This window comes from Parambassis ranga, chromosome 5 (assembly GCF_900634625.1).
Source record: "Parambassis ranga chromosome 5, fParRan2.1, whole genome shotgun sequence".
In the NCBI taxonomy this organism is placed as follows: Eukaryota; Metazoa; Chordata; class Actinopteri; family Ambassidae; genus Parambassis; species Parambassis ranga.
Window position 1 is genome coordinate 29,699,296 of NC_041026.1, and position 129,090 is coordinate 29,828,385.

The 129,090-nt window shown below is 40.6% G+C and overlaps 1 protein-coding gene across 1 annotated transcript; it reads right to left on the bottom strand.

The window, feature by feature from the left end:
• Positions 1 to 47,148: 47,148 nt before the first annotated feature.
• Positions 47,149 to 121,356, bottom strand: LOC114435579 (neurofascin). The gene is given in 40 exon segments (XM_075353403.1): positions 47,149 to 51,918; positions 61,268 to 61,337; positions 62,243 to 62,278; positions 62,482 to 62,610; positions 64,158 to 64,307; positions 66,870 to 66,992; positions 67,553 to 67,801; positions 71,687 to 71,860; positions 71,967 to 72,089; positions 72,505 to 72,715; positions 72,801 to 72,916; positions 72,995 to 73,217; positions 73,694 to 73,765; positions 74,300 to 74,370; positions 74,373 to 74,430; positions 74,432 to 74,495; positions 74,791 to 74,852; positions 74,855 to 74,898; positions 75,225 to 75,269; positions 76,245 to 76,369; positions 76,454 to 76,607; positions 77,819 to 77,985; positions 78,079 to 78,190; positions 78,829 to 78,960; positions 78,963 to 78,971; positions 79,061 to 79,088; positions 79,090 to 79,193; positions 79,277 to 79,427; positions 79,429 to 79,462; positions 79,651 to 79,687; positions 79,690 to 79,745; positions 82,371 to 82,422; positions 82,616 to 82,786; positions 83,879 to 84,001; positions 84,148 to 84,344; positions 87,620 to 87,725; positions 89,200 to 89,217; positions 93,123 to 93,299; positions 99,760 to 99,822; positions 121,099 to 121,356. Coding segments are annotated over 38 exon segments (4,119 nt in total). The 5' UTR covers positions 93,217 to 93,299; positions 99,760 to 99,822; positions 121,099 to 121,356; the 3' UTR covers positions 47,149 to 51,689.
• Positions 121,357 to 129,090: the final 7,734 nt, after the last annotated feature.

Consider the following 129,090-nt stretch of genomic DNA (forward strand, 5'->3'; position numbering starts at 1 on the left):
CGTTGCTCCCTGCTGCGTCCTGGCCGGCAGCCTGCTCGGGCCTTTTTACCGGCGGCTGGATAAAAGCAACTCTCCAGAAATGCGAACATTTGTAAATCATGAATTAGTTTGTGTCGTGTGAGCAGACAGTCTTTTATAAACTGTGATGTTTTACTGGAGCAGCAGAGCAGTCCGTCTTTGCTTGTTACGTCCTCTGTTATTAAACTGTCAGCTGTACAGTGACACGCGGCAATTCTCTCAAACTGAAGCTGGATCCATACTCCGCGAGACAAAGACATTTTTCCCCCGTGCAGACGTTACGCCCACAAAATGACGTCATTTTTTGTCTCTGACCGCCCGCTGATCCGCACTCCTGTGCACAGGGTCCGGGCCGAACTTTGTCTTTCAAGGCTGTGCGGCAACCATGCTGTGATTGGTCGGAATTTATTGTGGGCGTGATGAAAGTGGAGAAGCGCAAGAGCCTCTCCAGGTATATAGGTAGGTGTATAAACAGCACTGATTCAACAGATTTAGATAAGACCATACTGGTTTTGCATGATGAGCAATAAAAGAAAGAAAGAAAGGCAAGTCAGGGTGATTTGTCACCAATAACTCCAGACAGCCATTCACACATACCAGATGGTGACTGTTATTACCATTCTATATACTCCTACATACCCGGGCATAATAGGCTCGTTAACAATGTCTGTATATCTTTGCTATTGTTACTTTTAATGTCGCATCTTCACAGCTCATCACCGGACAGTTTGAAGTATCGCAGGCACATTGGAACACAGTAGATGTGCAAATGTGGTCATAAAGGCACAAACACTGAATCTTTGCTATTGTTACTTTTAATGTCGCATTTTCACAACTCATCGCCGGACATCTCACGCTGTTGCAGGCACCCTCTCTGTATAATGCCCTCTTGCCATGGCACAAGTCCTTGTGGTGTGTTAAAAAACTCAGTAAAGTCTTTCCTTATAGTTTAGTGGGCGGGCCGTATGAGGAGTTCTGCACACACGCGCCTCGCGGAGTATGGTACCTCAGTGCGGAAAAGACCTTTTTTTGTATCTCTTACCACCCGTGGAGCGCGTTCTCCGCTCTTTGTCTCGCGGAGTATGGAAAAGCCTTGACTCCGTCATTCAGTACACATCTGTCGTAAGGCACATCATCACGTTTTTACGTCTCGTTGCCATGCACTGCAAACCTGTGTAAACATTAAATTACCAGACTTGAGATCAGCACTAAATGACTCCCACCTGGTCTACCTGACATTTTACTGATGTCTGCTGCTCCTAAACCAGACCTGCCACATATGATCAGATCTCACCTTCACAGTAGAGTCAATAACTTGCCTGTTGCTCTGTTATCACAACCACACAGTGTCTGAATGTTTTAAATGTATGCTGTAAATTCAGATAACATTTTCTGCTCTGTCATCTGAATGCTACGATGTTATTTTGTTTGCTGTGTAAGATGTAATATGTTATAAAACAGCATACACATTTTTTATTGTTTAAATTTGACATCAGGGACTGTTGGCCCTCGGAGACTTTCGCATTATCGAATCTGGCCCTCCCTGAAAAAAGTTTGGCCACCCCTGCTCTAAGTAGACAGACCTGACACATCAGGTCCAGACTTGCTTGAATCCTTTAGTGTCTCTGCAGTTCTCGACGCTTTAGACACATCTCTCACTAGTTTTCTTTCCAGAACCTTCCAATTGTTTTGCTTCCACCTGCCAGTCTTGATCTCCACTGTTTGACTCTTGATAAAATCTCTTACACCAGTTATTGAAATTCAGAAATCCTTCTCCTGCTTAGTGGGCATTGACAACCATTTTTCTCAAGTCTAAACTTATTTCTTTCACTATTGCCTTTATACTTTCATAAGTGTTAAGCTCCCTGCTATGGAGATTGACTCACTTTAGAGCCAGCCCCCAGAGGCTGAATAAAGGGAAACTGTGGTTTTTGACACTTCATTTCTCAGCCCAAGCAGGTTGCTGCTTGGTTGGAGCCTTAAAATGGTCACTGATGACATGCAAATTTTGCAAATTGTGCAGAAAAATAAAGAAAACCAGCACACAGAATTAATCAGCTTTCGGCCGAGATGTTCCAGATAAAAATCACACATTTTTGATATTTATCATATTGTGAATAAAAAGCATAGCATTTTAAACAAAGGGCATTACTTGGTATTTAAAGAAAAAGTAAAATTCAAACAAACAAACAAACAGAAACAGTCTGATATTTCATATATCTTCACTTCTTCTCTTCATGGGTTTCCCATCTGTGAGTACTTGCTCCTTCCCAATCATCTCAACCTGTGCATTTATACTAGACCAAAAAACAGCCATTTGTAGCCATGTTGAAAATAAAATCTGGGCAAAGCTTTTATAGTTCAATGGACGCTTAAAAGTTCTGTAAAATCCAAACATAAAAAAACAGAATTCAAGGCTATGTTTAATAGTGGAAATAAGGGTTGAACTCTGGAAAAAGTTCACATGGTCTGATAAGTCCAGACCTAGAACCTGGGATGCTCCCATCATGCCTTGTCCCTACCATACAGCCTGTTGAGGCTGAACCGAGGTTGCTTTACCTGCAGGCTTGTATTCAGCAACGTTATGAATGTAGCTACTGATGAGCAGGTTTTTCCATCAATGGATTTTTTCTTCTCTGATTGCACTGTAATATTCCATGATGATGATGTCAGGATTCATCAGTCTCAAAGTGTAAAAGTGTGCTTCATTGAGCATGAGACATGCTATTCACACTTGCATTGGATGCCATGGAGTCCAGATCTGAACCCATCTGAGCATCTTTTGGTATGTGCTGGAGAATATATGATGCTTATGCAATAATAATCACATGGCATAAGCTTATTGACAGCAAATGTGCATTGTTATCAATGGCTGCATTGGCCAGGCAGTGTAAAAGTGTATTTGTGGTGGCTACTTTATACAAAATCAGCAAATGATCGGTAATATGGGAAATATATTCAGAATCAGAACTACATATTGATGAATTTTCAACAAACAAATTCCCATACAAGCCATCATGTTTGTCTGAACTGAAATACAGGAGCCGGCAGCTGACACTATGTCCGATTAGAATTGCCAGGTAGAGTCTGCGCTGTCTGATGGAAATCCCATTAGAGTCTGCCCTTCCACTGTTATTGTGTTGTGGATAGGAAAACACAGGGAACTACACATGACCAGGTGAAGTATATCAAGTACACATCTCTGCTGCTTGTAAAGTGAAGTTAGCTAGCAGCTCTCGTTGTGGTTTAGCTGGTATAAAATCCTATAACATACAATGCCTTATCTGTGGACATTGTTGTTTCTAAGGTACGTTGTTTCCAAGGTACGTCAGTTCCTTTTGCTCAGCATACAAATAGATACACATGTGCAGTATATTACACTGTTTAAAGGGGAGGCTCTTACCACAATGAGTATTTACAACAGTGGCATTGTGCACTCCAAATGTAGGGGGAGCCTATCCTTTCAGTTGTCCTCTTGTATCCTTACTATGTCATAGCATAAGGAAGCTAATAAACTTAACCCAAAGCCTATACCCATTAGGAACCCATGACATGTTATTAAAATCTTTAAAGGTAGGGTAGGAGATTTCCTTCTGATGCACTTTTTGTTAAATTAGTGTAACTTCTCTTTACAATCCGATAGCAACCGATTAGTTCAGCAGTTTCGTTTTAAAACGAAGAATATTAATCATCTGTGGAAGCTATAAAACTCTAAAAACATCAGCCAACCTGGGAGGCACCCCTGCGCGTAGAGTTGGCTGGTTGGCTGCTCTCTCCCTGCTCTGCGTGCACCAGAGAGGTACCTGCATGATGGCCGAACTCACAGACTGGTTGGGAGGCGTGGCTTCGGGGTAAACTCAGAGGGAAAGGAGCGTGAGTTTTCCAAATCTCCTACCCTACCTTTAATGTAAATAGACGGTATGTATAATTGAATGCATCCCTTGACTTCTGACGGAAGTGTTTACAAGGTTAAGTTACTAAGACTCTGTCTCTGGATGACCGATTTATTATAGTATTAAGTTGGAGACCCACTCCTGGTGCTGCTTCCTCCATTTTATTGTAATCCAAATTTCCATTGAAATTCCCAGCTGATGTTACATATATATTTTTTTCTACACTGCACTGCACTTATAGCAGAAATAAACATGTTTACAGCCTGGTACAAAGATGGGTGGTACTAACTGTTCTATGATAATTACAGATCCACTCATGAAGAAAGTGTGCAGGATACATCATTTCAAAATCATAAAATAATGTTTAGGTTGAGGATTTATGGAGTGAGGCACTTTTAGACAGGTATACCTCCTGTCTTAAAACAAGACAGTACAACAATCCTACATCACTCCCAGCAGTTAATATAGTCCCCTGCTTTCAAACCCCCACGTCTCTCTGTCTCCTCTCCCTGCTGTCTCAGCATGTTGTAAACAACATACAGGAGCAGTCACCTCTCCATAACCACATTTTCTTCATGTCCCCAGAGAAGCCTTCAGCACTTCATCACTGTCCTAACCAACTGTCACACCTCATGGTTCATCTGCAGGGCTGTTTAAGAATCACAGATGTGGTAAATTGTCTGAGCTGTTGAATATGAGGCCTTCCAGTAGTAGCCTCATGTTCTGTGGCAGAGAGACATTTTACAGCTGGTAAATTAGATGTATCATTTATTTAAACTATACAACACCAGATGTACTGTTATTAAGAGACAAACATTTTTCCTTGGACCCATCTCACCCCAATTATGGTTGTGTGTTAAGAGGCAATAAAAGAGAAAATGTTGTATTAAATATGGGTAAATTAAATTTTGATAAGCTAACCTAATCCTAGGGGCCTTTATCTTAGAAGTTGTTTTTCTAACTCTATGTAGCCTGAAAACCACAGGTGGGTTTTTTTTAAAGTGCACTTTCCATTATATGAATTACAAATATATAATATACATATATATGTACATACACATATATATACATATATGTGTCTATGTACACACATGGACAAAATTGTTGGTACCCCTGTTTTAAGGAAAGAAAAACCCACAATGGCAGGGACATGCAGAGACCTTTGGACGGGCAGGTGCTCAAAGTGAAAAAGGGGCACATGGAGCATGAATTTGAAACACCATGCTGAAACACCCTGTACAATGTAACTGGTTGAATTGCAGCAAATTCATAGAGGAGATAAAGGAGGGGTGGAGGTACAGCCTATATCCACAAAGCCATAATTCAAGCTGTACATTTAGGACGCATGAAGATAATGTGTTAAGTTGAATTTAGAAGCTGTAAAAATATTGGGAGGGGGCACCTCTGGGGGAGGGGGGTCTGGGGGTCTTCCCCTAGAAAATTTGTAATGAAGTAGAAGCCATTTCCTGCATTCTGGTGGATTTTAACACCTATTTTACTGACAGAAGTAAAGGGTTAACTCAATAACTATTACTGAGAGATTCAAATACAAAACAAACTGAAAATGAAACAGTTTTGTTAACCTCATGGTGGTACTACACTAACAGATTATTAGAACAAAACATGTTTACATCTGTTACTTTCTACCTCTGTGTCAGCATGATTTTAACCACAAAAAACACATTTCTGTTTCATTCCCAAGAGACCATCAGCTGGACTGTCAGATTTTAGAGCCAGACTTCACAGAACAGATCAGATTAAACAGATTACTCAAAGCCTCCAAAAAAGCTGCAAAAAAGCTGCACAACAGGTAACTTAGTTCACCAGAAATCTGTGCTGATCTGTCTGCTTGTGTTGATCAACACACACAAGCAGTTCAAATGAAGTGACTGAAAAGCAAAGGAAGGGATCAATATAGAAGCAAACTTCTATATCATATAGCTCCCTGTCTCTCACTTCTGGCTTGCCCTATATTCCATAACATCTGCTTGCGGTGTGCTTGCAGCTGAATGTCAGACCTCACCTGGCAACAAGAAGTTCTTTTTTGTGATTGGCTGATAGGTTGCTAATTGCTACAGCTCTGAGTGCACAGTGCTGTCGGTTGTCTGGTTAACTAGCGGCTATAACTTGTTAAAGGTGTGTGCAGTCAGACGACACACTGGATGCTCATGGCTCACTTCACTTCGTCAGTCATCCTGGAAAACTACACTGTGCACAAACATACCTTCCACAGATGCTCAATAGGATTTAGATCAGGGCTCATACTGTAGAAGGCCACTTCAGAACAGTCCAATGTTTTGCTCTTAGCCATTCTTGGGTGTTTTTAGCTGTGTATTTTGGGTCATTATCCTGTTGGAAGACCCATGACCTGCGACTGAGACCAAGCTTTCTGACACTAGGCAGCACATTTCGCTCCAGAATGCCTTTATAGTCTTCAGATTTCATTGTACCCTGTACAGATTCAAGACACCCTGTTCCAGCAGCAAAGCAGCCCCAGAACATAACTGAGCCTCCTCTATGTTTCACAGTAGGGACGGTGTTCTTTTCTGTGAATGCTTCATTTTTGCGCCTGTGAACATAGAGCTGATGTGCCTTGCCAAAAAGCTCCAGTTTTGTCTCATCTGTCCAAAGGACATTCTCCCAGAAGCTTTGTGGTTTGTCACTATGGCAAATTCCAAATGTGGCAAATTCCAGTCTCTTTTTTATGATGTGCTTTCAGCAGTGGTGACCTCCTTGGTCCTCTCCCATGAAGTCCACTTGACTCAAACAGCGATGGATAGTGCGATCTGACACTGATGTACCTTGACCTTAAAGTTGTTCTCTTTAGTTACCATTCAAATTATTCGTCTCTTCAATTTGTCATTGATTTTCCTCTTCCGGCCACGTCCAGGGAGGTTTGCTACAGTCCCATGGACCTTAAACTTCTGAATAATATGTGCAACTGTAGTCACAGGAACATCAAGCTGCTTGGAGATGGTCTTATAGCCTTTACCTTTAACATGCTTGTCTATGATTTTCTTTCTTATCTCCTGAGACAATTCTCTTCTTGGCTTTCTGTGGTCCATGTTCAGTGTGGTACACACTATGTCACCAAACAGCACAGTGACTACTTGTCACCCTTCAAATAGGCAGACTGACTGATTACAAGTTTGAAGACACCTGTGATACTAATTAGAGGACACACCTTAGTTTAACATGTCCCTATGGTCAAATTATTTTCAATCTTTTCTCGGGTACTATAATTTTTGTCCAGGCCTGTGTCACAAAAATGAATGCCTATTTTTTATTACATGCCTCTCTGTTCACTTGATGCCCACAGCCTGCCTCATGACACACAGACCTGTCCATAGCTAGTTCTGTACTGAAAATGTAAATTAAATACAGATAGTGAATTTTAATTTTAAAGGTAGGGTAGGAGATTTCATGCTGATGCACTTTTTGTTATATTGGTGTAACTTCTCTTTACAATCCGATAGCAACCAATTAGTTAGGCAGTTTCGCATTAAAACAAAGAATATTAATCATCTGTGGAAGCTATAAAACGCTAAAAACATCAGCATCAACATCATTTCAGCATCATTTACATACATTTAAAAGTAATTACTTAAGACTTTTACTTAAGTAGGATTGTTGACGTAGCACTTCTACTTTTACTTAAGTATATATTTTGCTGGGTATTTGTACTTTTACTTAAGTACCAAGCTTCAGTACTTCCTCCATCACTGGTTATGACTGTACAAGGGCATGTTTGAGGTCTCCTAACCATGATTGTGCTGTTTTCATGTGTTTGCATATGGTTGTCTCAGAAAACTGCACTTTCCTGGGGCAGTGCCAGAGCCCTACAAAATGACCATGTAAAGCTACATGTGTTGGTGCATCTGAGACCACCAAATACTTCTATAGGACTGTCCAGGAGATCACTGCTGCTCTGATCCAAGCCTAGGAACAGATGCCCTATTAGTCTACACCATCACCATTAGAACAGGCATGTAGACATACAGTACACATGAGTTAGTTCAGCCCGCAGTTTCAGTTGTTTTACGTTGATTTTTAATGTGATTGTAAAACCAGTCCTCATAGTTTGATGACTTTTGTACACTTTTGTTACTTCATTGTGCTCTTAACAACTTATAACAACGTACATAAGTCAAGATTTGAATGATCATATGTATTTAGTTCTGAAAGGGTACATAATTCCAACTTTTAAAGCTTATCTGACAAAAATGATAACACCGACCTTTGAACCCTAAATGCTCGAAATATTATATCCTGGCCATAAAATGCTGAAAAGTAAATTAAAACACTTAAAATGTTCACAACTAATATGTTGAATTGTTATAAAATATTAAAGAAAACATAGTGAAGTTGCTGTACCTTGTCTCAAGCATTGTGTAGAAAACAAAAAAATTTCTGATATTTGGTGCTTAGCCCTCCTCAAAGCAGCCTGCCATCTGAATGACAGCGATAATATAAAAAAAGCAGCAAAATATGTTGAAGAATCTGCACCCAAGAAAGCTTTACAAAGCTTTTTTGTGCTTGACCTAGATTGCTAGGAGGGAGCTTTGTTCTCTCTCATACAACCTTTCTCAATGGTCAGCTTTGAAAGTCTTGTTTGTCTTCTGTGAAGATTGGAAGAGCATGAAAACATGTCATTTTCACTGCAGAACAGTGAAACACTCGAGCTGTGAGAATAAAATGGGTTCAAAATGGCCTGTGTCACTCGTATGATGGATTCTCAGTGTTGGATAATGGGTGTTCTTCCTTTTGTTTCTCCAGCTTCCTGTTCAATAATTTTTTTTTTGTTAAAAATCTTTATTGATACCATCTCATTATTCAGGTTTAGACAACAAAACAACAGGGTTAGGTGTGAAAAGATCATCCCTCCATCTACAACTATCTTTTGTACCATTATCTTGGTTACCATGGTTTCTGTAACTCCACAGTACAGAGACTGGCCTTTTAAAAATCACCAATAAATTCCTAAACGTTGCAGACCCTGGACTCTTACCCATATTCATCCTTCTTGATCTGACCATGGCCTTCACATAAACCTCCTAATCTGAAAGTTTCGCCATGACTGCTGACTGTCTTTGTCCATCACTCACACCCTTCAGCTTTGCTGTTCTGCTGTATTGATTACCTTAACTGTCTTTTTGTTGGTCTCAAAAGTCTCCCCAAAAACTATGACAGAATTTAGTCACCCTTGATCACCTCCAGAACATCACTCCCATTCTCACAACAGCTTCATTGGCTCCAAGTCCACTCTAGAATAGCTTTAAAAAAATTCAATTCTGCTTTTACCTTCAAAGCTCTCCATAACCTAGTACCTTCATACCCCTCTGATCTCCTACTGCTATATAGTTAGAGCTCAGGTGGGATCCAAATGCACAACCGCAGTATGAACAGCCAAAGACAAAGGGAACCACAAGACTTAAATACATGAGGGATGACAGGACACAGGGTGGGGCAGGCAATCAACAAAGAGGGAAACAAGAGGAAGTAAAACAAAGGGAAGACAAGAGTTTCAAAATAACACAGAAAATACAGGAGCACATGGACTGTCTCTGTGATTCTCTGGAAACCACCGACTGGTCAGTTCTGTATGAACCATGTGGTGATGACCTGGAGGGCCTAACAGACTGTTTCTGATTACATCAAATTCTGCATGTACAACTCCATCCCCACCAAGTAGGTGGAAATAGTCACATCTTACAAGTTCCTGGGTGTCCAACTGGACATTAAACTTGAGGTGAGACTTCAAAGAGAGTTACCAGCTGTCAGACTGTTACTGTACTGTATAGAGTGACGTTAAAGTCACTGGGCAGCATCAGACAGCAGCAGGGCCCTTGGGGATTGGATTATTATTAATCTATACCCAGCTGCTCATAAATACTACTTGCAAATGTTTATACTTATTGTCTGTGATGTTGAAAATTAGCTGCCAACAGTGAGACAAAACCTACACCCTTATATAACACACATAGCCCCAACACACAGTATGCATTTCAGATGTACATTTTGTTTCTTTGTACTTTGGTTCGTACAGGTTATATGAATTAGTGCAGTTATTGCACACAACATAACATAGCACTCATACTAAGTGCAGGTGCTGACCATGTTCAGAGGACCATCAGCTACTTTACTGTGAGGATGCATTCATCAGCACTGGCAGTTACACCATCTGTCCAAAACACATACAGTCAGGAAGCATTGTGTATGTGTCAAGAGTACAGAGTCAACACACAGAAGGGCCAAGCTCCTGATTTCACCTTGAGTAATAATCTCACTCACATATGCCCATAAGTAAGAATACATTTTAATCTTTCTTCAGCATTCTGATGCTTGCTTTTAATTTCAGCAGCTTGTCTACATGAAGAAACGCACAAATTGCTGCCATTTGATTGGCTTGTTACATGTTAACAAGCCATACAGGAAACCATTACTTAGTTATGGCTGCTAAAGGTGGATCAACAAGCGATTGAATGGTGGTACCTACTGAAGCTTGGTACTTAAGTACAAGTACAAGTACTACATCAACAATCATACTTAAGTGAAAGTCTTTAGTACTTTTAAATGTGCTTAAAGTATTCAAAGTAAAAGTACTCATGCAGTGAGTTATCTCAATATCTAGGTGGTGCCATTTTGATAAAGAATGCAGATAAAGAGGCTGGTACTACTTCTGTCTCTACAGATGTCACTACTAGTAAATCCATGCCAGCAACTCTTTTCTTTGAGGTCAACACAGGATGCACTGTTTTTTGGTCCCTCTAAATTCTTCTTTCTTAAAATCTTTTAAATATGCCCACAGGTTGGTTTAGTGGAGGCTGACCCTGGATCCATGCTTTATCCAGCATCTTTGCTGTCCTCCATATACTGAGATGTCACATGGTAAAATGCAGACCCAATTGAAACTGGGGTAGGTCGTTAAACTTTATCGTGGCTTTCAGAATTTGGCCAGTTATGTTGTTTTGAATGGTGTAATGTGGAAAAGAATGCAACACATACTGTGCAGTAGTGACCACTGATCTAATTATGGTCATTTATTGTTATGGCATTTATATTTTGGCATGTTGTGACAGCGTTTCCTCCAAAAACAGGTTGAAATATCTTTGAATAAGAGGTGTTTTTCAACTGAGGACATCTGTATGAGTGAATGGTTTAACATCAGGTGAATGTTTTTTAATCATGGTAAGAGTTTCACATTACTGCATCACAAACAGCAGAGGGACAAATTAGAGATATTGAAAAAAAAAAGTTAAACGTAACGAAGAAAGATGAACACTTGAGACAACCATAAAATCAGCCACACAATAAGTCTTTCACAAAGTCTGGCTGTCACTCTTCCAACAGCAGCAGCATGGTCTCTTTTCTTTCGGTCACGCAGATTTAGTTTTCATTTGCCAAATGGTTTCTGAGCCTTTGCTTCTCATCTCCACCCTGAAAGGTAAAAGGATAGTCTGCCAATTCAGAATTTCATCTTGGCCAGATAACAGTGTAATCCACTTTGGCTCATCCTGCCTTTTATTCTCTCAAGTCATTTTGGCAATGCTCTACAATTAGGTTAAGGGGTGTCTTTGGAGAGCAGTGACAGAGGTTTTTTTGGAGAGATATCATGCCTTTCAAAATATGATAATAATAACATCATATGACAAAGACCCCCGGAGGGATTCTGTCTCCAGTCCTGTTTGTGACTTTAATGGACAGAAATTTAAGGTTTCGCTTTTGCTGGGTGTCCAGGGTGCTTTTGCAGGTGTTACTGTCCTTCTAGTGCCTCTGAGAAGAGGATCAATCCCGCCAAGTCCGAGGCCTTGGTTGTCTCCCAGAAAAAGATGGCATGCTCCCTTAAGGTGAAGGGAATGGATATGTCCCAGTTGAAGAAGCTTCTCTGGGTCGTGTTTGTGAGTGATGGGACAAGCTGCAACGTCAGTGATGGGACAAGCTGCAACGTCAGTGATAGCATGTGTTCGGAGTTGGGCTTCCCCAGGGCGGCTCCCTGTTTCCTGTCCCAGCTCATAATGGGTGAGAGGCTGGGTCCGGTTCTGTGTTAAGGTTTGAAAATCCTCTAGTGTGTCCAACTAAATTAATTGTTTTCATATGAAACGGGTTCAGAAAGTGCATCTTCAGTGTAGCAGTAGTTTTGCTACTTTTTTAGGATAGCCTCTTTTCTGATTAAAAAAACATCTCAGCTTTGTGCTTGATGGTTACTAAAGACTCACTTTTCAGTGGTAAACTTCCAAGTTTGATTGCATAAAAATCTCAAGACAAGTAGCCAAAGAACAGTGTGTGGTGAAACCCTCATGCAAAAGCTGTCTGTCCTTTGACCAGAGTGCATATTGATTCTTTGTATAGAGTGACCAGAGATGGAGATCTTTGTCCATGTACAGATGACCAGCAGTGTAACCTTATGCTGATTTATACCTTGATGTGGTCCTGTCCATCAAGTATCCTGATTAAATTATGACAGACTTTCTGTCACAAAACTAACACACTGTGAACACCCCTCCTTTTCCCTAAAGCAACCCTCCATCACATCCCATGCTGGATGACTCTCAGGGGACTGGCCCCATTAAACCCCATTATCTGGATGGAGAGAGGATGAGGGGCAAAGGCATTGATCTGACACAGTAACTGAAGGATTTCTAAAATAAGACATTTGTATCACATCATGTCCTGATTTCTTTAAAATTCAGTCAGAACACTTTCTTCTATCGTCTGCTTTAGCGTCTTAAACCTTAGTGCTGCCTCCACCTGGGATTTCTAAGGAAGCATTTGATCCAGAAATGAAAGCTAATTTTACCCTTTCCCATCAAAGACAAAAGAGGAACAATCTTCAGCAGTCAGATCATTGTCATTGACAATACACGTTTAAAAAAACTAGGCTCTCACCATGCCATGTAGAATATCGCTCAGTTTTGCCATTCTCAGTCAGTGGTTTTAAAGTTTAAAGCTTAACTGGATATTTTCCCATCAAAAATCCACTGCCTTCAGGCAGAAAGGAGAATCCTGAGGGGATGTAGGCCTTGTCCACACAGAGACGAGTGCGAGCGCATCCGCAAAATTTTTTGTAATGTATGGCCGTTTCATCCACACGGATCCGGCGTTTTAGGAGAATTAAAATGCTAAATTTTAAAACTGGGTCCCAGAGTGGATACATTTTAAAATGCTGTTTCCATGTGTACACCCAATACACATCTTTTTTGATGATGCCACAGCTCCACCTCTCCCTCCCTCCCGTATGCGCTCACTCCATCAACAACAAACTACTGAACTTGTTATTGCTTTAACAGCAAAATCTTCTGCTCCTTTGCTACCATGGCAAGCAGCAAGTGGACAATAACTATTTTTTAGTTTTTAGATTCATGTTATTCTGTTTACATTTATTTTCTGTTTTTGGCATGTGTGTGTGGTAGCGTTACAGCACTACTCACAGACCTGGCATATGTACCACAGCGTTTTCAGTGGTTCGTGCAGATTCATGTGGATGCAGACATTTCCTGAAACAACGCCGTCTTTATGGAAAATACTTTGGAAATGAAAACGACTTCATCTCTGTGTGGATGGGGTCTTAGTCTTTACAATTTCCATTTTTTTAAACTTTACAGCTGGTTGACTGGTACATTATTATCTACACCAATCTACCCAGTATCATGTAGGTCCCCAGTTTGCCGCCTGAACAACAAACCAGTTGAGGCATAGACTTCACCACACCTCTAAAGGTTGTGCTGTGGTAACTGCACCGAGATAACAGATCTTTATAGTCCTGGAAGTTGGACTTGTTTGTCCAGCATATCCCACAGATGCGTGATTAGACTGAGAACTATGGTATTTGAAGGCCAAGTCAACACTTTGAACTGGTTGTTGTGTTTCAGCATTATCCTGCTGAAAGAGGCCACAGCCACCAGGGAATGCTGTGGTCTGCAACAATGCTTTATGAGGGTCTAAGTGACAAAGTGAATGGCAGGCCCCATGGTTTCCGAGCAGAACACTGACCAGAGCATCACACCGCCACCTGTTATTTGCCACCTTCCCATATGATACACAATTAGTAGACACACACACATGCCCAAGAAATCATGATTTATCAGACCAGGCCACCCCTTCCATCGCTGCATGGTCCAGTTCTTATGTGTCCAGTGTAAGAAGCTTTCTGTAGCAGACATGGGTCAACAAACTGTGATGTTCTGACATCTTCCTATCAAAACCAGCAGTTTGAGCTACAGGAGCTCCTCTTTTGCTTTTCCTTTCTTGGACCACCACCTTTGATATGTACTGCACTGAAGACCAGGAAGACCCCACAAGACAGTTTTAGAGCTGCCCTGATAGTGTTGTTTGTACGTCATAATCTTTTTTTTGTCACATTCATTTCTTCTGCATTTTACTTTGAAATGGACACTCATTATGGATACTGATTTAATTATCTCCATTTAAATAGCAGTGTTCTACCTACCTTGCATTTACACCTTTACCCATTTGGAACAAATTTGGGTTCAAGATCTTGCTCAAGAACACATCAGCATGTAGCCATGGCCAGGAATTGCACCACCAGCATGACTTTAGAATGTCACAAATGGTCAGCAGTAATCACTTTATGACCTCCATGATGAGGTCACATAATATGAACGTCTCTATGATGGTAAATCATCATATTCATAACATCAAACATCATATTATTATGATAGTATTATTATAACAATGATTTTATTATTCAATAAAATGAGTTTGATAATCAGTGTAGGAGTAAGATGTTCATCCTGTTCCTTGTAATAGACTCCACTCTACTACCTTTCTTCTGGTACTCCAGCACATAGCTGCCACCACTCAGCACATCCTTATCAGCATCTCCATGTGTCCTGGTTTCACCTGCCACGTCAACAAAAAGAATAACACCCACTCACAGCTAAAGATGCTATCATCCACAAGCTCTGGGAAACTGATGAAGCCAGTCAGAAGGAGGGTTAAAAGTTGGGGACACATGCTGCAAGAAAATGTCGGTTTTGCCTGCTATTTCTAAGGCACATAAAAAACTTTTACAAAGTGAGGATCCAAAGGCAGGACACAACACACACCACACAGCCATTTAAGTAGAGAGCCATCATCATACTACTGTAATGAAACTTGCTGCAATTCAGCAGGGGTGCCCAATACATCGATCGCAATTGCCATTTAAAAAATGTTTTGATGTTAGTCCATCATCTATTCTCACAGTGCTCCAAAGATTTTTTTATAACACTCCCCTGATCGCTTGCATCACTGCATGTTTGTGTGTATGTAGTAGCGTGAATAATTGAAGAAGTGGGAGCGCTTACCAATAATACAAGACAACATGCAAGTTTTTGGGCCATGTCAACAGACCGGAGAGAGAGCTGAATGCTGCGGGTCAAGAGAAAGGGCTGTAGCCTATTGCCGGACTGAAGGTGTCATACTGTGTTTTTATAATGTCCTTCAGTCATGATGCCGGTGCACTGGCTTGTTAGTTGGCTAACTTAGTAGCTAGGGTCTGCTAACATAAGCCTGTCTATCAATGATGGGCTGATTAACATTAGGTAAACCAAAGTAGGAAAGCTTTGCTTGCTGTCAGCCAGTTTATTGAAATAAAATACACAGTAAAAATAGGGATTGTTATTTTTTATTGCATTTTATTGTCATCCATTTACCAGCCTCTTTCCTCACTGCCCCATGACACAGGTAAGATGTTTGTACTGAAAATGTTTAGTTGTTTGTGATTTGACTATACATTGTCATTTTTATTTTAAATGTATTTGTCTCTTTCTTACATAAAACAGTAGCATTGGATGAAGAACTGGATGCTGATTGGTCAGTTATATTAAAACTGATTTCCACACAGAATTTATCTAATAATGAGACACATGTGTAGCCAATAAGGGTGGAGCCTACGATGGCAAAAAAAATAAACCAAATAGGAAGTAACAAAACAGGAAAGTGAACTTCCAAAATAAAACAGGAAGAACGGGAAAACCAATTCATCTGCACTAACCAACTCATGTCTCTATGATATACTGGACACAGGTTGATTTAGGTTAGGTTTGGGTCAGTAACAGCTCATATCCTCGACCTCTGTGGAAACAGCACAATTATAGCTACTAACAGAGTGAACTCAAACATGTCTTTGTACAGTAGTCAGAAAGACAGAAATCATCCAGGATAAAAACAGATTACATGTTTTGATTAATGTTTTTTTTAAATGTAAACAAACTGAAATAAGTATGTAAAGCATATTGTGCCCAAAGTGTTACCAATCTTGGAAAAACAGAGCTCCACATGCTATAGATACTGTAACTCTTTTCATTGGAGAACAACAAAACACACAACACACAGGCTGCAAACATTCACCAATACCTGCCTCAGAAGAATACTAAATATCTGGTGGAAAGACAAAGTGAGCAATGTGGACTTGTGGAGAAGAACAAACCAAGATCCCATAGATGTACAAATACAGAAAAGTGGATTGGTCACAATCTCATAAAACCTGCCACAGACATCACCCGTTAAGCCCTGAGATGGAACCCCCAAGGGAAAAGGAAACAAGGTCACCCAGGAACAGCTGGAGAAGAAGCATAGAGGCAGAAATGTGTGAGAGGGTGCTGAACTGGGGAGAGCTTGAACAGAAAGCCACCAACAGAGTGAAATGGAGGTTGTTCGTCAATGGCCTATGCACCCAAGAGGAGCAAAGGGCTTAAGTCAAGTAAGTCAAGTCAGATGAGCCAAGATAGCATTTTTCATTTTTTACAGAATCTGGTTTATTTGTGGTGAATTTTTATTTGTGATTTGTATAGGAGGATTGTGATTTAAAAAAAATCACTATTTTAAGCTTCAATCTTGCCATGTTTACCAACAGAATGCTGCTCTGGTTAAATATTAGAATTATAGAACATGCTAGTTTTGAATATCAATGCACACCCACATTCCAACTTCATCCACATAACCTAACTTCACCAGATCTGTGACAGGGAGTACAGTGTTTTAGCTCCCAAATGAGCCACCGTGTCTTAGAGCTCCACATCCTGAGCTCTGGGGGCGATGAAAGGGAGACAGAGCCAGAAGGAATGCATCACCTGTGGAGGAGTGAGGAGGAGGGGGAGAGGGGGAGTCAGCTATAATGGGAGGTCTGATGTGTGATGAAAGAGAAAGATTAATCAAGGTGATGGCACCTTTGTGCCGATTTTTTTTTTCTAAAGAAACAAAAAAGGAGACATATCTTTGAGGTCTGATAAGTGATGGGAGTTGGTGATGGGAATGAATATGTCATTATGATCACAAGATCCTGTTTGACTATATGTCCCTGTAGATGAGCTGTTGAAGAAATTGACCTTAGATTTTAAGCAATAACGTATCAAAGTTCTTTTTTTTCTGTGTGTTTTGACTTCTGAGACCCTCCTTGCCTAAAACAAACTGTAGACTGTTCACTATTAAGATGATCAGGAAGTATATACATTGACTCTCATATAGCAACATTCTCTGAAATGTCTCTTTTTCTTAAAGAGAAAAAAAATGCATCAAACTAATCTGCTCTTATCCAGGTGTGCTGAACGTTGAATCTCACTTAATATTAAATTGGACACATGTGGCTGATTGTTTGTCATTAGCATATGTAACACCCACTAAACACCATAAAAGAACAGGTGTGCAAAGAGCCAACTTTGGGAAAAAGAAGAACTTCAGCAGCAGCGAACACTAAATACTTGCTGTGGATTGGGTGTCAGCAGAGGGATGAACAGATACAATGTGAATTACTATGTATACAAATAATTACTACTAATTAAAAACTATGAACAGATACCAAAAGACAGTGGTATATTAAGCATATAGCTCAAGCCAGGTGTTTCTGATACTAAGGTGTCCTGCTGTGACTGTGTCCATTTTTGAAGCCTGCGACACAGCCAGGCACTTTGGGTACTTAAGCCCCCACCAGCAATGACGAGTGCATCCACTGCCATTCCTTAGACTTCTGTGCTTGACAATGTTATGGAGCTTATTGGCTACCAGCATCCCAATTGTGCACTCTACCACGAAATGTGCACAGGTGTTATCAGCAATGGAGTAAGGGCAGAACCTCTGTCACCGTTGTTAGATTGTGTAAAGTTGAGTTTTATAATGTTAAATCTCTTGGGTATTTATAGAATTGTAAATCACTTAACAATGAGCCACCCACCTCCACGTGCTTGAGCCAGGCACCTCAGCTGTTCTGCAGCACTAAGCAGTCAGGATCTGCCCCTAGCCAACAAGCTACAAACATTTAAATTGCCACATGGCAATTTTCATCTGACACTATATGAACATTAATAAAATGGTACAGCTTTTGGTTAAGGAATATGAGTGGATCTGCAGAGGCTTTGATTCATATATGCTTGCAGTATATAGCACTAATGATATTTGGCAGTCCAGCTGTGGCAAAAAACAGCATTCTTGATTTGGTAGCTGGGATAGGCTCCAGCCTCCCTCTGACCACGTACAGGACAGGAGGCCGTCCGTTTTTTTAAAGATTCTTTTGTCTAGTGATCTGGCTTTTCTTTCTAAATTCCTTTGTAGCAGCTTCCTTGCTACTGGGGCTCTTCTCGGGACAGAAGAGGCAGAAATCAGAAGCAACAGCCGACAATCTTCATTTCCACCACAGGACAACACAAAAAGCACGCACGCAGCTTCACATGCACGAAGGGAAAACCAAAATCTGGACTGCAAAAAGAACACTATATGGTGTTTTGTCTTGCCCTCTCACACCTGGCTGGTTTCATGAGTCACACCCACTCTGTCCCTGCAGAGATGCAACCAACCCAGACTGGGAGTTACGCAGAATCTGCAAAGCCATTGAAACCCACTGAAGCTTCTACCAAGAGTATATAGATACCATACTGAGGATTTTGTTACAGTAACTTCGTTATAACTAATAACTTATGGCTAATGCTTCTTATAGACTGTAAGTCTGATTAGTCCAAACTCCTGTGACTCACAATGACAAAAAATTGTCACATCATGTGATTTTTTCCTCAGTGACTGTGAGTGACCACTTCAGCTAAAAATAATCTGTAGTACACAATGTGTAGATGTGACATTTCATCACTTGTTGAACTGAAGGGTCACCTGAATGCATCATTAAACAACTGGCTCAGTCAGGTCGAATGCTGAGAAAATCAGAGGGTTCAATCTGCAGAAAGACATCAACCTTTCCCTTCGTCTGTATCTAACCCCTGAAACTTGACACAGCTTGTGCGTCTTTGTCCCTTTGAAGTCATCACTAGATTAAAAGAGTCAATACAGCCCTTCTTCATTAGGAATAAGAAGAGCGAACCAATACTTGTGCCATAATCAATCACTCGACTGCTGTCGGGAATGTCTGAATCCATCCACTCATTTGCACAATGACAGCTCCTAACTAGCAGCTAATCCTGTTAGCATTTTGACCCCTCCGCAGAGAAAACCTCCCCAGGGACAATGACCTAACAACATTTCCTCTCTTACTTACAACAGTATGAACTGACAAACTGAATTTATATCTAAATGCCATCTATTTGTATTTGTAAAGAATTAATCACATTTTCATCCCAGGCCTGTGCAAACACTGCAAGGCAAAGATTAGCCCCAAAGGACTAAATTATGGCCGTCATATTTACTTAATCATTCAAAGCACTTTGTTCATATTGTTGTCTTTGTTGTCCACCCCCCACCCCACAGACAGGCTCAAATGTCAAATATTTATTCCATTTAAAGGGGAAAATAGATGGAGGCTGTCCAGAGTGGAAACAGAAAGTTCTTCAATATAACACAATGTACTGAACAAACGTCAGCTAATCTGACCAAAAACACAGTATTTACAGAATATATGCTTAAATATGACACCTGGTTACCTTCAGTCAACAGGGTCAGTCTTTTAGTAGGCTCCAAGTGAGCTACAAAAATGGATGGATGGATGGATGGATGGATGGATAGATAGTATAAACTCAAAGTGATGAGCTGAGTGTAATCCGGGGACTACTTTGGGTCATTGATCAGGTGGAGCAGCAGACAGAAAAGCAGGGGAAGCCTGAACAGGCAGTTCAAACATGGCTGAGCAGAGACAAAAGTCACAAGTCAAAAAGTAAGCAGGGCACATAATCTGTAGTAAAACAGACAAAGTGACAAAGACAAAGGGGATCTCCAGAAACACAACACAAGGTTACCAAGACGCAGGTGAAAACAATCAGGGCAGGCTAGGTAATTAACACAGGAGGAAGTGAAAACAGACACACAAGGAAACTAGGGTTTTAAAGTTTTAAAAGGAAACAACAAAAAGGAATATTTTTGACATGGAAAATGTTGTCAAAACAAACTAAAATGTATAAAACAAAAGGTAAAGGCTTAACCATACTACACTGGCAGAGCTAGTGATTTGGACAAAGTGTAGCATGTGGCAAAGTGAAATATCTGCAATCCACAAAAGTGTACAGAATGCAACAGACCTGTCTACCTCACCTACTGTACCCACATGGAACTGCAGCATTATTGGAAGCTACACATTAGCTATGCCACTGATGATAAGAATAATACAAAAATGAAATCTAATACAATTCCAGCAAGAACCGCCTCACTGTAAGACCCTGGTTCCTGGTTTGAATCTGGCTGGGGACTTTGTGGAATCTGGTTCTTTCCTACTTCTTTCAGATACCAAAGACATACTGGGGACTTCTAAATTGACTGTAGGAGTGAGTGTGAGTAGTTGCTTGTCTCTTTGTTAGCCCTGTGATAGACTGGCAATCTGTCCAGGCTGACGACTTGTCTTACATCACGAAGAGTATAGAAGTGTAAGACAATGAAATGCAGCACAAGATAAAGGTTAGTAGAGAAGATTGAAGCAAGGCATCTGGACTTATAGAGTTTCTTGAAGATGTTGCGCTGCTCATCCAAGCAGCTTCATCAGTTCTAACTGTTTGGTGGAAACATGGTTTATATGTGGTGGAGGACCTCAGTGGTGGGTCTGGGTGAAACTCCCAAACAATAGCTCTAAATGTCTCCAATCGTCATCAACAAGATAAAGGTTAGAAAGGGCTAACTGGTGCCCTGACAGGGCAAAGACCAAATCATGGTTTAAGCAGGAGATCACCCAGGCCAAGGGAGTAGTCCTTCCATGGTACTGGGCAATGATACATCCATGCCAGCTAAATCAGAGATGTGTAACCATCTGAGAGGTATGGCTGAAAGCTAGCAACCTGGGAAAGTAACGGTGGTGCAGGGACATGCATCCATTCATGCATTCATAAAGGGCTAAATTGGCAGATTAAAAAACAAGATCAGGCAGGGAGGTAGCGACCTGCACACAGTGGGGACCAAGCAATTGAGCAGGATGATTGTAGGAGCCAGAAAGATCAAATCTTATTCTGGAATGTAGTTCATAGTGACTATTCTGCCTTCACTAGTGTTTCCAACCAGCTTTACAGATAGCTAATGGTGGCTCCAATAAACACCAGGAAGCATCTTGCCGTTTTGAAGTTTACTGGAGTTGAATAATTGTTGTAAAACTATAACATACAGAAATAAATGCATATTACAATCAAGCAATAATTCACATTCACATACATCACATAAACAAAATGCATTCTGCACAAACATATGCAAAACATAGCTGAGCTAAACAACAGAAAAATGCATACACCGCTAACGATTAGCACAATGCTAATTTGCATTGAAAAACCCATAAGGTCGCTAGCGCTATTAGCGTCGCACTTTTAACCCGTTTTCTTAACCTTAAATAACTTAAAGTGCCTCCTATGAGCGCGTGACAAGAGGTAAGGTCTGTAATACTTACAGACAGATATTCTCAGACGACTAAAACACATGTAGCAGGATGGAAAAACACAGCAGAAACTTTCCACTTGGCTCTGGAACCCATTATACTACTACGGAAAGCTCGTAGGACAATCTCAACTCAAACACAGAATTTTGGCTGACTTTAGGGGGCAAAAAATATTGTGGGTCAAAGTCGTAAATGGTAATTAACTTACCCTGCCTCCTATTGTCTCCCCTCTGACACTCAAACCAAACCCTGAGTGACAGCAGCTTTAATCAAACAGACAATGTGAATGATTAATAAAGATCACTTAAAGTCTCCCCCTCCCCAATTAATAAATGATGCACTTGTTTCAACCCCCACCCCCTGCTTGTACCCACTCTTCTCCACCCTACCCCATCTAGACAGCCAGTACATGGAGAAATCCCCAAATGGGACTGAGTGTTTGGGTTGGGTGTCTGCTCAGCGAGGCGCTGCCAGCCATGCGGCACACAGGAGCTCCACAGAGGAGGAGGGGCAGTGGGATAGGGGGAGGAATTCGTTTTTTATTTTATTTTATTTTTTAATAATAAGAGTGGTCTTATTTCATATTGTTTTATGAATGGTCCATGTGTGCTTTAGTGATTTTCAGCAGTAGGATGAGTCTACATTCGAGTGTCCATGGTACAACAGTGGGTCAGACTGAGCTCAGCTATTGTGACATCTAATCTGCTTCAAGTCTGGTCAAAATTAGATGCAAGAAACATAGGACATTACAGGTTTGTCTTGAAGTAGATGTAAACCATTATCTTAGCTGTTTTGAGAACTAAATTGTTAATGCCTTGTAGGTGAATTGCAGACAGTTTAAGTATACTGGTATTAATAAGAAGGGGAATGAAGGCTGTTCCATACTCCGCGAGACAAAGAGCGGAGAACGCGCTCCACGGGTGGTAAGAGATACAAAAAAAGGTCTTTTCCGCACTGAGGTACCATACTCCGCGAGGCGCGTGTGTGCAGAACTCCTCATACGGCCCGCCCACTAAACTATAAGGAAAGACTTTACTGAGTTTTTTAACACACCACAAGGACTTGTGCCATGGCAAGAGGGCATTATACAGAGAGGGGGCCTGCAACAGCGTGAGATGTCCGGCGATGAGTTGTGAAAATGCGACATTAAAAGTAACAATAGCAAAGATTCAGTGTTTGTGCCTTTATGACCACATTTGCACATCTACTGTGTTCCAATGTGCCTGCGATACTTCAAACTGTCCGGTGATGAGCTGTGAAGATGCGACATTAAAAGTAACAATAGCAAAGATATACAGACATTGTTAACGAGCCTGTTATGCCCGGGTATGTAGGAGTATATAGAATGGTAATAACAGTCACCATCTGGTATGTGTGAATGGCTGTCTGGAGTTATTGGTGACAAATCACCCTTACTTGCCTTTCTTTCTTTCTTTTATTGCTCATCATGCAAAACCGGTATGGTCTTATCTAAATCTGTTGAATCAGTGCTGTTTATACACCTACCTATATACCTGGAGAGGCTCTTGCGCTTCTCCACTTTCATCACGCGACCAATTCCGACCAATCACAGCATGGTTGCCGCACAGCCTTGAAAGACAAAGTTCGGCCCGGACCCTGTCCACAGGAGTGCGGATCAGCGGGCGGTCAGAGACAAAAAATGACGTCATTTTGTGGGCGTAACGTCTGCAGGGGGGAAAAATGTCTTTGTCTCGCGGAGTATGGATCCAGCTTGACACTCTTGAAAGGGCTGTGGTTAGAGCTTAGATGGGGCCAAAACAATTCAGCCTGACCCTACTCAAGACCGAGCATAATCTGCATGGTCCGGCCCATCCCATTATCTATAACACACGGGTCACATGACTGACGAGGATAGAGACAACTCGGGTTGGGTGAGGTCGGGTCAGGTAGATGATCTAAGCTCAAGCTCTGGTTCATAGTGTTCATAGACAGAACAACTGATATAGAAAAACAATGATCCAAAAACAACAACCTGTATGATGATCTGCTGGATATGCTACACGGTATGTGCTGGCTTTGGGGACCAGGACTCTATTAGTATTATCAGTAAAAACAAACAAAGCAGCATGTTACCTCCATGGAATACACCAGCAGACAAGCTCCATATTTGTTTTCACACACTGTCTATTGACATGAGAGTGATGAGAGCGAAGCCCACTGATAACATTCTACTCCATGAGGCCTGATGCCTGCTGAATCAAAGTGTGGTCAAAGTTAATTATTTAACATTTATTTACTTATTTATCAGACCCCAGGAATCGCCTCCAGGCCCCCCAAGATCTACAGAGGCCACTTTACATACTCACTCATACCTTTGTTTTTAGGATAAACCAATTTTATTTTTGCTGCATTAACGTCAAAAGACATTCTTCATGAAATCAATATTATTAGTGCTATTATTGTTTAGAACCCCGATTCAACATATCAGTAAGGCAGTCGGGAGGAGGAGGTATGGAGTGGTGTGTCTTTGGATGGATGGATGGGTGGGGTTTTCCTCCCTGTGATATGAGCTAATGGCTGTCTCTTGGCATCTGGCTACTGTGTATACATGCAGCTCATTAAAGAGTCACTGTGTAACCCCCAGGAGAGTACAGAAAAGGGGGGGAGACGAATAATGCAAGGGTGAGGCGTCACACTATGATGACAGCAGCAGCACATTAGCTCCATTTCCTCCACAGTGGGATGTTGTCTCACATTGATTGTGGCCACGTTGTGTTAAATGGTCAAGCTGTTGGTTGTTGTTGGAGACTTATAAGGCCAGACATTATGTTCATCAGATGTTAATTAGAATTTGTTATCCACATTCAGTTAAATGACCTCGCAAAACTAAACATATAAATAAAAAATAAACACTTCTATTACTTTCATTGTAAAATGTCCATATTCACAACAGATACACGTTTGCCCCCCTGGTGGCTGGCTGCAGTACAGTTCATAAACCACCTCCCTGTTAGTGGATGGGACAAACAACGACAAACTAAAAGTAGCTCTGAGTTCAATGTTTGTTTTTAGATTACAGAACAACGATACAGCTTCTCCTCTCAACATTTATTGCGCAGACTCCAGGATGCTGTCGAGATATTTTAGCCTCACTTTTGTACAATGGGTGGAGAAAGAACAACATTGTTTATCTGTCATACAGTCAATGACCTCAACACAACACACTGTGCTTACTTAAGAGTTGAGCAGTAACTTAAAAATATGCAACCACTAGTTGACATACATAGCAAAAATACAGGGCAGTTAGCATAATTAGCATAGACTGCAGCTGCTTGTTTCACACTCACACATAGACACCAGATAAACAACAGTGGTTTCTATAGCAACAATATGTGAACCCAAAGTCAAGCACACCAGTGACATATAGGGGAGCAAATAACAAAAAAAGCTTGTTTTTTCCTTCTTATAATCAAGGTCATTTATTCAGGATAATACGGTGTTGTGTGCAATGTAATGTTAGAATGTAGCCCAAAACTGTAAACTGTTCCTGTATGTTTACTGTATCTTATCATGTCTGATATCAAATCAGACATCCAGGCCATAGCTCATCTGGGTCAAATTTGTCTGTATGGCTTGATGAATTTTAATTGACTGAAGGAACCCTCCACCTCATGTACATATGTTAATTGTAAGATATGAAGAACTGAAAATGTAAATGCAGAAAGGGCAGACAGACAAATGAAGGGCGAAGAAAGGGAACAGATGGGCAATACAGCAGTGTCACAACAGAAGGAAGACCTCAGCATTTTTTTTTCTTGAGTGTGAGGACACCATGATAAGATATGGAAGTTAATGTGGTGAAGACGAGACGGTAACAGAAAATGGGGTGCTGATAGGGAGATGGATGAGGAGAGAATGGGCTGAAGATGATGAATGAGAGAGAGAGAAAGATGCGCCACGATGGACAGGTCTTCACCAGAGGAGCAGAGCTGAAGGAGTTAAAGAGGAACTCTCAGGTGGATTAATGTGTAGAAAATGGTTTAGAAACTTGATTTATGACCAAGCATGTCTACATAACAATGTTTTATACACAACTAATTTGTAATTTCGCAAAAAGGAAAACAATAGGATTTAATTATGTGAGCTGCAGCAGGTGCTGCTGATCATCAGTCCTTGATGACTTGATCATCAGCAGGTGTACAGACTCTATAAAAACAGATGTTTTGACAGTTTGCTGCTCTGGAACATTCAGGTGTGTGTTAACACAATGACAAGAGAGAAAGACAGAAACAATGGTGTTAAAGAAGCAGCTGTTGCTGCACATCAATCTGTAGAGACATATAAAACCATTTCAAACTATTTGGAGTTCAACATTCTACTGTGAGAAAGATTGGTGTAACCCAGGTTAACAGGTTCTCATCAATTGTCCAGTTTACCATTTAATTGGTGAAATTAATCATTTTATAAATAAATAGTTGTTTTTTTTATAACCTTATTAAAGAGAAAACAGGAAATTAATAGTGTTTTTGATCAAAACCATCTTGGATGTTAACAAAGAAACCAGAAAAATTAATGTATGTAAGTTTTTATATCTGTTAAAACGGATATTTTACTTGAGGTGTGACGAATGTGCCTCTCTGTGTACAAGCAACAGGAACATGAGGAGTTCACGTGATGCAATGTGACCAATCAGATGCTGTTAATGGCGTACATGTGAAGTGGGACCAACGTCAAGGTAGCTGCGCGCTTACTCTGTTTGCTGCGGATATTATGGGGTTTTTGTGCTCAAGAACCAGATATAGACAACTTCTTTGTCACTGTAATCACCGCCGTGGGCAGCGGAGTTTTCTGTTTGCGGTGGATCGATTAGTGGACCGTGTGTTCCGCAAGGGAAACGAAGGAGAAAGTAAGTTGTGCTTAGTAGTCGCTATGGTGCTAGCTTAGGCTGGCAGCCACATGTGCTTTTGCTAAACACCAAATTGATATTTTGCATTGCTGAACTCCCATGTCCCTGTTTCTTCAAAAGCTGAACCTGGACTGTTGAGAGCCGTGTGATCTGCGTTTATGCTGGTGTGCATGTGTATATGACGTTTGAGCCTCTGGCCGGGTCTTTTCTTTATGTGGATCCCTGGGTTCGAGATCTGTGTGAAGACTTCTTCTGCTGGGATTCTCCCTATTCTGTAAAGGTAGAGGGGGACCTCAGTGGTTGCGGCGAGCCATCCAACCCAGAATTTTGACTTTATGTATGATTTTGTGACCCATTTTGTTAAATTAGATTAAGGCTTCACATGTTCATAGATGCTCTGTTTTTTTTTAATAACATTCGTTGCATCTATTCTTTGGCTCTGTGAGTTTTACTTTTCCACTCAATGCAAATTGCTAATACCCCTTTCTCCTATAGCGGGTTTAGACTTCTGATTTGGTCCACAAAATAATTAATACACTAAAAGAAAATATATCTGTATCACCCAGTCTTTACCACCAACAGTTAAGGTGGGTTACATTATTCACAAGTGGAAAACATTCAAGACATCTGTCAATCTTCACAGGAGATGACGTCCCAGCTAATTCCCCCAAGATCAGAGAAATACACAAAAACCCAAGAGCTACATGTCAGAGTCTACAGACCTCACTGAGCATGCTCAGTGTTAATGTGACAGCACAATTAGAAGAAGACTGAGCAAGTACAGTTTGTTTGAAGGGTTACCAGGAAACAGACTCTTCTGTCTAAAAAGCACTTTTTTTCTTTGGTAAAGAATAAAAGTTCTTGGTAAACCATGCAGCCTCATAATAACTCTGCACATTCACTGGGGATCAAATTAGAAGGTAATGAATGCTACAGACATCACAAATACAGCAACTCTGACCGTTACTCAGCTTTACTGCAGGAATGAAGCAGCATGTTAAAAAAAGATACCAAAATAAGCACAAAGAAAAGACATTTTGCTCTCTGTTTGACTCTCCATCATCCCCTGCTTCTGTGGCATAAATTGCCCTTCTATTTGAATGATATTGGTTACAGGAAGAAGCTCAGGAGACATGTCTGCCATATAAATAACACTGGATGAGGATTAAGACAGACAAAGAGCTGATAACTAAAACCAAGACAACAAATAACCATATGAAAATTTTAAATATATGAACGATTTACTAAATGAAAATCTTTTCTGGATGAAGCATGATGATTATTTTTGTGATTGATTTTGTGATTAGAATACAAAAAAATAGGAACTGTATTCCGTTTACAGTCTAAAAAGATGGTAATCAGAATACAGTTACATTGTTGAAATCAGTGGATTACACAACGGTACTTTCACATGTTTTTTCACTCTGCTGGATGAAACAAGTCACGTAAAATATCATCGTATTCTTACAACAAAGATCCTGTTTACGGCAGATGTCTGACTCTCCTTATCACTTGTCTCACTGTGTGGTCATATACCTGTTTATGACAGTAAATAGTCATTGGAGTGAGAGCTCTTACCGTCAATACAACATCTTTGATCAAAGCTAAAATTTTGAGAGAGGACAGAGCAGCCGGACTGGTGGGGGTCAGAGTCTGAGTCTGAAGCGCTGCGTGCTTAATGCTCCTCAGTCATGTTGCCGGTACACTGTTAGCGGCACTTGAATAAGTGAACTAGTTAGCTGTTAGCTGCTAACTAACTCCATCCAAAACGGAGGCTGATTAACATTTAAGTAAGAATGTGTCTCTTGCAGTCAGCTAGTTTTATACAAGGTAAAATGAGTCTGTTTGATGTACGTATTCAACTATTTTGTGTGTAAATTGACTTTGGGTTACGTTGTATGTACACTCAACAAAAATATAAACGCAACACTTTTGTTTTTGCTCCCATGTTTCATGAGATGGACTTGAAGATCTAAACTTCATTCCAGATACACAATATTACCATTCCTCTCAAACATTGTTCACAAATCTGTCTAAATGTGTGATAGTGAGCACTTCTGCTTTGCTGAGATAATCCATCCCACCTCACAGGTGTGCCACATCAAGATGCTGATCTGACATCATGATTAGTGCACAGGTGTACCTTAAACTGCCCACAATAAAAGGCCACCCTGAAATGTGCATTTTGTTTCTGCTTTATTGGCGGTCTGGGGACTCAGAACCAGTCAGTATCTGGTGTGACCACCATTTGCCTCATGCAGTGCAACACATCTTCTTCGCATAGAGTTTATCAGATTGTCTATTGTGGCCTGTGGAATGTTGGTCCACTGCTCTTCAATGGCTGTGCGAAGTTGCTGGATATTAGTGGGAACTGGTGCACGCTGTCGTATACGCCGGTCAAGCACATCCCAAACATGTTCAATGGGTGACATGTCCGGTGAGTATGCTGGCCATGCAAGAACTGGGACATTTTCAGCTTCCAAGAACTGTGTACAGATCCTTGCAACATGGGGCCGTGCATTATCTTGCTGAAACATGAGGTGATGTTCATGGATGTATGGCACAACAATGGGCCTCAGGATCTCATCACGGTATCTCTGTGCATTCAAAATGCCATCAATAAAATGCACCTGTGTTCTTCGTCCATAACAGATGCCTGCCCATACCATGACCCCACCACCACCATGGGCCACTCGATCCACAACATTGACATCAGCAAAGCGCTCACCCACACGACGCCACACACGCTGTCTGCCATCTGCCCTGAACAATGTAAACCGAGATTCATCCGTGAAGAGAACACCTCTCCAACGTGCTAGACGCCATCGAATGTGAGCATTTGCCCACTCAAGTCTGTTACGGCGACGATCTGGTGTCAGGTTAAGACCCCGATGAGGACGACGAGCATGCAGTTGAGCTTCCCTGAGACGGTTTCTGACAGTTTGTGCAGAAATTGTTTGGTTATGCAAACCAATTGTTTCAGCAGCTGTCTGAGTGGCTGGTCTCAGACGATCTCGGAGGTGAACCTGCTGGATGTGGAGGTCCTGGGCTGGTGTGGTTACTCCTGGTCTGCGGTTGTGAGGCCGGTTGGATGTACTGCCATATTCTCTGAAACGCCTTTGGAGACGGCTTATGGTGGAGAAATGAACATTCAATGCACGAGCAACAGATCTGGTTGACATTCCTGCTGTCAGCATGCCAATTGCACGCTCCCTCAATGCTTGTGGCATCTGTGGCATTTTGCTGTGAGACAAAACTGCACATTTCAGGGTGGCCTTTTATTGTGGGCAGTTTGAGGTACACCTGTGCACTAATCATGATGTCAGATCAGCATCTTGATGTGGCACACCTGTGAGGTGGGATGGATTATCTCAGCAAAGCAGAAGTGCTCACTATCACACATTTAGACAGATTTGTGAACAATGTTTGAGAGGAATGGTAATATTGTGTATCTGGAATGAAGTTTAGATCTTCAAGTCCATCTCATGAAACATGGGAGCAAAAACAAAAGTGTTGCGTTTATATTTTTGTTGAGTGTATTATTCTGACATCATTACGTTCTGTTTCTGTTTCTCTTAAAAGAAGAATAAATAACACTGAATGCAGTCAGATGGAACAATCTGGACATTTTCTATTGAATGTTTTATAACGTCCTTTGTAGTAAGCAGGGGATGATTGTTGCACTCTATCAATTAAAATGCAATTCAGTAAGTAATCCAAGTATTCAGAATACGTTACTCAGTACGTTTTAGGGCATGTAATCTGTATTCTGTAACTGAATACTTTTTTAAAGTATTTTTCCCAACACTTCCTTTCAGGACTTGACTAAGTTAGAACTCAGAAGGAGAAGTCAGATTCAGTAGAAGGGTACAAAAAAAACAAAAACAAACAAAAAAACAGTTCCTTTAGCATAGATGGGGTTCGGTACATAAAAGGTCTCACAGGGGACAGGCAAAAACTCAGAAATCCAAAAACAAGCTATGTTTATTTCAGAAAGTTTGATTCATAACACCCACTGGAACATAAACTGGGAGTCATCGGGACCCTGCAACACAGAGCACAAACTGTACCTACCAGCTCGGGGGGGGGGGGGGGGGGGGGGGGGATAGAGCAACAACACATCAGGAAGGGCCTGCCCATACAATCTGGGCACTCATCAAAGCCACAAACACAAGATCCACCAATAACAGGAAGGACAACAACTGGCAGAGAAAAAATATTGTCATCCCATCAGTGGCAGCTGCTAGGCTTTTAAACAGGGGAAGCTCATTTTAGGTGTACATTATAATTACATTTGTTTTTTGGTATGGATGGAAATTAGTGGGGCAGTGGAATTGCATATTGAAATTAATGTATTTGTGTTTTTTTTGTACTAGCCTTTGTTTTTATTTATTGCATATTTGTTGTGGGGGGGAACCATTTAAGTTTAATGTTCTTGAATGCAAATAGTCATATAGTCATTGCAGTGTTAAGGGTTTGATTCTAGTCTGCCAAAAAGGACAACATTTTGGACAACATCATGTTTCTTGAAGTGACCTTTGACCACCACATGTGTCCAGGGCATCCTGGTGTAGCAGTGAACTCTCATCTTTGTTTTACGGGAAGAGCATGTAGTGCAGACTCTGGAGGAGTGATAATGTGTTTTGTCTGCTGATGACCTTTTCTGTAGGAGCAGAGGAAGAAACTTGAAACATGGAAGAGTTCCTTACCTAATGAACCTGTCGCAAGGCACACTGGTCTTCATGACATGTGTTGTATATGCTATTTGGAACCTCTATCTATCTACAGTTAATGCCATTTGTCTTTTTTAGCATGGCTAAAACAACCAGTGTTCAAGGTCTTGATGGATTACATGTACTGCTATATCAGCACATACATGTAGGTCTCATACAAAGACAAGAGGCACAAACCTATGACTTTAAAAACAGCATGCGTAGATGAAGCATGAGGAGTATCAGCTGTTTGCTGATGTTAAATGTAGCCCTCACAGGCTATGCTGTGAATGTAAGCAGGCTGATGAAGGGATGACAGACCTGGGATCTGCTGAGCTGTAATGAGGTACGTGTGTATCACTGCAGAGTTTGAGTGTGAGTCATGCAGCTCAGGCCGAGAGCTGAAAACTAATGCAGATTGTTAGCAGTAAGCTGGAGGAGTCGGAGGAAGATGTGACATTCATCAGTGTATTATAGCAGTTCACTGAGAGCTGGTGGGTGACACTCCTCATCTGCTGGATCCATTGTCAGTTTTTACTCTACATGCATCATAGTTACAGAACGTCTGGACCAAAATCTGTGCGGTAACATTTCTTTGTGTAGCTCAGTACTGGTTAACTATACCTGCCTTAAATGCAGTTCCAGGGTTCTGTGTTTGGACCGATACTTTTTAACCTTTACAAGTTTTATTTTGACACTGCATAACTTATATTGCTCAGTTTCCTGATGAAAGATGAACTTCAGCATGTCTTAAAAGACACAGTCACTGACCCAACAGCATGTGTGTTGCCAACAGCCAACAAAAACAGAGAGGAGACACAAGAAATAGCATCAGAGGCTGATGGCAAGTAGCAGGAATCTCAATTATCAAAACCTGAGCACACAGCTTGCAGACAACAGTTGCAGCGAGCAGATTGTTGCTAGTGCTCTTCCTTCTTGTTCTTTGAGTTTGTTGGTAGTTGGCAAATAACAAACTGATGCATTACTGCCACCAACTGGTTTGTTTGTTTACGATTTAAACTGTTGCCTGCAACAACAAAAAAAGTATTTCAGTTGTGTCCTCATCTTTAAGGTGTTTGCTGTCAGATCTTTCAGGCTTGTTCCCCCTGGTGTGGTTGCGCCGACGAATTAACATCATCCAATTAGTACCTCTTTAACAGTCAGTCATACCAGGATGTGCAGTTGTTTATCTTTTTGTGTGTGTTACTCACCTCCTGCAATAATACTAGATTGACCACTTACATCATGTCCCACACTACCTTTACCCTGGTAGAGCCAGGTTGTAACACTCCCATTGTGATGTTTGCTAGCTGTTGTGGCGCTATTAAAAAACATTCCCATCCATATTCCCTTAGTTCGACCTAGTTTGAGTGAAGTTTGTACAGTTAGGATGAGGGAAACTTCAACTTTACAAAGGGGGGTAAGCCAAACCCACTTTTGGAAAATGGGGTAACTTATTCTTGGAATCTGTTTTTTCCTGTCACTCAAAACAGTCACACCTGTTATCATGCAAAATGTAGAGGCTTGATGCAATTAAGATGAGTAAGTTATTTAAAAACATAGCCATGGACGTTGCTGTTTGCTTGTAGGCTTAGTTGATCTAATTGTGTTGGAAGGCTTCTGGGATCAATTTCATGAAGTGAACGTCAACCTCGTTTAAAACAGGACTGTTACTAAGTTACTGTAATGAGAACAATCACTGGTTCTTCAATGACTCAGCTCCCTGCAGGCAGCTGTGCCAATCCAAATGCAGTTTTCTGCTGCTGATAGGTTGAGTTGTGGTTTAAAATTTTAAATTAAAAGTGACTGGGTCCATGGCAGTAAATGATGATAACAAATGTAAGCTCTGCCTTGAAAACAAAGAAAAAACACTGTGATTTCTCCAATCCAGAATAATCATGAATTATTTATCTCCTGTTACAAACCATTTGTGTCTGAATAGATTGTAATGTGTGATTTGGTTTAATCCGGACATCTTATTTTTAATCTGTGAGTTGCCTCTATTAATCTCAATCCACACAGCAGATCATTCATCACTGTTTCATCTCTATCAGTCAATTATTTGGCTTAGTTCATCCATTTGTTTAAAGTCCACTATATCTCTGTCCACCCTTGTCCTATGAGACGTCTCATCCAGCATCAGGAAACCTGATTAGCAGGACTTGAGTTGCTTCCTAGTTATGAATGCTTCTGCTATCGTTCCAACCATTAATCTGTGTTATTTGTCGTGCGGTGTTCATTAGTCACAGGGAGAAGAATAAAATGTCTCACAGCACAGCATGAAATGCCATTAATGTTCATCTATCTTTGGGGGGAGCTATTTAAAAGTGGTGCAGTGGCAGGCCTTAAAAGGCACTAAGCCGTCTGGCTCAGTCTGTCGGGACTAAATTATTCATGCTGCTGAAGTCATCTGGTCACAAACAGAGAGAGGTGCCACAGGCCGGGCAGGAAAACTTTGGATACCGCTTACATGTGGAGAAGTGTGGTGTGGTAAGTAAAGACATTAGATTCAAAGTGTCAGGGATGGCTCAAGAGCTAAAAACTAAGCTAAATGGAATAAATAAGCTAAAAGGATCTGAGGAGGACAAAGGCTCCAGTGACCCCCACCAGCATCAAAGGGGTCAGTGTGGAGGTGGTGGAGGAGTACAAATACCTGGGAATGTACTTGGACCACAAACTGGACTGGACGAGTAAAGTTGCTGAAGGTACTAAGAGAAACTTCCACAGAAATATCTATCTCATCAGGCTAGTATCAAGTAATTACTGATCCTAACGTTGGTATCGATACTATCGATATTTAGATCGATTCGCCCACCCCTAATTAACAGTTCAATATGTAAAGTCACACACACGCACACACACACACACCCATATATATACACATCATTTTTGTGGTGGTGCCACAACTCTGCAGAGGAGTCCTCAGGTTTTTGGTTACCCTTGATCGAAGCCACCCTTGCTCAGCCACTGAGATAGGGCTGAATCTAGAAGCTTCTTCACACAATTATTAGGGTCAGCATTCTTCAGGAAACCCTTAAAGCTACAAAAAAGCTTTAGAAATGTGTTTTTTTTAGTTTTGCCCTAATCCTTACCACAACTCTGTCACAGAGGTCTAGATCACAACCTCTTATACCTCAGACTATTTTAAAAAGCTTCTGATAGATGACATCACATTACATAATCATGGCTTCCCTCCACTGGCTGGCTGTTTGTTGTAGAATTGATTATAGCGAGCACTTTTAAAGCTTGGCTATATCTATCTCTAGCTCAAGGCTGAAGTCTAAAGGTGACTTTGCATCAAGGCCCGCAGGATGTGTTATACTTGGTTTGGGTCAATTAAAACAAACTTGATTTCTGTGTTAATGTGGTTTATATAAACAGTGGGAGAACCTTATAATCTATGTACTGAACAACCACAGACCAAGACCACTTTAAAAGGTGGCCCTTGGTAGTTTTTCAAATGATCTTATCTATGATGTCTGTAAGATGTGTGATAGGTGGTACAGTGTCATCTAAATAATAAAAATAGTTTCACTACTATTGTGACTATAAAATGAATGTGATTTGACAATATAGAAAATGAAAAAATAAGCATAGGGCACCACAGCAAAGAGGATATGTGTAATACCAGTGCAGGAGTAATTTGGATCAGTGACAGACTGATTCCCCAGTGAGCAGGAGGTCATTCCTTCCTGTGGCCATCAAACTGTAAAACTCCTCCCTGAGATCAGACAGTCCGACCTAACACTTTGTCTTATTAATTATATCCTGGATGTTATTATAACGCTGTTATATTAAACTTGCATGTGGAATTCCAGTTATATTATAAATGACTACCATTGTTTTAATTTTTTTCTAATGTTCAGATTTCTTATTTTATTTTATTTACTTTCTATTTTACCTTAGCTTATTTTATACTAACTTGTTATTATTTCTGATCATGCACCTGGATGTAAGCGATACATTGAGGGCACTGCATAGGGTCTAAAAATTGACACTACACATTGGACAGCTGGGACAGGACCAAATTATATTTTAGTTATGTGTGAGTTCTAAAGACTACAAGGCAAGCAAGCTGTGTTTAACATAAAGCCAACATTCGAAACTTCAAAAACCAAAATATAAGATACATGAACTGAGAAATACAAAGTCCAAATTAAGAATAAAAAACAAGCAAAAAAAAAAACAACCAAGACAAAACAGAAGGCAACAACACAGGAACAACACAGTACAGACTGACAAAGACGAAAGGGAACACAGGACTTAAATACACTAGGAAACAAGACACAGGTGGAACCAATCAGGGAGGGGCAGGCACTCACCAAGGAGGAAACACAGACAACCTGAGACTACAGAAAAAACAAGACTACAACAAAACCACTACAGATCATGATTTTTAGGATCATATGAGCTCTTTTAACAGCTCTTAAAACCAAATTTAAATAACAATAATAGAAGAAAGAAAGCTATTCAAAAATATTCAAACATATGAATACACGAGTAAAAGACTTACTATGCCATATAGCCATCTAGAGACTGAGTTTTGTATATAGACATGGGGGGCCACATGTAGACAGAGCAGGTTTAGCTTTCCTAATAAATCAAGTGTCTCTGCAGGATTCCATCATGTCATTTGTCTCTTTAGAGACTGTCTGGTTGAGGTAAGTTGTTTGCCTTCCAGACAATAGCCTGTGGAGAAAACAGGATTTTCATGTCCCCATGGAAAGTCCATTCAATCAGCTGACAATGGATGATGTGACCACATTCATCCTCAATATGGCCCTCAGCACAGGATGCAAATACCCACCATGCACATGCATTTACAGAATTAGCAGGTTGAGGCATAAATAATACTTCCAGGACAGAGATAGAGATAGAGAGAGATTGGAGCACTGGCAGAGGTTTTTGGCAGTGACCTTGTCTCCTATAGCCGGACGACTCAGATAAGATTCTGTCTTAAAAAGATTCATTTCTGGATGGAAATGGGGGGAGTTGAACTTAGCACTTCACTAAATTAAACCAGAGGTCCCTTGGGTTGTGTGTATGTGTGTGATTATGTGTGGTCCCAGGACAGGTAGCTGATCTGATTGGGTGTGTGGCTTACGCTGACTGCACAGCATCTGTCAGGATTTATGCTAACATTTCCCGCCTCAGCATCTGTGACCGCAAGGACAAAAGACAACAGGTTTTGTGTGGCATTATGGTGCACCAGGGGTCCATCTATTTCTATGACAGGCTTTATTTTAGTTAACATTTTTGGAAAATATTCAGAAGGAACAAATGGAGGCTGTATACACTCCATATCTCAGCCATGCACAGATGATTTGGTGGTTGGTTTGTTTAATGTGATATATTTAAAGTTGGCTTCTGAGCTTTAATTTACCAGACTGTTCTGGTAGTGAGTGATGCTGCTGCAAGGCAACCCACAAAATACTAGCCTAGCAAAATAATTTTTATTAGGGATGCATGATATCATCTGCAACATGTTGTTATCAGCAGATCAAATCAGATAAAATACATTTAAATGAAATATCAGTCAGTAATATGAAGATTTGATATGTCAGAAATTACATCATTGTGTCATTGTGTGAGAGAGAAATAGGTAGGTCTTTAATAAAGTGTCTAAAACGGACAGCTATAGTTGCATTTTAAGCTTAGCATTGGCCATGGCGGCTGGAGGTAAGGCTATATTCTGATTACCAGGCTGAGACAAATTCTGGCATAAAATCCTTTTTTCAGGTCTGTATGGACACACAAATCCATTTGTCAATCCTGATTTTCAAGTGGGTTCCCACAGGATGTGGTCCTAAATCAGTACTATGTTAGATTCATGTCCCTGGTACAAGAGCGAAAACCAAAGCTGTTCACCTAGAGGGTGCTCAATAGGCTCCTGTGACTGGCGTGAATAGAGCTAAAAGTATTTACACCTTTTTCCAAATAAGAAAAACACAAAAAACATTGTAAATTTTTGTCTGATACAATGTTGATTATGGAACTGAACTGAAAAAAGCTAATGTTCTTTTTCATAAAAAAAAACCCTAGCCTGTGGCGCGCCTTGCTAGTCATTGTATGACACTGCTTGGCAGCAGCCTCTGGGATTAATACAGTATCTAAAAAAAAAAACAAAACACCTAATGAATGCTGACTAGTCAGTTCAGATCAGGACTGTGATCTTTCCTCATTGGCAGCTGGAGTCCGCAGATATACAGTACCAAAAAGTAGTCTGACCCCCTTAAATTTTTCACTCTTTGTTACATTGCAGCCATTTCCTAAAATCATAAAGTTCTTTTTTTCCTCATTATTGTACACACAGCACCCCATATTGACAGAAAAACACAGAAAACACTCTCCAGACATGCTCAATTGGGTTTAACCCTCATGCACTGTTCGCAAACATTACCCTTATGTGTTGTTCGGTACAAAAACGTCCCCTAACTTTAACGGTTTTAAAAATATATCAGATAAATATTTTTTTGAATTTTTTTTTCCATAGACCTTTTAATTAACTTCAGTTCTGATCAACAGTAGTAAAAAAATTATTTTCCCCCAGGATTTTAACCCTTTAATCACCAATTTTAGTCAAGGGGTGGTGCAAATAAATGGATAAAAACACACAAAATGGCTCATTTTTAATAGAAAAAGTGAATGTGGACTGGATTTTTTTAATCTTTATTACAGTCTTGGTCATGTCAAACATCAGTAAAAAAATTGACTTTATTGCATTATTAGTTTTTGCACAGCACTGGATTTTCATTTTTTCTCCCTAATGTGTTGTTCGTGGCCATTTTTGTCCCATAGACTTCCATTATAACCACATTTTTTGACTGCACAATTGTGATTGATTGATTGTTGGTGGTTTACCAACAATCAAGAATGCATGATTATGTAGTGCCATGGCTGTGCAGTCAAAAAATGATTTTAATTTCATAAAAAATGAAAATCCAGTGCCGTGCAAAAAGTAATAATCAAATAAAGTCAATTTTTTTACTGATGTTTGACATGACCAAGACTGTAATAAAGGTTACAAAAAATCCAGTCCACATTCACATATATATATATATATATATATATATATATATATATATATATATATATATATATATATATATATATATATAGCAGCTCAATGTATGTGTTAACTAATAATAATTGATCGTTGAAATGTTTAAGTAGACGTATTCAATTAATGTCATTTTATGAGCAAACATGTTTAAACTACTTGATATGAGTTTACCTATTCAGAATCATTTTATTTTGAAGGGCACAAGAGTTTTTCATTTTCTTTGTATTTTATTGTAACAACTTATATTGCAACATGATGAAAATGAATTATTGAGCTTTTACATTTGCTTTAGCATTAGCTATGGCTATAGGATATAGTTCATTCTGTATTCGTCTGGTGTGATTCTAATTCAATTCAATTCAATTCAGTTTTATTTATATAGCGCATATTACAATCAGACATTGTCTCAAAGCACTTCACAGGAACCCCCCTAAGAGCACTGTGGCAAGGAAAAACTCCCTTTAAGAGGAAGAAACCTTGAGCAGGACCCGTCAACTTAAGGGGGAACCAGTCCTGCTGCTAGTCAGAGAGGATGAGGGAGAGAGAGAGAGAGAGGGAGAGAGAGGATGAAGGAGAAAGAGAGAGAGAGAGAGAGAGAGAGAGAGGAGCAAACATGATACAAACATGGTACAGTACAGAGCAAACATGACAGCAAGATGAAACAGTGATTATATTGTAATAGATATCTATATATATCATCAGTCCATAAGTAGGAATAGTAATTTGATAGCAAGGATGAGCAGCAGGGGCTAGTGAAGTCGATGAGCACAGGAGAGATCAGGGGCCGGACTGCAGGTCAGCATGCAGGTCTTGAGACCTGCAAAGAGAGAGAGCAAGAGCGAGGCACAGAACTACGAGGAAGACAGTTAACACAGATTATGAGACGATATTACCCAGTATGATCCAGACTAAGGAGAGTGGAGGAGAGGTCAGAGGGTGAGGGGGAAACTGCTCAGAGGATCGTGTTTGTGCCCCCCGACAACGTAGAGCAAGAGAGACTTCACGGGCCGGACTGCAGGTCATCATCCAGGTCTTGAGACCAGTGTGAGCCAGACTAAGGAGAGAAAAGGAGAGGTTAGAGGGTGAGAGGGAAACTGCTCAGTGGATCATGTTTGTGCCCCCCGACAACGTAGGCCTAGAGCAGCATAGCTGTGCTACACACTAGGTCTAAGGCTAACTGTACGCCTTACTAAACAGAAAAGTTTTAAGTCTAGTCTTAAAGGTGGAGGCAGTGTCTGCCTCTCGGACCCAGATTGGTAACTGGTTCCATAATACGGTGCCTGATAGCTGAAAGCTCGTCCTCCCATTCTACTTCTATGAATCCTAGGAACTACTAGTAAACCTGCACTCAGAGATCTGAGTGTCCTATTAGGAACATATGGTACAATCAGGTCCTGCAGATACAATGGAGCAAGTCCATGAAGAGCCTTGTAGGTTAGAAGAAGGATCTTGAAGTGTATTCTTGAGCCCACTGGGAGCCAGTGAAGAGACGCTAGGACAGGAGAGATATGATCCCTTTGGCTGCTTCCTGTCAGAACTCTAGCTGCTGCGTTCTGGATCAGGTGCAGACTGTTGATGGAGTAATGTGGACATCCTGACAATAAAGAGTTGCAGTAGTCCAGTCTTGAAGTGACAAAAGCATGGATGAGCTTTTCAGCATCACTCTGAGAGAGGATGCTCCTGATCTTAGTAATATTATGCAGGTGAAAGAAAGAAGTCTTGGAGACCTGTTTAATATGAGAGACAAACAACATGTCTTGGTCAAAGATAACTCCAAGGTTCCTCACAGTCGTACTGGAGGCCAAGGTAATTCCATCCAGAGAGAAAGTACTATCTGATAAACTAGTTCTGAGATGTTTAGGTCCAAAAACAATGACCTCAGTCTTGTCCGAGTTTAATAGTAAAAAGTCGGAGGACATCCAGTCCTTTATGTCCTTTAGACACGCCTGTAGTCTGACTAGCAGCTCCGTTTCTTCAGGCTTCATGGATAAATACAGCTGGGTATCATCAGCATAACAATGAAAGTTTATGCCGTGCTTCTGGATGATGTTTCCTAGAGGGAGCATGTAGAGGGTGAACAGGATCGGTCCGAGCACAGAACCCTGTTAACCTGCAGTCTCTCACACATCTGTGATCAATCCACCAATCAGGCTCTGCACTATATCAATCCTGGTTCATAGGCCAAAACTTTTATAGTCAGGTTTATAAATATTGGAACAATGATGAGCTTTTGTCCTTGAATTTGTAATGAAACATTCAAAGTGTGAGCTCAGTCAAGACTTTCTGCTTTAATTCAAGGATTTCAATCAACTCAGAGTATGTTGACTTTGAGTTAAGCAGGTGAGTATAAAAAAAAGCCATCATCACAACTCGGGAGGACACCAAGGATAACAATCTGGCCTTCTTGGACTGCACAGTACATATTGAGGAGGACAGGAGCCTCAATGTGGAAGTGTACAGGAAACCCACACACACGGACCAGTACCTGTTGTTTGATTCACACCACCCACTGAAACACAAACTGGGAGTCATCAGGACCCTGCAGCACAGAGCACAACTGTACCCACCAGCTCAGAGGGCAAGAAGAAGGAGCAACACCACATCAGGAAGGCCCTGCAAATCTGTGGCTACCCGAAGTGGGCACTCATCAAAGCCACAAAAACAAGACCCCCCAACAACAAGAAGAAGGACAACAACCGGCGGAGAAAGAACATCTCCATTCCATATGTGTCAGGAGTATCAGAGAAACTCTGCAGGATTTTCAACAACCATGACATACCGGTCCATTTCAAACCTATGACAACACTGAGACAGAGACTGGTTCACCCGAAGGATAAGATTCCCAGGGAGAAACACAGCAATGTGATATATGCAGTCCAGTGCAGTGAGGAATGCTCTGATCTGTACATTGGAGAAACTAAACAACCACTCCACAGAAGAATGGCTCAGCACAGGAGAGCCACCTCCTCAGGACAAGACTCAGCTGTTCACCTCCACCTCAAAGACAAAGGACACTCCTTTGAGGACAACAATGTTCACATTTTAGACAGGGAGGAAAGGTGGTATGAAAGAGGAGTCAAGGAAGCCATCTATGTTAAGCTGGAAAAACCTTCCCTTAACAGAGGTGGTGGCCTCAGACATCATCTTTCTACCACATACAAAGCAGTGATTCCATCCATTCCCAGGAAGTTTGCACATATTCACAGCAAGAACAAAGGGCTGTCAACCAGTCCCCCTCCGGCAGTTTCATAGTCGTTAGCCAGTCGTTAGACACACCTGGCCCAGTCAGCCAGAACATCACAGGTAAGTATGGAAACATTTAGTGCTATTGTTTGTAAGTTTTTTTAAGTTTTACCCAGACCCACCCACATAGGTCTGTAACCACATATAAACCATGTTTCCCCACCAAACAGTTAGAACTGATGAAGCTGCTTGGATGAGCAGCGAAACGTCTTCAAGAAAACTCTACATGTCCAGACGCCTTGCTTCAATCTTCTCTACGTATGATGACCTGGATGACTGAGAATTTTCATCAACATCATCACAATGCACCATGGGCACTACACACTGCAAAAAAGAGGTTCACCTACTTTTCTCTTTAAAAGTTAGTCATAGAGTTAGTTTGAACCACAGGTTTCAAGATATGTTTTATAAAAAAGTAACACAGCTGCAGCGGCAAAGTGAAAGAGGTGAAGTGAGAGAATTTAATGCTCATGAGTGTGGAGGTTTAGTGTTTTATTACTCCTAATATACTACAGGTGAAAACAAAAAAATCATTTTAATGTAGGTTCAGCTCCCTCCATGTAAAAGCAGCTAAAACTGAAATATGAAAATATAATTAAATCAGTTTAGCATATGTGTACCTCACTTTAATACCTTTGACATATAGCCTTCTAAAAAGTAAGTAGTGTGGCATGGGTGGATTGTATTAATTATTGGAACAATATTAAAAACAAACAAAAATGTGGGACAAAAAGGGGTTACCCTTCCCTCCACCTCCATACTGTTGACGTCTCTGCGCTCTACAGCCACAGACAGATTGGTAGTGATATGTGAAGCTTCATAAACATAGCTTTGTGTACACTTCAAGTGTATGACTTCATCACATCTGCGCTATAGATGCAGACAGATGCTGTCAGAACCAAGCCTCAATAATGTCCCAGCCATTTGGGATTTGACAACAAAAATGACAATACCATTTTGTTTGGTTACCAGACACCTGCACCCTCCCACACACACAGAAGGTAATATCTCAGCACGGTGTTGTCAGGTGACATCATAGAGCAGTTTTAATTTATTTTCTCATTCTTTTAGCAGCCTTTTAGCAGCAAACCCTGCTCTTTTGTATGAAGGAAGATGCAATAATTACCCAATACATCCTCTGAGGCCACCTCTCTGCCAAAACCACGTATTGGGTTGCTAATAGCTTTTATCAAGTGATGTACATGGTGATGGGAACAGCCGTCTACAGACGCCGATGCATTAATATTTACTAGCCTTGAGGGGGTCAAGGCGGAATGGATCAGGCCATCTTCAATAAAACATGTCACCACCAAAAGCAGCTATGCCATAGCCACGTCAGGATTTACGGTGGGAGTGCCATTTATTAATCTTTGGGCTGTGTTTTTTTGTGTGTGTATGTGTAAAATGAAGCCAGCGGTCATAGCAGTTTAATGGGAATGCTGTAATCCACTTTATCCCAGGGTACATGGGATAAATCAATACACTATAAAGTTCTGGTTTTGGTTACTTTGTGGCCTGAAACATGACTGTAAAAAATGATCAAGAGTGGCATATGGGGCGGGGGGTGTAAAAGCTTTTAAGCAGAATACCTGTGCACGATATCAAAGTTTTATAATGCAAGGCTTTCAGACGTTACATTAAAGCGTTAACAAGATCAAAGTGCTCACCATTATCCAAATGGGGTGTAGAGGGACTTCATTGATTTCTGCCAGAGAACATAGGTAGGTACATCATTTACTGAATTAGCAGGCAGGTAACACAAGTACAAAGACACAGGGGACTATATCTACAAGGTGAAGGAGACACAGGTTGAACCGATGATAGCCAACCACAGTGAAGGAAAAAACACAAGGACTGGAAGTACCAAAATAAAACAGGAAATTTAAACAAATGGTGGGTACACAAGACCTTACAGCTCACAGTGCATGTTAGAGCCAATGAGGATCATGAGGTCAAAGGAACTGCCTGAAGAGCTCAGAGACAGAATTGTGGCAAGACACAGATCTAGCCAAGGTTACAAAAATCTTCTGCTGCACTCAAGAGAGAGAATTTCCTAAGAGCACAGTGGCCTCCATAATCCTTAAATAGAAGACGTTTGGGATGACCAGAATCCTTCCCTGAGCTGGCTGCCTGGCCAAACTGAGCTGTCGGGGGAGAAGAGCCTTGGTGAGAGAGGTAAAGAAGAACCCAAAGATCACTGTGGCTAAGCTCCAGAGATGCAGTTGGGAGATGGGAGAAAGTTGTAGAAAGTTAACCATCACTGCAGCCCTCCACCGGTCAGAGCTTTATGGCAGAGTGGCCCGACGGAAGCCTCTCCTCAGTCCAAGACACATGAAAGCCTGCATGGTGTTTGCTGAAAAAAAACACCTGAGGGACTCCAAGATGGTAAGAAATAAGATTCTCCGGTCTGATGAGACCAAGATAGAACTGGCCTTAATTCTAAGCAGTATGTGTGGAGAACCAGGCACTGCTCATCACCTGTCCAATACAGTCCCAACAGTGAAGCATGGTGGTGGCAGCATCATGCTGTGGGGGTGTTTTTTCAGCTGCAGGGACAGGGCGACTGGTTGCAATCTTTTTAATAAATCTGCAAAAATGTCAACAATTCTGTGTTTTTCTGTCAATATGGGGTGCTGTGTGTACATTAATGAGGAAAAAAATTAACTTAAATGATCTTAGCAAATGGCTGCAATATAACGAAGAGTGAAAAGTTTAAGGGGGTCTGAATACTTTCAGTATCCACTGTATAGATCTGACATGCAGCAGTTGGTCCTCGTGTGTAAATCTAGTACTTGTGCCTTGTGGACAGACTAAGAAGATCCTGTTTTACGGGCTGACAGCAGGACATCTTTGCCTCTGTGACCAGAGCAGACCCACATATTGCCTCCATGTTGGGGAGAAATGAGTAGATCATGTGGCAGTATACGTCCTAGTATGTAGCAGGTGATTTAGAATACAGCCTCTGCACTCTTAAGTCTGATTTATACTTTGAATTGAAGGAGTACCCATTGCAGGAGACGACGGCGTCGTGAACCCTCACTTCTGCATTGCTCCACCGGTTGTATTTCTTGTTGCTGTGTAAATAGGAGCTTCTTCAGTTTAGTTATCATTAAAGTCTCTGGTTGACTGGTTAGCTTCCGGCACATCCATACCAACATTCTTTGAAACTTCGTTCCAAGACTTCTGTGCCATCTGGCAGTCTTTGTAATGTGGTAAGGATGAGTTCCTCACTTCTTAGATGAGTCATTCCTCTGGTCCATAATCATGTACAAGTTTTAAAAATGTGTGGCACAGTGCCACCAATCACAGCATTTGCGGTCTGCATCGCCTCAACATGTAGTTACAGTATTTTGGATGTGCGCATCAAACCAACACATAGGGCTCTGCGGGTACTCAGAAGTATAAAACAGGCTTTTATCATACGATTTGTTGTGCTGGTTGGATAAAATAAATACATTCCTGGAGATATTTGACCTGTGACCTGACCTGAACCGAGTTTTAGGATTAGATTCTTATAACCATTGTGGTATTTCCTAAGAACAGACAGTTGATAACTTCCCCACAGGGATTAATAAAGTAATTCTTAATCTTAATCTTAATCCTTATATGGAGGCAGTTCAATCGTCATCCCTGCTCAAGACTATTTGTAAATGTCATTTTTATTTCCATATTTTTCTCTAAAATTATTGATTTATATGATCACATTAATGTTTATTCATTACAGCCAACTGGATGATAAAGTCTCCTGTAAGATTTATATTCATTATGATGATATTACACCTTACTTTAAGTCCACATGGAGCATGAGATCCATGTAAAAATATACACTCACCAACCAGTTTATGTGCACCTTGCTAGTACCAGGTCGGACCTCCATTAGCCTTCAGAACTGCCTTGATTCTTGGTGTCATAGATTCAAGAAGGTGCTGTAAACATTTCTCAGAGATTTTCCTCCATATTACATGACATTATCACACAGTCATTGGTGATTTGTCAGCTGCACATCCATGATGTGAATCTCCCATTGCTCCACATCCTAAAAGTGCTCTATTGTACATAGACCTGGTGACCTTGGAGGAGTTTGAATGGATGATGTTACCGCTAGCATTAGCATTACGCTACAAAACAGAGAGGCCGGCAGTCAGGAAGTAGAGAAAAGGAGATAGCTTTACTATAAAGAAGGCGTCGCTAGCAGAAGTTGCAACATCTCATCATACACACATACATGGTGAATATATTTATGCCATTTTCTTTTGAGTAGATGTACCTTACAAAAGCTGTTATTTTGCATGTTGAAGCAAGACTTTGACAAGCTGCTCTGATACACATGGTCAAACCAAGAAGATGCTAATGTGACAATTCATTTAAAAAAAAAAAGCCAAGTTATTAAAAAAATCCAGTCGCAAATGTGCACCAGTAAAAATCTACACTTTGCAGCATTTTCAAATGAAGGAAAACACAATAGTTTTTTTTTCTCCATGAAAAGGTAAGCAAAAAAAGAGACGCCGGGCACTGTGCACACCTCAATGTGCACCAACAAGCAGACATGAAAAAAAACAAAGATGCATATTTCTCTTTTCTTTGTAGCCAGTTTTCCCACCTTGATTCCCTTTGTTGGGAAAGAGGAAGGCCATGTGAGTAGAATAGGATGCAGAAAACAGACCTAACCTGAAGTATGATCTCATCAATGTGTCTGTGCTCAAACAAAAAACCTGCTGAGGTCACACCAGAGTCAGAGTGCACTGCAAATAAATGGCATCAGAGAACTCACCCATCAGAAGTTTCTGCAGAAACAGAGGGGGGGGGGGGGCATGAGAGTTTGGGGAAGGAATATATAATGCTGTGTTTCATTGCAAAGATCACCTTTGATCAAATTGGAGAACGTCACAAATCTTTCAAAGATTTAGCACAATTTTTGCACCAGATATTTAATGATGCATTGACATAATTATATGTTAAGCAACTACAAGATGTCAGTTGTTTCTGATAATGTGATTAATAAGTTCTGTTTGTGTGTGCACTGCTTAAGCACCGCGTTCGTGTCCACAAGGGCATTGCGCACTTGATGCACTTTTTATAGATCAACCTAGAAATCAGCAGCAGAAACTGTATCTAATTGGACAAATACTGTCACTGTGATCTGTCTCCTCTTGGATTTCAACTGGTTTTAAAGGTAGGGTAAGAGATTTTGAAAACTCAGTGAGAGTCAGCCAGATTTCAAAAGTAATCACATGCCCCTTTCTCTCGGAGCTCACCCTGAAGCCACGCCTCCCAACCAGTCTGTGACTTCGCCATCATGCATGTACCTCTCTGGTGTGCGCAGAGCAGGGCAAGAGCAGCCAACCAGCCAACTCTAAGCGCAGGTGCGCCTCGTAGGATTGGCTGATGTTTTTAGCATTTTTATAGCTTCCACAGGTGATTAATATTTTTCGTTTTAAAGCGAAACTGACAAACTAATCGGAATTGTAAAGAGAAGTTACACCTATTTAACAAAAAGTGCATCAGAATGAAATCTCCTACCCTACCTTTAAGTATAGTTAAGAAAACATTTGAAAAATAAGCTGAATCTGTTGTCATATTTGTCAATAACATTTTTTTAACTTTGTGAAGTTGTGCCAGATGCTGCTCAATTGAAGGGAAGTATTTGCAGACTCCCACTGCACTGATATCAGAATACATTGTAGTGCATATTACCTAAACAAGTGATGGGTAACATATAAATGATTAACCCTGTGAACATGTGCCAATGGTGCACAGGATTGGAGGTTGGAATTTCCCATCTTTGTATTCCCAAATGCTGCCTGTCATAGTTAATTCAATTAAATATAACTATGGGTGAGGAGGGGTAGAAACTCACTTGCCTCCCCCCAGAGGCTGCATGAGGAACTGCAGGTTTGGAGTTTTCCTAGGAAAATCCTGATTTACAAATTGCCTCAAACACATCGTTATGACTATCAACTGGTACTGGACTGGTGCCACATTAAGGTAGGTACATGATATATTATCATATTTATATATATTTATTATTATCTAGTGGGAGAACTTTAAATGTAGATATTACAAGTTATCAAATAGCACCTGAATGCATCATTAATATCATAATGGCACAAAAAAAGTCAATCTTTCAGTTGGTGACATCTGAAATGAGACACAACACTACATGACCATAGGTGAAAGGAATTATTGGAAAAGGGAGATTGTTAATACCTCAGTGAATGCGTGTTTTCAGGCCTATTAGCAGTTTGTGTGCGTCCGTGGGTATACTGCAGGAGCACTTCTCTCACTTCTTATTTACATCATCTAACATATTCCATTCACAATAAAGAATCCAAACCATCATCATCATCAAACAAGTGACTGCAACAGCCAGTTCCATATATTACACTGTCAAAAGCAACAGGCTGAAGGGTGATTCCTTTTCAGAGTGCAAATGTTAGTCAAAGCTACAATACAAAGGTGCATGACAGACTAAAAATGCACCATTTAATTGGTGGATACAGATTTGTGACTCTTTGTTTTCTCTTTTCAGATAAAGCATTTTTTTTGGAAGGTGGGGGGAAATCAAGTTTGAAATATTTACAAAGATAAGAGATTTTCTTTCATGGCCTACATGTACAGAATATGTGCCAAATAATCAATAATATTAAGTTGTCTGTGGCGGAAATGTTATGTTACATAAACAAACACGGTAAAACAACATGAGTACGAGAAGAGCAGCACAATGAACAGAGAAACATGGATGGATATCAGTTGTGTTGTCTTGTTTACAGCAGAAAAGCCAGCTGCTACAAAAATATCGTGAACGTAATGTTCTGTTAGTACAGAAGAGGATTAGTCATGTTTTCTTCTTCTAAGATTTCTGATTGTATTTTCACATTCAAGTCGTTTCTGAGGGGGGAAAAGAGGCAGAATTCTGAGGAATAAAGTCAAAATTCTGTGGTTACAGTTAAGATTCTGGCAACAATCTCAGATTATAATCATAATGAAGACAGAATTCTGGGCTAAAAGTCAAAATTATCAGACTAAAGTTAGAATGCTGACATCGCTCTCAAGTCGAAAAATTGAGATTAAAGTAAGAATTCTAACAAATAATCTCAGATTAAAGTCATAACATGGTAGAATTCTGAGATTAAATTCAGAATGCTGACACAAATCTCAAATTATATTTGAATGCTGAGTGATGATTAGAATGAAGTCAGAATTTTGAGATTGATGTTAGAACTCTGACATCAATATCAGATTAACGTCATAATAAAGTTAGGATTTCAACGTCAAAGTCAGATTATGTCATTTTAATGTCCCCCATTGACCCTAATCCTCTTCTGTATTCCAAAGCAAATAATAACAGATTCTGGAGAACGTTTAGTTTGGCTATTTCTGGTATGCAACAACAAAGAAAACGTGTATATAACAATTATTAAATTAAGGACTAATATATTAATACTATCCACATCATGTAATAAATAGAAATATAAAATAAATATTTGAAATACAAGGTGAACCTAACCGTAGTTAAGATCTGTTTGATTTGAGGATTTAATAGTGCTGTTTGAGTAGCAAGTGACTACAGTGAGCGCCAAAACGATCAGGCGATTCCAACGAGCACTCCGTCAACATGTAGTAAAAAATAAAAAGAGACTGTTGACAGTCAGTCCGCTAACAGAAGGATGGCATGAGGAATCTGCAAGTCAAATACTGAGCGTACATCCTTCTCCTTTTTACTCTTCCTCTGCAAAAATAATAATTAAGCTGATACGTTTCATTTCAAAGGTGGCTGTGAATTCAATGTATATATTTTCATGCTATAAATCTTCATTTAATTCAAGTATTCTAACAATGTCTCTTTTTTATCTGTGATGATTAACAAATTGATTGAGTTTATAAAAATTAGAAGGAAGGAAGGAAAGAGGTGTGTAGACCCCTCAGTGAAGGTGGGTTCAGACTAAACACACAGAATTTCAGAGGCAGACAGCAGTGCAAAGACAGGAGAGGACACAAATATAAGACATGGCATGTCCGGGTGAGCATTTGTTTTTGAAGCTTGATGTGTATGATACAGTGGAAGTAGCTAACATCTGTATGTTAGTTCCTTTGAGAATTGTGTGTGTGGCCGAATTAATGTGAGTAAGTCTGAACACATCTTACGGATCACAGCTGCATTCATGTTTTATGGAAAAGAACACGCACGTTAGCTTCTATAACCTGAAAACATACATAAAATATAAAATAAATGAAAAACTTCAATGCAGGAATCCTGGTATTACCAAAGAATATGCACAAATTGTCATATTGCTGTGTCTCATTTTGGATACTTCCATTAGCACACCACAGTATAGTGGGTACAAACTCAAACGTGTTAGTTGAGTTGAGTTAAGTTAAGTTAAGTTAAGTTAAATTAAGTTAAGTTAAGTTAAGTTAAGTTAAGTTTCTTGCTTCCATTCATCATGGTGCTTGTTTGGACAATAAGCTAGCTACAAGGGTAGCTACTCTTAAAAACCTGTGTACACTTTGTGTGTGTGTGTGAAGTTAGTAGTGTTGTCTCAAATTGAATAGCTAATTTTAATTGTAAGTGACAATAGGAGGATATAAGTAGCTAAACTATGATAATCTATAAACTAATGCTAGCTACCATGTTACCAGTCATTGTGCACTGCTAAATAAACATGTCGATGACTTCCATCTGACAAATGCATGATGAAAAATGTTTAAAAATCATTTAACATAGAAAGTAACATTATATAGTATACCTTTTTTGAAACTATGACAGTTACATCTACTGCTACATAGCTAAGATGGTGACCATAGTTACCAGTGTGAATGGAAATACACAATTTGAGACGCAGTATAGATCAAATGCCACGTTTTTCTTCAAAAACACAAATGTAACAATTCATGTGAAACAAAGACTTTTAAAACAACCAGGCGCCAACATGTGTTCCCATTTGACATGAATGCAGCATTAGCCTGCATGCTAACTAGGGAATTGTGATCTACTGTTGTTTCTCAAGCAAAACTAATGTTCCTGTCAGTCGCCTTCCCATTTCTCTTGCTCTAAGTTTACTATCATGCTCCAAAATATTTATTTGTTTTTTTTTTTAGAAAAAAAAAACATGGGATTCGTTAACATAGCTTGCTGCTTCTGCAGGGAATGGCTTTTCACACAGAGGCCATTTTAAACATCTGCTCTACAACATTAGATAAGAGGTAAGAAAAACTACCACATCATAGTTCAAGGCAAAGTGAATAAAAGCGTGTGACTTAGTCTGTGAGTGCTAAAAAACAAACAAACCCACAATGTGTACTTAATCCCAAAAAACAACAAAACAACATGGTATGGAGGAGGTGATAGTGCATAGTTTTGCAGGGCACTAACAACATGTGCCAGGACTGTATACAGCATCCATTAAGATTCAATGACAGTCTACCAGCTGTGGAAAAAACGAAAATCTTTCATTGCGTTAAATATCAATATGATAAACATTATCTGCCGGCATCCTGTTGAGATTGATGGTTAGAAGCTGATACGTTACAGGACGGGGCCAGTGTGTGTGTGTGTGTGTGTGTGTTTGTGTGTGTGTGTGTTGGTATATAACTTCTGTGTATACTTTTACTGGGATGCTGCACAGAAGTATGAGGGCCATGTCAGGAAGGACAGCAGGGAAAATGATTGGAGCAGAAACCAACCCAAAAAACAAAACAAAAAAAACAAAAAAAAAATCTGTAAAGAATGCCTCCAAATGCTAAAAGCTGCCCTGAAGGCACACTTCAAGTCTGTGTGGGGGTAAAGGGCAGGCAGAGCGCAAGAGGAAAATGTTCACTTTGTCCACAAACATCACTTCAAAAAGGGCCGTATTCTCAGAGCTGAAAACATAAATGAAAGGCTTGTGGTCTAATCCTCCGTTTCATATGTGCAGAGAGGCCTACACAGTCTCCAGACAGGCCCTGCTGCTGTTCCCTCATTACATAATGTGTGTCATATATTCATATCATTGTGTGTGTGTGTATGGTTGTATGGTGCTGTGGTTTGCTCGTAAAACCCTCTCGATCAGAAGGACGCTACTGAGTCCGTCTCCCACCCACCCCACCTCCACCCCCTCCTCCAAGCGGACCGCTACGCCAGTGAGTAGATGGCGTTGACGGGCGAGGTGGCCTCGGAGCTTTCGTTGCCCTCTGTCTCATCCTTGTCCTTCTTCACCGTGTATTGGCCGATGAAGGAGCCGTCCTCGTTGAACTGGCCGTCTCCGCCCTCCCCGTAGTCCACCAGGCTGTCGTCGCTTTCCTTCACGTTGCCGTCCAGCGAAGTTTGGCTGCCCTGCAGGGGCTTGTTGTCCTCGTCACTGCTGCAAAAAAAAAATCAAAGTACAATGTTAAAATAATAATAGCAGAGCTTTTGTGAAGGAGTGTCAGCAGACCAGGACCCTGTCACTGGTGGTTAAAAAGAAGGTTAAAGGTTATGGTGAATTTACATATTTTTGATTCTTCATTTTTTTTTTTTTTTTTGTTTAAAGAATAGCTTTGAATGTTTCCAACTCCATACTAATGCAGTGCTCACACGCTTTTGGAATCCTGTTAATATCTGTGTTCATGCTCTCCGTCTGTCTTATCCCATTACACAATAGGCAGGGTTTTCAGCTGGATCAGCTTCAAAGCAAAAGTCTCCCTGCTGCCTTTTAAAACATTAGTTTTATTAAGATTAAGTTTTTCAAGATAACTGAACTATGAAAAAGAATTCAAAACAATTACTGTATTTTCCGGACTATAAGTCGCACTTCTTTTCATTCTTTGGCTGGGAATGCGTTTTAACGAAATTCTATCTTCTGATTGGTCGCTAAACGTCGCAGAACGCATATGATCGCACAGTAGTCTGCTTTTTACTGTTTTATAGGCCAGTTTATAGGAATTTCTGTGCGGTGAAGCTAATCATTTCTCTGCATGAGAACTTGTTGAAATGCATGTCTCACTCAATGCGTGAGACTTGTGAGCACTGCAGCTGCACCACTAAGAGTAATTCAAGAGGCAACGTAATGCTAAAAACATAGTGATTACGTATATTTAGGAATCGAGAAGTGATTTTCAGCCATATTTCTGACATTACCATAATATAAATGCTGCTGTCTGTAGCATGTGAGTACTGCTTTAAAGTAGAGGAAGAAAAACATTCAAAGCTATGCTTCACAAACACTTGATGCACTTGTATAATGTACTGAAAATGCATATAGATTTATATTGCAGAAGACTAAAGCAGCATCACAACATGTCATCATGTTTCGTGTCAGGAATGTAATTCTGCATAGTTGATATACGTATCAACCCAGGCAGTGATTACACTTCCACACCACACCTTATTTTTTTAACATACAGTATCTATTATTTCCATTTTCATTTGCATACACATGCTGCATGATGGCCATATTCTGACATGAGATCTAAGCAGGAAAAACCGCCCACTGCATTCGCTTGATCTCACTTCACAGCATGGCTGCGTGTCTCCTAGTTGAGGGGGGAGCACATCTTCATGCATATAGGGACAAAGAGCTCTATACTAGCATTAGCTTTCTTATCTTTCTTATCAAGCCAGTAGCATCACAGCAGGAAGTGCATTTTTAAAGGATGCAAAAGTCAGATATTTATTTTTCTGCTGGATTTCTCGTCTCTCTCTCGTTTCATGTCTGTTTGTTGAATTTCAAATTCCTTAAAAGTCCTCTGGGAGGCCTGAACCCTACACTGTGGCTAGTCAGACTCATCATGCTTCATGCCCATGTTACATCATTAGAAAAGCTATACATGTTAATAAAGAGGTTTCATTAAAAACAAACAAACAAACAAACTAAATCCAGGATTAGTTTTTGCATCCAGAAGGAGAAAAATGCAGTGAGAGGAAATAAAATCACACTCTTTTAGAGCAAAGACGAATTTCTAACAAGGTGCAGAGATGAAAGGATGTTAAAGCACGGTCATGACAGTCAGATTCAAGCATAAAGAGCATCAATGGTTATGTGTATTCCTCCTAATGAGACCAAAGGTATAAGGACAGAATATCTGTTGTATGGCCCAGTATACTGCCCCCCTGGATTGTTTCTCACACAAAACCACCAAGGAAATCCTTCTTGCTAATGGACAGATCAAAGCTAGCCAGTAGCTTTTAGCATGGTGGTACATGATTTAGCTATTTCTGAGAAAAAGTATGAACATCCTGTAGTCACAATAGGTCAGAGGTAGTCAACTACGTTTGTCCAAGGGCCAGAATTTTTCTCGGCATACACTATGAGGACCAGAAGTATTATTTGATATACTAATGTATTTATTTTCCTTCCAAATTTATACACTGGAAAACCACTTTTGCAATTTTAATATTAAGGCTTCGTATTTGACAGGCTGTTGTGGGGGAGGCCTATATTTTTGACACATTTAAGACAGTGGATGACAGCGACATCACAGAGAACATGAAGAAATTTGGCTGAGACTGATGACTTTGGATTCATTGGATCATCTCTGACCCATTCACTATTAGATCAGGTAGAGAGAGCTACGTTCTCAGAAATGAAATGCATGAGAGGAACCCACAGTCTTTGGAGGACTGCTTGCACATCAGCCTGACAATAGATAAAACATGCGACACAACAGAGGAAGTGTTAAATGAGAGCCACCAATTTAATGCCATTTTAGATTGAAGATGTGCTGGTGCAGCTGTAGCTCAGCCTATTAAGAGCGTTTGATCACTAGCTGTGGTTCAATCCAACCCTGGCTGTATGTCGAGAAACAGTTTTTACTCCAACCTAGGCTAATCCTGAATTCAGGGCCGGATGGAAAGCTCATGACAGGCAGTACTCCCTCACAGGACCCTGATTGATCCAAACCAACTGTGGTTCAGCTGTGAACACACAGCTTGAAGCCTGGCGACATCTGTGCGACCCATTATGTTGTTTCTTTTGTTTGTGTGTGTTTAGATATTACCATGTCACCTGATCTCCTGGTATTTTGAGTGGAACTTTCACTTTAACATGAACATATGGCACTACTGTAGTAATAAAACAGCATCATTACAATTAAACGTTATTACATCTCATAAAGAGCCTTTTGTTACACCAAACACCTGCATATTAAAGCGCTCTCAACCTCCGAGTTAATATTTCATTTTACATCCACTATGCTGGCACACTGTCCGCACAGTAAAACAGTTTTATTGTCTAACTGAGGTATAAGAGATATGCTGCACAGAAGGTGACTCTGTGGTTTGATATCGTCCAGGAGTAGAATAGAAGGACATCTCTCTATGCACCAGTGCCACTGAAACACTTCAAGATTGCATCTATTACAGATAATTAAATCTGACCAAGAGGTCGAGGCTTTCTCAAAAAGGCCTGCTGCGCTCCTGTCTGCCGAGCCCGCTTTTATTTGTTCAGTGTACTGCACCAGGAACTCAGTGAGCCAGAAGGCATTAAAGAGAGCCCTTTATTTGTGTGACTTCAGTATGAAAAGAGCACAGAGTCAGGAATGAACCAATTATCTGATTAGCTGATTTTTTTCTGCAAAGGTGAGAAAAGTAAGTTAGACAGCATAATAACGCTCATATCAGAAGAATCGCCTGAAAATGACAGATTACAGGCCACTGTTTTCTATTAAACATGCTTCCATTGGATGGGTATATTTATAAGGATTAATATGCATAGTAAAGGAAAATTACATTTTCTTGACTAGACTACATTCAGTTTTGTCAACATATTACTTGCTGGCGATGCAGACCTTGTTGGCTCTAACTGGTATTATGCACGTACTGACACTGTATGCGCAGGACTTCAGCTCCTACAGGAGACATGTGCTCCTCTGGACAGACATTGTTTGTGTTTTTTTTTTAAAAAAAGATATTATTCTTTCAAGTGGTCTTTGTGCCAATGTGGGAAATACATTCTAAAAGTGACACCGACTTAAAGTGGGATGCATGGAACTGAAAGCTAGTCATGAGAAAGATGGGTAAGATAAACTAAAGAAACAGATAGTTATAAAATAATCAATAAAGTTAAAAGAAAGAAAAAAAAACAGAACAGAATTGTTACCCTTGACTTCCTGAATATGTCCTGAAATATGTTGTAAGTCAGAATTAAAAAAAAAGGTTCATGTCAGGATTAGCATCCCAAGATAAAGATCAGAATTCTGTGGGGGAAAAAAGCCAAAAATACCTAGTTTAATCTTCAAATTCTAAACAGACTACTTTAGCACATCCAGAGCCTGAGGCAGAAACCCTGGGTTAACATCCATCCATCCATCATCTAGTAACCCTGCTTTGTCCTGCAGTGCAGGGTCACAGGGGGCTGGAGCCTATCCCAGCTATCAATAGGTGGGAGGCAGGGTACACCCTGGACAGGTCACCAGTCCATCACAGGGCCTGGGTTAACAAAGAAAGCTTATATCCACCAAGCATCTCACACAAAGACATCCATCAATGCTCTGCTCAACTTGTTTTGTAGTGCAGCCCTGTGGTGTTGGAAGATGAGCTCTAAGACCTGCAACTTACAGGAATCCTGTGTTCAACAATATTAGGCAGGACTGGTCATCAGCTAATGTTGTGGCTCAGGCTCACAAACAATCTGGAGGATTAAAACCCAAGTGAACAAGTGTTAATGATAAACCCTTAGGAACAGGTGGTAATACTCTGGATTAAACCCCCAACTGACTCTTCTCATGTATGTCCATGTAGGTAAAGGTAAGTAGGTATTCTTTAGCATAAACAATGATGTTAACTGCTGTTCTGAGACAGAGAGTAAAACAAGAAGGAGAAAACTGAGGAAGCTCTGCACACACTTTGTATTAACATTTCCAGGTCAGAATGTTTTGGTTGGGTCCTCCAACTGTTTTTTTTTATTTATTTTTTTATGTTCTTTAAAGGTGTCAAATTGTGCTGAGCATAAATCACACTGCCTTTATGATATCACTCACCATCTCTCTGCCTTTTTGCACCTGGTGGTGGATGTTTTTTGTTTTTTTTAAATGTCAGCTAGTGGTAAAAGAAACAATATACACTCAACAAAAATATAAATGCAACACTTTTGTTTTTGCTCCCATGTTTCATGAGATGGACTTGAAGATCTAAACTTCATTCCAGATACACAATATTACCATTCCTCTCAAACATTGTTCACAAATCTGTCTAAATGTGTGATAGTGAGCACTTCTGCTTTGCTGAGATAATCCATCCCACCTCACAGGTGTGCCACATCAAGATGCTGATCTGACATCATGATTAGTGCACAGGTGTACCTCAAACTGCCCACAATAAAAGGCCACCCTGAAATGTGCATTTTGTTTCTGCTTTATTGGCGGTCTGGGGACTCAGAACCAGTCAGTATCTGGTGTGACCACCATTTGCCTCATGCAGTGCAACACATCTTCTTCGCATAGAGTTTATCAGATTGTCTATTGTGGCCTGTGGAATGTTGGTCCACTCCTCTTCAATGGCTGTGCGAAGTTGCTGGATATTAGTGGGAACTGGTGCACGCTGTCGTATACGCCGGTCAAGCACATCCCAAACATGTTCAATGGGTGACATGTCCGGTGAGTATGCTGGCCATGCAAGAACTGGGACATTTTCAGCTTCCAAGAATTGTGTACAGATCCTTGCAACATGGGGCCGTGCATTATCTTGCTGAAACATGAGGTGATGTTCATGGATGTATGGCACAACAATGGGCCTCAGGATCTCATCACGGTATCTCTGTGCATTCAAAATGCCATCAATAAAATACACCTGTGTTCTTCGTCCATAACAGATGCCTGCCCATACCATGACCCCACCACCACCATGGGCCACTCGATCCACAACATTGACATCAGCAAAGCGCTCACCCACACGACGCCACACACGCTGTCTGCCATCTGCCCTGAACAATGTAAACCGAGATTCATCCGTGAAGAGAACACCTCTCCAACGTGCTAGACGGCATCGAATGTGAGCATTTGCCCACTCAAGTCTGTTACGGCGACGATCTGGAGTCAGGTTAAGACCCCGATGAGGACGACGAGCATGCAGTTGAGCTTCCCTGAGGCGGTTTCTGACAGTTTGTGCAGAAATTGTTTGGTTATGCAAACCAATTGTTTCAGCAGCTGTCTGAGTGGCTGGTCTCAGACGATCTCGGAGGTGAACCTGCTGGATGTGGAGGTCCTGGGCTGGTGTGGTTACTCGTGGTCTGCGGTTGTGAGGCCGGTTGGATGTACTGCCATATTCTCTGAAACGCCTTTGGAGACGGCTTATGGTGGAGAAATGAACATTCAATGCACGAGCAACAGATCTGGTTGACATTCCTGCTGTCAGCATGCCAATTGCACGCTCCCTCAATGCTTGTGGCATCTGTGGCATTTTGCTGTGAGACAAAACTGCACATTTCAGGGTGGCCTTTTATTGTGGGCAGTTTGAGGTACACCTGTGCACTAATCATGATGTCAGATCAGCATCTTGATGTGGCACACCTGTGAGGTGGGATGGATTATCTCAGCAAAGCAGAAGTGCTCACTATCACACATTTAGACAGATTTGTGAACAATGTTTGAGAGGAATGGTAATATTGTGTATCTGGAATGAAGTTTAGATCTTCAAGTCCATCTCATGAAACATGGGAGCAAAAACAAAAGTGTTGCGTTTATATTTTTGTTGAGTGTAAATAGCCACAGGTGCTGCCTGCTGTGTTCCAAAACACCTGAAATATTTCCTCCTTCCTACGATGACTTACTCTAAATTACTGCATAATTATGTTTTTATGTTATTTAAATCTACCAAGTATCCAATTTAAAAACTGAATTTCTGAAGTAATAAATCCTAGAAACTTGTTTGATATGTGCATTGAAGGATGTATCACAGCAAAAAAACTCAAAACGATCTAGAGTAACAACCAGTCTGGTATCCCAGGAGTGAATACAATACACACAGGCAAAAAAAATCATTAGTCATCCAGGCCTTTATGTTAAGACATGCCTAAAGTTTGACTAAGCCGTCTGTTACCTTTATAGAAAGGAATAGCTGGGTGTCATCAGCATAATGATAATAATAATAATAATGCATTGGTCTTATATTGCGCTTTTCTGCTCTGTTGGGCAGGCACTCAAAGCGCTTACATTGAGATGCATTATTCTTTCACACCACATTCACACAGTGGCAGTGGTGAGCTACCAGTGGTAGCCACAGCTCCCCAGGGGGAGACTGACGGAGACGTGGCTGCCAAGGTGCGCCTACGGCCTCTCCGACCACCGCCGATCCGTTCATACGCATTCATACACCAGTGAGTGCACTGGAGGCAATGCGGGTAAAGTGCCTTGCCCAAGGACACACAACAATGACTAGGGAGGAGCTGGGGTCGAACCGCCGACCTTCCGGTTATTGGACAACCCTGCTCACCACTGAGCCACATGCTCTTAAATAACATTTTCCTGGAAAAGCATGAATAAAGTGTAATAGGAAGCATGTCCAAGCACCGAGCCCAGCGGAACTCCATCATCATAATTTAAACCCAAGATCATTTTTATTCCTGAAGATTCAGTGTAAATAAAATCTAACTAAACTAATGCACAAATATGACAAAAACACATTGTATTTCCAAACCTAAATTGATACTGTAGGATTCACAATTCTGTCCAATGTGCAGAAGGAGGAAAGGAGTAAGCAGAAGGAAACTATGCAGAGTTACTCTGCTTTCTAACTTTCTGTCCCATTTTCAGAACATCCAACACATACAGACACTGTAAGGTACTGCTGGGATCCAGTTTCCAGCAGAAGCCTTCCTTTTTCCTAAGATATTTGCAGATTTTATCTATGCATAATATTAGCAGCAACACTTTGTTATTGGCAGATTTGCCTTAAATGGAAGAAAGAAAGAAAGAAAGAAAGAAATGTCGATTTGTGTCTGCAAGTGTTAAATTCTTGTAGCAAAGTTACTGCCTGCTACTAATAGTTCAGCATGAGCATTTCTTTAACACTTGAAATCACCCAGGAAAACTACAGGAAAGGCTTCTGCATTGGCCAAAAGGAGTTGTACTATAAGCAATCAATACAATCAGCTTTGTCTGTGTCCAGAGGCAAAAAATCATTAGTCATCTATCTATCTATCTGAAGGATTATCTATCATTGGTAAAACAGTGCACTGAAGCAATGCAGCTTATATTGCCAGCATGATTAGTGACTTATCCTATCACTCTTTGCAGACTGACCAAAGAGCCAAAAATGCAGGCTGATTGTCCTGTTTGGTACCCCCAAACAGGCTACACTTTACCCCCCACCCTCCAGCTACACCACCCTTCCCCAACATGCACAGGCCAAGAGAGATGCCGTGCTGAAACCGAAAGTACCTGTTCTCGTTTTCGTTCCTGTCAGGGACAGATGACCCATTTCAGCGTGGGGAGGGGTGGAGAGAGAAGGACGAGATATGAAGTAACATGGGAGACACCAGGGAAGAGAAAGTGCAGATAAAGACAGAGGACACGCTGCACATCGTATGTGCATGTAAATCCCGTGGACTTGAAGGATTAGTATGTGGGGATGGAGTCAGAATCTGGGAAAAGCATTGACCTTGACTGGAAGAGAGAGGGGGCTGGATATTAATGTTAGTCCCACGGTTGATTAATAAACACAACAGGATCTCACACGTAAGAGTGTATGAATCACACAGAATTAACAGCACACTTTGGTGATAATAAATGATGATGGCAGCTCTTTTGTTAATACCCTGCACCCTTTTAAAAAGTAATGCCATCAGAGTCGCCGCTCTGTCAATGAAATACAATTTTGTACTCTCAGCAGAAGCTTTTTACACACAGCAGAGCCACATAATGATACGACAGAGTGTACATTTACTACTGATTCCATAAAAGACAGGATCCTTGTGTGTGTGTGAGGTTGTTGTGTATATTATGTTCATCTGTATTGGCTGAAGCACAGACTTTTATACTGAAAGGTGTGAGTTAGTTATTGCGCATGTACACACAGTTTTTGGATGTTATTCACTTGTGTGAGCATGACCTCATTGATTACTGCAACATAAGTCCTGCACGGACAAGTAGGGAGAACATGCAATATAACACTGTTGAAAGACATAAATCATAGCATAAGCTATATTCAGATTTATTTTTTTGCAAGTGCCCACAGGTGTTACTGCTCTTAGAAAAATTGTGAGCTCTGCATCTGTTTATAGATATTTAATATTTTTAACAATTTCGAGATCAGCTTAATATTTGTTGAATTGTTGCTGGTCACAAGTGAGTCTATTATGGCTTCCTAATTCCTTAGTTCTATTTTTGATGAAGTCATATAGAATAAAATGATAAACTTAAATGTTTTATTTTCTTCTTGTCATATTTTTCTCTTTTTTTACTGTTTAGAAAAGAAAGCATGCATTAAAGTTAAAGTTGTTGTGGCACACTCTCACACAGTTAGCACATGGACATCTGGGATTTAGAAAACATGTTAAATTCAATATGATTTTCATTAAGGGACTGTAGACAGAGAGAATAATGATTCCACAGAGATCAGTGGGACCTGGAAGGAGCAAAACACAAATCACTTACCAACACATTCTACTGTACATTCAGACTACATCATGTTTGTTTGTCGTATAGAATGGTCACTGTGTCAGATTGGGTGCTCAGAGGCCAAAATATTGGAAGAGAAATAGCAGAGCTCAAGGAGAGCAGTCTGTGGTATACACTTACTGGTAATCAAAAGATCCATCCTGGTCTTTCTGATCCACTGGGTCCAAAGGGAGATCTTTTTTATCACGAACTGACAAGAGAAAGACAGAAGTAACATTTTCAGCACTATAGATTTACACACCATCCACATTGTTGAGGGGTTGCAGGAATTAGCATGAAAAAAGAACCGTTCAGTTAGTCCTCATATTGTCTTTAACACTGTGTTCCAATGCATGCTTACAAGGAAACTTCATGATTTTTATGAAGCTTTATATCAATAGAAAATGATCTGTGAAAAAGTAAAGGATATAGAAAGGAAAAAAAGGATATAGATCATGTGATCAAGCCAGAGGGATACTGGGAAAATGTTTGGGGGATGAGACCATGATAGCATAGTTTGGTTTAATAGAGAAAGGCATTTCTTTCAACAGTAAGAAGCTTATTCTATCTGTTAAGCATGGTGGTGGTAGTATCATGGGTGTAGCCCTGTATCATTGGTGGAACAAAAAGTCTGAATTATATAGTATACTATAGACCAGACATGAGCAAAATGTGACCCATTCGGATACAGATTTGCACAAGGTTGGGAGCAGTCATGTGGCCCTTGCATTATACTTATGTAGTATTTGTCCTGTTTTCTGAATAAATAAATGAAATATAAATATTAACCTCAAACCTCAGATTTTCAAGCACTACTGTATGTATTCTTGAATTCAGGTAGATGGTAGTAGTGTTGTTGATCCTTAAGTACTTTAATTAAATGAAGTATAAATAGATGCATTTTAAAGGCTATAATGTATGCCATTGAAACACAGTGCATCTTTTATTAAAAGCCTGTTTTGGTATCAGTTGTATAATGCTGGGTTGGGTTTGTGTCAGTTCTTGTCAGTACTGAAAGCATGTCCTTTCATTAGTCTGTTTCTGTCAGTCATTCTTGTGTTAAACCCTCACTTGGTTTATCACAGGACGTTAGTCCTCACTCTGACTGACACCTACCGAAACATTTTGCGAAACCAGCCACGTAACCACCACCTAGACATCATAGAAACTGTAAAACATTAACACAACTCTAGTTTATGTTGTCCTAAACCATTGCAATTTTACTACAAAGTAGGTCCAGATCATTTGTTTTATGGTTATTTTTTAATAAGGCAGGTACAGTATTTTTAGGGAAAAAAATTGGTGTCCATCTTGTTTTGGTAAATGGCAGCTGTAATTAAAATGTGAAAAATTACCTGGGTATTTGCCACCACGACTCCTCTTGATGAAGCAGACGATGAGTAGGATCAGTATGATGAGGGCGATGGCGCACATCAAACCGATGAACCAGCCCTGAGTGGCTATGTCTACCTGGTCTATGTAGGCTGGAGATGTTCACACACAGGACAGGGCAGGAAAAGAGAAAAAGAGAAGAAACACTGTGAGTGTTTTTTTCTGGTGTCGGAGCCAACATGGCAATCTGTACTCATCGCAGCACAATCAGCAGCAGCAACAGCTCATAACCAACACTTTATTACTTTTCCCCCATACCCAAGAAGATGTTGTAGAAAATGATTCTATCCATAATAATAAGGTGTGTGCCTTCCATTACACAGCATGCAACGTTTAATCAGCACACCCAGAGAGTTTCGGTGCAACCAGAAACAAAATCCAGTCTTTGACAGCCAACAAAATAAAACAGTCGCCATAAAAATGCATTAATTGATAGTACCAAATCTACAAATGTAGTTGTGGATGGGCATAATATTTAAGTGGGAAACACAAAGAAGCATTAACTTGCGGATTAGTACACATTATTAAAGAACAACAAACAAGGACCAATCTCTTTGGTTTGGGAAATTGAGATAGAACCAGATAACACAAGATTATCCTGAATCACTATAAACCATTATCAAACATGGTTTCCCATAATGTTCAACACCAATCTCATCTCCAGGATGCTTGGTCAAAGTACCCTTTACCTCATTACACAATGTTGTGAGTCCCTTTAATACTACTAGTTCTCACCTGCTGTGAGAGGTAATATGGAGACTGCCAAATGTTTGAGATAGGAGGGAGGTTCCTTTTAGGTTTAGACAGTTAAACTACTAAGTAAATTAGGATTAGTCATAAAAATAATAATAATAAGACGCAAAATTCACTTGGTTAGGTTTAGGTACAAAAAAACTTTGAGCCCAAAGAAAAACACTTGGCCAAGCAGTTTGGTTGGGTTTAGGTATATAATACTTCATTTCAGGTATGAAAGTTCAACACCTGAAAAATTGTTTAAGAAAAAAAAAATACTTGGATGGGTGTATAAAATGAATGGGTTAAGATTAGGCGCAAAACACTTTTTGGTTAAGCTGAATTACTTGGTTAAGTTTAGGTTTAGGTATAAAACTACTACTTAAAAACATTCAGCTAGGTTTGGACACAAAAACTTAGTTACGTTTGGGAAATTATGTTAGCTATCTTAGGCATGATAGTAAATATTCCTGCTCCTTCTACAACCCACATTGATCCTCTCATTCATAACGTGACATTTTAGACCCTGACTGTGCATACCCATATGTACACACAATTGGTGTGAGACCACTTTGCAATGTTGCAAGTTTTATAAATTGAGTGTCAGGCTAGGATTACAGAAAGACATATGACAGAAAATACCTACTTATAATGTGTTAATTTGTCGATCAATATTTCTGATTTGTTGCACACACATTAAAGTGCTATCTCACAATCATCTGTTAACGTTTACACCTCAGAAACTGATGTGCAGCACTTCTTCTACAGCTCAGGGCAAACAAGGAGAAACCATAAAAACTCACCCAGCTTAGACTGAGTTACTGCAGATACTACTAGTGACTGACTTGCTCCCAGAGTAACCCACCTGGCTGGAACCCTGGTTCCACCTTGCCAGGTGTGGTCTCACCTGTTTTGGTCTTAAAGGTGACAGGTTTGCTGCTGACGCTGTTGAGCTCATGGGAGTAAACCCTCAGTTGGTACGTGGCGCCTGCGATCAGATCCGCCACAGTAATGGGGGGCTGTTGTTTCACCAGCACATATTTCACCGTCTTGTCGCCTTGGAGACACAAGAAAGGGGCCGATCACACTCCAAGGGGAGGGGTGTGGCCTTCGATCCACAGCAATGGCTGTGCTAACTATCAAAGGTCATAGCATCACAATGGTGGAGTAGGCGGAAGGGGAGGGGGGCTGCGTTTTTCTGACAGTAGCAGTGAATTGAGACTGATAACAATGCAGTGCCCGTCCTCATCATACAGATTTGTCTACCTCTTTGAAAGCATATGCAGGATGTGGTTTGGTCTGTTGTTTGTTTTTAACTACATTTCTCTACAGAAAGGCATACAATAGAGAATCCGACTGCTAAAGTGGCCTGTATGTATCATGTTTCCACCCAATAGAACTAAAATGAGCCATTACAACTGACTTGGTTTACTCTTGGTTAGTACCAGAGACTCGGGTGGCAAAGCATTGTTTGTCTCAATCATTCACAGGCTAACCTCCAGGGGGTCAAAAAAAAGAAAGAAAAACAACACCTGCATCTTTCCACTGGAAAGACGTGTCAGTCATGACATGGCCGAACTATGAGCATGACTCCAGAGTGATAAAGTGAGGGTGTGATAGCATCATGCACCATGCTTTCAGCAGGGTCGACGTCATCCGAACAGAACTCATTCCAAAGCCATGCTTCTCAGACCAGTCCTCCAAATCAGCAAATAAAAAAGTCTAATGTGGACAACAAGAGAAGACATTCCAGTCCTGTTGGTAGGATTGCAAAAAAATGTCCTAGGTTAGGACAGAGGCCAAGGTCAATCAGTGTTAATGACAAGTATGCTGTCTTTTCTGGATCCAAATGCCTTTTATGAAACTCCTAACTAGAATCTGTTTCAACTCAAAAAGACATGGGCCTTATATGTTGCTATTGATAGGGATAAGAAATGATCGTCTCTGGGATAAGGTAAATATATATATGTATATAAATTTCTGACTAAATGTTTAACACAATACACTACTGTACTTGTAGCTTTGCATTAATGAACTTGTTATAGTCAGTGTATCTTACAGGTAATCCCACATGTTCTCCTATGCCGACAAAGCATCATCGTCTACCATAACCTCCTCTGACAGACATGCATGCACAGACCCCTGAGTGATGAAGAAAAGAGGACAATTGGGGGAGTGTCAGGTACCTCCCTGCCACTATTCCTCTTTGAGTTTTCCGATGTGACCTCGGAGAACAGTAGAGGGGTGGAGTGTGGGCTGTGGACCCATTAGATCACACTCACCCCCCCCCCCCCTTCCCCCTTCTCCTCCTTCTCTTTGTCTGTTCACATTCACACATCATTGAGAATGAAAACCACTGCCCAAGTACATAAAAAATACATCTTCCCTCCTTTCTATCCTTGATCAAAGATCATTGGCAAACAGCAGGAACAAAGAGTGTAAGCACCAGGGCATCTCAACCAGGATTCCAAAAAAGGAGGGTTGATGTGAACGGGAATCAAGAGCACTTAACACCCAATCCAAAGCAAAAGCATGTCATTATGGAGGCATGGATGGCCGACAAAGTGACACAGACAAACAGCAGCCCATTCACAGTGCTGGTCCAACAACAACAGCCATTCAAAGCCAAGCAGAAAAGAAGCCATTGTGATGGTGCGGTAGGAAGGAAGTTAGCAGTGATGATCAGTATCTTTAAACACACAGAGAATACAGTACAAAGAGAATGACAGACACACAAACAGAAGAGCGGTACCTCCGCGTTTTTAACAATGTTCTGACTGACAAGTCAATTTTAGGAGCAAATATCACATCCTTAAAAAGAGAGCTGTCATGGCACAAACTCTTTCTCCCCTTCTCTCATCATGTCTCCTCTAAGCCCTGATTATAAACGAAGGAGGCAGAAACAAGGACACACTTCAGCATAATCCTTGAGCAAAGACTTGAAAAAACAAACCTGCCACAGAGGTGCAATTAAAGACTGTGTTAAAAAAAACATTAATTATTTAATCAGACGGCCTGTGATAAAGAGTCTGTGGCTAAGAGGACGGCACTTTATTCAGAGATAAAGGGAAAACAGCCAGAAACAAAAAGCTCTTCGCATTTCAAATTGATTATAATTTCTATTAAAATATTCTATGATACAATTTATGGGACAGATTTTCTCTAAACTAATGTAATGTATATATAAACATTGCTAAAAACATTGCTTTAAATGACAGGCAAGCTTCCACCTCTTTGCCTGTATGTGAATTGTAGGTGGTCTTTGACACTGTTGACATGGCAACAGTTTGATCATCTAACATGAGTATGGAATCATATTTTTCGCAGTCTATATATAAACACTAAATTTCTATTGATGGTTCAGTGTAGCTTTTATATCTGGACTAGCAGTACTAATAATAAAATAATTTATTCACAGTGCCTGATAGTATTGTCATTTGTCAATATTGACCTTCACTTTAATCATGATAATGTTGTAATTTCTGGCTTTTTCTCCTGCTCTCTGAAACTATGGCCCCTGCTATCTGCTCCTTTTTCTCATACTACCAGTGATATTTCTAATAGGTAGATCTAGCTTTAAGTTTCAATAGCTTAAAGTGGGCTTGGTCTGGTTTCTTACTGTCCAGTGTGAACTCTAGCACAAACTCGCTGCTGCCGGCCGGGAAGTTGTGTCTCCAGCTGACGTTAGCGTAGTTACTGTTAGGCTCCACCGTCACATCCCAGATGTCCAGCCCAGGGGACACTACACAAGGTGAGGGGTGGGTGGGGTCAGGGTTAACAGGGGGTTTTAGGTTAAGGGGGCAAGGGGCAGAGAGGGCACAGTTACAACCACACACAGGGCTTCATTTAGGCCTATGTATGGAAGGGGAGTCTTCCTACAGGTATGATCGGGATTTGATTCCAGTCATGGTCCACTCAAAACCAAAAGTCAATTTTATTCATGGGCAGAAAAGTCACCCTCAATCAAATATCTGAGGGGATTGTTAAGTTCATGAAAAACTTGTGATGTTTACTTCTGGTTTGGAGTAGACTCAATGCTATCCCTCATCACTAGCTGTAAAGATATCCAATTCCTTTCAATAAAAAAAAAGCTTGGATTCTCACTTCCTGACCAGGACGAATGTAGCAGGCTGCATCCCAATATTCTGAAGTAATTCCCCACTTTGCAGCACAGCTTATCGGAATGCAGCCCTTGATGTAGTTTCCTGTTTCGTCAGGTGGGAGAAGGCAGTGATATCTATTGTAAGTAGTGCCAGTCATGCTCAGTTAAAACAGTAACCACAATGGGACAATAGCATGTACCCAACACATTCTGATCGGTACGCTTGGTGGTGACGAGCTCAGGAGGCTTGGTGGTAGTAGTAGTAGCGGAGGTGGTTGTAGTAGTAGTAGTAGTAGTAGTAGTAGTAGTAGTAGAAGTCGTAGTTGTAGGAGCGGTAGTAGTAGTTGAGGTACTAATGGTTGTAGGAGTGACGGTTGTAGGAAGAAGAGGAACAAGAGGAGTAGGAGAAGGAGTGAAAGCTGAAGCCAGGGGGGCATCTGTAAGCTCGACTACAAGGGAGAAGGAGGGAGAGAGCAGAGGGTTAAAGACAAGGCAGAAGGAACATCGAACACACACACAGGAGAATGTCAATGAGGTTCTGAGCACACACACAACTCTACACAAGCAGCACTCTTCAGCATGGACATCAGTCAATGAATGACTACTGTAAAACAAGCGAGTTCTAAACACTTCATTATCACTAGGATGCTACTGCCATCAAGAGGACACGTGCTTATACTACAACACATCTCTAATATGTGTCTTTCCTAATCATCATCGTCATCTGTTCTAACAATCTAGAAGTATTCACCGATGAGTAACAAACGCTTTATAGATATCTTTATGTGCCAATGCATATTTGGTTATGTTATAACTGGAGAAGATACCCATATGGAAATCTAATATAGGCCCCAATATGAAATTGTCATATGTGGTGATATGTATCTATGAATATATGTACATCTAAGATTATAACATATATATAAAATTAATAGTAACATTACATGTATAGAAAACATCTGTGTGTGTGTGTGTCATATATTTGCATATTATACTGTGACATATAGTATAAACAACTGATCCAGGAACATGACATTACGCCAACACAATACAGAGCAGTCTTATTTAATTTATTATAGTTCTATTATTTTTATATATATTCTGTATAGCTTCTGATTCATGTAGTTAATTTTTTCCACTTATGTGGGACTATAGTGCCACCCTGTGTTGACCAGGCACACCTCATGAGAAATGTACCTTGAAGTTGGCATCATCTCCATCCAGTGAAGGGCCGCCCCCATACTGGCGTCCCCCCTTGACCCAAACATTTCCCCTCCTCATAAAACACATCCCGAAAAAACACCAGCCAGCATGCTTGTATCATCAGGCAGGATTCCAAGCATGCCCTCAGACCAACGGAAACATCAGCAGGGTCAGCCCCTTACCTGTAGCGGCCAGAATGCACTACTGAGCCAGTGAAAAGAAGCGATGGAATGTTGTAGAAAGAGCTCAGAAAGGCGAGTGAGTGAGTTAGCAAGCCAACTGCTTAAATATTTTGTTTGCACTCAACAAATCACACCATTTATTAAAATTATGTCTACACATTCTTGATGCAGAAGCATGCATCCCTCCCCCTACACACACACACACACACACACATCCAAAACTGCAACATCATCATGATATTGTATCCAATGACAATGAGTGAAAACCCATTAGCTGCAACACAAGGCCAACTTGTGTCTGAGAGACTGTGTGATGCTTTAAGATTGCATAGTGGAGGTGCACCATCAGGAATTGCTTCAGAAATCAGAGGTCAAAGGTCAACAAAATGATGATTCTAAAACTACATGTAATGCTTCTGATAACTTAAATGGCTCATTCTCTAAACGTGTGAGTGACAGAAACAATCCCTGAGAGCACACAGATGCAGCCTCACACACACACAGCCTGAATAGACAGGCAGATGATAAAGAGCACAGACAGCAGTTCAGTCTGATATACAAACACAGTCAGATCTGCGCTCGTTTGAATCAAATTCTATTTCACCCCTCACCCTGACCACTTAGCTTGCTACTGTGCATTCAGGGCACACTTAACACTTTGCAAAACTTAGTTCCAATAGTTTAATGTAGCTTACACTTATTTTCTTAGCTGCTAGTTAGCTAAATGACAGCTGAATATCTAGCAACATTTGAATTGAATTCTTTGATCAATGAATTGAACCAATTTGCCTGTGGTTGGTCACAGAGAAAGCAACACAAAAATCAGCAAAACAAATGGAAAAGAGATGGGGAGGAAGAATGTAAATAGACTGATGATGACTTTATGTTTCGTCAGCTTAGATAATGGATCTAGTCAAGAATTAGGTCAATGATCACCTCAGCTGTAGTTGGCCATTACCGACAGCTGAGGAATTCTTCAAGGGTTGTACCATTTTGCAGGGGAGCGTTTCTTTCATTTCATTTCAACTGGCTCTATTCAGCACACAGTTACCTGAGGCAAGGAGGTACTCCAAAACAAGGGGTACAAAATAAGAAATGAGATCAGGTCTTGGAATTTCAGACCTAAATGTGATGAGTTCGCTTTGACAGCAATATTCCAGTTCTTTAAAACACAATGATAACCCCTTGAATCATTGAATCAATATTAAAAAACCATTAGTTTGATTAGTGGTGACCTGCTCAAACATATCAGCTCTATGACTGCCTGCTTACATAAATGATAGTAGAAATCCCTCCAGTAGGGGGTGTTAGAATTGCACTGTAGTAGCGAATAAAGGAGCAAAGAAAAGGTGGACTGCACTGCTGCTGTCAGCGTTTAGATGGATAGATATGGAGGATGGGGCAAGCCAACAGGCAGACAGACATACAGACAGTGCTTCTTGTTTCCCTTTACCTAGACCTGTTGTGTCAGTAAGTTTTCTGTGTACAGAGAAAAAAAGAGAAAGGGAGAGAGGGAGAGAGGAAAGCTGTAAGACAGACACAGAGGGACATCATGGACGGCTAGGAACAGTCTCACTCACCACCACTGAGATCAAGTCTGTAAGAGTTCCAAACCTTAAATAAAATGGATGTCACTCTTTAGGATTTGGTGGAAGAGACCATTCCTAACAACCTGACAACACTGGTTTATCACTGTGTCACGGTCACTCAGGTTCCTCTGTCAGAGAGAGGTAATGAGTGACTTCCAGAACGCGAGGAGACCTGAAGTCATGTAGCAGACAGGGCAGTTCTAGGAGCGTCGTCATACTTCCTATTAAGGCCAGTGTACTGACAATGGCTGCAGTTTGCCTAGACAATGCTATGAGACAACTGATTCTAAACGATAAAGCTCACATTTTATTCATTTTCAGGTTATACAGTATTAATTATTACAAATGGTCTTTCCACAGAGAAACAGCAATTTTGCCTAGCCTGGCCAGTCATACCTATTCACTCTGGAATCCCTCTCCTTCACACAGTAGAACCGCATTGTTACAAATGTAACCAATTACCTGAAATGGGGCGGGGTTTATGTGATGACTTTCTGCATAGCTCACCTTTTGAAGAAAGCCGAAAACCAACAGTCGAACCAACAAACTCATTCTTTGCATTGGATAGGAAAAAAATTATAATGGCTAGCCAGGCTAAATTCTGGCGACATCCTAATAGCATTCAGCTAATATATGCTGATTGGTCATGTAAGTTCACAAATATACAACTTTATGAAGGCTCTGCTGCTCTTTCTTTGTGTTAAATCAACGTGGCGGATGCTGTAATTTAACTCACTATTGCCATCAGCAGCTATCAGCTATCAGTAGATGGCACACCACATGACAGAGCAAAGGCCAAACTAGGCCAAACATTGTACAAATACACTATAACCAAGAGTCAAAAGTTCAGTGTCAGTCCTTCTCCCGGGGTTGCATCATTCTATTCTGACAACAGGAGCAAATCAAACTGACAAATAAATAAATCCTAAAGAGTGTTTGATCACAATGCGAGTGACTGTGACAACTGTAACTGCCGAAAGAGTAGAAGGTCAGTGACTGATTCTCCTTCTGATACTCTGACAAAGAAGTCTGTGTTCACTCTGTCTCATGGATACATTCACACACAGGTTTCACTCATTCACAACAACCAACCAGACTCTCACACTGTTGACACACTATTGAACAGAACAAGTTCCCAGGCGTGAGAAAAAGGCTGGGATGGTGTAATTACACAGTACAATGCAGCAGAGTGGCCTATTGTGAAATAGAATGCTGGACGTGATGCTAAACTGACAGCGATTATTTTAAGGTTCAATAGCAAGTAGAATTGTGTGGCTAGAATGTGCACAACCCTGGATTTAATACATATTTTTCAGAAATTGTACTGGCAGTCACATAGTCAACATGTACAAATGCTCACCCTCATTGGCGAAGTGAGGGGACTCCTCAGCGTACACCTCCCCTGCTCCAACCTGGGTGAGCGCCGACAGAAAGAATTTGTAACGGGTGGATCGATCCGGCAGGCGCAGGGTGAACTCAGTCACATTGGGGAGGAATGTCTCCAGCTGGAGACGACCCAACCTGGAACCATTGACTACACACACACAGACCGACTGTAAGTTCAGTTGGAAACCTCAAGTAGCTTATTTTGGTGTGACCTGCTGTTATACAGCTGGTTCAAATGTTTATTAGTGTCTCACCTGTCTGGTACTTGAGCTGGTATCCAATCAGAATGCCATTGGGCTCCAGGGGTTTATCCCATTCTAAGTAGATGGTGTCCAAACTTCTCCGATTAATCCTGAAGAACCTTGGAGCATCCGGAACTACAAGGGAAGAAATAATTAATTTTGTATTAAGCGATTTCAGTCATAGTCTCTGCAGCTGTGTCCCAGTTGAAGGCCTGCATCCTTCAGAGGACACATACTACTGTGTCACAGCAGTGCAACAAGGCCTTGCCATTTTAAAGGTTTAAAAGCAGCTGACAAAGGCGGCCTTCGTTTACTTGGTAATGACTGTAGGAACCTTCACAGCCCAAAATATTCCAGGATTTCTTGTGTTTTTTACAATACAATACATCAACTGAACACAAACTTTAAGATCAACAGTAGATTGCTAGGCGACAGAAATAGCTTGGTGTTCTCCAAAACACATTGTTAAATGTTCTCACCACAGCAACGTGACAAACATGTCACCCAGCAAAACCTGTATACCGGACTTTCCCTGTCTTTGCCTTCTCACCTCCCTCCTTGGTGGTGAACTCCACTGTGTTGCTAGGTGGACTCTCAAAGCGATTGTTGGCCACCACCATGTGAAGCGTGTATTTGGAGTAGGGCACCAGATCACTGAGGATCCCAGATGGCTCGGGGCTGGTGCTGTAGAAACCTTTGGTCTTCTTCTCCTTATTGACCACTAGTCCTGGAACCAGACTGGATTCACGCAAGTAATACATCTGGGAAGGAAGAGGTTAACAGGTATGAGGTGCAGAGGAAGCAGGGGAGAAGCTAGATTCAGTGAAAATCTACAGGCAAGCTCACTCTGTACTCTTTAAACTCTCCCTTGACAGAGTTCAGGTCCACAGGCTTCCAGTGGATGTTTACTTTGTTGCTGTCTACTTTTGACACCCGCAAGCCGGTGGGAGGGTCAGTGGGGTCTGAACACATGACAAAAATTGGGCTCAGTGCTGTTCAAGTGAAAATGCTTCACAGCATCTTTTGTCCATTCCACTTACTGTCCTCTCCAGAGTATCCAACCACCACATTAGACTCAGGTCCTGATCCAAAGTCATTCCGGGCCTGGATTTTGAGCTCATAAGGCACGTAGGTTTCTGTGTTGAGGACGACATGTTTGGACTCCACTGTGGTCACATTGTTCCACTCCTCCCCTGAATCCTTCCGTCTCCACCACACACTGTAGTGGAGGTTTGGGCCATTTCTCTCCAAGTCAAGCAGGGGCTGGAAAAAAACTAACAATGAACACACACTACCACAAAAGGAGAGTGTGGTTCTTACAGGATACTAGTATGCAAAACCAACAAACAAACAAACAAATCAACAAGATTTTGCACATTGCGGTTGATGTAATGCTGAACAAGACTGGAGTTTCTCTTTGAGATATTTGAGAGTACGAAATTTTGCAAGTAGAGCAGCCCCACATTAAGATATGCTGTTTGAGCCCCTCACAAGAATACCCCCTTTTAGAGGTAAACCAGGCACAGACTTTGTTGAGTGGAGGCCCTGAAACAAGCCCAGGACCTGCAGAAGGAGGATGTTGCTGGAGACAGGAAGGGCTCAAATGTATATATTGAACTTTTCTTTTCACATTTTTTGAGATGCACTTCGATTCCTATTTACATTACGTAATTTCTACGGCTATAGTGCTTAGAATTGCTCATAATCGCTCATACTGTACAGTATAATAAACATCTTACCTCCCAGGTGATCTCCATGTTGTCCTTTTTGGAGCCCCATCCACGCAGACCTCTTGGAATGGCATCTGGAACTGATATTAACACAACATCCAACAAAATCAGCTCCAATAAACCCACGTCTGCACGTACAGATTCATGACTATGAATGGTTTACAGGAACAACACAATATTTTCTACATTTAGCACACAGATCATTTGTGTAATTCATCACACAAATTAGTGGGACCAAAAATTATTTCTTTTTTGTGATTGACCACCATTATAACAGTCACACAGAAAGGGCATTTTAGCGCTATTCTTCTAAGGTCAAACTTAGAGCTAATTTTGGGCATTTTGCCTTTACCAGAAGGTTAAGAGAAAGAGAGACACAGCAAAGAGCCAAAGGCTGTAACCAGCTGCCTGTGAGGACTATAACTTCATTTTACTGGGCGCTGGTGCTACCAGGTAGGCTATTTAGGCAGTCGCAACAAACTATAACACCGTCTCTTCAGGTAGATAAAACTTTTTTTTATGTAACTTTATTTTTCATGTGTGGTCCAATTCTAGGTCATAAACACAACTTACTATTTTTCATTTTAAACTTTCAGTGTGTGATATTCCTTACCAAGCTCCACTGGTCTTGTATCGTGGTGAGGGGCGGCTAGGCTGACTCTGACCCACAGCGTTAATGGCGATGACCTGAACTGGTAATTGACAAAAGGAGCGAGCTGCAGGACGACAGAATTGAGGTCTCCGGGGGTAAGTGGAAAGGTTTTGCCACCTGCCCGCCTCCCAGTGGTCTTCCTCAAACTGGACCAAGATTCTGCCAGGGAAACACAGCAAACATTATTACAAATAGAGAATATAGTTTCCAAAAAATGTAGCAAGTGGATTATCATTGTATGTTAATGTCCACAATTTATTGTATTGTTTTCCCCTTCTTAACATTTTTACTTGAAGGTTGGTAACTAAGAAAGAAAAGAAAAAAGAAAAGAAAGAAAAGTCTGAAAAAACCCTGAATATATAAATATTTAATATAAGAATATAAATAAACACTTATTTTTTCCATGCCAATTCCAGTCTATCCAGGAAAGCAAAGAAAATCAGCGTGCGCATGCTGACCTGTGACTGGGCTCCTGTGGTCATTTCCGGGAATCCATGTGAGGCGAACACTGCGCTGCGGGCTGGGTCCGACAGGTCCAGGTCCATGGGAGGATCCGGACGGTCTGCAGGGAAATGGCCTGGTTTTAGATATGCAAACAACACACACACAAGCACAGACATGCATACAACCACAGGCATGCTGCAAAAAATGTTGCACAATGTAATATATCTTTATACTTAAAAATGTGTGGGATTAAATGATATGCAAGGATTAAGCGCATGCTATTCACAATTCCATTCAACAGTCGCTCCGCTCAGACACACAGAACATTTGACATGACCTTTTTTTATGAAGGCACTAGTCAAAAACATTTCAAAAACAAATAAAATAAAATAAACAGAAAGGAAACAAAGAGAGTGAACAAGTTCCAACTGAGCCATGTGTTACCTGGAGGCAAGGCACTAGAGACTGAGGGGTTGAGGGAGGCTTCCTCTGTGGGGCAGGGTCAAGGAGCAGGAAGTGGGTATAAATGTTAGAGTTTGCAGGTTAGTCTACAAGCCAATCAACAGCAAGGGAACACAACTGTCAACATGTCATTAAGAACATACTGTATCGTTAGAAGTTAGCTTGGTTAAACTACAGTTTGAGACAGTACAGTAATTTATACTGACCAAAACGATGATCATTGAAGCAAAATAATGATCAGACTGAATGCTCAAACTGAGTCAGTATAGCTGCTCTAGGGCACTTTCTACACAGCACTACAGTATCTCCATGCAAACTCGAGAATCAGTGTAAGTACAATTACAGCTAAGCTAAGTATTTAGAAACCTGCAGTGACAGTAAGACATGCATGATTTCCATTTGAAGGCACAGAGCTAAAAATAGCACAAAAAAACTCAAGACATTGACATGTTCTTAACATACATGTATATTGTGTATATTAATACCATATTGATACCATATTGCTTTAGTATATCTGTGCTCAATATGTATATATGGTTTCAGTGATAAGTAATAGAAGAACATATGCCAACATTGCTCAATTAATACAGCAATGATGTCCCAGATTAGCTGAGGCCATGAATAGGAGATTTGAAGTCCTGAATTAGAGTTTAGAGGCCCACAATTAAGCCCTGGATTAGCGCTATGAGGACCTAGATTAAAGCCTTGAAGCTCTGAACTACAGCTATGAACCGTGAGGTCCTTATTAGATCTTTGAGGCTCTGAATTAAAGCTTGATTAAAATCTTGGGTCTTAAATTTAGAGAAATGAGGCCCTGACATACAGGCTTTGAGATCCTAAATCAAAGCTTTGAAGATCTTCATTATAGCTATGAGATCTGTTTTGGGAAATGGATTAAAAAAAACTGGATGAAAATTCAATTCAAAAATTTTCCACTTCTATATATTTGATTCAATTGAAGAGCACTTGCTACTCTGCTGTTGATACTGTACAGGAGTGTACCTAACACAGTGAGGCGAGCTGAGGCTGAGTCTTGGTCTATCTCAGATTTAACAGTGCATGTGTATGTTCCCTCATCGCCCTCATTGACATTGGGGATGGTCAGAGACTCCTCATCCTTCTTCAGCCTGCAGGACACACACACAGAAGACAGGTTGTCGTACACTACACAACAGCATCAACATTTTTTTTTCTTTCTTTCAGGGTTATACCTTGTCATCCATCCCAGATGCAGAGGCTTGTCATCCTTTGTCCACATCACAGCAACGTACAGACTGGGGTCAGACTTCACCTTACAGTCGAAGCGAACTGTAGAGCCCCTGACAGCAGACTCATGGACAGGGGCTCGAACTATACGAGTCGGCTCTGGGTCAGAGTGAGCATGAAGAAGAATACATATGGACACAAGCACATGGAAACATGAACATTTAGAGACATCCGGAATAGGTAGTTGTGTGACATGGAGTCCCATACTGATAAACCCATGTATCCAACTATAGAAATTCAGTCTGACTAAGATGAACCTCGTTACCATGGTCCCACCTCTACATCCTCCTTTTTCCACCCTCCCATTTTGCTGTATAAGAAAGGTGTTGAGTTTAAAAAGCAGATGAGCCGAATACTCGCCAAATTTTTGTCACGACTGCCAGTTGCAAGTGAGTGAATCATGGCTTCCACATTGCGATAGGAACAGAAGGATTTTTTGTTTTATACAAATCTTATTACTGCAAATAACTTTAATTGTAAAGATCTTAATATGTAGAGTTGAGTAATTAAAATAATTATTAAAATTAAATAAATAAATAAAACTGAATTTTTCATATTTTCCTACAAAACCATTCAGCTCCATCAGAATGTAAACCTTTATGTGCTAGGCAATTCTTTCAAAATGTATGCCATCTGTGGATTTTGGGTTCTAAAGGGGGTTAAAGATAAGGATTCTCCTTAACAAAATACTTCAACCAGGGGAAAACTATCTACATGAATACTTCAGACTAAAGAGGTTCATTGTTTCTGACCTGAGGTGAGACCAAACCATAATTGTTATAAACTGCCAATGAACTTTCATCCTGACCATTCTTTTCCATTCTTTATCAGAACAGCACCCATGGGTCCTTCCGTTGAGCTTATAACAAGCCCTGCTCCACATCACATGCACCAATCAAGGGTCATAGCACCCGACTGCACACTTACACCACAACTCCGTAGCCATTTGTACCATTAGTCTTTAACCAAAAGTCAACAAAATCTATCTTGATTTAAATAAACGTATACATATATCTCACCAATTTAGCAGATTTTTACAATTTACAATAAATTAACAATAAATATTTTGCTTTTGCAATCTAAGTACAGTTTCATTATCAAATACGATTGAGGCACTTCAAGTAAGGCACAAGAAATTTGCAGAAAATTCTACAATGAGAAATATATGGCACAAAGACAGCAAAAACGCAATATGAATCAACAGTAGTGGTCAGAATGCTGGAGTATAACATAGGCTGCACATAGTGCATGGCAACAGACCAACTCCTTAAATGTGAGTTCAGATATGCTGCAGTGATGTAATGTCTGACCTTTGACCTCCAGGCGAACTTGGTTTTCAGCCTTTCCCAGTATGCTGTTTGCCACACATGTGTAGGTGCCCTCGTCCTCCGCCCGGGCTCGTTTGATCTCCAGGGTGCCGTTGATGTAGACTCGGTACTGACCTCCGTCCAGCCCACTGCCCTGCCCATTCTTAAACCTACACACAAAGAAAGCACACATGCTTGTTTATAAGCTGGAAATACAAACTAATAAAGTGATGAAGCAACAAATCTGTTGACACAATGCTTACCACCGTAGCTCAGGTAAAGGGGAACCAAAGTAGGGGCAATCTAGGAAGGTGCGGTTGTTCTGGATGACTCTGATGAGCTGATTTTTGGGGCCCAGCATCCTTGGAGGCATGTCTGCAAGGGCAATGGATTATCAGTTTTGATAATCTAATTAGACAGTGACAGCAGTGCTCATGAAATAAAACACTGAAAATGTGTTCACAGGATGGACCCTAGTCAGGATGCTTGTCACTATAAACATCTTTCAAATGTGATTAGTAGAGTATGCCTTATATAGGTGTGGACTCAACTAGACTAGACTATAGTGCAACTCCATAGCCATGTAGTAGCACACACACTGGTTATTCACTTCCCCTGCCTTAACATCATGGCTGATTGTGTCCTTGGAATTAATTAAAATAAAACAAAAAAAATAAACAAGGTAACTTTATTTTTTTGGGGACAACAGTGGCGCAGTGATATAGCAGGGTTGTCTAGTAACCGGAAGGTTGGTGGTTCAATCCCAACTCCTCCCTAGTCACTGTTGTGTGTTCTTGCTAGTACATTGTATGACACTGCTTGGCAGCAGCATAAAGAGAATCCCCCTCATGGGATTAATACAGTATCTAAAATAAATAAAAAAAACAATCTAGACTAAAACTTTCCTTCAGCACAGATTTGGGGCCTCACACATTAATAAAGAACAAATAGAAGCAGCTGCACTTAGTGCCCTGTTCTTATGCTGTTGTAACCTCCCCCGTTATGTGTCTCACCGAGAACATTGACGAAGGCGTTGGCCAGCAGGTAGCCATGCTGGTTGGAGGCGTTACACTGGTAGACACCGCTGCCTGCGATCTGCACTGAGCGGAAGATGATGGTGTCGCCAAGTACCTGTCGGTTTGGGTAGGTGGCGAGCCTGTAAGTAGGGGGCAGATGACAAAAATGATTTGAGATGATCTGAGTATCCAGGTTACATTGATTTCAATGATGTATGATAATCCATACTTTCTATAGGCTGCGCATTGACAAGCCAACTGGATGGTAGGCTTGGGGTTGCCGTTTGCCCGACACACCAGACGCCCATTCTCATCAGGAGCCAACACCAGATCTGTTGGTTTGTCCAGCCAGTACGGAGCCGCTGCAGGACACCGGGACTCAGGTTAGCATGCTAGCATACAGTATGTTAATCATATGGACATACCACACTGCTGACCTTCTCACCTTTAACCTGAACAAAGATGGAGTGGCGGATGCTGCCTAACTGATTATTGGCCATGCACACGTACTCTCCAGCGTCTTCCTCTGAACGTTGATGATCCTTCAGTGTCTTGTTGTAGTTCTCGAACTTTCCCTTCTGTCCCGGAAGGTCCCCCACCCTTCTTGAACCACTTGATGGTAGGTGTTGGTCTAAGGGGGGAAGACATATTACAATTCAAACATGCTACTCAAATCAAGATAAGCATGACTGGATGCAATAATTGGTCCACATTGAGGTGAACAGCTGGTTTTTGCACGTTCTATCGTGATTTTAGCATGTTGTCCTGTGTGTGTGTGTGTGTGTGTGTGTGTCTGTCTATGTATGTAATAAGCTCACCAGTCCAGCAGCGATACACTCCAGCCGCAGTTGCTCTCTCGTAGCACCATTTTGGAGCTCTCTGACCCTGACGGTGACAGGAAGGTGGGTGGGACTCTGGTACTTTGGAACTGCAGATGAGCGATGCGAACAACTTAAACACACAAACAAACATGCATTTAACCTTAAGGCATGCCTCACTTCCTATAAACATCCTCTTGTCACATCAATCCACCACTAATATCCTGATTGTTCCTTGTTGCTGGGTTCCATCTCAGCCAGGCTTTGGCGTTGTGCAGCACAGCCTGTAAAAACACTCCCTGCCTTCTCTCACAGGAAGTCATTGATCTGCTTTGTGTCACCAAGAGAACACAGCCTGCTAAAATAAAGCAGCTGACAACATTTGCTTTGGTGATGAGATTATTTAAGGTCATGCAGCTTGGTACATTAGACTAGAGCTGCATGTTCAATCTTTCATAGGACATTTACATCACAGACGTGGCTGGCCTGGCCCAAAATGAAAGCCTTCAGAAAAGAACACTTTGGGCCTTTTTATGAGACTGAAAGTGAGGAGGGACTGAATGGATCTGTAGGTAAATCCATGGTAACATACAGCTGCTTTTTGTTACTTCAGTGCTCAGACCAAACTGACATTTGGATCAGTTAAGCAGGCTGGGATGTGAGCAAACTTACAAGTGCGTACTTTGTTGCATACACACGTGTGTGGCATTTCAATCAGATATGTGGTTGACTGTACAGAGTCAACTTTTCAAAGTTTCAGAACTCTTTACCCACCAGTTTCACAACAACTTTTTAACCACCAGTTTGTTTTTCTTGCTCACTTAGAAAAATCACTACTTAGATTTGTTTTCTCATGTGTGAAACACAAAAATAGGTTATGGTTCTCTTAATACTGTTGTTCCTTTATTGTTTTATTGTTTCTTAGTTTTTGTATGTTGGTCTGTTTCAACAACACAACAGCAACAAATTATATAGATAAAAAGTCACAGCTATGATTTAAGAGAAACGGTCGATGAGGAAAAACCTCAAATTTAGACATGTACAAGAAAAAACATTGCACAATTATGAGAATATTCTACCAAAATCATAAACGTCCCAACTGTACCAAAAAAAATCCTAAAATTTCATCCAATTTTTTGAGACAATGTTCTCAAATTGAGAAATGAGGAAAAAACTTTAAATATGTACAAACATTACAACTTTATAAACATTTATTAAATTATTAAAAAATATTAAAATATTACAAAAAGAAAAAAGGAAAAAAAGCTAAAATAGGAGAAAAATGGAAATATGACTTTCTAAATGCATGAGAAAAACTCAAAATATACAAGGAGAAAGAATGCACAAGTGTTTGTGCTCCCCTTTGTGCTCCTGTACAATGCCAACAGTTTGAGATCTCACAAGTCTCACTAGAATAAGCAATGAGCCTTTTAAATGCTATGGCAGGTCAAAAAGGAGAAGGTAAGGAGATCCAAATGTGACCTGTGTGCCATGAATTAGGTAGCACTGATTTGAACAACAATGGGCATGGTGGTGGGCTGAAGTTCCACTAATGCATCTAAAAGAGTTTGACTGACACTGTACTGAATCTAAAACATCACTACTTTTTATCCTGATCGACCTTAGCAATCTCCAGAGAGGCTACACATTTGTCTGCATCAGTTCTTCTAGACTGCACATAACCAGTTTGATCCAATCCTAGCACATAAGGTCCAATCAGAAGAGAGATGCAGCCTGCAGAGAAGTGTGTGGGATTAAATTAGCATTAGCCTCCTTTGTGATGCAGATCTGAATGGGATTAAAGCATCTGTTAGCTGCTAGCTTCTCCAGTGGCTGATGTATAAACAGGCGAGGGTGTTATTAGCGGCGCAGCGAGGTAGAAGAGAAGAAGAAGAGGAGTATGTTAGTGGTCATAAAAGATCTTATGGACACCATCACAACATTGTGGTGCAGCAATCAGAATCAGAATCAGAATCAGAAATACTTTATTGATCCCCGGGGGGAAATTGTTTTCGTTCCAGGTGCTCCATGTATACTCAAAAAGACAGAAATACTAATAAGGTAAAGTAGTGAGCGTAAAAATAAAAATAAAAATATAAGATAAAAACCCAATAAATTCTAAACATTAATGTACATTCACCCTGGAACTACAATCACCCTGGAACTGATAGGACTAGCATGTGGGTGCTATGCAAGCATCTCCACAGCTGTCACAGTCCTTGCAACCGCCCCCCACACTCAAACCTTATTTCCATACATATATGACTATTAATGTCCACAGCATGAGTCCGACTGAATATTCATCATGTGACCTAATCCTCCTCAGTGAGGGCACCTCGTTGGGGTATTCAGCCTCAGGAACATCCCTTCCCTCTGGGACATATCTCCCCAGCCAAATCAATCCAGAAGCACATATGCCAACACTTTTGCTGATCTGTCCCCTCCAGCTATTGGCTCATTCAGGAGGCATAATGAATACACAGATTCCATCTTCCATGTGCAATATACTTGAATTAAGGAAGATTTGTGTGTTAATTACTGTATTTCTATTCATTATACATGATCATTTAACACTGCTTGTGAGGTGGGCTAAGCAGATTATGGATTAAAAGAGAGCAGTTAGGGTTAGACAGAGTGTGTTAGCAGTTAGTGTGCCGGCCATGTGGGACTGTAAACGTGGAACGTGGACAGGACAAGGAGCTGTCCTGACAGGAAGTAAACTCACCACCGTAGGGGTCAGTGGCATTGTAAGATGATTCATTATACAGCTCCTCTGCAAACAAGTTGCAAACACACAGTGGTTCATCAATTCACACACTAACACACTGAAAAAATAAGGTGAAAGGAAACATATTATCCCACAGGACATGTCATGTCATGACATCGCCGCTAGATGGAGATATTCCTTTTGAGCTAGAGAACAGGACCACTCAAGACAATCAGGCTGTGTGTGTAAGTGGACTTACTGGTCAGAACTTTGAGCGTGAAGGGGTTCTTCTGCTGGATGGTGTGTGTGAAGAGGAAGCGAGCATTGCAGCTGTAGTCTGTGTGAGCGTCTTGGGACATAACATTGGAGAAGTACAGGTCTCCATTCAGACCCATGGACACTCTCTTATCCTGAGGGATCGGACTCATACCTAAAGGAGAGCAGAGTGACAAGTTATATCGATGAGTGCTGGTGTGGTTTAGAAAGAAGGGACATCAATCTGGAAAGATTTATAAAACCATTTCAAACTATTTGGAGTTCAACATTCTACAGTGAGAAAGATTATTCACAAGTGGAAACATTCAAGACAGCTGTCAGTCTTCACAGGAGTGGACATCCTAGCTAATTCAGCCCAAGATCAGAAAAATACACAAAAACCCAAGAGCTACATGAGCTACTGAGGTTCACTAAACTGCATCTGAACAAAGAACAACACTTGTGGAACAATGTCCTATGGACACATGAGACCAAAGTGGAGTTGTTTGGTCTTAATGATCACCACCATGTCTGCTGAAAACCAAACAGCATTTCAGCAGAAACACCTCATACACACTGTCAAGCACGGTGGTGGAGGACTGATGGTTTGGGCTTGTTTTACAGACACAGGACCTGGACACCTTGCAGTCATTGAGTGGACCATGAATTCCTCTGTATACCAGAGTGTTCTAGAGACAAATGTGAGGACATCTGTCTGACAGTTAAAGCTTGGTGGAAACTGGGTCATACAACAGGACAATGATCCAAAACACAGCAGCTAATCTACATCAGAATGACTGAATAAAGAATCAAGGTTTAGGAAAAAGTTTAGTTTAGTCAGTCCAGACCAACGTTTTCTCCCCTACGATACATACATGTAGCTGCACAGATCCCTTAAAGGCAGATGAATAGCATGGACATTGCCGTCTGACTCCATTCTTATATGCAACTAAGTTGGAGGTCTGTTCAAGTTAACCCTGCTGATGTGTCATTTGCTATGGGCTAACTCCTAGCACACCCACACAGACACTGAGACGGCGCGTCATCCACACTCTGCGACCACACTGACTGACGTGTGCCGGATGGCCGTCAAGACGATGCCCCGGGACCAATGAGCAGCTGGACCAGCAGTCATTATCGTGTGTATTGGCGTGTCTGGAATTAATGACAGGCTGATATGATGTGCTGTGGATGTGTGCAGAGGACGATTCATATGAGGTGAAGGACTGTATCTTTGTTTGTATCTTTGTGTGTAATTGGTGCTCACCGCTGTCCATCCAGAAGGTAAATGGAGGTGGCAGGCCTGGTGGGGGGTTGCAGGGTAGAACCAGCGGGGAGCCTTCAGTCACCACCACTGGCTCCAGCACCTCCTTGGGCCACAGAGGAGCCTCTGCATGATGGGGGTAGGGGGGAAGGAAGAGGGTAATGTGATTAGAAGAAACAACAGGACCTTGTCCATTGAATGAAAAATAAATACAAAACCTTTTATTACTGAATGGATGAGAACATGAAAACATGTATCATTTATGTTCTTACTGGAGACCCGGAGCAGGATTTTGTTAGACATAGCCACACCGAAGTCATTGCTGGCAAAACACTGGTATTCTCCTTCGTAGTCTTCCGGTCGTCCTCCACTGCGGAAACCGATCTCCAAGGTCCCAGAGCGTTTCCTCATCGTCACCCTGGGATCTTTCCCGATGTTGAAAAACTTCCCATTTCTTCGCCATGAGAACCTAAACCAGAGGAAGTTCCATCTTAACCTGCAATCCTTACTTTAGGAGGTTGCCTTTCAACTGGCAGATAACATAGCAGAAAACAAGCCTTTCCTGTCCTGATATTTTTTTCTGATTATAAATTATATTATTATTATAAATAATATTCACAAATCACAAACCAGTTACAGATGCTTTTTAAAAAGTGCTTAGCAGGTGAAAAATCATGTTTTGTCAATGAGGAGATAATTAAAGCAGAGGATACATTCACCCTGACACAGGGTTATATACCCAGTGGGCCATCAGAGTGTTGACACAGACTTTTAATTATTTTAACAGCCAGAAAATGGTGAAGTCCTTCGCTTGTCATGTGGTTGCCATCTTGTATTACTCAACTGGCATATGAATGCAGCAGCAACACACACTCCACATGTGCATAATGTAGCTTAATCCCATTCCATGTGGTGATTTCAGAGGGCTCCCTGATTAGCAAAGAACACTGCTTACATAAGCTGCCTCTATTTTTAGGAAGCAGAGGGAGGATTTACAAAAGATGCTTCCTGTCTTTTTTTTAAGGCGAGTTACAGTGGAGCCGGGTCTGTTTTAGGTGCGAGAGTCTGAACAATGGGTCACTATTAAAGACACTGAAGACCAGAGCAGTGTGTTCATCTCTGCTGTGTGTGTGTGTGTGTTATCGTGTAGTGAGAGACTGATTGAAAGTGAATAAGTGAACGATCCCTTTTGGTGAATGTTTCATGAGCATGAATAGCCAACTGAGTGCATTATTGGAGTACAATGCCTGTCCTGGGAGGAGGAGAACCAGTATGTGTGCATGGCAGAGGGGCAGAGTGAGTGGCTTATTGTGTAATTTGTGTGTGTATACCCAAGAATCTGGGTGAGTGTGTAAAGAGTATGTGTGTATGTTATGTAAAGCCAGTGTGTCTCCAAATAAACAATGTGCCACTGTCCTGAACTGGTCATACCCCCCTCCTCCAATCCCGATGATGTAACCACTGGAGACCTGGTGCATCTGTGTGTATGTGTATGGCATTAATATTTAGACACAGCTGTATGTGTGTGTGTGCGCGCGTGTGGAGAGCAGAAAAGTGGGCAAGAAAAATGGAGTAGAAAAATAATAATCTGTAGAGAACAATAGAGGGAGGGAATATAGGCTACAGCTGAATTACTAGGATTGTTAGTAAGTTTAGTTGAACTGCACACACTTCACACTATCAGTATAACTATAGATGGCTGTATTTGAATTTTTCAAACCACTGCAGGACAAATGTACAAATTCTATGCAGTGTTATTATTATTAGTATCATTTTAGAATTTGTTCATACAGTAAACTGAAACACAATTTTTTTTCTTGTAATCTGGCATATAAATGAACCAATGTTCACTTTGGTTTATCTAGATTTCAATTAAAGACCTGATAACAGATATGGTATAATGCTCTGATCCTCTTATCTCATGCATATCAACCGTAGACAGCATAACTATGGACCAAGCATCCATGAGCCCCTGTGGGAGGCGCCTGGCTTCAGCAGATTTTTATATGAGAGATATGACTCAGAATAAATAAATTATGTTTAAATTCTGTTTTATTTTTGTCAAAATTATGACTTAATCTCAAAATTCTGAGTTGTTTTTTCCCCTAGAATAATGACAGAAATCTCTCCTGTTTTCTATAACTCTGCTTGCATCATAGCTGTGAGACAGAGTCTTGTCCCTACAATCTTATTTGGTGTGGAAAACAGAGCAGAGATACCCAGGTAGTATAGGCTGATTGTTTTCCAGGATGTGACCGCAAATAAGAAATAAGGTTCCAAGAAATGGTGGGAGGACAGGAAGAGCTGATTGGGTTTACAGCAGCTGCAGGAGACAGCCAGACAGAGTGATGGAGGTAATAGAAGGACAACAAAAGCACAACAGACCGCTTTTCAGGATGTGGTTGTAGAGGGCAGGCTGACGGGTGTCACACTGAGTGTATGGGGTTGTTAGAGGACAGGGGAGGAGCTTTCGGGCACTTGGATATGGGGGAAAAGAAAGTGTTGGCTAAGGTGAAAATATGCTGTGTGTGTGTACGAGAGAGAGGGAGGTCGTGGTGGTAGAGTAGCACATCTCAGTACACTGTCACTCCTCATAACTCTCACAGAGACAGGAGTGGAAAGAGATGTGATGGCAAGGACAGCACAAAGGAGCAAATTAAAGACAAAAGAGAGAAAAGACCAAGGGCTCGAGCGAATGACCTACAGTGGGAAAATTGAGAGGAGAGAAAATGAGAAAATTGGGAGTCCTCCCTGCATCATTGTGTGCTCAGCTGTGCTGCATTCTACTGATGACTCTCTAGCTGCGCCTGATTGGTGCACAGAGCCTGCAGCCTGTTAGCTCATCGGCCTGTCACATCAAACATTGTCTGACTTACCTGGAATATGTCTACATGAACTTCAGCCACTAAAAACAACAGAACTTGAGATGCATCCAGTAAAATAGATCCAAAGCGACTTGTTGTTCACAATTGAATAAGTTAACCCTCCTTTTATGTAACATAACAAAACAAGAGGGTTAATTTCACAACAAGAAAGGCTTGTTGTGCAATCAGATGGAAATAAAATACAGGTATCAGATATCAAAATATAGGTATCAGTTTAGGCACTAACTACAGGCCAGAAGGAGTTCAATAACATTAGCATACGAGTAAAGCTAAACTGAAAGTGCACTTTCTCTTTAATGCATTAATAAATATCAGCCTTTAATTACCTTTAACACCAACACTTTGCTTATGTTGCTGCTTTTTTGTAGTTTGTAAACATAGTTTGGAAGGAATGCATTATGGGAAATGTATCAACAATAAAGTTTTGGTCAGGATATCTTTACACTTATTTTGGTAATTCTTCAACCCCAAAATATGAAAAAGAACAATGGCAGATTATCTGCATCAGCATTTATAGGCTTTAAATGAAATACCAGTATTGGCCCAAACTGAAGGTGGCAGGTAGACAAGTTGGCACTGACCAATGCATACTGTCTAATAAATGACATACTGATGTCACTGAGACTAAAAGAACGATGAGTACGTCTACTGTGTCAGTATCAGCAAATGTTTTAAATGACTTAGACAATATGGTCATATCTGATATCAGTCCATTTTGTTCATCCCTGCCATGTTTTGCCCTGGATAGTGTGTAGAATGTTTATTCTAAACAAATTCATCTCAACTATTCCATATCATGTACTCAAAGTGGGTGAATAATGTGTTGTGAGGGATTTGTGTGTGCATGTATAGTGCTTACGTTGGCACTGGGTTGCCCTTGGCCTCACACTCGATGATGATGTTATCTCTGGGGTCGACAATGTAGTCCTTCACTGACTGTTTGATTATAGTGGGGGGCTGCTTCACTGTGGGAGGAGTGAACGGACAAAGAGAAGGTTACAGAAGGCAACACAGTCTTTCACACATTCCAATTCCTAAGGGACTCCTTCACCTTAAAACTGAATAATTACAATTGACCATTATAGAAATTTCTTTCCAATTTAAAAGAAGAAAACCACACTTGCACACAGGTCAGTGCCATTTATCTGTACTGTATATCATACAAGGCTCACCCAAAGGTCAATATGCTGAGTTGGATTACAAGTCAATGGAAAGGCAATTGTAATAAAAACAATAAATGAGCTTAACAAACTGTAGCTAAAATTAATTGTCATAAAGAATGTAAATGACATCAAATATTTAGCATCTATGAAATGAAGCCATCCCAGCTACACTTTAAGTTTCTGGCAATATCATTGCTCCATTAATTATGGTTATTGTATTATTTATTATGCAGTGGGAATGCTAGCCAGTGTGCATGTATACACAAATATACAGGTATTTTTTGCATTTCAAACTTTGGTATCGGTCCCAAAAACTCTATATGTGTCAGACTATAATATACTGTACATCCACTACTGGTTTTCATTTGTGTTTCTGGCTTTATAGAAAACCTACCTATAGCTGACCTACCTGTACCTATAGCTAAAACTGTGGTCGGAACCTCAAACAGTCAGCCAACGTTATACATATTTGTTCCTTTACCACAGTTTAGCAGACTTGTACTTTAAACCACTGATCTCTCCTGCTTTTGATTTATCATCCTCATGCATCTATGCAAACCTGCTTTACATCCTGATAAAAGAAACAAACGGATCACCATCTCCAGCTTTCCAGCTGCGCTCCCTCTGTCATCCATATTTAATGGCCCACTTAAATCAAACCTTCGCGACACTACAGACAACATTTATCTGCCCTTTTGCATTTCTAGCTCACTGAGCCTTGCAGGGCTTTAAATCCAACACTGTGTGCATACGTTCACACATATTGCATGCACGACACAAAGATAACAAGCGCTACAGAGGGGCCAGGTGCCTTTTAGATTAAAGAAGGATGGCCATGCTGTAAAAGAAATAAGCTCTGTGGCTTGACTATTAGAAAGTCTAACAGAGAAAGACAACTGTAATTGAAGCTTTTACATCTAATCTAATCCACAGCTATTAAAACACAGGGTTTTACATATATATATGTGTGTGTGTGTTGCTATGGCAACCTTAAGAATATTTTACAGTACAGTGCTTTGATAGGAGTCATGCTCAGAGGAATAATTGGTATGGAAATTGCTCCTCAACAAAATCAGCTTAATCCACATCCTCCATGAATCATGCTCTTTAAACTACCTCCTGCTCAACACCAATCACCACTGTAATATTTATTAAACTGCAGATTTAAAAACATCTAAGTGTGTACTCTCTGCGTTTCAAGCTAGCAGCTATGGTATATAAAAGGAGCTGTTAGGACAGAAGCAATAGCACTGACATGTTAAGAGGAAACACTTACGGTCTTGCAGGATCTTTGCTGTTAGTCCAATGTAAAGCCGGAGAGAGAGAGAGAAGGATGGACAACTTGTGATGTTAATCATTTTACAAACAACTACTGTATTTGAATAAATAGATGCTGAATGGGTCTGGTTTAGAAAATTGGATGCTAATGCTATAGGCCATGTGAGACCCACTGTAATAGCTTACAGTTATTTTAGTGTGTGTGAGTCACATTATCTACTATTAGTTGTTACACAAATGAGTATATAGAATGGAAGAAAGTGACTGAAGACTCACCTGTAGAGAGTTTCCGTATCAGCAAAAGAAGGAGGGAGGAGGAGAAAGAGAGCATGTGAGTTATGATTTTACACTATCGTACAGTATGGCCAAGCTAAATATTCAACATTAGAAACACTGAGGTATATCATTAGCTTTTTTTAATAGTTTTCCATACTGGGTTATATGGGCTTACAGTCACTTTGTGATGTACAGGACAATGCCATCCTGACCTCGAGTTTGCAGATTTGTGGTGTGTGTGTGGTCTTAGCATACAGCGGTTTATGTATGATCTCGTTAAAGATGATGACTGTACTCTTTCACGCTGTCTGATCTATTTAGTGGTTTAAAATAGCATTCATCATAATATGCCCTTTATGTATAATTGTGTCAGGAGCCAGTGTGTGTTGGGATGTTCAAAAAAGCACTCATCAATAAAGGTCAAGAGTGCAGTTGGCTGTGAAGCAGATGAGAAGGCTGGAGGAAAACAGGGGGATGGGAGATGCCGTTCTGTCTACTGCTTTAAAGTGTGCTGCATTAGTTAGCTGGCTCTGATAGAGGGGCTAGACGGGAGGAGTCGTCAGGGGGTTTAACATTTAGCATTGTTGTGTGATTCCAAAGTGTGAGGAGCATCTGATAAAAAAATGGGGCAAGCTAATCTGATCAGCTCACACGCACACAAAGCAGACTTGTCTTTAGTATACAACAACAACAACAACAACAACAAACTCATTTCTCCACCTTCAAATCTTTTTAAATATGCAGAATTTCAACTTTCCAGGAAAAAAAATCATAAATCAGCTTGAATATCATAAATAAATCCAATCTGCCACATTATCATAGTGTGGTGAATTCATTAAAGAGAGGTCAGTGGGTTATGAGGGTATTATCCATATATCCCTCTGTTAGGCCGTGTGTGTGTCTGTGTTTGTGTATCAGATCAGATCAATAAGTCCAGGGTTGAAAGGTCAGGCATGGAAAAAAAATCAGATGAAGGAAGTGGCGCCATAGAAGGGCAAAGAAAAAGACAACAGAGCAGCTGACAGCTGCATTCATTTGTTGTGTGCATGTGTGTGTGTAAAAGTAAAGACATGACTTCTCCCTATCTCCTTTGTGCTTTTGTTCACACTTCCCTCAGGATTCCATTTAACAGCAGAATCCAGTGAGGCTTTTATACTTGTCATAATGGACAGGTATGCGAATGCATTTGATTCTGTGTGTGTGTGTGTGTTTTGGGATTATGTCTATATTATGGATAGATGTAGGAGGGAGACACCCAAAATATCACCCAGAGCCATGTAGGGTTGGCCGATATTGGCAAAAAAATTAATCACGATTAATTGTGGCATTTAGCCTATAACGATTAATTTGACGATTAATTGATGACAATTGCATTTACATGTTTTTGACTCTAAATTGGCACAGTGTTCTAGCATGATACCGACAAATCATCAGTCAAGTTAACTACTTCATTCTAACAGGTTAAGCTGGTGAGTAGTGATTAGGCACAAACCAGCCATGGAAATATGTATTGATAACAGATGCACAAACTTTCAAGCTTCAAAATAATAATGAAGCAAACATTTAAAGTAACATTATCCTTCAAATGTGGAATGGAATATGTCACACACTAGTGCATGTTTTCACTCAGACTGTAGAACAGCAGCAGAAAAAACATTACAAACAAACAAACCGGACAATTTCACATTTAAACGTATGTCTGTGCAAAACAACCTGCGTTACAATCTTCCAGCGCTTAGTTTGGTCGTAAGCAGCACAATGACTAAACGTATCGCGGATTCTCGGCTAAGTGGAATTCTTTCCAATATCTGCTGGAGGAGACTTCGCTGTTGTAATGTGTCCTATCTTGCTGTGGAGTCCGTAAATAAAGATCGGAGTTCATTCCTTTGATACGAGCAAAAATCCAGTTACTATGGCAACAACCAACGCTACACGCTTCACCTAATGCATGTCGCGGCACTATACACAGCTGTAGCCGGCGTTGTGTCCTCATTGCGCTTTCTTCGGCTTTCTTCTCCTCCGGCTTATGGTGACAGACGTTGGATTTATGTTAGGAACGTGCTGCTCCGCATCATTTAACTAAATACCACTGCCTTCCGCCATTATTGTTATTGTGGGCTCACATGTGCGCGGCGCCATCATGACGAGGCACTAATCGCCGTAATCGATAAGTGGCAAATATTAATCGATGACAGTTTTTCTGACGATTAATTGCACACGACACGATTTTGCACAAGCCTAGAGCCATGAAGCAGGCTATTCTCATGATAATCAAATGTTAATGTGATCACTGCTGCAGAGCTGCTAACAAAAACATGCATGAACATTGAGCATCTTTATACTAATTGTGTGCATTCTGTTTTATTTAGTTTTACAAAGACAAAACGTAATACGCAAGTTCATCATAAATTGGTGGTATTATAACGACCACTTTTGATGTACACTTTATTAGTGTACATTAAAAGAATCTAATCAGCTAATAAGATGGCATCACCTCAATGCATTTCTGCATGTAGACATAGTTAGGAAAAATGTAATTAAAGTCCACCAATGCTGGACAATAGAAAACGGGAAAAACTCTGCCTGGTCTGATGAATCTCCATTTCTGCGGCCACATTCAGATGGTCGCTCAGAATCTGATGTAAACAACATGAAAGCATGGATCCATCCTGCCTTGTATCATCCGTTCAGACTGCTGCTTCTGTAATGGTGTGGGGGAGAATTTCTTGGTCCCCTAGTAACTGGTTTGAAGGTCACAGTCTGACTTTATGCACACAGTGTACCATCTTCTGATGGCTACTGCTGAAGGCCAGATTAGTAACCAAAAATTGTGTTTGTGCAGAGTGATATAGTATCTGACTTCAGTCTCACAACTGGATGACGCTCAAATGTGCCATTCTGGCCAACCTGTGTAAACGTAACCATATTATTGCTTCTAGTGTTGGTGGTTATAGACCGAATGTGTCAATTATTTGTGAAGATGTGTTGGATCTTTTAAAGCCCATTCAACATCTGTGCTTCTATTTTGGCATAAAAGCCAGGAGGGACTGGTGACGTTGAATTGAAATAATCTAGGTCAAACCCTGCCTTCCAATTATCAGGACCCTACACTACTATAGATACTTCACTTAGTCTAGAAAAACCTTGGAACAGAGGATGTTCCAGCAGAGTACACATGCTGTATAGTGCAGCCCACCCTAAAATGGCCCAGACAGTTCCAGAGCTGGTCTCAGGGGACTTCCAGATGAGTTCTTCAATCGAATGTACAAGAGTCGGTAAGGACTCAAACACCTTGTCATACACGTCACTGTTGTTGTGTTTCCTGCCTATGTATTTAATGTCAGCCCAAAATACTAACAGTAATGACTCTGTGCATGACTTCATAAACAATCTGCCCTTTACTAAAAACCTTAGAGCGATGCTTTTTAATTTGATGATGGAACAGCTTTCTTGTTCTGTGTCAGCAGTGTACAGTTTAATGAGTTTGTGAAAATGTGAGCTAAATATATCTGCAGAATCTGACAACAACTCGTCTAACAGCCTACATTAGTGCAGCCTCAGCATCAGTTAACCAATCCAATTTTCATGCAACAATTATATCATGACTTTCTGTAACATACTGAGTTCTGGTGCTGAGGGACTTACAATCATTTGGGACTTCGATGGGTGCTGCCTGGCGCCACAGTAGCAGCAGTAACGACGCGAGAACCAGGGCCGCATGCCCGCCCTGCCCCAACATCTCTTCCCCCTCCGATTGGCCCGGCCTCACCCCTCTCCTCTCCTGATTGGCTAGACGCTTCTCCTGACAGCCGTGCCGGAGACCTGCAATACAGAGACAGATGGTTAGGATAAAGACAGCGTAGCAGAGTGTACAGTATGTGTACAGTAAAAAAAAAAAAAAAAACAAGTGTGTGGGGGTGAGTGTAGCTGTATTCTGACACGGGAGAGTGGGTCGGCTCTGGCCTACATTCACAGCTGAGTCCCCGTGCTGCTCCCCGGAGAGAGCAGCCTAGAAACAAAGCCGAGAAGAAGCTGCATAGCACTGAAGTGGGATCAGGCTCCAATCACAGGCTACTCACGGGCCAGAACTGATGATGGAGAATAGGATTATTTCACCACTCAAATCACACTAGTTCAGTTTATAAATCTAGCTTACTACATGGGTGAAATCATCCAGAGTGGAGATACTTTGCTTGCCATCTTACTGAAGCTTTCTCCAGTAAATCAATGGAAAGTCTAGCAGTTGTGTGAAGAAGTATGGTATTAAAAAATTCAATCTGTGGTATATCTAGCCACTATCATCATTTTAAAGGGTATGGATAAGGTATATGTCGTTGCGGATGTAGACACAGGCAGGTACAGACATCACAGAGCCGATACGAAGCAACATGTAACCAAATATAAAAGTTTTCTTGTCTAATAAAGACGTACATCATGTCTATGTACGTCCTTATTAGCCATTATTTTACATTCAGTGGCCTTTAATTCTGCATGCTTGGATATTTAGCCGCCAGCCAAATTTCTCTAATATACCCCCCAACCCCTCCACTTCCACATGGCAGCCAGGTCTGTGTACTGGCAACCATAACAGGACCACCTGCCCACTGTTAATTCCTAACCCCCATGCTGCCAACCCCCACCAGGATCAATCCTTCACTCTGCTTCAAATCACACCAGAGCTCAAAGCTATGACAACACAACAAATTAAAATCAGGTGGGAGGCTGCTGGTGGTGGGTGTTTACTGTAAGGTTACCATTTCTAATCAGGAATCAGGAAAATATGGGAAAATGTGGGTGGAGCTCTGCTACTGAGGAGGCACACTCAGCTCTTGTAGACTTAATTGTATAAACTGTAAAATTGTGTAACAATAAGTAGTACTATGGTACAATTTTTGATACAGTACCTACCAGGTATGACAGCTAGATTGCTACAAAAAATGTATAACCCATAAACACACTGATGGTCATTATCTGACAACAGTGCAATGGTGGTTAATAAAAATAAACACTTCTAGATGCATAGATGTGACTCAGAAACTACAGGGTGTGGCTTTTATTATTTCAAATGTAATAGCTGCAGTTTATAATGATTCTTACAGCACAGACTTAGCTTGGCTATGTAGCCAACATGGCAGCAACTAAAGGTGAGTCCTGCCATAATTAACCACCTAATTGATCAACCAACTGATCACAACCCACCAACTAATCAATTAATGGAAGAACAACCAAACATAAACTTAAATATGTTTACTAAATAAATAAATGCATAAGAAATATCAGTTTAGAAGTAGATGGTTTTTCTAATTATTATTTATGTGTTTGTTAGAGTTTATCTGACAACAGTTTTGGCGTTTAGCATTTTATGCTTTTTTGTTGTTCCATTTCAAGTTATCTGGAAATAATATATAAAGGATAAATGCTAAAATCTACTTAAGATAATATATAATAATATAATTTCCCATCATGGCCTGGTGTGTGCGTATTATTTTCTCCTCTTTGAATGTGGTCAAAACATCAGGAGAAATTTACATATGATTTGACTGTTGCTAGGGTAAGTCACAGATTTGACTGCAGAGCCATGCAGAGTGACTGTGTGAGACTGATAGAAAAATATACACAGCTGTGTTTTTTTATGTATTGGAAAAGCCCTCACTGAAGAGGACCCTCCTCTGTTTGGATAAATGGTATCTTCCAACATCACAAGGCTTCCCACCACTCAGAAGCTGGAGTTGTCTTGTCATCACACTCATCCATAAGAACTCTTCTATACAATGAACAGTATGATGATCTCATCAATGTATGTAGAATGTGGCTTAAGCCAAAAAGTGAGTTGAGCCATCATCTCTATGAGCAGTGAAATAACAGGCTGATTTCACAGCAGAGGGGACACAACAGCTTTTTGGCCTGAGGGCAGGACTCATATTTCACCCCAAACCTGCAAACACCTGCTACACACACATTATGCATAAACAATCTGCTGGTATGTCATTCCAACCCTTTTCAACTAAACAGCTAATCTGTCCCTGGGGAGCCAAAAACCCTGGCACTGGCTGGCATGAAGTGCCAATCATACACACACACACAAACACACACACACACCATGCATGGATGCTGATGCACAGGGAGGTACATGGTTACACATGGATGAGGACACACCCTGTTCTCCCCCTCAGCACATGAAAGCACACATATCTCTGCTGGCCAGCTGTTGTGAAACCTGACCAGCACTACCCTATCTCTGTTAATTACTGAACTCTTGTCACACACACAACAGAAAAGAATAGCAGAAGGATAAGGGTAAGGTAAGAGCTCGCCGCACAGTCCAGCAACATTAAGACAGGAGTCCTGCTTTTTACAGATCTATTCCCTTTGGGATGTCAGGAAGTGAAATCAAGATAAAGAGGAAAGAAAAAGAGTGGAAGCTCTGAACTAGGTCAGTGTTTTTCTCCACCTCTCTACACCCAGCAGTGCATTATAAATAATAACCTACACTGATGCACGGAGCCTGAGTGCACAGGCAACTGAGAAAAAGGGTTCAGTGGAAGTCATAATGGAATCACTTGAAGTCTATTTTTACTGTCTGATTGTAAATTATGGCAGATTTATATACCATAAATGCATCAAAAATTCATATTATAAACCCTACAGTAGTCTGATACTATACGTTACAACTAAAAAAAGTTTGATATTTTGGAGAATACTGTTCATTGTCTCCAGAAGGTTTCCATGTGTCAGGCAGACAGATTTTTGTACAGGCCAGTTGTATCATGTTGATTCAAATGGAGACCAGTCCTGTGTGTACCTCGCCTCTTGCCCTTTGAACGCTGGGATAGTCCCCAGTTTGGAGGTAAATATGAATCATTGGTATTCCTGGATTAGTATTCAACAGTGCATAGTGAAGAGGTTTGGTGAATATTTGTGTGTGGCGAGAAAAATGGAAGATGAGAAATGTCAACAAAAAGTGGGTCGAGGCCCTTTGATTTATTGATCATTGACCAAAACATCACACTGTTTCCAACAGCTCAGCTGTTTCACACACACCTGCCCATCCATGCAATGTCAAAGAAAGCATTATTCATCAGATCAGGCCAACTCTTCCATTGCTTCATGTTAATGTAAGTGCTTTTAACAGTGGACAAGGGTCAGCATAAACACCCTGACTGGTCTGCAGCTATGCAGCCACACATGCTCTGACCTATTTGTCTAGCTGTTACAATTTGGTCTTTGTCAAAGTTGCTCAAAATATGTATGCTACTAATTTCCCCTGCTTCAAACATCAGGTTTGAGGACTTTACTGCCTAATGTAGTGTATGTAGTGACAAATGCCATGGTAACCAGATATTCAGTCTTATTGAGTTCACCTTCAGGTGGACAGAGGGATTCGTGAGTCTTCTTTCTATCATCTGTTGAAGTCTATGCACCAAAGCTACTTGGTTAGCAGCAACAGTGCTGCTCAGCATGTAAGTCCTCACTAAAATGTAGGGTCAGTGTCTTGGACCATAGTTTTACAAGCTTCTCTGGGGGACATACACATCTGTGGCACACAGAGCTGGCAGGTTTGCTTTGGCTGGCTATAGGTTTTTCACATTTCTAGCTGACCTAGCTTGCGTACTTTGATCCACACACACACACACACACTTAGACACATACACACAAGGTGACCTAGCAGACTAGCACTCATGCAACCAGGTCAGAGAGTTGTGTTAGTTTGGCCTAAGGTTCAAAACCTCCGGCACACATTACCATCACACACACATAGTTGTTCTTCTTACGCAGTGTATAATTGAGTCATTAGACTAATGGAGGAAATTTCATCTGGCCTCTCCCGTCTGCCTTTCATGCTACAGGCTCTAACAGAGACAGATTGGCCTGTTGCAGGCGATTTCTAAAATTAACATGTTAATTTGAACGTACATATACAGTGTATACTGTGTATCGCTCGGCACTGTTTAGTGACCTTCGATGAGTTTTGCCAGGAGCATGTTCAGAATCATGACACAGAAAGATAAAAAAGGTTAACCTACTTTCAGAAACTGTTTGAATAAGCATACATTTACTAAATGATCCTAGGGCTTCTTCTATTAGAGTGTAGTTTTATAGAATGCTCTGTTAACACTGTGATCAGAAATGAAAGGTTTTTGGTTTTTGCACTGGTTTTACATTTTCTTGGTTTTAGACAGGTATTTTTGTTCTTTATTAAACATTAGATTAACTGTGCTTTCTTTTTGTCTATGCATTGAGAGTACTCATATACAGAGATCCTTCCCATCCCCAGCCTTCTAAACACACACACACACACACAGTCTTTGTACTGACAGCTACTAATCCATTGTTTCTCTGACTGGGAGATTCCATTAGAGTCATTTTGGATGGTGCTGAGTGCTAATGGCTCTCTTCTGGGACAAACACAAAGCGTACAGGGCTAAAGGAGGTGTTGTGTTGTGAATGCAGATTTGGAGTGTTCATTTTAGCATCTGCATGTACTTGTAAATTAAATTGCAGCATGAAATTCAACATCAATCATTTTCCAGTGTTCTGTCCTTATACCACCTTAGCATGTGTGCTGAATTTGTAGTGTTTGGGAAACATAGGACATAGATGTTTTCACTTAGCATTGGTCACATTGAATCATTTGTCACTGAACCAATCTACACCCCCGTTGTAACCATGGTCTCAAAGTGTTTCTCTGTGTAATTATGGGTGCAGAGTACATATGAATTTTAATGTGCACGCCTGAGCAGGATTGCATCTTTGTGTGCATACACTGTTCATGTTTTTGTGTGTAAAGTCACATCCTTGTCAGCTTTGCTTACCCTGATTCTGTCATTTACAGTAATGTAAAAAGCATAAGAAAGCCAAAAAAACAGGTCTAGTCTCTCCTGTACTGTAGCTGCAGTATGACAAACTGAAAACACCAAGACAGACATCCATAAAATCTAAAGAGTTTGTGTTATATGCTCCCCTCTTCCACCACAAAATCTGATCATTTTCCTCTTGCTGCAGGAACCTCATCTAAATCCAAACAGTTTCTTCTGACAAATCTTTTTTTTTTTTAAAATTTCTCAGGCAGGGGCTTTACCAGAGGCATTAACACATTAACTGCCCACTCATCCATTCTTTTGACCTCCATATATACACCCTCAAAACACCATCACCAGTTCTACAGCTCAACAAACAACACCAAAATAGTCCTCCACCTATCACACACAATTACCCTCACTACAACAGTACTCTCAGTGTACACATAAATAAATAGCAAGGACGCACATACCAACCCTTGTTCAGCTTCATCAGGTACTGATGGTGGGTTCACGTTGCTGAAAGTATGTTTTAAAATAAAAGCTCTACAACTGTAAGATGTGTATTTACAACAACAACTTTTTAATTGCCTGTTTTTTTTATTATTAAACAGAAGTCTATCCAGGTTCGGTTAGGAACAGATATCGGAACTACTTTTTTAGGTTTAGGCAGTCTTAAAATACTTGTATATATGTAGTCATTTAAATGTAGTTGTTTAGGTTTAAACATAAAGTCTGTTCATGTTTACATGAAAGTTTTTGAGTTAGCAAGCCAACGATAGTTTCAAAACTGCTCGCTGTGGATTTATGGCTTAGCCTATTCTATTCTATACAAAGAATTAGTCTGGTCTCAGAGCGTTTGAGTTGGATTTCCAGGAGGCAGTACCAACTGATGTAGATTTGACTCCCATTTGAATAGGCATATAACCAACCAGAGAACCAAAGCATGTGGCACAGGCAGAGCGACAACCAGACTAGTGTCAGCAAAAGACATCCAAAACAATGAGCAGTAAAGTAGGTACACAGTGAATGACTGTTTTCAGTTTTGCTATAAAAACTTTTTTTATAAAAAAAAATATTTTTGAACGAGGCACGTCATTACATAGAGCCAAATTCATTTAAGAAAAACAGGAGCAGATGAAAACAAGGTAAAAAATGGATACAAAATACAAAAAAAGTGAAAAAAATGTGAAAAAACAGCCACTTTGCCTCAACCTCAAACTAGCAGTGGTTCTGCTGCACTGATTGGTCCGAACCAATCAAGCACATTGCTTAAAGAATGGATTATCATGATATATCACAAACACTGTGTAACAGTTAATGCAGCTACCCTGCTGATATAACCATTAAAGTGTCCATTAAAACACACACAGAGGCACTTTTATGAATCAAAAACTCATTCACAATGATGAAAACCAGAGGGCATGAATGTACTGTAAATTAGTCTTGTGAATAATCACACTGAAGATTGATTTAATACACACCTACGATCACAGTTGTGGACACTTATCTTCTTTCTGTCCACCCACTCTGTCCACTTAGCAGACCTAAAGAAAGAAACAATACATTAAATAATGAATAAATTCAACCAATGGAACACACTTAAACAAAGCTCCATAACAATTAAACAAGCAATATCACAGAATGGAGGACCACTAACCAGTCCATGGTAAATAATGAATATGTTTATAGCTAACCAGGCTCAGAGACAGTCTGCAATAAATTAAGCCTGAAGAGACAGCAGAAGTCAGATGTGCTGACTGCTCATTAGTCTTTGTTAGCCTGAGTACAGGAAGAAGCAGAAGATACAGTAGAGCAGACAGCAGTGTGCACACACATTCACACACACATGCCTCAGGACTGTCTGCAGCACTGTTTTATCTCCAACTGTGTGTTTGTGCTTTCAAAGAGCTCATCTGCACTCCTGTCGCTGCCCTTAAGGATCACAAGATGCTCTTTCCCTCTTGCTTTTTGTCCTTCTCACACGTACTGTACACAAACACACAGTCAGCCCGCAGGAATAAAGAGAAGCCTCTGTGGGACTATGAGACACAGACGAGCACATCACTACAACATTTTGTGCTTCAGTGATGACAATGATTCAGTCAATGCAACAAACCCTACGCTACTGTACAAATTACACAAATTAGCTGCTGAGTGTGTGAAATAATAATACCATATAAAAGAGCAGTTCCCACAGCAGCAAGCACAATGGTTACTCTGAATTTACATCAAAAATGTTGTAATGTGTCATTTATAGTGCCAGAACAGTTTAGACAGTCATGTGGCCATGAGGCTGACTGGCACAGGTATCATCTCCACCCAAAGTCTGACATAACCTAAGGTAAGTCTATTACCTGGTTGGCTTTAGACTTGGTGTTTGGTTAGGTTTATACATACTTGGTTAGGGTTTACACACAAAAACAAGAACCTTTCACACCAATAAACACATCTACCAGTGCATGGCTGGAAGTATTGTAGCATCTTTAAATGTCTCCTACCACATAAAGTAGTTAGTCTGAAGTTAGATAAAAGCCAATATAAGCCTCAGAAAAACTAGTACTGATTGTTTTTCACTGCAACAGTGTCCCACAAATAACTCTGATGTGCACATATGTAACCCTGATATGATCAGGTTTTATGGTACCCTGGTTATGTTAAGTGTATGTAAATTCACTTTATTCTGACAAAGACAAAGGGAAAGCACCAAGATTAAATACACAAAGCAGGGTAACAAGACACAGGTTACGCACAGGGCATGCAATCACAGAGGAGAGAAGATGCTAGGAAAAGAACATTGAGACACAACACAGATGACTATAACCCTGGATACAGTTAGGAACATCTAATTCAAATTACTCATACTCTACATCCCAGATAGGGTCAACTCCAAGATGAGACACTAAACCTGGATACCCAAGCAAATGTAAACACAATTCCTGCTTTCTGTTTTACTTCAGGGCAGCTGGGGTATAAAATCTACAAGTCGACCCATTTTTTTTTATCATGCAGGTCACTGGTGCTGTCTCTTTGGGTTACATTTCTCATCAGGTCTGTGCACCCTGACACATACAAACATACTAAATTGTTCTTTATAATACCACTGGTTATAAAGACTACCATAAGTGCATTCATCAATATTTTACATAAGATTTGTATTTTTAGAGTTCATGAAGTTGAAATGAAGCTCATTTTACATTAAGAATGTATGACTGCAGATCAATTCAGCAACAACGTGGATGAACCCTACTGTTACATCACCCTTGAGTCAAACTCATGATAAAGATCATCCAATATGTGTTCACAACACACCCTCCACTGACTACACAGTGTGGCACATATTGAACATCTGGGGGAGGAATGTTTAACTGGGTTAAGTGCAGTGCCGATGGCACTGTAGTATTATGTCCTACTTGAGGAGAGGAAGTGTATGTGAGGGTACAGTGCTGACATACATTATACCGCCACAGTGAGACATCAACACATTTTTAAATGCTGTCACTGACTGACTGTCACACTGTCAGATATGGTAGATGACTTCTACACCCTTTGGCTAATTATTAATTAAGGTTAAAACTTCCAGAGAACAACGTGTTTGTGCTCATGGTAAGTGTTAATAACATTTCCTGTTAATTGTCTTAATGCTTTCAGACACTAACTCCCAGAGAGATTTCCACAGACCTCACAGAAAAAGCAATGCTGATGCCAAAAGTGTAAAACATGGAAAGTTCCTAAAGGTGCCATATTGTTAAAAAAATGCACTCAATTGCATTCATTGAGTTCTATAGTGGACTAGATTGGCCAAATACTCCTGTTGTTGGCATCAATTCAACTCTCACTGGCATGCAATAAATCCTGGGATATGTTGGGCAACAAAGGATCAACTTAATGTACCATTTGCTACATGTAAAAAAAATGTTGCGTTTAAAGGAGCCTAGTGTGACAGCCCTGACATGCTGCTATGATGCTTTTGTTTTATGAATGTGTTTTCTGAGGGATGCAGATGCTAAATCTGGACACAGCTACCACACTAAAACATCCCATTTTACATGAATGTGGATACTGGTATAACATTTGGATATTAAAGTAGTATAATGTAAATGTAAAAATTAGTTGTTTACTTTGAGTTTCAGCTGGGTGCTACGTTGACTGGCTGAAATCCTCTTCACTTAGCTTAGCACAACCCTGACAGCTATATGATGATCAGAGACCCTGCAGCAAGGTGAATTACTGAGGTTAATCTTAACTTGGTTTATAGTCTCAGTCCTCTAAAAGGATTGTTTAGCCAATTGTTTGCAATATAAATACAATTCACTGTACTTAAATAAAACAACACCGTGTTCAGTGTCAGTGAAATGAAGGTTCTATAGTGCTTTTAGCACCCATGTATAATCATGAGAAAAGTCCCTAACTGCTTCACAGTACCAAGCAGTCTCAGCACGAACACTGCCAAACACACCCTTATCCCTAGTTAGCACGCTTAAGCAAAATTACTTCAACAACATCACACACTCAGCATCAAACAAACATGGCTTTGTGAAATTTTAAAGAGGGATTTTATTGTGAAATAATGACTCTCTGGTGCATACCGAACAGTATTTGGTCTTAACATGAAAACCTGGTTGTGTTTCCACACAAGCTGTACACACAACACAGTATGTGTGAAGTGAATAAAAGAAGAACTGATGTTGATGTGCTCCATCAAACACACCCTAGTGTATCTCTATTTGACCCGCTTTCAACAGCCTCATGAGACAATAAGAAGTGTGTGTGTGTGTGTGTGAGAGAGAGAGAGATAACATGGGCACTTTGATGTCCAGTCTATCACTTGCTATTCCCTGCTGATCTATAACGGGTCTAGCACTCACCAGTTCACTAATGACTGTCCCAGAGGTGTGTGTGTCCACGTCCATACATGCATATTACCTTAATCCTCTGAACTCTGTTTATTACACACACACAATAGAAAGAGAGAGGTCGAGGCAATAAATGGCTCCTACTGACACAAGGGGGTCATGGGTCACATGGTGAGGAGGATGTGGGGGTTACCTATATGACAATGACATAATTTCCTTGCTATAGATGATCTTTAAAGGGGACGCCAAACAAGCGCTCTCTGGAGGTTTTGGGTTTATAATGCATAATTGTCTCGAAATTTGGCTAAATTGCTATTACTAATGTAAAAAGATTTTAATTAAAACACATTTCTATGCTTTCAATTTTACACATTATCCTTCAGAATTGCCACCTGCTTTCATGTTTAAAACCAAAATTACTCATTGGTTTTGTTTGGTTTACACTACATCATATAAAAAAGGTTACAAAACATGCAGTTCTAAAACTTTCCTAAGGTCCTTAAATGCATCATATGTGGCTCTATCAGAAAATGTATTCACATCCTTTAAAATTAATTTATCAAAACAAAAACTGTTTGCACTAACAAAATTCTGTAAAAAAACAAAAAATTCTGTACCCCCTGCTGCAACTAGAGAGTTATCAATGGACTTATTTTGGACAAGCGATCATGTGACAAAAATTGTGTGTCTGATCTACAGAATTTCCAAAGCTGATGTGCAGAATAGAGAGAGTTTGTAGATGCTGTAAAAATGTGGAGATCAGGTCAGTAACATGTGCAGACGCCTGGGAAAATGTTGCACATATTGTTTATTTACATTATTGCTAAAAATAATAATCATAGAAATGAAGATTTTTTTTTATTTTTTAATGTGATTTTGGTTGTAGTGTTGTCAATTTGAATTGAACAAAAGGTCAAGAGCCAGAAGTCAGCCTTCAGCGGGAATTTATTGAGATCAATTGTTCGACATGTATCGGCCAGCCACTTGTGTTGTCCTTTATTGCTCAGAAGTAGAAAAAAAGTAAAAAGTAAAAATAGTTGAACTGAAGTTGGAAATGCGCGAAGGGGCAGGGGAGTAACCCCAACAGTTGGCTCTAAGCGGAGGGAAGGGGTAGTCCCTCCTTTCCAGTAGGCGTTTACTTTAGGTTAGCGGGAGTGGTCTATTCTAAACAACTTTAACCCCTTTTTCACTAACAAAGCCTGTTTATCACTGACGCGCATGAAATTTGATCAATTTTAAAAGCTGTTTTTTCACGAACACTTATACAAACATTAATCCATGTGCCAACACAAAGATCAGGTCGATGCATATATGAATTTAAACCTTTTTTAGTGTGAATATGACTATAGATATATTTACATGCACAAACTTTTCAGCACAAATAATAAATACTCCTCACAAACTTTACTCACTCATTCCTGTCAATGGCAATAGTCAGTCTTCAGTCAGTCAGTCAGCTAGGGGTCTCACACACAACTTTGATTTCTGCATGCCAAATCAGAGTTTATTCATCACTTTATGTTATGTTTTTGTTCTTTTTAGAGATATTGTCTTTTGGGGAATGCTTGTGTGTACGTGACTAGTCTGATGGCATCCACTTCTCCCCTTAGTGCCAGACGCGGCTCATTTTCCACTGCATTTAAAACACAATGTTTCATAAATTTTGTGATCTTGGGAAGACTGATCAGCTACTCCAGTCTCTCCTTATGACCTCTGTGACAATATCTCCAGCAAATTCTCAAATTCCTGAATAGTTTTCAACAGTTTGCACTGTATCTGTGAGGTGTGTTGCTCTTATGGAGTTTATAATAGATGTATAATAATGATATGCATAGATTAACTTTCCCGGATCTGGAGACTGACGCACACATTTACAGAGGGTCACTGACAGTGTGGTTGCAGCCTTCTCACTTTCTTGCAATCCAGCCAGCCACACCGGCACGCATCGTCTCTAAATAGTGAATTACTAATCCTCCTAACACTTTATCATCTATTATCACAGTTGCAACTCTTCTGTGCGCACACAACTATGGCAGTTCAACTGCCTTCAAAACATCACAAAAGTCCAATTCTCCACAAGTGACTGTCGTCACTACCTGTCTCACAGACAGAATTTAGGTTGAGCTTCTACAGCTCCTGAGGCCTCAGACACACACTCTGACGGACACAGGCACACACACACACAGCTGCAGCACTCTCACTCATACCAGCTGCTTTCTAACCAGTTTCTAATTTGGGACTGCTTTTTACCTAATTTTAACAATTTTAACAATGTTTAATTTAAATGCAGCTGTCCATGTGCACATGGATTAAGGCTGACCTCTGCTCTTTAGGTTCTGGGGTAGTCAGGTTTTTACAACTCACCTCTTATTCACACATCCTGAAGCACCCTAACACTAACATGTTTCTCTGTGCGTGCATGTCTCATATGTACATCTGTGTGTGAATTAAAATGTAAAATGCTCCTAACTCTTTTTGGTCGACCTTTGCTTCCCAGTTGTATGAAGAAGAAGAGTCCCTGTACCTCAAGAACAACCACGTTGGGCGCCACTTATGTTGTCAATTTGAATTGAACAAAAGGTCAAGAGCCAGAAGTCAGCCTTCAGCGGGAATTTATTGAGATCAATTGTTCGACACGTATCAGCCAGCAAATTCAGGGACAGTTCCCCGAACCCAAAAGCTGAAGATCTTTTATAGCCAAGCCTGCCTGTGTGTGTGTATGTGTATGCATGGTCTGCGTGCACGTGTGCGTGTGTGCTAAAGAGGGTGTCCAAATTTGGCAACTAATTCTGGCATTGTGTGTGTTTCCACATCTGTTTCCAATCAACTTGATTTGTTTGTGAGTGCATAGCCAGTTCGAGGACGAACCCGGTCTTTCTGACCTAGCTCTTCAACTCTTGAACTTTCTTGAAGTACCAAGAAAAGCATTCTGGGAACCTAACCTAACAGTACATGAACATTTTTCATTTTTCACAGTAGCCATGATCGTACTCCTTCTATAGAAGTGCAGGACTTTATATTAGTGTAGCACATACTGGTTAAAACACAGATTTTGTCACCTGTTTCCACTACCTAACTGGCAGATATGTGCAGCTTGTTTGTGCAGGGTAATCCATCATAGTAAATATATATATCTAATAACATTTGTGAGAAGATTATCCTCATGTACAAGTGTGACCTGTGATGCATTTAGTATTTACTGTGAAACCCCAGATAGAAGAGACATCTGCCTGACAATGTGGCACAATCAGATTTAAAAGACACACAATGACCAAACATGAACTCAACACAATCATTTTAGACCATCACAATGTAAAAGTGACTACATTAACAGTAGTGCTCTGTCACTGAGCCTTCTCACTGCACATTAATGTGTTGTATGTGAAATTAACCTTCCTTTCCCTGACAAAGCCCTGCTCAATTAACTCTCAGGGCATCGAAGGAAGCAGAGCAGGGACAAAACACAGCGGTGTCGGATTGCAAACCCAGCCCTCCACAACGAGCGCAACCTCCAGGGATGGTAAGATGGAGGAAACAAGGATGGAGGAGGTGTGGGGTTGGACTAACGGTTGCCAGGCGATACATGTGTGTATATGGATGTCACGCTCGTCAAGAGCTGTGGCTCGATGTTGCAGAATGACCTAGTTTTAATCGAAAGAGCGAATTGAAAGAGAGAGTGGAGGAGAGAGGAGACAACGTGGTGCTGCAGTTGCAAAATGAGCAGGTTTACTAGTTCTATTTTATGGAAAGACAGGAAAGAAAAAACTGAGGAAGAAAAGACGATAAGGGGTCAAAAAGACATTCATGAGGGTCATGAGGGCATGAAAACAAAGCAGAGAGCTATAATACAGAGAGAACAGGATGCAAATGGTTAGAAAGTGATTGTGTGTTTGTGTGTAAGTGCCCGCTGGGGAAGCGCCCTGCAGCTACAGTCCAGATAAATCAATCCAAGAGTTCCTGGAGTGATGTGTGCGCAAGTCCTTTGCACAGCCTTCTTAATAAATGATGACTGCCACATGCACCAACAGGAAAAGGCTACATAGACACACACACACCTGCTGACATACCTGTGAGACTTCGAACACAAAACTGTACTAAAGTGGATGTTGTGTATACATTGCAACAGAAAATGCATTTTACCTTTACTGACATTTTTGTCAGGAAAGGTAACATGTGTGTGTGTGTAATGCACTTATTTTAATTATATTTAGACTTGACTGCTTTGAGTGATAGGTACAGTGCATCCGGTATCAAGTATTGACAGTGCTTTACTTTTTCCACATTTTGTCATGTTACAGCCCTTATTCCAAATTGTATTAAAACAATATCTTACCTCAAAATTCTACACACAATACCCCATTATGACAATGTTACAAAAATCTTTTGACATTTTTTGAATTTATTAAAAATAGAAAACTAAGAAATCACATTTACATAAGTATCCACAGCCTTTGCTTAATACTTTGTTGATCCGCCTAGCACACCTTTAGGCAGTTTAGTCCATTCTTCTTTGCAGTAATTCTCAAGCTCCATCAGGTTGGATGGGAGACGTCTGTGCACAGCAATTTCCAGGTCTCTCCAGAGATGTTCAATCGGACTCAAGTCTGCACTCTGGCTGGGCCACTCCAGGACATTCACAGAGTGGTTCTGAAGCCAATCCTCTGAGATCTTGGCTGTGTTGGGTCGTTGTCCTGCTGAAAAAAGAACCTTTACCCCAGTCTGATGTCATAAGCACTCTGGAACAGGTTTTCATCCAGGATATCTCTGTATATTGCTGAATTTATTTTTCCTTCTATCCTGACTAGTCTGCCAGTTCCTGCTGCTGAAAAACATCCCCATAGCATGATGCTGCCACCACCATGCTTCACTGTAGGGATGGTATTGGCCTGGTGATGAGCGGTGCCTGGTTTACTCCAAACATGGAATTCACACCAAAGAGTTCAATCATTGTCTCATCAGACCAGAGAATTTTGTTTCTCATGGTCTGGGAGTCATTCAGGTGCCTTTTGGCAAATTCCAAACGGGCTGCCATGTTTGTTTTACTAGAGAGTGGCTTTCGTCTGGCCACTCTACCATATAGGCCTGATGGATGGATTGCTGCAGAGATGGTTGTCCTTCTGGAAGGCTGTCCTCTCTCCATAGAAGAACACTAGAGTTCTGACAGAGTGACCATCGGATTCTTGGTCACCTCCCGTGATGTTACGGATCCTTTGTCCATACAGTGTAGGAGACCTATTTAACTTGGATTCATACTGGTGTGGCTGCATTTAGACTATTTTATGTCCTGACTGTGTAAGACTTCACTAGGCTCTCTGTTGCACCCTCTTAATCAGATATTTGGCCTACAACAAAAAGTCAGTAGTTCAATCATACTACCGAGAACCACTCCATATTACAATCTGGGGCACAACTACAAAGATGTAACTGTATATCAAACAATATATCAAATTATCCAAACTACAAAATATATCTCATAAAATCTGGCTGCTTTTACTATAAGGCCAATGACTAGTATAGAGAAGTCTCTATAAGTCTAACCCTATAGTATTTGACTTTGTGCACACAACATCACAGGAAATTTATGAGCACATAGACAGAAAAATACCTTGCAGAAGAAACAAACAAGCACAACAGACAGCAAGAGCACATCTCTCTACCCATCCAAATCCTCTACAGCTCTTCCAGAACAGGTAGCTGCCTCAAGAGAAAATATAGTACCCCAATCAGTTGGTTACCCCGTGTCAGTTCCTACACACCGTGATGGAGGTCAGCAGGCAGAGGGGGGGGGGGGCACAAAGAGAAAAAAGGAAACCAAAAATTGCATAAACGCATACAGTGCTTTATTCAAAACAATGATAGTCCTAAATGCACATCTGTTAGCAGCTATAAGCAGCTTTCTTGTTTGCTGTATTTCCACCAGAGTTAACAAAGAATCCTCCTCTGAAATATTGAGGACCTCCTGCTGATATCCAAATCACGCTAAAGACGTCCCCTCTTACCTTTGTTTCAACATCACATATTCATGATATACAAAGAGGCCATTTAGTGATCCCTTCAGGCACATTGTTGATGAAGATTATCAGTCATCCAGGTCATCATACGTAGCTTCATCAGTTCTAACTGTTAGAACTGATGAAGCTGCTTGGATGAGCAGCGAAACGTCTTCTAGAAAACTCTACAAGTCCAGATGCCTTGCTTCAATCTTCTCTACTTCAGGCACATTGTTCACAGTCAAGAAAACCACACCCACCCACTGGGAACTGGCAACCACCCAAATTTGTTCAGGAGTATAGATGGTGAAAAACATTTATAACTAGAAAAGACAAATCTAAATCCACCAAAGAAAATAGCATGCACTATGTAGCACTTTGTCAATATGCAGTCATGTACTATGCAATGTAAGAAAAAAAAATCAGCATAGACTCCACATGACAAGGCCATCAGACTGCAGCAGTGAATCAGTGAGCATGCCACAGTTGCAGTTCAGAGCACCGCAGCCAGCTGGAGGTTAAACAAATGTTATGTCGGCTCTGAGGGCTCAGTCAGAGGTTTACTGTAGCTCTGTTCTGCAAGAAAAAAAGGCTTATTAAAGCTGAACCCTTGCTGCAGCCTGCCTACCTGTGTGTTTGTGTGTGTGTGTGCTGATAAGGAGTGTATGTCCCTAAAAAAAGACAGAGCAGATGAAATTTTGTCCAGGGGCACAGCACAAATGCTGATTATAATGGTAATACAGCCTGACTAATCATTTTTAAAGGGCTGGTGGGTCTGTTATGGTCTGTGCTGAATAGAGCAGGTCAGCATAAATAAAATATCAACATACAGTAAGTGACATCTTGCAGTGTGGGGGGTTAAAACACAATTAGAAACCGAATCTGAGATAGGACGCCAAATCCCATTTAGGCCATGAAACAAATGGTGATACTGCCGATGCTTACTACAACCTCTCCTATCATATTTATATTGTTTATAAAAGGACGAAAGTGTGTGTTTGAATAACACCACCCGCCGGACATACAGGACAAAGAGTTCTGTTGTGATGATCACATAACATATAACATTAAGTAGGATAAAGGAATTTGTTCTAGTTGAAATTGTGTGGGTTGTTTTTTGGCAAATAAATTATTAATCCATAATCATATTGATTTGATTTACTAAACACATACCTATATATATATAATAGATTCAGATTGACTCTATTTGTGATTAAACAGTGATAAAAGCTGTGGCTCAGGTGTAAAGCAGCTCCTTGAAAAGACTCTAAATAACCCCAAATTGCTGCCAATGTTTATGTAAGGAAAAAACAAGTTTGTATTATACACAAGTATACACAAGTATTGTGGACATTGGAATCAGTAAACAGAAATAGATGTGTGATCCCATTAAACTGACTTTAAGGGTTCAGAAATGGACCACACGGATTTGCAGAAATGGACGAAGATAGTCCTCACATCTACACTAATACAAGAATGTCTCTCTCTCGCTCTCGCTCTCTCTCTCTCTCTCTCTCTCTGTCTCTGTGTGTATCCAGACATAATGTTCCTTTGTGCCAGCCAAAATAAATGAAAGGGTACAGTCTGACCCCCCCAACACCACCACCACTCACAGCAGTCCCTGTCTTGTTTTAAATTACCTCTTCCCATCTCTTCCTTTATCTCTCTCTGTCTATCTTTTGTCTTGATTTACAGGCTCACTGCACAGCATATTTTGATGACACATATCTCTTCATCCCCTCCCTCTCTCTTGTCTTCCTTTTTCATCAGTCCATTCTATCATCCTATCTTTTCCTCGGTGCCTCCATCACCCACTGTGGCAATGTGGGTTCACCACGCCACCTCATTAGCACATCTGGATCTCACTTTGTGCTCCTCCTCCAACCATTCGTTCCTCCAGTGACCCCACCCCCAACTGCCTTCAACCCCAACACATACATACACTCTCTCGCTTTCATCCATCCCTCCTCCTTTTTCAACTCTTTTCTCCTCTTTTCTCTGTCCAATAAAAAAACTACCCCGTCGCTAGGGCTCCTTAGCAACAGCCCCACAAGGGGAAGGAGGCATGGAAAAGGAGGCTGGGGGAGGAGGAAAAAAGGCGGGGGGGGGGGGGGGGTAAGAAGGGATGAAGATGAGGAGGAGGAGGTGAATGAGGAGACCAACCCCAGCGGGAGTGTGAGGCTGGAGGTGTGTTTGCCATTATCAAAGCCTCACATCTGTGGTGTGTGTGTGTGTGTGTGGTTGGAAAGAGCATACAGGCCTGAAAGGGATGGAGCAAAAGTGCAATCATTGGATTTTACTTCAGTGTATGTGTGTGTTCAATGCTGAATTCACAGAAGCTGGGCTGTATATATAATCCAGAGGGCATCATTTTAAAGTCCACTATGTGTGTGTGTTTGCACCCAAGACCTGAGTCAGGGAACAAAGTGCAGACCACAATAACACCCTTATTGTCATATTTCACCATCTTGCTAATATCTTTATCTTCTATACACATATAAACAATAGCCTAACAAAAACAATGTCTCCACTTTATATTCCAGCTAATTAAAACCTGCCTCATAGCAACGACAAAGATGTCCATGAAACACACACAGACTGCCATGTAAGCTCCCATATGACTTATTTGGCTAAGTGAATGAATGTAGCATCTAGAATAAACTCATGGGAGGCATGTGGCATAAATATTTCCTTTTATCTTTAAACACAAGCATGAGGTATATTATAAAGACTTTCACTCAGAAGAGATTTTAACTGTCACTACAGATATTCACTTTTCTATCACTATTCACTTTACTTCAAATACCATCATATGCGGTAAGAACAAATGTTTCTAGTTGACAAGTTTAGGTTGATAGCTGTAATGTAACAGCATTGACCTGCCATTCTTTGTACATTACTTATAGTTAAAATGTAAAAATGTAAAATGTAAAAATCCAAACACTGAATAGACAACACCTTTTTGTATTGTTGTCTATTACTTTATCTGAATTTCCTGAGATAATATGTTATCTATTCAGTATTCTGATATATTAGATAGGAAAGAGTAAAGTAAAAAACTTTCTGAAAACCTACAAATATTTTAAACATTCTGTCAGACAACCTAAACTACAACCTATTGCTAGTAGGTAATCCTAGCCAAGTAGTTTTAATGGATAAATCTAACCAAGAAACTATAGTGACTTAACCTAGCCAAATAGCTTTAAAGTAGTTGTAATGACTAATCTAGTTAAGTAGCTTTGATGACTAAACCTAACCAAGTACCTGTAATGCTAAAGATAGGCCACCGCCCATCCTTCTATCTCTTACTGTCAACCCTCCATCAACTCCATGTCCAGAGGTGTTGTCCCGTCCATTCAGCTAAAGTGTTTTTGGATTACACAAAAAAAATCAATTCACAGTACAATTAATGTGTGAGGATGTCCTGGCAAAAATCAATACCCCCAGCATCCAGATCGTTGGGTTTTATATAGTCCAGACTGGATTGGTAGCTTGGAAAAGGAAGGAAAAACTGACACTTGAATTCCACAGACACTCACTCTGACTGACATGTACATACTGTCAAATGAGCATTAATGTGACGTGTGTGATTCCTCAGTGCAATACCAAGGTCATGTGTAGGGCTTTCATTAATATGTGATGAATAGGCCTTTCACAGCTCCTTTATGCAGGGAACACTTTTTTAAGCTTTTTTAAAGGACAGCTACACTGTAATGCCACTCATCCATAATTGCCATTTCTGTTAAATCCTTCAAACTAACAGTAAATCTTCTGCACTATATAAAAAAAATCATAGAAATCTTCCTGTAAATGGGCTTCTTCTGCATTTGTCTGTGTGTGTGTGAGAGAGAGAGTTGCACCTGTGTGTGTGTGCTGATCTATAAGCACAGCTACCAGGCCTAATTTGCCAGCATGGGCCCATCTGCCTTGAGGTTAGCGAAGTGATTAAAGGCACTCTGTTATTGGCTGGTCTGTTTTGTAGGCTCACAATGATGGAAACACACACACACACATACACACACAGTTGTCAATTCCAATTTCCTTGGCATAATTATAACTTTATAAATGACCAAATTTCATTTTGTCTCAGGTTCTTTACCCCCTCCCCATTTCCTGCACATACAATCTGTGAAATGTCTTTAGGACCATTAATGGGTGTGTGTGTTTCCTCCTATAGGGACAAGTGGACAGAAACCTCCCTGTTCTCCCTCTCTCTCCCTCTCTCTCTCTATTCATTCATTATTTAGGATGATATTACATCTGTCCTTCCCGTCTCTGCTTCATCTGTTCCTATAGAAACACAGCTGCTCTCACATCACTCATATATTTTCTATCTTGCTGCTTTCATTGTATGATTTTGTTCTATTGTCATGTTGTCATATCCATTTTGATCCTGGACAACACACAGCATCATCAAACTTGTAGCATGTGCCCTCTTTGTTTGTGTGTGTGTGTGAACACTGTGAGGAAAGCCCTCCCTTCCTCTGAGGCCTCATGGTGTTAAAATGATTGGCATCTCAGTGTGTGTGTGTGCTGATGATTACTGCTCTGGTGGAGTGGTTAAAAGGTGTGATAAAGTGTGTCTTTGTATGTCTGTGAGCGTATGGACACACGCTGAAGAGGATTAGGTAGGATGATGGTGTGTGTGTGTATGTGTGTGTGTCACACTGTTTTTTTTCACTGAGTCTGTGAGTGTGTGTATGTGTGATTATAAAATGAGGGCTGGTTGAGCTGCTGACAAATCTAATTAACACTTTGGAGATATCTATCAGGGAGACTGGGCTGGTTCTTAAAGAGCACTTATACACAAAGCAAAGTGATTAAACAGTTTTAAGTAAATAGTAAAGTATATTAGATAGTGAACCAATAGTGCCAAGACTATCCAATCAGATCCTCACACATAAATTATACTTTGGTTAAAAAAACGTCCATTGTGGATGAGGTAGATTCAAGTTGCCAATTCCTAAAACTGGATGGAAGGCTTAATGGTGGAACAAACCCATATCCCGAGAAGACCCAAAGCCAATTATCGTGAGTAGCTGTTGGTTTTCATTCACTGTTTACTTTGCTTATTTGGTTAGATTTAGGCACAGACCTCCACAGACCACATCCATTGGAGGATGTAACCCCTTGACTGGGACACAGGGCTTTAGTTGCCATGGTATATAGACCTGCCCTATTAACAGCATGATTACTTGCCTAATGGCAAGTAAATGGCATCTACTGAAACAACTCCATTGTAGTCTATGTGGACATGCTGAAAACTGATGCCAAGGTACTACCTTCAGTATTCAAATGTAATGCAAATTTTACTTTCATACATGAAATCATGGTCTATATAATTTGGCTTTTTTGACAAGAACCTACAACAAAGTAAAAAAAGTAAAAACAGATTTTTACAAACCAATGTCACTAAATGTACATTGAAATGTATAGTGTCAAATATTCAGCCCCTTCAGAGTGACTGACCTAATTCATCAGAGGTCCAGCTGATGTGTGTCAAGTGACTGTAGTATAAAAACACCTGTTATGTCTGGGAGGTCCAGTCTCTGCTTCATCAGTATTCAGTTGCAACAAGGCAAAAAGAACACACCAAGGAACTCAGAGAAAAGATCACTGTCACAAGTCAGAAGATGCTACAAAAAGATTTCCAACTCACTGGACATCCCATAAAGTTCAATCCATCATTAAGAAATAGAAGAAGTATGGTTTAAATCTACCTAGAGCTGTCTATCCTTACAAACTGAGTACCATGTAAGAAGAAGACTGATGAAGGAGGCTACCGGGACACATAGGACCACTCTGAAGGAGTTAAAAGCTTCAGTGGCTAAGATTGGAAAGACTGTACATAAAACAGCTCTTGCATGCATTCAGGAGCGCTATATTAAATTTGCACCAATAATGGTTAAATTCTTACTAATGCTATCTGAAGCGTGTTAAACATGACAAAAATGAACTGAGATCAATAATCGCACAAATTACTTGAAGTGATAGGATAAAGCGAGACTGAAGCCTGTATCATCCCTGTCATATCATCTGTCATATGTCTGTAATTGAGTATATTCAAATGAGAGGAGCCTCCTTCAGCAGCAGTACAAATGGTCACAAATTAAAGGAGCCATTTCACGAGTGAGTGGAGCAATGGCCAATGGCAAGCTGAGCCCCGAGTCCAGACCAATCGCAGGAGTCACTGAGAGGAAAAATACACAAGAACAAGTCAACCCCAAATGACATGTTTAGATTCATGTCGGCCATAACCGTGTTTACTACAGTGAATTTATAACACCTTTAAAAAGAGCTACATTGACATGACTTCATTTCATGATGTGCAGTAGTAACCAATAGTGAAGTGGCATAAATGGCATAATTTTGTAAATGTATGTTCACAATGCAACGTAGCAACCTGCTATACATTCTTGATAGGTTACCTTGATGGTGTACTTGATGGAGTAGTGCAATCATGTGCAATAGTGCAGTTTAATTTGAATAGTATCTATTACAATCAAAGTTGTCTATAGGTGCTTTACATCCTGATTTACACCCAGATCCTAACCCAAGTGAAGCTGCTAAAGTGGCAGTCAGAAGCAAAAACTCTCTTAGGCCATACTGATTGCTGGGCACCACCAGGGCCGCCAACAACAGAGAGACGATATGAAGTTAAATGTCATCACTGCTCTGATTGAGTTCTGAGAATACCAGTCCAACATCATTTTTGTGTATAAGAGTTTGAAGCTGGGCAGCTAGACCTGATGATTCATTCTGGTTGTTTAGAACTAAGACAGACAGAGCAATCATCAACAGCTGTTGTCATGTTTGTTTTACAAAGCCACACACTGAGGTCCTCAGCCACATAAAAACTTGTATTTTTAAACTGAGCAAATAGAATTGATGAAGCTGCATGTAGGAGCAGTTAAAAATCAACACATCCAGCTCCTGAATAAAAAAATGACCCAGATGACTGAAAATCTCTATTGATATCTGACTAGCTGGGTGTCACCCGTGCCTGCATGAAATAAATTTACATTTATCCTTTGCCAGCAGTTTCACATTTGCACGCACCGCAGCTCTGGCCTTAGGGATGCATCTATGGTATAACTATGGTCACTGGAGATGTCAATAACTAGAGTTTTTAGCTAACCCAAGCAATGGTGCAAACCATGCCTCTAACTCACTAAGCCTCACCTCTAGATCCAAATATAATATAAATTTTTTTGTAAAGGAGAATAACTAAGGCAGAGAGAGAGCATGAAACCATGCTAACATCTAAGCTAGTCCAGAAATAAAGACCATAGCTGGGTAATTGTGCAGTCTACAGTGTGGAAATGTTTAATTTGTTGTTATGATAAACTGAAGAAGTGATTGAGGAGGTGCTGCATCACATAATTATCAAGATGCCAATATTTCAGGGTGTGTCGTTTCCTTCGGAGGCCACATTGACCTTTGGCCCTGACCTGAGAGGACACACACGCCCACTAGCATGCTAGGCTTTGTAGGCTGCCACTTCTTATCCCATAGCAATTGTATATCACTTATACATTTTTCTCTCTCTGTCTTACACACACGCAGACAAATCCATGTGTACCAATGTATAGCAGCTCCAATGAAGCACCTGTCTTCATAAATATAATAAAATAAATAAAATCCCTCTTATCATCCTTTTTTTATTTATTTGGCTGCACATTAGCAAACAGATTTCTTGCTGGGGGAAACAGAAATGAAAAAGTGCCACTGAATCACACATATTCTGACACATTTTCTTTCCCTAATGATTACCACATCTATTCTTGCATATCCCTCCTGTGGTCAGCTGATTTACTTCCAGATCATACAAGAAAACCCCAACACTAACCCATAATTATCAATTAAAAAATTAAGAGCATATATACTTCACATGCATCACTCCCGCAGCAGCCAGTACGATGGACCAACAGCACAAAAGATAATCTTCAGACCTCGGGTTAAACACATTCTGAAAGACTATTTCATGACAGGAACATGATTTCTGCTGCGTGCATTTGAATATTCTGCTGATGAGGGCTTATCTCCTGCGATCTGGCTACACGTGTGGGAGACGGAGACACACGCACGCACGTACGCGCACACACATACACACACTTTGAGCCAGCAGATTAACTGGACATGGCTGAAGAGAGTTATCTGGAGATAAATCTCCACGGTTACGTAATTATGTATAAAAAGCAGCAGTAATAAAGAAGAGGAGGAGATAAAGGACAGTGAAAAATATGTTTCTGGATTTTCTTCCTGGTTTATAGACTGTTTTCATTACTTTCAGTTTGTGTTTATAATTTATAAAGTTTTAACTATGACATAATTAAAGGCAAAAATCTGCTAAAATTATATTCAGCTGACAATAAAATGAATTTATGTCCAGATATAATTAAAATGTGGAGGAATTTGGAATTAGAATTTGTAGTATGTGTAGTATTCTTTCTCAGCTGAGTAAAGGTTTATCTTTATTACTGAAAGGACAAAGGCAACCAATGTATGACTTTATGAGCTACCATACAGCTTGTGTTAGCATAAATCTATATAAGAAATATACATTAATTATTTACATTAATAAATAAATCCATGTTATCTTAGTGGTAAGGCCATATGTGTAGCCTTTATAGTAGTGATTGGTGTCACAATAAATAAATATTACAAAATACCTTATATGAAAAGCTTCATTGTATTATGTTATTCTTACACTGTTGTTTTAATTACAGGGAAAAATTAGCACAGTTTGTAGCTAAAGTGTAAACCTTTTCAAAATTTTCTCCCCCTATAAACAAACATAAATGAATGAATCAATTTTTATCTGCTTGGTAAGAGTGGTGTCTCCCTCAGAGACTGATGGTCAGGGCCTAGAAGCTCATGGTAGCATTTGGTCATCAGTTTTTAATTGTACTCTAATAAGTGCTATATCATGAGAATATACAGGCAGCAACCTATTCATGTATAGAATAAAAGCATTTTGAAAAGAGCAAGACAAAACGCAATAACAGAACAGCACCTGATGAGACTCAAAACTGGGTCTCCCGATCCCGACAAATGTGTTACCAGTATCAATTATGCCATCAACACAGCCTATGTGGTGTACCACAGGGTTCCATTTTAGGTCCTTTTTCCTTTGTCATTTACATACTGTGATGCAAATTATCCAAGGACAGAATGTCTCTTTCTGCTGCTATGCAGATGACACAAAACTATACCTTACTGTTTTTCCTTCCGAATATTCTTTCTCTTCCAGTGAATATGTGTATCACAAACTTTTTCCTTTTGTTCTTGTGTGCTGTTCTTTGGGTCTTCAATGTTGTTTGTTACTTATGTGTATAAACCCTGTTTTAAAGATTGTATATAAAATTATACATGCAACAATGAACATGATTCCAACATGAGACAAATAAAATGAACTGATGATCTGTGAAAATAAGATAATCATGTCATATCACATTCAGTTTGTGGAACTTTTCTGTGTTTAATACTGTAATTGGCAAAAGATAAGACAAACAGCAGAGGTGCGACATCCACTCCTCACCTTGTCAGACTAACGAGTCTCGTCATACTGACGAGTGCTTTGGATTCACACCATCCTAAGCACTCTTGGGTAAAAAGAACATCAGCAGTGAGACAGTCTTGTAGGATGGCAACACACAGCTGTTCTACATGATTAAACCATAATGATCCTGCATGCTTTATGATCCACAAATGCCCAGGATTTGTGTATGAATGGCTGCACTGTGACATGCAACCAGTCTGATGGAGGCTGCATCCAACGTCCACAGAAAAGTACAATGTGGTCATCATCTAAACCACGCCAACAACTTTAAAATCCACATCTGAATCTGCATCCCATCAAAAGCATGATAGGCATCAGATTCATGGCCTCCGGCATTGTTCTTTTGTGGGAAGATCACAGTGACAATTTGTTCTGATCATTTCCCTTCGGCCATGGTGAGGGGGTGGAGAGAGAGAGAGAGAGAGAGAGAGAGAGAGAGAGGGGAAAAGGGGGATGGGATGTTTAGTATGAGACCTCTCCACCAAATATTTGCAGTGAAAGGCCCGTCGTTGTCCATTAGTGTTTCTCTCTTTCTTTTTTCTGGGTGCATTAACCTCTTCTTCACAGTGCTCCCAAACAAAGAAAGGACTGTATCTGTGCATGTATGTTTGTGTGTGTGTGTGTGTGCATTCAGTTCTCTGCCACTCCCACACAGTCCTGCATCTCTCAACAAACACTTATCCCCATCACAACACACACACCTGCAAACAGAAAAAAGACACTTGAAATGTATTAATCCTCCCACTTGCATATGCCACAGACACACAAAATAAACATGTGTGAGAAAGATGTCTGATAAATGTGTGTAATGCGGGCCTCCTACGTGACAAACACACAGCATGTTCAGACAGACCTGCGTCACCACAACCACTCAGGCCTCCCACATAAACACACACACACACACTTGCACAGTTACAATGTGTGGTCAGACTGAAAAAGTTTAAGAGCACAGCTGAACATCTTTTCATATCATACAATAATTACTGATCTGGTGTTGTCAGTGTCAAAGTTTCCAGTAATTCTCTTATGCTGCCAATGTTAGAGAGAAGGAAGGTCTTATTGATTTTCAGGAAGTGAATTAACACACTTCTACATAATACTCTATTTTTTTAGAAATTATATTTACACCAACAACCCAGATCCTAATTATATTTTAAATAAGTAACATGTTCTTATCATCTACCAATCAGCAGCATCCTGGAAATGTACAAGTGCAGTTCCTCATATTTCCACTTGAGGCTGTCTCTATTTCATTAGACCTCCACATTAAACTACTATAATGTAATTATGTAATGTAAACATATCAAGATCTCACATGGTGAGAATCTTGCTTACACTGACATAAAATCACTTACTGCAATCTTTGATATTTATACATGGGCTTAATTTCTCAGTACCAGAGGTGGCCAACAATAAATAAAAACAAATGTCACAAATGACAGCTCCTCACGTCTCCCTGATGGTAAACTGAACAAAGACAAAACTCTTAAATGAAATGTGCAGATTATTGTCACAAATATCTCATGTAATATGTCATGTAAAAACATTTGTGACAACTAAAACCACCATCTTTTCCCAAGAGTAAAGTATTCAGTGTCAGAACAACAATCCCAACCACTTCCTGCTGACTGATGCAGTTCATAAAACAGTCACTCCATAAAGTACAACAAAACAATAAACCCGCCTCTGAATATCATCCAGCCAGCAATTAGACTGCAGCAAAGATGAATTCTCCATCTTTTGAATTACAAAGTTGTAGCTTCAGAAAGATTGTCAGCTGGTAAAGACATTAATCTAAACCCAATAAATAATGCACTAATGACAAGTGTATGAAACATATCAACTGACTGAACGAAAGTCCATCCAGTATGCTGCCAGTTACCACACTCCTCTCAGATATACTGTATATGTCTGTATAAGGGTAAAAATATACAGACAGACAGGCAGTAATTGTGTTCAGTGAGGTAACACAGACACAAGACAGAATCAATAGTATTCCAATCAACAATAGCAGACAGACACTGGAGTGTGTGTGTAGCCAGTCAGTGCATGTACTATCCTAACTCTTCAGTCTGAGCAATCACTTAAGGGAAAGCTTAACATTTATAATGGTTTTTTATGTATTTAAAGAAACATGAAAAAGGTGGTTTACTTCTTGTAATGAGTGGAGAGATGAAAACAGATCATGTGGACAAAATGAGCTCTGACTGCCAGCTTTGAAATGACAGCAGAGCTTTGAACAAAGAAGTTTCTTTAAAATTCAGGATGAAACATGTGAATGTGTGATTAACCACATCGTTTGTTCCACAACAGTGCAGTGCCAATGTGTTTGTGTTGCCATATAAAAAGAAGCTGCATGAAGATTTTCTCTACATAACACACACACACAAACACACAGTAAATGTAGAAAAGTACCTCTGTCAGTGCAGCTCTTGTGTCCAGGTGAACAGCAGTGCTGGGTGACTGTGTTGTATCTCCATCTCCATCAATCCTTAAGCATCCAAGAGAAGAAGAAAAAAACAGGCTGAGCCACTGTCACGCAATCAAATCCACGGCAGACGCACAACATGTGTCACTACTGTAAAAATGCAGGAAAATACAGCACTCATTTCATTCAATCTGTTTTCATCTTCCTAACTCTCTCTGTCCCTTTCTCTCTCTCTCTCCCTCTCTCTTTTTCTGAGCGCTCTCACTGTTTCCCGGTCTGTACTCTCTCTCACACAGATTCTCCATCTGTCACCACCTCCTTTCCTTCACCCCTCCCACCTCATACATTATTAATGAGCCCCAGACACACACACACACACACACACACACACCCAGCTTCTGCCAGACGCACTGACACACACTGATGTTACAAACTATGCACAAATGTCCCTCAAACACATGAGATCGCAACTGCACAGTCCACTGTAAACATCTGTGAGAGCCATGTTTATGCTTAATTTTAATACTCTGAAGAATGGAATATATAAAACACTGAACAAGGTCAAGTAAACTTCAAAATCGTTTAAATTCATACACAGAGCTCAGAAAAAATGCAAAAATTTGACATTTTAGCAATGATAATTAAGTGCCGGTAAATGTTTATATATTATATCAAAGCAAAAATGTAAAAAATAAAATGCATGAATTGTATGAAAATAGAAACATTAATTTCATGAATGAAAACATTTGATACAAAATAGTTGAGAAATGATAATCATTGAAATATCTGACTTATATACTTAAATGAATGGTGTATATTGGGCTTTGTTTAGAGAATTAAAGTTAATCTGATAATTCTAATGACTTCTAACCCTACTGTGTAGCTACATTTTCTCACTGCTGCACACTTTTGGGGCAGAACTCTACCTTACTCTTACTTTCTCCTTACATGTAATCCACAAAAGCTCAAACACACGTCCGCCCTAAATGAAGACCTTTCATACGCAAAAAAACACACACAGGTCACGGAGCAGCCAGGACTGATCATGCATGTACACTGAGCACATACACAGAGTTGTCCATGCATGCAGTGCAGGCAAGGAAGTCCCCCCACAGCTGGAGGCAATCCGACTTTTCTCATGGATGAGACATGACTGAAAGGAAGGTCAGTCAGAAATGTGTGAGCGTGGGTGGAAGGGAAATCAGCTAAGATGCTTAGAAAGCTACAGAAATATATCACATGACAACATAATATGTTGTGTTGCTGCCCTACCTGTTGAGAAGACAAGTATATTTAAGCTAGTGCTGACATGCTGACAGTGTTCCCAGCTGATGATGGAAGTCATGGTTTAAAAAGGTGCAACATGCACGTTTTTTAGCTCCTACACAAACATTTTTACCTAAACAAAAATATCCAAGAGGCAAAAGGGTCCAGTCTGTCCTATGAGAGGAAGAAATATTGCTGCCCAGAGTGTGGTGTGCAACCTCCTGTCAATCATCCTGAAGGACAGGTAGTTATTGAGCGGAACAGCTAACAGCTAATGGTGGTTGAACCTCCTGACAATCGAACTTTATCACCAGTACCTCCACCTGCTCCCAGGAGGGACCCAAAAGAGGTTTCTGTCTCAAGTTAGTCCATAAAATCTTTACATTGACTGATTGACTAAATCAATAACGCAAAGTAAGATTTCCACCTTCGCAACTGCAAACTAAATACACACAGGTTGTTCATTAGGGCCCGAGCACGAAACCTGAGAGAGCCCTATTGAAATGCAAAAGGTTATTATTATACTTGATTATTCTTCCACCCACGGTATCGTGAATTTGACCACCTGAATGTGCTCAAAAACTCATCAAAATTGTCCCCCCAGAGGCCTTGTGCAGAACTACAATTTCAGACACTTCTGTATAGGCTTCATTTCTCAGTAAAAGAAGTCAGACTTGGTAAGAATATAGCTTTTGATGGTTACGATATTTAGCAATAGCTTAAAGGTGGTTGAAATCAGATCAACACAACACTTAAGGGGAATCACAGCCTTTGAAAGCTGGCAAGCAGCAGTTAGTATGTGCGTAGCTGATTTATCATGTTTTATGATAATCCTACATACCTGACAGTACTGCACTGTTCTGTTTTTCTTGAGTAACTTTACGTGTACTGATGAAATTATTTAAAGAGTGCAAAAATAATGTTTTACATTCTCTGCACTCATTTGATCTTAATTGCATCCCTATATGAACCACTGGAGGGTTCAAAAGATGGAATATATTTCATTCAAGATGTGGTAATGAGAAAGAAAATGGTCAAAGAAGAAGATGAACACACACTCAAGAAAGGGCCTGAGAGTAGTTCAATGGGATGGGGGGTGGGTAAGTGTGGATTTGAGCCCTTCGGGGTATATAAACCCCTCCACCCCCCCACAGAGTTTAAACTGACCTGAGGCCAGAAGAGACACAGAACCAGAGATTTCAGTTTTCTGTGTGTGTGTGAAGCCTTGACCTTCTGACCTCAGCCGGCATTTTCAGCTTCCTTCTGTCTCCAGCCACGCCCCCAAACAATCATCAACCCATCCCTCATCACACACACACGGCTGCCGCTAGCTCTGACATGCAAATGACCCCCGCATATCATTAAAAAAATATGCCCTGACAACAATAGGATAACCTTAAGCCCCCCCTTAGCTTTTCCTCAAGACGTGCGCCAAGACATTCACTCCACACACCCACACACACACACGGTGCACAAACAAAAGCAAATACAACTTCAACTCATGCCCAGATGGACTACAGTCAGTTGACCTCTGCTCAGATCTGCAGACAAGCAAACAGACAAACAGACACTGAGAGAAGTGTGCTGCAGTGGCCCTCATATATCAATAGACACACACACACACACACACATAATTCACACACACAAGATTCATCCTGGTGCTACCAAGCTGCTACAGCTTGAATGTGTGCAACTACAGTACTTATGAACGTCAGTTAAGTTATATATAAATTAAGTGTGAGGAGATTGTAGTCCAAATATAAGGGCCAAAAAGATTTCTGAATAGAGGGTCATCTGCCAAAAAAACAGCTATTTTGTACCTTCGAAATGAAACAATGAAATTGAAAGTGGTAAATGCAAGTTAGTTTTGATTAAATTGTTGCATTCAAAGTTTGAACTTTCATCACAAAAAATATTCAGGGTTGTAAGCTTTCTCTCTAACCTGTCAACAGGCCCAGCAACAAGGAAGTCCTCTGAGTCTTTTGTGAAATATCAGTGTACATGTATAACAAGGTCATAGATTAAGTTGGGATATCTTGGGCGAAGTTGTGTTGATGTCTGGATGGCTTTAGCAAAACATCTTGTTACATAAGTGGAACCCATCTTATGTTGTTTGTATGTATGTTTCTATGTTTGTTTTGTGTCTTGATGTGTCTGGTTTTGACACATTGGCCTTCTCTGTTTAGCTCACTGTGGGTGAGATGCAAGTTGTTTTAGTAATGCCAGTAAAAACCACACAGACACCTTAAATCAAAGTTTACACTCATCAGAGTTTGAACTTAACGACGTCATTGGTTTGACAGTGGAACTGATGCTGTAGAACTGTTGTGAGTAGAAATAGAGGAAGTAAAGGAGATACTGTAGGAGAGAAGAAATGAGGACAACTTAGCCAGACAATAACTGGACTCATTACAGTTTATGCCAGGAGGCGGGGGGAAGGCAAGCATTAATTAACTCTGTTGTTGACCCCTGCACACACATACACACACACACACACACACACACCATCCATGTCCTGTGGTTATTGACCTGGGTATGAGGGGGGCAGAGCTCACCCTGGGCACTGGTAGAGTTTGCTTTTCTAATCAAAATGGCAACAAAACACACACACACACTGACTATAGAACCAACACTGCTGAAGAGCACAGTAAAATGCAGTAAGAGGGTCACACTATATATACACTTTGTCTAATATGTAAACTGTCATGTTCTCTACCTCGACCCTCTCCCAAATATAGAAAATGCATACACTTCCCATTTTCACATCAGGATTTGTGTACCGTGTGAGAGTGTGTTTGTTCCAGGACTTATCCATGGTAAGCAGATACAGTGTGTGGGCTCCTATCAATAAGGCTTTGTCCAGTAGATGAAGAATCCAGCCAAACAGCATGGAGGGGAAACAGACTGCAACCATTGTATAAGCAGTGCCCCCCTCCCTTTAGCAAAACAGCATCAGACTGTAGAGCAGAGGAAGCACTCCTGTCCAAGCCACTGATACATTATCAACAAGTATCAGTAGTAACAGAGTCAGTTTAACAGGCAGTATAAACAGTTATATATTAATATAGCACTCCTTTCTACCTATTGAGAGGTACTCAAAGCACTTAGCATAGTGACACATCCACATGCAGCCAGGGTGGGGGGATCGAACACACAAAATATTTATGTGATGTATTTACAGCTTTGAAGTATTCCTAATTAGATAACTCACTAGAGACTGTAGCAGTGAGGAGAAGACAAGAGGCAGAGCTGGAGGTTCACTTTAGGAGAACGAGGATGGACAGGATAAAGGACGAGCAGTGGTAGAAGGATACTGGAAATGGAGCTGCCAGGCAAGAGGTCAAGTGAAGGCCAAAGAGGAGGAATGAAGTTAGTTGGTGTGAGAGAAGAGGAAGCAGAGGATAGCGTTAGATTGATACAGATTATTCCCTGTGGCTACCTCTGATGGGAACAGCCGGAAGTACAAGAAAATAAATGTAAAGAAACTTGTCAGTCAACCACATGTCAGTGTTCATGGAGCACTGCGTCTTTGTTAAGTTTTGGGGATCACAGGTGAGTTCAACTGCTTTTAATTTAAGGGGATACTGTCTGTTTTCCTACTGTCTTCTCATCTTTTGCTGAAAGCAGCCATGTTGCTGGGTGTTTTGCCACTCATTCTGAGTGAGGCTGGAGTGTATCCACATTTGTGTCTGATTTTACTCCATCACTGTGTCTTGCTGTTTATGGCAACTGGTCTAAACGTTTAACCTCAGCTGCTCCACCAAAGAGACCATGACCAACCATGGGATTATTCAACAACCTGCCCTCCTAACCCCAGAGACTGAGCCTGTGCTGACAAAATCTATGACAAACATATAGAATCCAGCTGAACAGCACATAAATTTGTATGATTTGACATATTGTAAGGAAGCACAGATACTAAAACTTGCACTATGACATCTGTGACATACACACACACACACAGGTGCACAGTCACACATGAACAGCCCCCTTCATCAGTATCAGGTAGCTCACTAATTGAGCTGTTTAAAAATTTACAGGAGAAAGACATAAAGGGAGGAGAGGAGGAGGAGAAAAAGGACAACATTCACACACAAAAACACACAAACGTCTTGACTTAAAGCAAGAGCATGAATAAGAGAGATTAAAAACAAGCAAGGAAGCACTGGACGTTCCCACAATCCCCTGTTGTTTCTTTCACTTCATTAAAGCAGCTAGTGAGCTGCTTTATTGAACCACAACCAGTTTAGGAAAATATGTGTACCATACACACAGAGTAGCCTGACATGCTAGCCACACCAGACCAGAAAATTACACGGTCTAAGATGTTTTAAAAAAAAAAAAAAAAAAACAGAAGATCACAAGTGATCCTTTCATTATTTATCTTCAGACACAAAAAACATTCTTTAAGAGACATACACCCATTTTTATGTCAAAGACCTTCATGACTATTAGGGCCTCTGTCAGTGTATTGAATTAGTTGAGCTGCATCCAGCGCTGCTGATGATCAATTCATCAAGGAATGATCATGTGTACAGACTTTATAAAAACAGACGTTTTGACAGTTTGCTGCTCTGGAACATTCAGTTGTGTGTTAACACAATAAGAGAGAAAGACATAAATAACGGTGTTAGAGAAGCAACTGTTGCTGCACATCAATCTGAAAGATTTATAAAACCATTTCAAACTATTTGGAGTTCAACGTTCTACAGTGAGAAAGATTGTTCACAAGTGGAAACATTCAAGACAGCTGTCAATCTTCACAGGAGCGGACATACCAGCTAATTCAGCCCAAAATCAGAGAAATACACAAAAACCCAAGAGCTACATGTCAGAGCCTACAGACCTCACTGAGCATGCTCAGTGTTAATGTGACAGCACAATTAGAAGAAGACTGAACACATACAGTTTGTTTGAAGGGTTACCAGGAGAAAGACTCTTCTGTCTAAAAAGCACATGGATTGTTTGGGCTTGTTTTAGATACACTGGACCTGGACACCTTGCAGTATTATTAGCAGCAGTCTAGAGGCAAATGTGAGTGCAAGGATTTTGTATTATGTTCATTATATTATGTTACCATGGTACTGATACTCCCCTTCCTTTCTACAATAGGATTTACAGTTTTACTGCTTCCAGTACTAGTAGTACCCTCAGGTTATTTTCCTTCAGCCGTCACTAGAGGTAATAACTACTAAATGTTTTTAGGCTTCTGCAAGTAACACCATGTTCTGTACAAAGAACAATAACACTATGTGTGATACAAAGTGCTGCCACACAAAAACAAGCCAATACAGCAAACCGAAGATTTAAAGCTGCACAGCAAGTACTAGCAAAGTCAGTGAGGAGGAAAGAGAAAATCTGATCAGTGTTTTGAACATCCAGTGGTAGTGTGTCTGTTGATGTGAGCAAGCAGAAGAGCTTCCTTTCCTCTCTTTCATGTGTCATTTCAGTAAATATCCTCTGATGGCCTCTGCTAAGAGAAGAAATCAAAGAGAAAGAGTGAGAAACAGCAGCCGTTGCAGACAGTGAGGCGCACAGAGGCTGTCTGGAGATAAACAAGACACACCGGTAATTGAGCGACTGTTGCCGTGACAACACTGATGCTGAATATCCGCCCAGTCCTAGGCACAAACACACACACACACCCGTCAGATTTAATCCTGCTCTCTGCCAGAAGGTCGATGGGCCAAAACAACTTGGTGACAGAGAGGTCTAATGCTAGGCTAATGTCAAACACACGACAGGATTTGAACATAACAGGATATTATTAAGACTATGTGCCAGAGGGAGCAATCAGGGAGTAATGTAGCTGCCACATGAGACAGCAGATGTAAACTAAATGGTGCAACAACTTGGTGTTCAAAAAAACTTTTAGGTGAGACAAAACAAAAGTAAAGGGACAAACACGTCTGGCAAGTACCTGAAACATGACTACAAGAGATTTACAAATGTCAGAGTCTGCTGATAGTCTGCCAATATCGGCCTATCACAGCACAATGTGTTGAGCTGCTTCAACTCCATTGTTTACAACACTCTCGGGACTGCCTGCAGCATATGTAGCAGATGGTTGTCCAGTGAGTCACATGATGTCTTCATGGTAAGTTGCTTGTAGTAAATTCAGAAATACATTAATGAAGAGTTAAGTTAAGTATTTACCACTTGTGAGACGTAGAGGATTTCACTGCCTTTGCTTTGTTGTGTTTTCTCTTCTTTATGTCAGATTGTGAGTTAGCTCAGGTCAGTTTGTGATGTGGAGCCATGTTTTTGTTGTTCTTGCTCCACACTTTGCTCTAAAAGGTCCTCTGACAAACTAAAATAGCTGACAGAGTGTTGGCATTAATATTCATGAGAGCTCTGACAAGTAAAATGACGACAACAACTGAGCACACAGCAGACTAAACACAGTGACAGCAGGAGACGGTATCAATAGTGTGTGTGTGTGTGTGTGTGTGTGTGTCTGTGTGTGTGTGTGTATGTGTGTGTGTGTGTGTGCGCGTGTATGTGTGTGTCCAGCAGGCTTTAAACACTTCTTCACTGATTGTCAAGTCAAATAAAGGCTGTCGTGCGCCAAGCCTATTGTCCACACTGTGACCACCACTGCCTCCCCCCCTAAAAAAACCTGCCTAACCACCATGTCTCTCCCCCGCTCCTCACACACACACACACACACAGTTGAATCCCACAAAGTCTTTGTCTCCAGCAACAGGAGGTGT